At 42.8% G+C, this 144179-nt stretch overlaps 1 protein-coding gene across 2 annotated transcripts; it reads right to left on the bottom strand.

The window, feature by feature from the left end:
- Positions 1-39693: 39693 nt before the first annotated feature.
- Positions 39694-100865, bottom strand: RFC2 (replication factor C 2). 2 transcript variants are annotated; one of them, XM_086491860.1, is made up of 7 exons: positions 100433-100865; positions 100234-100340; positions 100043-100144; positions 99768-99963; positions 40368-40496; positions 40099-40293; positions 39694-39997 (listed from the first exon to the last, which is right to left on the bottom strand). In XM_086491860.1, the coding sequence occupies exons 1-7, from the start codon at positions 100670-100672 to the stop codon at positions 39887-39889; spliced, it is 1080 nt and encodes a 359-aa protein (XP_086347986.1). In that variant the 5' UTR covers positions 100673-100865; the 3' UTR covers positions 39694-39886. The 2 variants fall into 2 exon arrangements, with proteins under 2 accessions (XP_086347986.1, XP_086347987.1); XM_086491861.1 differs by having other exon boundaries at positions 100493-100865.
- Between the last annotated feature and the right edge of the window lie 43314 nt (positions 100866-144179).

Raw genomic sequence — 144179 nt, 5'->3', positions numbered from 1 at the left:
CTTGAACTAACCACTTTAGTCAATATCGAGCTAAGAATTTTATTTGTATGCTCAGCTTGCACATTTGCTTGTGGGTGATAGGGAGCCGATTGGTTATGGATGACCATAAACTCATTAATCAAATACTCAATTACATCATTGAGGAAATGAGTTCCCCTATCACTAACAATTTCTATTGGCAGTCCATATCTTGTGAACACATACTCATATAAGAATGCGGTTGTGGTTCTGGCATCATTCTTTTGAGTTGCTTTAGCCTCGGCCCACTTGGTCAAATAGTCCGTAGCTACAATGATATATTGAGCTTGGGTTCTATAAGCAGGTGGCTGTATTGGCCCAACAAAATCTATACCCCCTTTTGCAAAATCTCTAGCCCCCATCATTGGTCTTAAGGGCATGCTATCTACACGGGTTGGCACTTTTGCATTAAGATATCTCTTGCGGTGGTCTCACTAGAAAACTGACCTCCAGCTAATCCAGCATATGCTTGTTCTATTATGGAAATATATTCGTCTTCATTTGCACAAAGACACACATGTTGATCTTTACCTCTCCAATACAATTGCTTTCCAATAAGAGCATAGTCTCTTGCTTCCGTTTAAATTTCTCTTTGACGGCATTTACTCATATCCTCAGGAAATGTTTGGCTTGATAAGTAAGTAACTAGATAGCTACTCCACTTAGGAAAAAGTGATATTTGAAATAATGTTACATGAGGTATGGGTGCTTGTTTTTAACATTGAGGACAATCTTTCACAAAAGAATGAACATCATGCCTCATAGTTGGACAAAATACTCAAAGCCTCAAGATTTGTCTCATAGTTTGGTCTTCTGCAAAGTGAAGTCCTACTATGGTAATATGTGCTTGACTCAAGTATTGGGTTTTCTCTTTAGGATTGATGCACAATAGCAGTAATCCATCTCGATTTCTTTTGTACAACCTTCTAGCTAGTAATTGATACATAGCTGATTGCTCAATTAATCTAATTGTAATAGGAAGTGGTATTTGCAAATCCACTTGAGCTATGTTCATCAAGGATACCATATTTTCCAACCATCAAAGTATCATTTCCATGGAGAACAGATATGCATCTGGTAGATCATCGTCTTTCCTTGGGTGATTCTCCTGAAACAATCCTTGACAAATGATCCGCTCTTTGATGAGTGGTGCCCTTTTTCACAACTACAGTGAAATCAAATTCCAGAAGAATGATGAACCATCTCACTATTCTTCTTGGCATGGCTTGTTGACCAAGTATAATAAGGCTTGGTGGTCCACAAAGAACACAAATTTGTTTGCTAATAGGTAATGTCTATACTTTTTCACAACATATATCATTCCTAATCCTTCCCTTTCGGTGGTTGTGTAGTTTTTCTCTGCCATATTCAACTGTCTGCTAGCATAAGAAATAGAAAAATCAATTTTTTTGTCTCCTGATTGAGCTAGTATGCACCCGATGGCAAAATTGGAAGCATCTATATGTATGTGGAATACCTTATTCCAATCTGGTGCTTTCAATATTGGAGCTGAAGTGAGAGCTTTCTTAAGCTTCATGAAGGATTCTTCACACTCCTGAGTCCATTCAAAGTGTGTGATCAAACTATACATGGGTTTTGCAATTGTAGCGTACATGTAAACGAATCGTCTATAATATCCACAATGTCCCATGAAGGCTTGAACCCCCTTGATTGTTGTCAGTCTAGGCAAATCAACAATAACATGAATTTTATCCATATCAGTAGCTATGTCATTTTTAGACACTATATGTCCAAGAATTTTTCCTTGTCTACCCATAAATGTGCACTTTGAGGATTTAAGCAAATCCTATAAAGTCTACATTTTTCGAATACCTTTTTGAGGTGTTTAAAATGATCAGCCCGGATTGATAAATGCACACATAGATCATCCATATATACTTCCAAGAAATTTCAAAGATATTCCTTAAAAGCATGGCTCATCAATCTTTGGAAGGTGGCAGGACATTAGTTAACCCAAAAGGCATAACCTCATAGGCAAAAATACCCCATTTAGTTGCAAAGATAGTTTTATGTTGAACTTTGGGGTCAACCAAAAGTTGATTGTATCCCAAAATCCATCTAAAAAGCTTTAAGCCTCTTTTTGTGCAACTCATTTTAAGACATGCTCAGTGATTGGAAGAGGAAAGTTGTCTCTAATGGTAGCTACATTCACTTTCTTGAGATTGACACACACCCGTAATTTTCCATTTTTCTTGGGGACTACCACAATTGGAGACACCCAATCTGTGTGTTCAATTTCATAAATGAATTTGGCTTCCTTTAGCTTTTTAGTATCTTCTTTGATCTTCCTGGCAAATGTCTCATTATATGTGTATGGCCTCTGTCTACTCGGTTTCACATCATCTCTCATGGATATGGTATGTTGATAGATTTTTGGATCATCACCCTTGAGATCCTTATAATACCAAGCAAAGATATCTTGGTTTTCTTTCAGTAATCTTAACAAAAGCTCTTCTTCTTCTTCTGTCAGGTTGTTTGCAATGTAGGCAGGTCTAGGCTCTTCTCCTCCTGGTTCGGCCAAATCCACCTTTTTTGCATTTTCAGGTCCTTCGTAGGACTTGCCCTATTTTCGTAGTTCCCTGACAGGTTGTTCGACTATGATTTTGGATCTTGGAGAGTATATTTTTTGTAATGGGATGGAACACTTAATACATCTTTACCTTCCTCCTCACAGTGGTTTCCATTTCAGTTGTATATATCTCCTTCAGAGCTCTTTTCAACTCTTGATACTTCTTTTTCTGTTCAACTCATGTCATTGTTGAATTCTTGTCCTGGTGTTTTGGTTTTGCTTGAGTTTTCTTTCTCGTTTTTCTCGATGTTTTTGACATTCTTTGTTTTTTGCTTAAAGGATATCTACCAATGATTTTGCCCTTGACACAATCATGTGCGTCTATCTGCAGTAGGAGCTGTGTTCTACTGGAGACGGATGGCATAGGTCTAGCTTTCAAGTTTCTGGTGTCTCTTTTTCTTCTATACCATTTTTTTCTTCTCGGTCTCTAGTTTGAAAAGTCAAAAAAGTTTTCCTCCCCTCCTTTTATGACTAGCTTAGCTCTCACATGCTCTTTTTATGACCCCAAATCATCTGAGGTAGCAGAATGTTCTTCTAACTCATCTGTTGCATCATAGTAGAGGTCTGAAAAGACTTGTTAAGCTTTCATCAAGTCCTTGGATTCTTGAATTTTGTCTTCGATGTGAAGGGTTGAAATCATTTGTATGGGAATTATGTCATAGCCATCCTCATTGCAAAATTGAGTAGGCGTAGACATATTTACACATACATCCATTGTTGCTAAAATTTGAGTCCACTCAAATGGCTCAAACAAATGCTCTGGAAAGGGTTCAAGTACATAAGCTTCATCTGTGCAATCCCTTTCTAAGATACATTCTTTTCGTTTTAAGCTTCCGTTGTCTGAGGCTCCGCACATCCAAATAGGTATGTCTTTGTTTAACCAAGATGGAAGCTTAGTTTTAGCCGAAGAGACTGAATCAAACTCTTGTATGGGTGTTTTCATGACATCTCTATAAGTGTAATCTTTGTTCAACCAAGATGGAAGCTTAGTTTTAGACGAAGAGACTGAATCAAACTCCTGTATGGGTGTTTTCATGACATTTTTATAAGTGTGATCTTTTAGATTAACCCTTGTTATTGATCCCACTTGCTTCAAGTACAGGTAATTGTTTTCCCAATCTTGGATGAGTTGTACTTGTCACATGAAAGGTCTTCCCAATATGATTTCGTAATTGAGTTTCTTTCCAAAGTCTACTATGGCAAAAGTGTGTTGATATTCAATCCCACGGAAGTTAACCATCACTTTTTCAAGCAATCCTAAGGGTCTTTCGATGTGTCCATCAACCAATTGCAATTTCATTTGAGTTTGTCTAATGGCTGGTTGTCCCCATGATTCCCATACTGCTTTCGTGGTTGTGGCTATGCATGCCCCACTATCCAGTATTGCCATGGTTTCTATATTATTATATCTCACTGGAAGAGTTGTGTTTCCTTCTTCCCCTTCGTAGTATTCTCCAACTTTGTTCATTGGAACAGATCGAATCTCTTTGTTATCCAATTCGTGTTTCAATTTTCCCAAGCTTTTTGCATTTAGCCCTGTTATCCCCACCTTCTCTAGAGTTTTTTGTAGATCATTCCATAAATATGGTCTGGTTTTTAACAGTTCTCCTAAAGTGAGAGTGCATTGGATGGGTGTAAACATGATTGGATGGATGTTGTCTACCTTTAGGGTCTGTTCTGCTCTTTTTACCTGAGTGGTTTTACACACTATGGATTCATCTTTGTTATCTCCCAAGTAAGAGGGTGATGTTTTCAAGGTCAATGATTTAGACATTTTCGAAGCTTCAGATGCGCAATCCCCATAAAAGGATTGTACATCCATGTCCATATCAGGAGGTAGGTTGTCTAACCAAACTTCCTCTATAGGAGCTGACTTCAGAGTTAGGCTCCCATCATTAATCTCTCTAACTTTTTTTCATAAGTGTCCTGGCCAATCTTCTTCTACGAATGGAATTCCATCTAAGCCATCTTCGTTGTCCGGCACTATAAGTTCTGGCTCTTTTGTTTTAAGGTGGGGTTCTACCACCACTTCGGATTTTTCTTTACTGGTTTTTACCACAAGCTCCTTAGGTTTTGTCATACTTTCGAGCTTGGGTTTTTGTTTTTCCAGCATCTCTTGCGTGATTCTTACCAAATTTTGATAAGCTTCAAGCTTAGCTACTTCCATGTCTGAAGAAGGATAGTTTTTTCATTTGTTTTCCATGTTTTGGACTACTTTCAGTCCTGCTTGGTAAGCTTCCAAAGCTGCATTAATTGGCTCAAAACATTTGTCTACCAAAATTGATTCTCCAGATTTCACGGTGGTTTTCTTGATTTCGCTTCCAATTTCTTTTACTTTTTTCTGGAATAGATTCTTTGCTTTCTCCTCGGCTTTAGCACTTTGTTTTCGTTTTCTCATCTCATACCTTTTATTTTTGCTTCTCTTGGTCTTTTGAGAGGAAATTTTGTATTCTCTGAATCATTAGAGGATAACATGTTTCTTTTTCTTAGCTTAGGCTCGGGTGATTACCTTGATTGGAACAATTGGTTCACTCTCAGATGAACTACTAGGTATCACTTGGACTACGTTCACTACTGTTTTACCCTTGTTTAAAGGAATTTTTGGACAATCTTCATGGAAGTGTCCTCTCTTTTTGCAACATTGTATGCAATAAGCTTCAATTGTCTTGAGGTTCTTGTCAGGCTCTGGGCATTTGTTTTTCCAATGATCATCTGCACCACAGTTATGACAATTTCCAGTTCTTGGCTTAATCATGGGTCTTACCATAGGAGGTCTAACACCTTGATTAGCTACATAGTACATCAGTGCAAGCTCTGGTGTAGTATAAGTCACAGGTTCTTCCATTGGTGGTGGATGTGAATTATATCAGTCTCCTTCTACCATTACTGTAGATGGACTAGGCTCAGCATAGGGTGTAACAGGCACTAGTGATTGTTCATCTATGACCCCCTCTAGATGCATGTTCTTTATAGGCACTGCATTATGTCCTGGATATGGAGGTTGTTGATCCAACACAGGTTGAGGTATTTCCATACGCATCGGTGGTCTTTGAGCTGGGGCCATATTAGGCTGATATTTGTACATGGGTTGCCCTTGTGGTCTCATATGTGTTAGAATTAGGGTTACAGAGAAACGCACGCACCTTGGAAAAGACAAAGGAAGCTCAAGGCACACAATAGAGAGTGTGTTACTTAGTGTGCAATGGAAAGATAGATAGCCCTAAAGTGATGGGCGTATATACAATGCACGGGGGGAAAAACCTCCTAAAGAGGGAAAAAATGCCCCGGCGGTCCTAGTGTGTTCACACACATCACTACCGCATGTATACGGTAACAAATCCCCCCTGGAGTGATGCGGTGAACGAGAGCTGGCACATGAGTAAAGGGAAGGGTCATGCCCTGAGGACATGATCATTCCACATTGGGGAGTAAGCCCAAAGCTTTGCGAAAATCTTTGTGATTCTCACGAGACAATGTCTTTGTGAAAAGATCTGCAAGGTTGTCCTGTGTTGGCACATAAACCAAGCTGATCTCTCCTGCTAAGAGCCTCTCCCTGACATAGTTGTAATGCACCTCAATGTGCTTTGTGCGAGCATGAAAAACTGGGTTCCTCACAACTACCAATGCGCCCTGACTGTCAGTGTAGATATCGTTGGCGGTGTCCTTTCCAACACCCAAATTAGCCATAAGGCGTCTGAGCCATACACACTCAACCGTAGTTGTGAAGATTTCCTTGTACTCAGTCTCACAACTCGAAGTGGCCACAGTAGGTTGCTTCTTGCTCAACCATGATATACATGAACTGCCAAGCATGAAACAAAAACCACGTGTGGACACTCACGTGTAGAAACAACCAGCCCAATCTAAGTCCAAAAAGGCATGTAAGTCTGGCGGCAATGATCCCCCCTTGGGATAAAACAAGCCAAGATGTAAAGTGCCACTAAGGTGGTGGAAAATCCTCTTGATGGCCTACCAATACTTAGACCCTGAGCTATGCATAAATCTACTGACGTGTGAGACTACAAACTGAATATCTGGCCTCGTGTTGCATACATAAATGAGGCATCCAATAGTAGTTTGGTAAAGAGTGACATCAACAGGATCATCAGCGTCATGAAGACTCAATTTCAAACTTGTTTCCATGGGAGTGGCAATAGGTTTGCAATCCTCAAGTCCAAACTTACATAGCAATGTCTCTATGTAACTTTTCCGACATAAGGCAATACCATCATCACACTGCTTAAACTGTATACCCAAGTAATGATGCAACAACCCCAAATCTTTCATCTTGAAAGTAGCAATCAAATTAGTAGAAATATGTCTCTCATTTGGTCCAGTGATCAGCAAATCATATACATAAAGAGCCACAATGAGAAGTACATCACCCTCACACTTACATACAATGTGCTTTCTGTTGGACTGTTACAAAAGCCTTGTTTGACCAAATGAGTGTCATCTTTCTCATACCAATCATGAGGAGAGTGCTTCAACCCATACAAATCCTTGTTACATTTGCACACTTTGTCCTCTTGTTCTTTCTTGACAAAATCACGAGGTTGCATTACATAAACTTCCTCAAATATGTCACTATTCAAGAAAGCAATAACAATGTCTGATTGATGTACATCCCAACCAAAATGAGCTGCCAATGCACATAGAAAACGCACAAAAGTCATACGACAAGTGGGCGGAAAAGTCTCTTCATAATCTATGCCTTTTTGCTATGCATAACCCTTTGCAACAAGTCGCACCTTATGTGATCGATCTCACCATCCAGCTTGTGTTTCAACTTGTAAACCCACTTCGTATCAATGACCTTTTTGCCAAGAGGCAAATCACATAAAGTCCATGTGTCATTTTCTATAAGTGCATCATATTCTGATTGCATGGAAGCCATCCAATTTTTTGAATTTTGTGCTTCATCAAAAGATAGAGGTTCCTCGGGGGTTCCTCAACATCACGTAAGCTAAAGAGAGCCAAAGCATAACAATCTGATGCATAAGATGCATGGCCAGAGCCTAAATGAGTATGACTAGACAAAGGTGCATCCAATTTACTGTCACTCAATGTATGCACGAGCCATTTTGGCATACCTCTTGCTTGCTCATTTTCAGCCCTTTCCTCATCAAGTTGGGGGCCCGGTGCTAACTCGTATCATGAATGACGAAGCGCGAAAAGACCATTTATACGCACTTCGTGCCTTAAATGAATAACTACGAGCAGTAACGCCACAAAGGTTATGCAAGGGCCATAGTGATCCGGGAGTCCCGTGTGGAAGGGCTCTCGCTCAACGAATCAAAGTAACGCCGGGGATAACAGGCTGATGACTCCCAAGAGCTCTTATCGATGGAGTCATTTGGCACGTACATCATGTACAGTTGCATTAGTAATAGGCTGATCTGTAACAATTTTGAAAACCCCCATAGGCTGTACATTTGCCTCATTGGAATTTACATTCGAACTTCCACCACTGAAAAGAGGCAACAAAATGTCATAAATGTCCTATGAGCTTACATTACTGTCTCTAGTACATGATAGCAAGGGTTGAACAGAATCTTCCACAAACACTACATCTTGTGAAACCAGAATATGCTTTTTTTGCGGATGATACAACTTGTAATCTTTGCTTTCAGCACTATAACCAACAAAAATGCATTTGACAGCCTTATCATCCAATTTTCTGAGCTGTGTTTGTGGCACCAAAGCATATGCCAAACAACCAAAAACACGCATGTGCTCAATAGAAGGCTTTCTATCATGCCATGATTCATATGGTACTAGTAATAGACTGCAAAGCTTTTGTAGGACACCTGTTAAGTACATAAGTGGCACACATGATGGCCTCAAGCCAAAAAGAATGCGTCAAAGCTTGACTTTTGACCATACATCGTGTCATTTTTGTAAGTGACATGTTTTTCCTCTCAGCAACACCATTTTTCTGAGGAGTATAAGGCACAGTACATTGGTGTTTTATCCCACGATTAGCCAGAAATGCATTAAATTCATGAGACATATACTCCCCCCCTCGATTGGAACGGAGGGTGCCCATAGTACATTTCGATACATTTTTAGCCATAGCCAGAAATTGTTTGAAGCACATAAAAACTTTGGGCTTCGCTTTAAGCAAAAATACCCATGCATGTCTGGAGTAATCATCAATGAAAGTCACGAAGTAAAGATAATTGCCCAAGGACGGAGTTTGCATGGGCCCACAAACATCACTATGCACAAGCTACAACCTGCATGTGGCCCTTACTGAACCATCCTTTGGAAACTTCGAACGCTGCATCTTACCCAAAATACAGCCTTCACAAACATGTTTGACAGGTGCTTCAAGAGCCGGCAAAGAAGCAACCATATTAGATTTTTGCAAACGCAGCAAACTGCCAAAATTCAGATGACCAAAACGTGCATGCCAAAGTTTTGCATCTGAAATAGCCCTCGAATTTGCAATTGAATTTGCAAAATTTTGTCCACACTTGTCATACAAAGTGAGCTTATACAGTCCACGGCACAAAAGGCCAGATGCAACAATTTCATCACCAAAACTGAGATCATGAACTGTACATCTTTCATCCACAAATTTGACTACAAGTCCAAGTCTAGCAAGCGCGGATACAAACAAAAGATTCTTCTTGATCCCAAGTACATAAAGTGCATCAACAAGTGTGAAGGAACTGCCATTTGTAGTAGTAAGCACAATCTTTCCAACTCCCTGAACCGGATAAGAGGCATTGTTGGCACAAGTGACTGAATTCCCATGAGGGACAGACTCGAGAGAGGTGAACAATTCACGATGTGAGGTAATGTGCTTTGTAGCACACTGTCAAAATACCACACATGTGAATCTGCAGGAACTGACAAGCATGCATCATGGACAGTAGGATTGTAAGTGCACTCTGCGCTAAAAGCCCATTCTGCATCAACATCAGCATTACAGTCTCCTTTCACAGAAGACTCAACAATGGCTGCATTTGTAGTGGAACCAGCATTTGCAGTGGACCCACCCTCTTTCTTCTTAGCCTCTTTGGCCTTCAACTTAGGACACTGCTTGATCAAGTGATCGTTAGCTTTACAATAATGGCAACGCATCTTCTTTTTTCTCTTATCATAAGAATTGCCAGACGAAGTGTTGTCAGCAGAAGCATTGGGATATAAGTTTTGCCACTCACAACAGAACCATAAGAAGTGGTTGCATTGTTGTTACCACCCTTTCTTTGAGAAGCAATCAAAACATGTTCAACTGCACACTGTCTAGTCCTTTTTTTTTTGGAAAGTGACTCTTGCAACAGCAATGTGCATAATGCATCAAACTTGACAACTTCAGGATTTCCTTGGGTCATAAGTCTCCAAGTACTAGCAGAAGTCTCGTAAGAATCTGGTAAGGCATCAAGAACAGTCTGCACAAGGGGATTGTCTAAAATGACTTCACCTGTAGAAATAAGTTGCTCATTAATATCCTTGACACCATCAAGGAAAGTGTCCATATCATCTTCCACATGCATAATCTTTGATTCCAACTCTTTACGCAGCAAAGCAATTTTAGCCTCATTGCGACTTGCATAAAGACCAGCCAAAATATTCTAAGCCTGTTTTATAGATTTTGCTAAACGAATGTGAGGAACAATGGTGCACTTCATAGAAAATGCAATCAATGCGTGAGCCTACGCATCCTTTATATCCCAACGAGCTTGTTCTACAGTAGGCAAAACAACTCTAATAGCAACAATTCTTGCAGCAAGATCTGCAACATCCTCAACATCGCCTACATCCTCAGAACCAGGACGTACATCAGTGCCAAGGGAAATAAATAAATAGAGCCAACATAATTCTTTAAATAAAGAACACGAAAGGAAGGCGGGATAGTTGTAACACAGATTACGGGCAAGCACGAGTGAGACACATAAATTCACCTATTTCCTCTCTATCTTCAATGCAGTGCAGTCTTTTAATAGTATTAGTCTAGTTTAGATGTGTTGCCGCATTCAGGCTCTGACTATCAATGTGGTAGTAATATATACAAAAAGAAAATCAACAGGCAAGCCACTCGACATCAACCTCGCAACATACCAGATCACGCCACTCCACAACCTACAGAGAGCTTGAGGAGGCCGCCAAGGGCTAGGTATTGTGTAGAGGCCATCATAGGCTCTGGAGGCTTCGGCAAAGTGCCACCTTCACTGATAAAACTTTGCGGTCAAGAAGTTCTGCCATCATATCAATGATAGGGGTGAGCTTAGAGATTTCAGGGCAAAGCTGGAAACATTAGGGAAGATCAAGCATCCCAACCTTGTCTCGTTGTTGGGTTACTGCAAGACAGCAAATGATAGGTTGCTCATCTATGAATATATGGAAAATGGCAGCTTAAATAGGTGGCTTCATGGCAACAATAGGAAGCAAGATCATCCCAATAAGCAGGCTGCTGTCGCAATGGGGCTTAGTCAGGAAAGACAAAAAAGGATCGCTATGGGCACAGCCAAAGGTTTATTATTCAACCATAATTATTTCCATCCAAACATCCTACATTGAGACCTCAAGACAGCGAATGTGCTTCTTGACGAGGCACTAGAGGCTCACGTCGCCGACTTCGAGATGGTGCGGTTAGTGAGTGCATGTGATACATATCTTATTGTGTTGTGCTGTGAGCGCAGGGGACACCTAGATATGTGTCGATACTACCAGAGTCCCAAATGCACAGACAAAGCCAATGTGCACAGCTTCAAGGTGGTTGGTGTTTTCAAAGCTAATGAAAAAAGGCAGCCAACATGCTCGTCGTGAGCGATCAACAAACTATTGAATGATAGCTCTCATAACCCCTCATATACTATATTTTGGGTCACCTAACCCCGTAAGCTCAACTCATATAATCCTGACACAATAAGCTTAACTCAGATAAGCTAGACGGCCAGACAATGGCTTGCCCCTGACCTTGCCCCTGACCAACACCACCTAACAAGAAAAGAAGGCACGGTAAGGTTTAAGGTTGCGTTTTTCTCAAAGGACTTGTGTTTGTCGTGAAATGGATAGCAGGTGGACAGGATTCAGAAGGGCGGAAAGCAAATAAAACGAATCCTTCATCTACTCAAGCTACTTCAAATTTACTTAAAGCACTTGCATCTTCATCTACTAAAGGTACTGTACCTAAAGCACCTACATCTTCACCCATGACTTCATCCATTAAAGGTACTACGCTCAAAGTAACAGCACCTTTCATCCACTAAAGTTAGTTCACTCGAAGTACCTGTTCTAGACTCAAAGAATGTACTGTCAAAATTGCGTGCAGGCTTCTTTTCTTTGGTTATATCGATAGAAACTGTAGAGAAAAGACACTTACTTGAAGAATTAGCCACAGCTCGTGGGAGAGAGCACCTAATAATAGAGGAATTCCGCGGGATTTCTTGTGCGTGCTAAAAGTCTAGTCAACTAAAGGCCAATTCATCCCCTCCCACAAACCATTTAACCTATAGGTTAGATGATCTATCTTGAAAGATGGAGAAACCCAGTAGAGTAGTTCCAGTCCTGCCCTGGGCATTCCACTTTCACGATAACTGGTATGGTAGCTTCACAGAGTGGGTTTGATGATTCATCATCAAATTGTTGACAGAAATTGACGATCAATGTTAAAAAGCACCCCACCCGAGTTCGGTTCATCCAGCCGCTATTTTCTTTTAATGGCAGAGGCAGAACAAGCGCAGTACGACAGGGAGTGGATTTGTAATCTTGGGTAAGGGAAGGGTTTGATTGTGTGCTTGACAAGGCTTTCACACAACAACTTCTCTGGCGCTCTCTCCTCCATTGCGGTGCCCTTTCTTCATGGCTTAACGTTTCAAACAACATCCTTTCAGGCAGCCTCCCGATGGGTATCAGCCAATGCAGGACACTTAAACATCTTAATATTTTCTTTAATCAAGGAGCTGGCAAAATACCTCTTAAAGCCTTCTTATTATCTACCTTGAACCTCACAACTGCCATAGCTGGTAGTTGCTCAGACCTAACTCTATTAGATCTCTCTAAAAATTTTATAACGGGCCCAATTCCCACATCCCTTAGCTCCTGCCAAAGTTTGCGCCATGTCAACATCTCCTTGAACTCCTCATTGGAAATATTCCCACCATCTTCAACCAGCTAGTAAGCCTAGAGGTGCTTTCCGTCTCCAAACACAATCTCACATGCACAATACTACCCAATTTTGGGGATTCTTTACACCAGCTTAAGAAGCTAGATCTTTCAGCAAAAACAAGAAACAAGATAATCCCAATTGCCGGCTTTGCATAAGCTTGTATTGAGCTTCAACAAGTTCACGGGGCCTCTTCCTGCATCCCTCCCCAACTCCAGTAGGTTAAGGGTACTTGACCTCATTGCAAATGCCTTCACAGGAAGTAATCCTGGCAAGATCCACTGTGGTCCGTCGCTCCGTAGATTAGCAGACAATGATTTTTTTGGGGTGGTGCCCTTGGAGAGTTGCAGTAACCTTGCTGCAATAGATGTCAGTTGCAACTTTATGACTTGCGCCTTCTCGACACCACTACCGGCTATGCCTAACATGAGAGAGGTGGTTATGTAGGAAAACTTTATAGAACAGGAAATCCCCGTTGACATCCGCAGTGCAACAAGGCAATTATGGCTACTGGTGCTCAACCTCAACCTTATCAACGGCAACATCCCGCCCACCCTCTCAAACTGCAGCAGCCTAAAGTGGCTAACTATTTCAAATTCAAACAACCATCTTAGAAGTTATATTCCGTCGGAGCTGGGCTTATGCTAAGAATCAAGTTTCTGCATCATCTCAACAACAATTCATTGTCGGGCACAATACTGCCTACACTTGGGAACTCCAGGTGTCTATCGTGGGTTGATCTCATCGGCAACGAGCTAGATGGTGCCGGTGAGGTGGTTATGCAACACCGAAAGCTTTTTGTGGTAAGGAAAATATTTCATTATACTTTCTTTGGATTGAAGGGAGCTTTGAACTAAAATAAACTTTGGATTGAAGGGAACTCTTTCTCCTTGGACAGGAGAGAACTACCCTAGGCTAGGAAGCCACCTCACCTTAAATTGAAGGGAGCTCAGCTATTTAGTATCCTTTGTACTGAAGGAAGCTGGCAAGAAAGCTTTCCTTTGGTTTGGGAGCTACTTTTCTTTGGACTAAAGGAAGCTCCTGATGCCTTATCATGTTACTTCGAACTGAAGGGAGCTCTTTCATTGATGTCTTATTATGTTAATTTGGACTGAAGGGAGCTCTTTCATTAAAGTCGTCTTATCATGTTAATTTGGACTGAAGGGAGCTCTTTCATTGATATCTTATCATGTTAATTTGGACGAAAGGGAGCTGCTCTCTTCTCTCTTGTTAGACTAAAAGAAACTTACTTTTTATCCCATACCACAGAAAGCATCCTACCCTTCTTTTGTGGTCCTTCTCTCAAGAAGTTGCTGCTTGCAGATAATGAATTGTCTGGGGTAGTGCCTTTGGATGGTTTAACCTTGTCACATTAGATATCATAATTTTGTGAACGGCAAAGCCACTACCCGTTTTGCCTTACCTGCAGGAAGGAGTGGGCCAATCTCATTTCATTGAGGGAGAAGATCTGACATCTACTCAGCGACAAGCCAACTGTGGTTGCTAGTTCTCACATTTTCAACGGCACAGCACAATTCTGCACCTTGGAAAACTGCAGCTTAGAGTAGCTCGCTCTCCTCACAAGCAACCTCTTTACATCACAGGTAGCATTCCTTTAGTGGTCTCATGCTGGCGAATCAATTACTTGCATCTGGGCCCTTGTCCAGCACCATCCCGCCCACCCTCTCAAACTGCAGCAGTCTAGAGTGGCTAACTATTTCAGACAACCGTCTCACACGTTACATTCTGCCAGAGCTAGGGCTTATGCCAAGAATCAATTTTCTGCACCTTGGCAACAATTCGTTATCATGCACAATTACACCCACACTTGGAAACTACAGGTATCTAGTGTGGTTGGACCTTAGCATCATTGACCTAGAGGGCATCATGCCCTGCGAATTGACCAAGCAAGCAGGGAAGATGATAAAGGGAACACTCAGCACTGGTTTGCGATTCGGGTATTTTAAGTATCTGTACGGAGATCTATGCACAGAGTATGGCTTGGGCTCAGTGCTTACCATGAGAAGAGTCACCCCTTAATGCTAAGCAAAATTCCAAACTTCAAGAGTAGAGATCCAACCTTAACGTTTCTATGCAGACATTGCACCATACTACATCCCTAACCCTCCAGGATCCAGTGAAGGCAGCCTAACATTCTTTGATGTTGGCCAAAACAAGCTTACAAACACTATTCCTGAGGACTATGGTAGCTTAATCTACACCCAGGTGCTTTCATTATTACATAACATCCTCACTGGCACATCCCTTTCAGCCTAGGCAACCTGGTCCAATGCTCCAAAAACCACCTAGACCATAACCACCTTCAAGGCCATATCCGCTCTAGGCTATCAAGGCTGGAGATCATAAATCAGCTTGATTGTCAAACAAAAACCTATCCAGATTTCCATCTCTGGCAAGCTCTTTACCTTTTGAGCTTCCAGCTTCACCAACAATCCTTACCTGTGTGGCATACCTCTCCCACCATGTTAGGTAGCATCTCCTCCATCAAACAGTTCCCATACCTCCATGGACAGCTTCTTGAGCCACCATGGGCGATTCAGATCCAAGATTACAATAATTAATGTTCATGTGGTTGCACCGTTACTCCTTGTTGCAGGTCTTCAGTGTTCATTCCGTATGATTGAAACATAGAAGCACATGAAAGAGCTAATGCACGATAATTCAATGGACAAGCTACCAATCACTTATACGTCATCAAGCAGCATATCCCACAGATCATATTTAGCAAGAAGAAATCTAGAAAAATCACTTAGCATCAATTTCGCCTTATGCAAAGGTACAGGGCTTTGCAAGATATCCTACAAAGAGCTCGAGGAGGCCACCAAGGGCTTCTGTGAAGAGGCCAGGATAGGCAGTGAAGGCTTTAGCATAGTCTACAAGGCCAGCTTAGACGATCAAACTGTGGTAGCGGTTAAGAAGCTCATCCATAAGATTGATGAGAAGGGTGAGCCAAGAGATTTCTAGTCAAAGATAAAAACAATAGGGAAAATCAAGCACCCTTACCTTGTCTCTTTGTGGGGTTATTCTCAGACAGACAATGAAAGGTTGCTCATCTATGAGTACATGGAAAATGGCACCTTGTATAAGTAGCTTCATGGCACGACCTATGAGTACATGGAAAATCGAAGTTTTTATAATTCATGGCAACAACAAAAAACAAGATGATTCCAATGGCCAACTTGCGGCTACAATAGGGCTTAGCTGGGAAAGCAATTAGCTTATAATAGCTCCAAGAAAGTATTTGTTAGCCCATTGTCACTCAGATTCAATACTTCAAGAGAGAATCACTTTGCAAGAGAGGCCCATAAAAGAATTTTCCAATACCATGATTAAGCATATGATCACACAAGTTGTAAGTAACAGGTGCAATTAGGCCGAATCGGCCAACATTGCATTGACCAACACTCACTACACCTTTCACACTAACATAAGGAACATGAACACGATAGTTACTATACTCTTGTTTTAGTGCCTATAATTAATCAATTATACATTTTGTTTCATGTAACCTACTCTCACTAGATCCATCGTCCTTATCTTTGCCTTTTTTCCAGTGACTGTATACTAAATACCCTGCACACCTTGCTATAAAAAGAGAAAGGATTAAAAGTAATTCATCTGAGAGATATTAAGAATATGGTGCCACGTCCTTGCTAATTTTAATTGAATCTTTGTCTTTTCTTTTTTTGCTCAAATTTACAAGTAGTTCCGCTAATTCAACAGATTTCGAATGAATAGGGTCTTTAGCTAGAGGTAATTTATACATACCCGGCAGGCTTTGAATCCACAGGATCTTGTATGTTAAGCGTTGTTGGTTTTCAATACTTTCTTAACTCAAAACAATAGAGATTAGAGCATATATTGAGAATAATAGAAAACCACAAAGACCATAATCAAGATTGATGCCGGATGCTATACTTGGGTGTTCATCTATGTTTAACACAGGTGGTTTAGTTTTAAGAATATCAAAATCCCATGTTTGAATTTGAAAGTCAAACTCGGCCATACAAGGTGTCAAAAAGTCTAATTCCCTAAATTTTTCTAGTATATAGTCAAATCTATTTAATATATAGAAGTCTACACCAAGAAAACAACTAATGAGCGCAATTAAAAAAAGACACGATATAGGTTTGATAGGGCCTTGAAGATAGTTATTGTCTAAGTGGTTTTTGGATCATTGGACCAGGTTGCCTAGGCTGAAAGGGATGGTGCCAGTGAGGTTGTTATGTAATAATGAAAGCACTTGGGTGTAGATTAGGCTACCATACTCCTCTGGAATAGTGTCTGTAAGCTTGTTTTGGCCAACATCAAAGAATGTTAGGCTGCCTTCACTGGATCCTGGAGGGTTAGGGATGTAGTATGGTGCAATGTTTGAATAGAAACGCTAATGTTGCATCTCTACTCTTGAAGTTTGGAATTTTGCTTAGCCTTAAGGGGTGAACTCTTCTCATGGTAAGCATTGAACCCAAGCCATACTCTGTGGATAAATCTCCGTACAGATACTTAAAATACCCGAATTGTTGTGTTGAACGTTCCTTTTATCACCTTCCCTGCTTGCTCGGTCAGTTCGTAGGGGATGATGCCCTCTAGCTCATTGCTGCTAAGATCCAACCACACCAAATACCTACAGTTTCCAAGTGTGGGTGGAATTGTGCCTAATAAAAAATTGTTACCAAGGTGCAAAAAATTGATTCTTGGCATAAGCCCAGCTCTGGCAGAATGTAACTTGTGAGACGGTTGTTTGAAATAGTTAGCCACTCTAGGCTGCTGCAGCTTGAGAGGGTGGGCGGGATGGTGCCGGACAAGGGCACAGATGCAAGTAATTGATTCGCCAGCATGAGACCACTAAAGGAATGCTACCTGTGATGTAAAGAGTTTGCTTGTGAGGAGAGCAAGCTACTCTAAGCTGCAGTTTGCCAAGGTGGATAGAATTGTGTCGTGCCGTTGAAAAGGTGAGAACCAAAAACCACAGTTGGCTTGTCGCTGAGCAGATGTCAAGTCTTCTCCCTCAATGAAATGAGATTGGCCAACTCCTTCCTGCAGGTAAGGCAAGACGGGCAATGGCTTTGCCCTTCACAAAATTATGATATCTAATGTGACAAGGTTAAACCATCCAAGGGCACTGCCCCAAACAATTCATTATCTGCAAGCAGCAACTTCTTGAGAGAAGGACCACAAAAGAAGGGAGGATGCTTTCTGTGTTATGGGATAAAAATTAAGTTTCTTTTAGTCTAACAAGAGAGAAGAGAGCAGCTCCCTTCCGTCCAAATTAACATGATAAGATATCAATGAAAGAGCTCCCTTCGGTCCAAATTAACATGATAAGATGACATCAATGAAAGAGCTCCCTTCAATCCAAATTAACATAATAAGACATCAATGAAAGAGCTCCCTTCAGTTTGAAGTAACATGATAAGACATCGGGAGCTTCCTTCAGTCCAAAGAAAAGTAGTTCCCAAACCAAAGGAAAGCTTCCTTCAGTCCAAAGTATACTAAATAGCTTAGCTCCCTTCAATTTAAGGTGAGGTAGCTTCCTAGCCTAGGGTAGTTCTCTCCCATCCAAGGAGAAAGAGTTCCCTTCAGTCCAAAGTTTATTTTAGTTCAAAGCTCCCTTCAATCCAAAAAAAGTATAATGAAATATTTTCCTTACCACAAAAAGATTTCGGTGTAGCATAACCACCTCACCGGCACCATCTAGCTCGTTGCCCGTTGAGATCAACCCACGATAGATACCTGGAGTTCCCAAGTGTAGGCAGTATTGTGCCCGACAATGAATTGTTATTGAGATGCAAAAAATTGATTCTTGGCATAAGCCCCAGCTCCGGTGGAGTGTAACTTGTGAGGCGGTTGTTTGAATTTGAAATAGTTAGTCACTTTAGGGTGATGCAGTTTCAGAGAGTGTGCGGGATGGTGCCGTTGATAAGGTTGAGGTTGAGCACCAGTAGCCATAATTGCCTTGTTGCGCCACGGATGTCAACGAGGATTTCTTGTTCTATAAAGTTTCCCTACATAACCATCTCTCTCATGTTAGGCATAGCCGGTAACGGTGTCCGGAAGGTGCAAGTCATAAAGTTGCAACTGACATCTATTGCAGCAAGGCTACTGCAGCTCTCCAAAGGCAACACCCCAGACAAATCATTCTCTGCTAATAGCAATTTGCAGTGCGAAGGACCACAGATCTTGCGAGGAATACTTCCTGTGAAGACTTTGCATTGAGGTCAAGTAACCTTAACCTCCTGGAGTTGGGGAGGGATGCAGAAAGAGGCCCCGTGAACTTGTTGAAGCTCAATACAAGCTTATGTAGAGCCGGCAATTGGGATTATCTTGTCTCTTCTAGTTGCCAAAAGATCCAGCTTCTTAAGTTGGTGTAAAGAATCCCCAAAATCGGGTAGTATTGCGCCTGTGAGATTGTTTTTGGAGACGGAAAGCACCTCTAGCTGGTTGAAGATGGTGAGAATATTTCCAATGAAGGAGTTCAAGGAAACGTTGACATGGTGCAAGCTTTGACAGGAGCTGAGGATGTGGGAATTGGGCTTGTTATAAAAATTTTAGAGAGATCTAACAGAGTTAGGTCTGAGCAACTACCAGCTATGGCGGTTGTGAGGTTCAAGGTAGATAATAAGAAGGCTTTAAGAGGTATTTTGCCAGTTCCTTGATTAAAGGAAATGTTAAGATGTTTAAGTGTCCTGCATTGGCCGATACCCATCGGGGGGCTGCCTGAAAGGCTGTTGTTTGAAACGTTAAGCCATGAAAGAAAGGGCGCCGCAATGGAGGAGAAAGCGTCAGAGAAGTTGTTGTGCGAAAGCCTTGTCAAGCACGCAATCAAACCCTTCCCTTCCCCAAGATTACAAATCCACTCCCTGTCGTACTGCGCATGTTCTGCCTCCACCATTAAAAGAAAATAGCGGCTGGATAAATCAAACCCGAGTGGGGTACTTTTCAAAGTTGATCGTCGATTTCTATCAACAATTTGATGATGAATCATCGAACCCACTCTCCAAAGCTACCATACCAGTTATCGTGAAAGTGGAATGCTCATGGCAAGACTGGAACTACTCTACTGGTTTTCTCCATCTTTTGAGATAGATCATCTAACCTATAGGTTAGGTGGTTCACAGGAGGGGATGATTTGGCCTTTAGTCAACTCGATTTTTAGTGCGTGCAAGAAATCCCATGGAATTCCTCCATTATTAGGTACTCTCTCCCACAAGCTGCGGCTAATTCTTCAAGTAAGTGTCTTTTCTCTACAATTTTTGTCGATATAACCGAAGAAAAGAAGCCTGCATGCGATTTCGACCGTACATTCTTTGAGTCTAGACAGGTACTTTGAGTGAACTAGGTTTAGTGGATGAAAGGTGTTGTTACTTTGAGCGAAGTATTTTTAGTGGATGAAGTCATGGGTGAAGATGCAGGTGCTTCAGGTACAGTACCTTTAGCAGATGAAGATGCGGGTGCTTTAAGTAAATTTGAAGTAGCTTGAGTAGATGAAGGATTCATTTTATCCGCTTTCCACCCTTCTGAATCCCGTCGCCACTATCCCTTTCACAGCAACCACAAGTCCTGCGAGCAAAACCCAACCTTAAACCTTACCGTGCCTTCTTTTCTTGTTAGGTGGTGTTGGTCAGGGGCAAGCCATCGTCTGGCCGTCTGGCTTATCTGAGTTAAGTTATCTGAGTCAGGCTTATCTGAGTTGAGCTTACCAGAGCTAGGTGAGCCGAAGGTCATATAGTATATGAGGGGTTACGAGAGCTATCATTCAATAGTTTGTCGGTCGCTCCCGACGACCATGTTGGCTGCCTTTTTGTCATTAGCTTTGAAAACACCAACCACCCTGAAGCTGTGCACATTGCCTTTGTCTGTGCATTTGGGAGTCTGGTAGTACTGTCACATATCCAGGTGTCCCCTGCGCTCATAGCACAACACAATAAGATATGTGTCACATGCACTCACTAACCGTGCCATCTCGAAGTCGGCGACGTGAGCCTCTAGCTCCTAAGCTCACAGAAATCGAAGAAAGTAAGCATGCGTAAGCTGGAGCTGCTGGTGACGAAGCCCAGGAGGACGTAACCTGCTCTGATACCAATTATTGGAATTAGGGTTGCAGAGAAACGCACATAGCTTGGAGAAGATGAAGGAAGCTCAAGGCACACAATAGAGAGTGTGTTACTTAGTGTGCAATGGAAAGATAGATAGCCCTAGAGTGATGGGCGTATATACAATGCACGGGGGAAAAAACCTCCTAAAGAGGAAAGAAATGCCCCGACGGTCCTAGTGTGTTCACACACATCACTACCATGTATATGGTAACAATAGGCATGTATTGAACATTCCCATCATACTTTGGTCGGTAATAGCACTCATTGGTCTCATGGTTGGTCCATTTTTCCTCAATTGCACACCATTTCTGCGGCCTAATTGGTTGTCCCTGTTGAGGTATCCGTTACCCTGGTCCCCTCATAAGTGTTTTTTTCATGTCATTCATCCTTTTGAGCATGTCTTCTATGGCTGAAAGTGGTGCTGTAGTAGCCGCCCCCACTTGTGATGGTTTGGTGGATGTTGTTTTCTCGCTTTGGTTATCCTTAGGGACATCTTCTTCGTTGAAAATATCACAGTTGTCTCCTAAGTCAATAGCATCTGATACACACTCTTCTAGGGTCACATGCTTCTTGCTATACAGTATAGCATGAAGTTCTTTGTTTGGCAGTCCCTCTAGAAATAATGATACTAGTCTTTCTTCTACAGGTATCTCTAGCTCTGGGAATCTTGTAATGTATTGCTTCATTCTAGTTGCACAATCCCTAACAGACTCACCTTGTTTCTATTTGAAGCTATAGATTTGAGCTACCGTATTGTGTTTGATCCCCGTTTTGGAACATGCAGCTACAAATCCTTGAGCTAATGTAATTAATTAAGTCCATGATTGACCTTGGTGGAATGTTTTGGAACCATGATGTCAATGCTTTTCCTTCTAATCTCATTCCAAACCCCTCGAATTGAGTATGGAAATCAAATATGTGTTCTGCTCTTAGCACTTGTTTAAAGCTTGCTAAGTGGTCATATGGATCCCCAGATCCACTGTATTTTTCGACCCATTTTTAAAAATCAGCTGGTCTGACACGTCTATTTGGTTCAACTCCCAGTCTCCTGGCAGTTGGTCCTGTTCCGAGTTCTTCAAACCAGTCTGTTGGAAATAGTGACTCCTGTAGCCCTGGACTGGCTTTAGTGTCACCCGATTTTCTTCGTGATGAGATGGTTTTTGGTTTCTTAACATTACTCTCAAAAGATCTCTCACGGTGTTCATCTCTTGGAATAGTTTCTGGTCCTTGGTCCAATATCCAATCCCTGATGGAGTACCCTTGGTATTTGGTTTGTTCCACCTCCTCAGGAGTCATCATAACAAAGTTATTATTATAATAATCCCTAAACAGGTAGGTAGGTAGATCTGTTGATCCCTTGTCCTTGATTTTATAGATATAAATGATCTTCATGGGCGTTAGCTGTCCAGATTTGGCATGAGAAGTCCATAGAAGATCTTTTAGGTTTCTATCCTCCCAACGATAGATTCCGATACTAGGATTATCCGTACTAAGACGTTTCAAAGGCTTCAAATCAACTTGATAGTATCCCTTGAATTCTAAAGTAGGTGGTTCTTCTTTTGTTGCCATATATGGAATTATGGTATTTACTTCTAGTCCCCATTTGTCTATCACATCAGGGTTTTTGACTTGTAAATACTAAGTTCCATTTCTGTCCATGTACATTTTTCCTTGTTTGTTTGCTCTGATTTCCTCTTTAAACTTTATACCATGGTCATCAATGCGAATAGCATACTCTTCATTAGGATCCAGGTAAACCTGAGAGCTCCATGATGATTTGTCTTATAGAAAGAGAGTATATGTTTATAACACACTGTCGTTCCGATTTCTGAGTGAGTCGAATAGGAAGACATTTCAGATGTTGAATCTAAAAAAGTGTCCGAGACTTCTTCAAGGATAGTGTGCAAGGGATTGCCTTGATTCACACTTTCTTTGATGGATACTCTACTAGCGGTCTCTCCAAATATGCCTTGATTAGCTTGTATACGACCAGATCTAAGATTCATATAGACTCGTGAAGCCCTGGATAGAGTAATTACTGTCGGATTGACTTGTTGTCAACTTCTTTCACTTGACTTGATTGCAACTTCCGTCAAGCTATCAATTCCTTGTCAGCAACCTAATTGTTGTATCAATTTTAATCAAGTTAGCTATTCTTTCATAAAGACTGTACAATTCTTGCTAACTTTTGTGACTGGTCTATGTGCATCTCTTTAAATTGAGTTAAGTGAGTCAGCGGTTGAGACTTTTAGATTCTACTTTTGCAAAAAGTCAAAGGACTAATGTGCAACCTGAGTGAAAATGTACCAATTTTGATCGAATTGAACCAAAAATTGCCCAGTGGCCTTGTATTACGTTGGTTAACATTGTACAAGTTCAAAAGTCAAAAATGGTATCTCTGTGTAGCAATAGTAAATAATTGCGATTATTTAATTTTCTCAGTTTTTTACACTTTTTGGCTTGATTTGCCAAGCATGTAACTTGCTAAGGTCTTTCGACAATTTTCACCAAGTTTGAACAAAATTTATTCAAGTTATCAATTGTTTCGTGTTCGCAGACTCGATTTTCAAGAATCTGGCTTAAGTCTCACTTTTGTGATCCAAACTTCACCAAAATTGATTTGTGTGATCTACTTGATATGCTTGACTTTGTGGTATACTTAAATGTGCAAGATTATCAATTTTTGTAGCAGATGTAAATAATCACGAATATATACTCCATTTATTTTTTTGCAAGTTTTTGTCCCAATCTTGACACAGATCTGTTAAGCATCTCAACTTAAGCTCCCTAGCCAAGTTTCATCAAGTTTGGACAATTTTTGTTCAAATGGTCATCATTTTGTATCTGCATACTAACTTTGCAAATTTGGCCACAATTTCTAATCCAATGATCCAAATCTTAAATTTGATTTGTGGGCTTATTATAACATGCTAAAGCTAGTGGTATGCTGACTTGGTCAAAAAAGTTGAAAAATGGGACAGATATAAATAATCGCGATTATTTACTTCTTGCAAATTTTTGCATCTTTTTGGTCAACTGAGCATATACACATGTTTATCACATCAATATAAGCCTATGAATCAAATTTCATTGAGTTTGAACAAAATTTTCTCAATTTACACTCAAGTTCTCAAAGTCAGTACAAAATTTAGTTTTTACCCAGGTTTTGGTCAGTTTGATGATTAAAATTCTATGGGCCTTTACAAAAGTTATTTGTACACGTGCATAGAGTCTAGGGTATCAATCTTGGTCAGTTTTGAGTTGAAATTAATTGAAAGTAAATAATCGTGATTATTTACTTTAGGTCCAAAATGAACAGTTTTTTGAACTTTTTCATTGGACAGTCTTTTCATAAGCTATTTTAAGCCTCTGAGTCAAGTCAAAACGTAATTTGGCCTAAAATGTCAAGAAAAAGTAAATAATCTGAGTTTTTGCTAACTCTTGAAATTTTTATTTCAATGTGTCTTTGAGCTTACCCGTTGGTTCATACAACTTTTAAAGCATACTCTCCTGTCGGATTGAGTGGTTGACAGTCTTCTGGTGCTATTTCTAGCTGTAGACGTGAAATTCTGCAACTTCACATAACAACTCACAACTGATTCTTTCGGAGAGAGCAATGTTATGAGATTCCACCTCGGATTCTACTTACCCTACTCCTAGATTCTACTACAATGGGGTTGTGGAAAGTGTCCACAAACACTCGTTTTCTTGTTTTTTATGGTTTTCTGAGTCTTGATCTTAAGACTTGTTTCATCTATCAATCATTCTCAAATTCCTAATCTAATTCTACAATCCTAAAATCCTAATGGTACTTAGCATGTACAATTACTTCCAAGCTACCTCTACAAAAAACGACAATCTTAAGCTATGCGGTTTTTAAAAAGAAAGTTTTTACTCTAGGAATCCCTAGAGGAAGTTAAAGGGTAACTTCACAAGACTCTCGTGTTTTTTCCTAGTTTAGGTCTCTTCGATCCTTGGCAACGACGCCAAAGGTGGGACGGATGTCTAACCTCACTCTTATTTTATTGCAGACATAGCGAGAATCACGAATAAATAGTCAATCCATGGGACGAAACAGACTCGACTAGTGCATAGAGGCTACAAGAGGTTTTCAATCTCTTGGAAAACAACAAACAACTCGCATCTAACTCAAGCTACACTCAAGTGACTGAAATCACCAAAAGCGAGTCGCTCATCGACAAACAAATCACATTCGTTACAGCATCAAATGACATCCAAACGTAACGAAACTTCTAAGACATGTTTATAAGACCTAAGTACACATGTTTATGGTTTCAAATCCCACTTTGATCAAGTACAAAAATCACGATTATTAACAGGTGTATTTTGACCTAGTCGTCGTTTTCGACCCAGAATGCATCTAAATGCTTAGCAATGATGTCCCAATACCCCGCATATACTTAGTTTTATATTTTGAAGTATAAATTTCTACTTAGGATGAGATTAGGCCGCGGGTCGGCAACACCAAAAGCTACGAAATACCGTGAAATGCTTACGTCAATGCGTAGAGCTCTTACCTGCGGTTGCAAAGCAACAGACGCAACTGCAATGTGACAACCAAGGAGGGAGTAGGAAGTGCGAGAAGGAGAGAAGTGAGCGCCGTTAGCTCACACTGTGTATTTCATTATCCAAAACTTTTAAATAAACTTTACAAAATTGGCTTTTATACCTTAGCCAAGGTTTTTGGTGGTCAAAACTAATAATCTGGAAGCTCTAACTAAAGACAAGTTAATACAATCTGGAAGCTTATAGCCCCGGCTCATCAATTGCAATATTTATCTGGAAAATAGGAGTTACAATATTCTAGATTCATCAAAATAATAAATATTTTTACAATGAAAGCTCCGAAAAATGGTATCCGAGTTAGCTTGCGGCTAATAGTACATGTGTGATTAGTGTGTGGCATGATAGGATTAGTGATATTAAGCATCAATGGAATCATTAGTCTGTTTGATTGAGTTGATTTAGGTGAAGAAAAGTGGAATTGAAGCTTGTCAATCTTGTGGCTTAGCTCCTCCATTGGCCAAGGTCACCTCATAGAGTTAGCCATTCACGTTTCCTTGATTAGCTCACTAATCATGTGTGAGTTTTGTACATTGCATAAATTTGTTTGTATCTACCTACAACCCAACGAAATCTTTACAAACAAAAGCAAACATGTCAAACACTTAGGCATGCAAGACTTACATAACTATACAAGAAAGCCTTTTATTGATGGCGTTCAAACAGTTGAGAGACATCTTCAATGTCATAAGGTAGCCACATGAATGAAGTGTCGTCTACTTCATCGCGTTAACAGGAGAGAGCTCTTCGTGACATTATAAGTCTCTCGCGGCAAAACTTTGTTTTTTTGTTGTGGCTAACCTCCTTCTAAATCTGCTCATAACTCAAGATTTTCATAACAAATTTGCATTTTATACATAGGAGCAGTGTTGGGACATCATTGTTAAGCTCTAGGTTTCATTCGGGCCCGAAAATTGTTAAGTTAAATTTGCCATGTAGATAATAATTGCGACTTTGAAAAGTGGTTGAAAGGGTCATTCGGCTTAGCTCCCACTCCCTTCGATGCAAGACAGGACATTGGGGCAATGAAGAAGAGGAAAATCAACTCTGTACATTATGCTCACTGTAAGTTGGAGAGTCTGAGTACCACACACTACTAGAATGCTCGGTTATTGCTCACATTTGTACTTGCTTCCCTCAAATTTTCAGCAGTCATGACTTAAATCTACACACGTTTCTCTCCCAACCACAATGTGGGCTCTCCATTGTGTTATCACCACAATCTTGGAGCATTGAGAATCACTTATCATCCCCATACATAGTACTACATGTATCTTTGGTCCCATATGTCATATTTGACCTTTAAGGAGGATAATTAAATCAATCTGTCTCTCTCTCTCTCTCTCTCTCTCTCTCTCTCTCTCTCTCTCTCTCTCTCTCTCTCTCTCTCTCTAGTTTATTAGATTTGTTTGAACACCGAGTTGAAAAGTTGAATGCAAAATAAAATAAAATAAAAAATTGAAGCCTTTAAGTTTTTGTACATCGCATAGTTTGGACTATTTCTATTCATATCCTTATAAAGTTCTACAAACAAAAACCATATAGTTCAAACATCTATGCATCTAGAATTCGGATTGTCTAGCTAAGAAAGCCTTTTATTGATGGCATTTAAACTATTAAGATTTACCTTTGATTTCATAAGGCCACGACATAGAGTAGTGACCTGGTCTATCAAAAGCAAAAATGCTTTTGCTTGGAAGCGATGAAAGGTAAAGAAAGCTATTGACAAGATTCATTCTGGAAGTTATGTTGTGTTGCACCATCTCCAATCGTGCAGCATTGTCGGAGAATCATTTAAGAGCGTCATTTTTGAAGTCTCTCATGAAGCTAAGAATCTCACACTCGCTAATCGACATCATCCTTCAAAGATTGCAATGTTGAAATGAATTCAAGGTCAGTGCGGTGCGTTCATGTTCACGGAAACACATTTATTCCATATGGGTGCTTGTTTTGCATGAACGCGCTTGCAGCACTCTTTCAGAGAAACACCCTTTCATATTCCCTCTTGCATGGAAAAGTTGTCTTGTGTGTCCCAGTGTACTACATTCGAGAGGTGCTAGCATGATCACCTCATTGGGTTCATGGCAATGTTTGGTGGTATTTGAAGGGGAGGAGCTCAAACGTGCTTGCCCTGACACTAGGCAAAACAACTCTAGTAGTAAAATTGCTAGAGCCTGCAGCACCATCTAGAGAACCTAGTCTTACATAATAACCCTGCACAACATTCCAAACACAAAGAAATGTTACATCATGTATGCTCAAATGTGGGTATATTTTCCCATCCAGTTCATCACCAGACTTACTAGACACAAAAAAATCATTGCTAGACTGCTCCTGATGCAATAATTGCCTATGTCAAAGAAAAACTACACAAAGCCAATCTGTTATAAATAGCACAACCCGCAACAGACTACAAAGTGCCTATTTTGTAAAAAAACTTCTTTGTCATAATACCAGCATAAAAAGACAAAATTGCCTACATAATATTTCCCTTAAGGAAAATGGAGGCCTAAATGAGCCCGAAGCAAAATTTTGACAACCCCGAGATCAAAGATCACACTTGAAGGTGATGTTGCCCTACAAACACTCACCAAAAGTTTCCTCAATTGGAGAACATGAACAGGAACGTTGCTAGCACCACTATCTTGGATGTCAAAGCCTACTTTGATACCAATTGTTGGAAATTTAGTTGCAGAAATGCACACAAAGATGGAGAAGAATAAGGAGAAATCTCAAGAGCACACAACTCATGAAGTAGCATTTCTTAGTGTTCATATACAAAGATAAGGCTTGCCCTAAAGTGATAGCATATATACAAGCCGAGGGAAAAAAAACCTCCTAAAAAGGGGAAAAAGTGCCCCGATGGCACTTACTGTGTGCACACACATCACTACCATAATATGGTAACATGCACATGAAGAAATGTTATTGTAGATTGGTGCCACTATAGCTCTGTTGAATCTTGTATTCTCGGCCACATGCACAAAGCAATGCATGCATTCTCTAATCTACTACCACACACACTCCTCTTCACAAGCATGCTCACAAACGGAATAGAAGATAGCACCATTCATGCACTAGATCTTGCACATACACCTCCAATGTACTTTGTACACACGAATGTGCTTCAAGAAAAGATTGATCTAAAGATGTTTAACTGGCAAACTAGCAAGCTCAAGCATGCATAAGTAGTAGTGCAATGGGAAAGCATCAAAGAGAAGAAAGTTGGCTTTGTTTTGATTATGTTGGTCACAACAACATGAGAAACATCAAGGAAATGATATCCAAACTCTTTCTCCTAACCATGGAGTGAATGATCATTAAAGTCTCTTTGTATCTTTCCACAGTGTCTTTTACACCTAAGGTTTCTAATCAAGAATGTCTAGCCATCCTAAGACAAGCACTTTAATCACTCTTATAATCACCACTTCATAAATTCAATTCTATTACAACTTGGAACACTTTAAGATCTCAATATAACCGCACATTGCAAAAGTTGCACCAAAATAGGGATTAGATGACTCCAAAATAGAGTTACTAGTCCGCTGACCTCATCTATTATCATTTTGTGCATTCTAGCATTCACACCCACTTAAAATGTAGGATCTACTTGACAACACATTTTTTCCCCTTTCTGAAAGGTACACATCCTCACACTCTACAATACAAAAGATTGTACGGGCCTAAGAGCATTGAGAGAGGATGCATTGAATAATAAATGGCAATTGAACTATGGTAGCTTGATTTATTTTTTGCATGGGACAATAATCAAAGGAAACCACTTCAATCACTTTCTTTGAAGCTTATTAGGCCTTGAAGTTGGTACTTGCACCAGAATGGTTTCACGACCTTGGTAGGTATACTTTTTGTGCTAATTTTGTAGCTTGGATATTTTCGTGTTGTAGGGCTTAGTAAAGGAATAAGGGGTTCTATTAAAAATATTACCCAACGGTATTAGATCACCAAAGGAAAAAAAAAAATCCAGTGCTTTCCTTTGGTACACAAATAAGAGATGCTATATATATTTGGCTCAAGAAATAAGAGGTTTTGTTAATAAGTTTCATAAGAAAGAGGCGTTATGCTACTGTATAGAATATGGCTTAGAAAGCAATGACATGGAATCATTTATAGCCTTGCTCCATTATAATAGAGAAGAACTGGATAGTTTTTTTGGATGTGAGTCTAGTGTTTCCTAAGTGTGGATAATGCATTAGTAAATAGTGTAGATTGTTGAGCTGAAAGTTGAGTCGATCACATTGCCTAATTGCTTTGCACGATAAATGTGTAATGCCAATGCCCTGCCCTATTGGCAAACATTTAGGTGCATATGCAAAAGTGAATTATTAATAATACGATGTGGAGAGAACATGATTGATGGATTTTCCAAAAAGTGGTGTAGGTATCAAGGAATTTAAACAAGGATGTAAGAGTTGGCACATTTTTAAGGACTTTGTTCTCAAGATTAGGTTTAACGTGCAAGTATTGGAGGGCTATTCCACTTCATCAAAATATAAAATATCAGGAATTGAGGCTTATGCTCACCTGTGTGAGCACAAAAAGCACCTACTCAAGTAGCTCAATGCCTACATGTTAGATATGACCTTTAGCACAAACTTGACTAGACACTGAATGGATCAACATTTTGCTTATTTAATAACTCGGCTACCCACGTAACTTTGATCATGCGTTAAATGCGAAGGTGGGAGTTTGTGCTTCACCCCTTTGCAAGCAAAGTGAAGGTTATCAGTTCTTTTATGTTACCCTATATAGCCCACAATGGCCCACTGCTTAAGCTAGCTAAATGTAACTGGAAAGAGTTCTTGAAATCAGTAAAGAGATTTTTGTGGAAGAACAGAACTAAAGACGCAGCACCATGGTAGTGGGAAAAATAGGAAACAATTGCAAAACCTTCGGAGCAAGGTGGGCTTGGGATCCTTAACCCAGCACTCACGCGGAAGCTCAATGTGCCATGTAATGCAAATAGCCTATAAACTTTGAGAATAGCGGAATTGGGAGAATTAAAGAGAGCATTTTTGTGAGACTCTTTGAGAACAGAGAGAGTGAACTTAGTTGATGGTAGCAACATAATCATAGTACTTAATTAACTTGGCATGAACAATACTTTTGCAAGAGAGAGAGTTTAGAGAACTTGACAACAATTGAGGACCGAATTTATGTGGAGACGGTCCCCCCTCCAATAGGCTTTTGTATTATAGATTCTCCCATCAAGAAAGACTTGGTACAATACAATCTTTGTGTTCCTTGTGACCTAGGTGATGCAATGAAGATGGAACGCTTCATGCATCACGAGCCTAACATAGATTTTGCAAAAAGCATGAACTATCAGTCCCAAGGCCTCAAACACCTTAAAAGGTGGAGAGAGCTAGTGGGGAATGAGGGTAGGGAAGAGGAAGAAGAAACATTCATAGGAGATAAATAGTTCCTCACTTATCATCACTCTTCTTGCTAGCATTCATAATAGCATAGTAATGAAGATGGAGAAGATGGCAAGCTTAAGCATTGAAGAGTGGCTCTTGGTTGGATTTGCATTCCAAAGCCAAGAGTGTTGGTGTATGGTCTCAACTTCTCTACTAGCTTGGAGAAGGAGATGGGGCTCTTGCACTTTGTACTTCACACAATGAGAGTGTGTGTGAGTGTGTGTGGGAGAGTATACCCCCAAGCAACCCCCCTTCTTGCTTTGGTTGACCCCCTCTTCTAGCTCAACTTGGAAGCTCATTGGACTTTGCAAGCCTAGCCAATCCCATGCAAAATGCATATCAAGCAACAAGGGTAGTCTTGGGACAAGTGTCCCCCTTTTCCCTTTAGAGAGGACTTGATAAATACAAAAATAATTAATCAAATCAACTAAATTATCATTGGACCCTTTGGGAGGCTAACCAATAGGCTTAAGGCACACCATTAGGTCAGCATGGGTAGGGGCTTGACATGTGTCCTTGCTACCTCTTGAGGCTTGGGCTTACCTTGTGTGTGTGTGTGTGTGTGTGTGTGTGTGTGTGTGTGTGTGTGTGTGTGTGTGTGTGTGTGTGGGTGGGTCATTGGACTTTGCAAGCCTAGCCAATCCCATGCAGAATGCATATCAACCAACAAGGGTAGTCTTGGGACAAGTGTCCCCCTTTCCCCTTTAGAGAGGACTTGATAAATACAAAAATAATTAATCAAATCAACTAAATTATCATTGGACCCCTTGGGAGGCTAACCAATAGGCTTAAGGCACACCATTAGGTCAGCATGGGTAGGGGCTTGACATGTGTCCTTGTTGCCTCTTGAGGCTTGGGCTTACCTTGTGTGTGTGTGTGTGTGTGTGTGTGTGTGTGTGTGTGTGTGTGTGTGTGTGTGTGTTCTCTCTCATCCCCTAGCTTTAGGAATCACCTCCTCCTTTTTGCCAGGATTTTGTTGACTTTTGGAACACAAGCACCTTAGTCAACAAGCACAACAAAGCACCTCAATCTTGGGTAGTGTTCCCATAAGCACCTTAAGCTCCCTAGTCGGCAAGCATAACAAGCACCTCAAGCATCTTAATCAGTGTTACCATATACGTGTGGTAATGATGTGTGTGAACACACTAGGACCGCCGGGGCAGTTTTGCCCTCTTTAGGAGGTTTTTTCCCCCGTGCATTGTATATACGCCCATCACTCTAGGGCTATCTATCTTTCCATTGCACACTAAGTATACATTCTCTATTGTGTGTCTTGAGCTTCCTTCGTCTTCTCCAAGCTGTGTGCGTTTCTCTGCAACCCTAATTTCAACAATTGGTATAAGTATCGTCCTCCCTGGCTTAGTCGCCAGCACCTCCAGCACACGCTTGCTCACTTTCTCCGAATTCTGTGAGCTTTCGCGAGCGTTTGCAGGTCGACAAAAATTTTGGGTAAGCTCTAGAGCTTAATCTGCTCAGATTTTTTATTCGTGCTCATTTCGGCCTCCGTTTCCACTACAGGCCGGTCTGCACTGGCAATTTCTTCATTTTGTGCAGAATTTCTATTAGTGCCGTTTTCTGCATAACAGGTGCCTTACAGTCTTCTATGGTTTATGCTATATAGCACGTGTTGTTCCCGCTTTGTTTCTCCTCTTTTCGGGTAGTTTTCACATCAGGTACAGTATTTACCATGGCTGACAACAACACAGATGTGTTCAAGATGTTTGCTGCTGAGGACAGATTGGATGGGAACAATTACCCTATGTGGGCTTACATGATGCATCATGTTCTTGTGTCAAAGGGCGTCTGGAATATTGTGCAGGGCATTGATGTACGTCCTAGTTCTGAGGATGTAGGCGATGTTGAGGATGTTGGAGGTCTTGCTGCAAAGATTGATGCTATTAGAGTTGTTTTGCCTACGGCAGAACAAGCTCGTTGGGATGTAAAGGATGCACAGGACCATGCATTGACTGTGTTGTATGTGAAGCACACCATTACTCCTCACATTCATTCAGCAAAATCTACAAAACAGGCTTGGGATATTCTAGCAGGTCTTTATGCAAGCCACAATGAGGCTATAATTGCTTTGCTGCGTGAAGAGCTGGAATCGAAGATTATGCATGAAGAAGATGATATGGACACTTTCCTTGCCAAGGATATCAATGAGCGACTTATTTCTGCAGGTGAAGTCATTTCAGAGAGTTCCCTTGTGCAGACTGTTCTTGATGCTTTACCAGATTCTTACCAGACTTTTGCTAGTACTTGGAGACTTATGACCCAAGGAAATCCTGAAGTTTTCAAGTTTGATGCATTATCCACATTGTTGTTGCAAGAGTCACTTTCCAGAAAAAACAGGACTAGATAGCGTGCAGTTGAACGGGCTTTTATTCCTTCTCAAAGAAAGGGTGGTAATAGCAATGCAGCCACTTCTTATGGTTCTGTTGCGAGTGGCAAAAATTATGTTCCCAATGCTTCTGTTGGCAGCAATTCGTCTGCAAATTCTGGTGATACGGGCAAAAAGAAGATGCGTTGCCATTATTGTAAAGCTAATGATCACTTGATCAAGCAGTGTCCTAAGTTGAACGCCAAAGAGGCTAAGAAGAAAGAGGGTGGTTCCACTGTAAATGCTGGTTCCACTACAAATGCAGCCATTGTTCTGTGAAAGGAGACCATGATGTTGATGTTGATGCAGAATGGGCTTTTAGCCCAGAGTGCACTTACAATCCTACTGTCCATGATGCATGCTTGTCATTTGCTGCAGATTCACATGTGTGGTATTTCGACGGTGGTGCTACAAAGCACATTACCTCACATCATGAATTGTTCACCTCTCTCAAGTTTGTCCCTCATGGGAATTCAGTCACTTGTGCCAAAAATGCCTCTTATCCTGTTCAAGGAGTTGGAAAGATTGAGCTTACTGTTGCAAATGGCAGTTCTTTCATACTTGTTGATGCACTTTATGTACCTGGGATTAAGAAGAATCTTTTGTCTATATCTGCACTTGCTAGACTTGAACTTGTAGTCAAATTTGTGGGTGATAGATGTACAGTTCATGATCTCAGTTTTGGTGATGAAATTGTTGCATATGGGCTTTTGTGTCGTGGGCTGGACAAGTGTGGACAAAATTTTGCAAATGCAGTTGCAGATTCAAGAGCTATTTCAGATGCAAAACTTTGGCATGCACGTTTTGGTCATCTAAATTTTGCCAGTTTACTGCGTTTGCAAAAATCTGATATGGTTGCTTCTTTGTCGCCTCTTGAAGCACCTGTCAAACATGTTTGTGAAGGCTGTATTTTGGGTAAGATGCAACATTCGAAGTTTCCAAAGGGTGGTTCAGTTAGGGCCACATGCAGGTTGCAGCTTGTGAATATAGTGATGTTTGTGGACCCATGCCGTTCCGATCGAGGGGGGGAGTATATGTCTCATGAATTTAATGCATTTCTGGCTAGTCGTGGGATAAAACACAAATGTACAGTGCCTTATACACCTCAGCAAAATGGTGTTGCTGAGAGGAAAAACAGGTTACTTACGAAAATGGCACGATGTATGGTCAAAAGTCAAGCTTTGCCGCATTCTTTTTGGCTTGAGGCCATCATGTGTGCCACTTATGTACTAAAGAGGTGTCCTACAAAAGCTTTGCAGTCTATTACTCCATATGAAGCATGGCATGATAGAAAGCCTTCTATTGAGCACATGCGTGTTTTTGGATGTTTGGCATATGCTTTGGTGCCACAAACACGGCGCATTGGAGGCCTCTGTGAAGCCCTCCTCTCCAAAGGCCGCATCAAATTGCCAGATGAAAGCCAATACTTTGTCGGTGATACCAAAGGTGCCATCATATGTGTGAAAAGAGATACTCTTTCCTCCCTCTTTGAACTTCTTGAGCTTTTGTAACCTACACCATGCAGGGTAAGATTTGCGATGTCCTCCCCTCTTGTATTCTCTAGGAGAATAGCTATAGCTTTCGTCGGAAGAGGAAGAAGGTGAAGAGGAAGGAAAAGAGGGTGACCTCTTTCTTGCCCTTTTCTTCCTTTGTTTTCTCTCTTCCATTTCGGAGTGACGAGGAGAAGGACTATGGGTTGACCGTTTTGTCTTGGGAGGAGTTGGCGACCATCTAGACCGCCGTCTTCATGGAGCCACATCTTCAAAGGAATTTAGGGATTCATTACTTTCTTGTTCTTTGGATTCCTCCTCTCGTATGGAAGAGAGTCTTCTTTTAGGGGTCTCAACGCCTCCTAAGCTCTCTCTCCTCTTGGAGAGGAAGGGAAATCCCATAAGCACGAAGTTGTTGAGTAACTTCAGCGTGCAAAGCAGGATTGCCCATAGCTTGCTGCAACCTAGCAACAAGAAGGGTCCTTGCCAGGGAGATTGGTCCAAACAGATGCTCTCAATGTAGAACGACTTGTGAAGACCTCTCTCACCTATTCAAGGAGTGTCCGACAGTTTGTGATTTGGCAGGCAAGATTTGCAAATGAGTCCAAAAAACCTGAAAAATAGGATTCTTTAAGAACAACCTCTTCTCGGGAGGGAAGACATTTAAGAGCCAAGCATTGCTCATTGCTACACAATCGTGAGGTATTGCTACTTTAAACACATTTAGAAGACAAGGAACGGATCTTTAAGAACTCCTTGGAAGGAGCTAAGTTCACACAGATAGTACAAGGCAACGATCATCGCCACTGGAAAGCAAAGGAACTCAAAGGAGTGGAACAGGACCCTTGGGCGCCACAATAACGAACGTGCAAAGGTGAAAGTATGGGTTCATCCATGGTTGTGGGGTGGCTCCCCATCACTTGATGTATCTATGATCCGTTGAAGTTGCCACGGCTCATCACGAACATGACAGAAATATATAATTTTCTAGATATATCAATATAATCCACTCACCATTGTGAGTTTTGCAAAAAAAAACTTTGATTGTGCCAAAAAAGCGGGCCTAGCAACTTGACTTTATGACCTTTACCTTACCACAAATTATTATTTAAAGCAAGGCAAGATTGTGCCCTCAAAAAGAGGATTTATTGAAAGCCAAGATACAAATTGGCTTTCTTTGCCATGTTTGTTTCACTGCCTAAGAGTCTACTATAGGATTCATGGCATTATCATTCTTGTAACTTGAAGACTCCACTTTGTGCTTGACTCTCCAAAAGCATTGTTGTACAAGATCCATGGATGTTGGTGTAGGCATTTGTTTGATGGGAAAGTTAAAGAATATTCAAGGTAGCCATCTTCTCATCCCCTTTACTGCATCAACTCTCTCTCTCTCTCTCTCTCTCTCTCTCTCTCTCTCTCTCTCACAGGTTGTTATGTTGTCGAGGATGGTTCGCAACAAACCCTCGTACCTCATGACATAGTACGAGCTGAAGCTAATGCTCATCCCATGGTGATTGAGGCACTTTTTCAAACAGTGGGGTTTATTCATTGAGTTAGATTGGGCTCACAATGCTTTCTTTTTTATTGAAACATCACCTTTTTACATGGTTGATTTTGTCTTATTGTTGTCCTTGGCTTTTATACATAGGGCAAGAAGATGTGGTTTCATTGCTCATAACTCTCTTGGACCTTCATAGCATCCCCATTCTTGTAAGCTTTAACATGAGGTTATATGTCCTATTTTTATAGCACTTTGGGCTAGCTTTGGTCCTTCAAGCCATACCAAGTCATCAAGTTGGAGGCATTAACCTAGACATATCTTGTCTTCTAACCTGGTTGGAATGATACTTTGGTTGGAATATTTATTGCCAAAATTTCAAGTAAGTTGAGATTCTCTTCGAAGCTCGCATCAAATGCAATCAGCCTCTTCCTCAAGGGTGGATACATACAGCTTTCAACTGGCATAAGCTCGCCAAAGCCAGACTTACTAGAGGCAAAAGAACCCTTCACGATCCTGATACTAAGACTTGGAATGCACTAATTCCTTATGAATTTGAAACGAAGATGGTTCGAAAGGATCGAGTCGAGCATGAAGCGTTATATTGGGAAGCGATGTACTGACTTATTCAGTGAGAGAATGTTGGTCCTAGTGTTTAAGAGCCACCCAGAGTTCTCTACTGACCACCAAAGAAGAAGGCTCCATATAAGAAGAAGCAAGTCCATTGAACTAACAATGTTTAATTGATCTACACCTCTTGGAATTTTTGAGTTATACCAAAATTCAAAGCAAAGAAGGAAGGAATGTAAATGGTGGGAACGACTGCTAACTTATCTACGATTAGATTGGTAACTCCCACCAAAAGTTACTACGATAAATGATACAAGGTACAATCTATTAGAAGTCTAGGCGAAAGGCTACTAATAGGACCCATTACTCAGATTTATGGGCTATTCTTGGCTATTGATCACTTGTACCGTTTCAAGAGATACTATTGGAGCTTGGAAGGCTATTGTATCTTGTAATCCTAATTAAGCTCTAAGCATACTTGACTCACCATTGTACTTGTATCTATTAAACTGAATATACATTCCACTTTCAATTTCCAATTCCAATGTTCATTCTTAATTTCTAGTCTCATTTCAACTCCAAACTTGTCTGATAAGAAGTGCTAAGTTCATCTGAACCAACTCTTAACCACCGACTTGGAGTAGTTGTCATAAGCGTTTCGCTCATTCCAAGGAGCAAGCTCTACAAGTTGCAAGGGTTGTTTCAAAAGGACCAATGACCAAAAACATTTTATTCACACATGCAAGTTGATCTCATGGACAAATGTGTCATGTTCCCGCTTAGGTTTCTCTATCCCTACACTTTATTGTAGACCATTATGTAATAGAATGTTAACTCCGAGTCATGATTGCCGTGCAACATCTCCTTGGTCGCAAGCGTGTGGAGCAACTATAGAGACTTCTTCCACATGTGGAAACATCCTCCTCCGCAAACACAGACAGACACACACGCACGCACCCCAAAACAAAAACGATACAAAGATATAGTAACCAAAGATGATCCCCGAGTGAGAAGAGGGAGGAAGGGAGACTTTTGTGCCATTGCCGGCACACTCCCAAGGTCGCGAGTCGCAAAGCAATGCTTTGAAACAGCAAGAGACACACACGGTACTTCCTCACCCTTGACTACACGATGCACACACAAACAAGTAAAAAAGTTTGTCCTGCTTAGGCCTACATGAAAGGGTGTCTGTTTGTCCTCCAAATGTCTTGGCTCTTCATTTAAAAGCAAGTGGAAACGGATTGTAGTGTGAGGCCCTCTCCCGCCTTGCAAGCAACTCAAAACCCTAGCCCCCTACAGGATCTCATTACCAAGGATTCATCTATTGGGAGCACAACCACAGGAAGAGCACCTCTCTCTCTCTCTTTCCCTCTACCGCCTTGCAAGCAGCTCAAAACCCTAGCCCCCTAAAGGATCTCATTACCACAGGATTCATCTACTGGGAGCACAACCACAGGAAGAGCACAGGAGCTGGGCACGAAGATGGCTTTCTACAGAGAGCATCTCCTCCAACTTACCGAGGATGGTTTTGTCACAAGGCCCAGATACATGGACACCCACTTGTCTCATGGGATACGATGTGCTATTGGCCAGATACGCACATCTTCACACCATCTGCGGACCAAGACCGGGAGATACAGCGGAGTACGAGCAGAGGCCAGGACATGCCCCCTGTGTGACATCGAGCCTGAGACAAAGTTGCACTACACACGCCACTGCCCCGTCTACTACAAGATACGAGGCAACATCCATTGCTTGTTCAGAGAGGGCTTTGGACCATTCTCTAGAGTCATGCAATACAAGGATCAGAGATGCCTGGGTTTGTTTTTGCTCGAGCTGCGCAGACACAGAGAGAGCCTGACGAGAGGAGAGGCTAGCCAGTCTCAAATACAGATCACAGCTTCTTTAGAGCTGCCACTGGACACCCGAAGGAGTTACTACCACAGCAAAGCTCGTCGCTTTACACCAGAGACATACTGATCGACCGAACGACTAAGATGGGGAGATCCAGACGCCTACGATTGCGGAGGACTACACAGCATCGACGGAGGCTGCATCAGAGGATTCGAGTCACTTTGGTTCAACATGAACGAAAACCTGGTCAGACTACTACCATGGAGGAGATTGATGAGATCCGTCAACGACCGATGCTGGATCTCCTATGATCTAGCTATCGCAGCTAGCTGTTTAGCTACTTAGTCCACACCTAGCAATTAGGATTCCATAGTATTTTATTTTGTCATTTTATCACTCTGTCATGTCATCTTGTTACTCTGACCTTGTATCAGATCCACCGCATTGTAACTTTCTAATCTCATAGGTCACTTTGGCCTTTTGAAGACGTTAATATAACATTTCATTTCTCTCTCTCTCTCTCTCTCTCTCTCTCTCTCTCTCTCTCTCTCTCTCTCTCTCTCTCTGTGTGTCGGCTCATCTTTGCTTAACAGAGTAGACACATCTGCAGCAAGAGCTCAGCTGCTTTGCATTTAATAGATTTTCCTACGCTTTTCATGGAGAAAAGAGGTAAAGAAAGGAGGAGCTTTCAATGTCTGGAGTCCTCTCCACCACCAAGACAGTGGAGAATTTTCCCTCGCATCTAAAGTGCACCAATAAACAAGAGCGCTCCAAGAGCAGCCTTGACAGACTGATTCGTTAAGTGCAATTTTTGCATAGCTACAAGTGAGAAAAACTGACGATCCCTATCCAATCCAAAACAAAGTTGCCCACTTTTTTTTTGTTACAAGTGGCAACCTCATTTCATCTCTGAGCAACACACCACGATAAGCACATCGCTTGTGACAACTTTTTTTTGTTATAAGTGGCAACCTCATTTCATCTCTGAGCAGCACACCACGATAAGCACATAGCTTGTGACAAAAGACAGTAAAACAAGACCAAAATAACCAGACTACTTTTAGTCTTCGACAAGCATAGAGAAGAGGTTGTATCCATCACACCAGACATTGTACACAGAAACGTGCACAAAGTTAGCTAAACAATGATGGTACTGGTGCGTTTTGTATATAATGACACAGAATCACCAGCTTACCAGCAGATCTTTCACCAGAAATTTTCATTCAACAACTACACGGCTTTTGCCTCGTCGCGGATTATGCACAGCTTTGCTAGAAGCCCTGAGAGTTGAAGGATAGTTCCAACACCATCCGCAATTCTCATGTGTGCAAAGCCCACCTCCTGCACAAAAGCACGAACAGTGACCATCTCTTTAAGAGCCTCCCCATTGGCACAAAAGGCTTGAGAAAACAGATTTTTTCTCTAAAAAACAATTTGCTTACCTTTAAATATTCCAGCTTGAGGTATTCAGGCATATCATAATTCTTCACAACTCGAAACAATGTTGTTATGATGTCTGATGCTGAATAGCCAAGATCATAAAGTTGCTTGAGCCCAGTGTAGGCTTCATCAATATTGCCTCCGGTGGTGTGACGAATAATGTTTATTACATGAAGAGGGTGAGGTTGATCACAAACCTTACACCAAACAAGTGAGTGAGGCAATATTTCTGAGCTGAAAAACAAGCAGAAAAAAAAATTCACACCCTAACCTTGAAAACATTCTCCTGATTGACAAACTGGAAACCACTAAACGTTGCTTGAAGGTTGTTTAGCGCCTGTCGCATGTCCCCATCAGCTGTAAAAACTACTGCTTCCAAACCTTCAGGTATGTATGGCACCTAGGATATACATATTGCAGAAGGTTTCTTATTCATGATCATTACATGTCCCCATCAGCTGTGAAACTGCCGTTTCCCACTCTTCACACAGTTGCTACACTATTCGTCATCCCGTGTTGGCATGCTTGACACCAGCTTCCCATGTGCAAAGCGCTACAAAATTCAGATACGTACGGCATTGACCTTAACATGCAGTAAGAGTTGACTCTCAACCATGCACATAGATGAGCATTTTGCTTCAGCCCTCAGCCCGCGACCCCTATTGGAGGGCAAGTCAGCCAACCATCACAGCAGCAATTTTAGTGTCTCCCTTAGCAGCATTCTCAGCTCTAAATGAGCAAGAGCTCAGGCAGAGCCTGACCAGTGCAATTGCAGAGATTGGCTCTCCCAGCAGTTGTAAGCTCAAAAAGTTCTAATAAAACCATCACAGCAGCAATTTTAGTGTCTCCCTTAGCAGCGTTCTCAGCTCTATATGAGCAAGAGCTGAGGCAGAGCCCAACCAGTGCAATTGCAGAGATTGGCTCTCCCGGCAGTTGTAAGCTCAAAAAGTTCTAATAAAACCATCACAGCAGCAATTTTAGTGTCTCCCTTAGCAGCGTTCTCAGCTCTAAATGAGCAAGAGCTGAGGCAGAGCCCCGACCAATGCAATTGCAGAGATTGGCTCTCCCGGCAGTTGTAAGCTCAAAAAGTTATAATAAAAGAGTACCGCAAGAGACGCCTCCCTTAGGAGCTAGTGCATCCAAGTGGAGAACTCTGCCCCACTGTGTCTCATCTCCAATGTTCGGTTCTTTTTCAAGTTTGAGTATTTTCTGTGTTTAGTTCAGTTCGTGGTATTATCATTTATCTTACATCCTTGTTACATTGGTATCAGAGCACCACACATCCATTCTTCTCCTTTGATGTTGCTAAATTGACTGCTTTCTTATTTTCTATTTAATGAAATAAGGATATTTAAATGTGTGCACTAGAACTATTAAGTTCAGAACTGTAGATTTACAAGGACTGATAAAAGCCATTAGGAACGGACATATCTAATGTGTCATATGATGGGTAGCATTAAGCATCGTGAAGGAGTTGTTTCGTAAGTTCGATGGGAGAGACCGGGTAACAAGTATTCCTGATGTGTCATAGGATGGGTGACAGGGGCCAGTGCTCTCTTGGGATGGAACTCCGCCACTCCTCGTCTCGTGTGTCGTGCATCTCTTTCAGTTAATTGTTATTTGAAGAGCTTAAAGTTGTTTAGTCTGTTCTTTTCCGTTGGCACGTGGTGCATGTTCCCGTTACAACTCTCCTCCTAACCAACCCCCTACAAGGTAAGTCTTGCTCAGCAAGAGAGTTTTGAAGCAAGTCAACAAGCTTCTAGAGAAAGGTCTGGTACGGCCAAGTACTTTGCCATACTGCTCTCCAATTATATTGGTGCAGAAAAAAGATGGAACGTTTCAAATGTGCATAGATTACAGATCCCTAAACAAGATCACAATCAAGAATCGCTTTCCGATTCCTCGATAAGTTACAGGGTGCAAGCATCTTTAGCCGCAAAGACTTAAAAGAGTGGGTATCATCAGATACACATAGCCCCTAAAGATGTCCATAAGACTGCTTTCTGCACCACTTTTGTACTTCATGGATTCTTGGCCATGCCAATGCTCCTGCCACATTCAATCGAATGATGGATCGTATCTTCAATCCATACCGAGCCGTTACGGAAGTATTCTTCGATGACATACTAAGCTTCTCTCGATCAGAAGAAAAACATCAGAAGCACTTGGATATAGTGTTTCAGAAACTACGTAGGTATAAGTTGCAAATTAATGCAAAGAAAAGTGGGTTCTTTTTCACTGAGATTCACTAATTAAGCCATATAGTCTCTCACAATCAAGTGAGTATGGATCCAACAAAGATCTAGGTTGTACAAGACTCGCCAACTCCCACTATTGTACATGACGTACATAGTTTTTTGGGATTGCGTTCATATTATCGGAGATTCATCCGAGGCTTTACTCAGGTAGCAGGATCACTCCATGACCTAACCAAGAAGAATATCCCTTTTAAATGGGGAACGAGACAACAAACTAACTTTGACAAACCGACGTACCTATTGAGCCATAGTCCTATTCTGATAGTGCCAGACTTTAAGGAAGCCATTTGAGGTTCACTACGATGCTTCAGGTGATTGCATCACTGCAATGCTTACCAAGAAGCCCATACAATGGTTTATAAGAGTAGACAGCTCAAGGATGCAGAATTGCATACCACGATCTACGAGAAGGAACTTATGGTTGTGATTCACACCTTGTCTACTTTACTTGGAAGCATTATCTTCTAGGAGCGGATTTTGTGATCAAAAACTGATCATCACAGTCTGCACTATTTCCTTACACAACCAAAACTTTCTGAGAAGCAGATGAGATGGGTAAATGTCATGTGACACATCCAAGCCTATGTGTCCGTGGACAAGCTACAACATGATCAGGGTTCAATCAGTCCAGTCAGTCTAGATTTAGAAGTGATCTGGTACATTTGTGAGTCTATTCGTAGACCGTGCATGCCCAAACACTCAGTATAGATGCATATCCTCTGGTTGCACACAGCATGATCATCAGTATTCCCATCAAAATCCATTAGAATCAATTAGGGGAATTTTCCAGTGCATTTAGCCTATTTTCCCTATTTTTGACATTTTTCACTTATTATTTTTAAGTGACTTTTGTTGGAAAGTAGGTAGGGCAAATTGAGTAAGAAAATATATAAGCAAACCAAAGCTAGCACTATTTGGCAGAAGAGGCAACATGAGCCAAGCTCAGCAGGCATCTTCTCAACAGGACCTTGGTGGACTTCCTCCAAGCAAGAAGAAGGATTCAACCTAACGTTTTTCCATCAGGAGGACCTAGCGTTTTCTCTAGCAAGTGCTATCGCCAGCAAGTCACAGCACCTAGCATTTTCCATCAGGAGGACCCTCGCCTATGCACGGTCAGCCCTAGCGTTTCCAACCCAGATCGCCCTCTACTTGGCTAGCATTGTTCAGCCATGAAGAGTCAGCAAGATTCAGCCCCTAAAGGTAGCAGATTCAGCCCATGAAGAATTAGCAGATTCAGTCCCAGCAAGACCCCAGTTTTCAGCCATTAAACTGCAGAATTTCAGCGACAAAGAACCACAGAAACAGCCCCAAAAATCAAGACCCGCAGCAGATTTCAGCCCAAAGCGTTTTTGGACAACAGATACAAGATTGTAGATTTCAGCCCTTAGGTCGGTCTCGTCATCATCGCCGACATAGCCTAGACTTGCATCAGTCCCATGCATACAGTTTGTACCAGTTTGTGCAATCATAATTAGACCACTCTCGCCGACGAGAGTGGGGCCTTCGGAGGAGGGTCTTACGTCGTCTCTGGTGTCGTATCTCTCTTCTCTCTCTATCTCTCAGTCTCATACACTTGCACACACAGTGTCCATTCACTTTGTTTGTGATCATAGCATTCTCTCGTTAAGAACGGAAGGCTCTCCCTTCCATAAGAACAAGAGGAACCTTGAGCACAGTTCGGAGCACTCATCTTGAGCAAAGCGCAAACAATCATTCCACTGCACCTAACAGTAAACCTTTTGTCCATGTTTCATTTCCAGACCCTTCGTACGGCTAGAAGTAAGAGTGTGGCTGCAGACGCATTGTCTAGACTGCCGAGGGTGAATGCAATCACTTTTGTATATCATCAAGAATTGGAATCACTTCCCGACATGTATTCAGACGACCCTAACTTCTCCTCCATTTGGAAAAAGCATAGTTACCCGGAACACAGAACGGGAACGGCGACGGACCTCCCTGTGGAACGAGGGAACGGCAAGCGGTCCGGAACAGGAATGGTGCGGAACGGGAGGCATAAAAAACACCCAAATAATGAAATTTTTAGCGTTATGTGTTTGAATACAAGTAGTACTAGAGTCCTCTTATTATGACTTGATTGTGATGTGCGACGCCGCGGTCATATAGAGAGAGAGCTTGATCCTTGAGGGTTTGATAGAGAGCTCTTGAGAGAGAGGGCTTGAGAGAGAGGCTTAACTCCTTGAGACCAAGGGGGAGAGAACTTGAGAGCTTGAGGGTAGAGCTTGAGAGCAAGGGGGAGAGAGAGAGAGAGAGAGAGAGAGAGCCTGGAGGCTTGTTGCAATTGTGAAGGAAAGGGGCGAGGAGGGAGCATTTTATAAGCGTTGCTAATAAGAGTCCCCCTTTGTGACCATTGGAGCTTGGGGAAATCTACCCATTTTCTATCGTTCCGGCCCGTTCCGGTACCAGCTTGTCATCCAGAACGCCTTGCCGTTCCAGGACATTCCCTGCAACTTTGACCGGCCGGAACGTCGTTCCGGTGTTCCAAACCCGTGGGAACACGTTCATTGGTAACTATGGGGAAAAAGCTAAGGAAACGAGAGAATGAATATTTCTATTCAATTCGGGATGGTTATCTCTACCACCACCAAGCAAAATGCATGGCAACACCATTGAGGGAATTTCGATGAAGCACATGCTTCGCCATATGCAGGTCACCGAAGTATTCTACCTTTGACCTCAGCATTGGAACGCTATTTATTTTGGCCAAGACTAAATGCAAACATCATCCAGTGTGTCAGGGAATGCTTGGTTTTCCAAAAAGTTAAGTACGTTCAACATAAGACGTCTCGGTTACTCCAACCTTTGCCTGTGCGTGATCAACCTTGGCAAAGTATTGCGATGGATTTTATTATGGATCTTCCTAAGACTCCGACTAGAAATGATGCAATCAATGCAATCTGGACCATTGTAGACAGATTTAGCAAGAAAGCTCACTTTATTCCATCAAGAAAACAATCAACGCAGATCATATAGCTAGGATTTTTCTAGCGCAAATTTTCAAGCATCATGGGATGCCCAAGCCTATTGTGAGTGATTGAGATCCTCGCATGATAGAAAAATTTTGGCATGCCTTGTTAGATAACCTTGGTACGACGTTGAATTTTTCTTGTGCACACCACTTCCAAACGGATGGGCACAGTGAGATTGTCAATTCCACAGTATTGGATATATTAAAATCCTATGTGTCAGACAGACAGTCTAATTGGGAGAAGTATTGGCCTCTTGTCGAGTACGCGTATAACAATACCGTACATTCCTCTACAGGGACAGCTCCTTTTGAGATTCTTTATGGTAAGCCTTTACTACCAATCTTTTCAACTAATAATAAAACATATTTGCAGTAGATGAGTTTGTCTGAGATCTCGACAATGCCTACGGGCGAGTCGAGAGAGCTATATACGCTCTCAGAAAAACATAAGAAAGTTGCGGACAAGCACAGAAGGAATTTGGACTTGACAGTCGGTTGATTGGTCTTACTCAAGTTTGAGAAGGTGAGACTACAAAACAAGCAGCTCATAGGGGAAAGGTGGTAAAACTTTCCAACCGTTAATATGGGCCGTTTGAGATAATTGACCAAGTGAACAATGTTACATTCCGATTAGAACTACCGCCTAATTGGAGGATCCGGAATGCTTTTCATGTTAGTTTCCTTCAGCCATATGTGGGACCGTCACCCTATTGCTGAGGAACCCCTTGAGGTTGAGGAAACAGAAGAGATACTCTAATCAGAGCAAATCATTCATCATCGAGAGCGACCACTAAAGTCCGGAAAGATTGCTTGGAAGTATTTGGTAAAGTTCGAGAACTGTTCTACTTTGGATGCTCAATGGATCACCAAGCAAGAATTAGCACCTTATCCCAAGATATTGAAAGGATATGCACAAGCACTACAATTGAGAAGAACTATTTAGAAGCCAGAGGAATGTTGCTAAAGTAATTGTTTTTTTATTTTTTGAGTAATTTCTATTTAATGAAATTAGGATATTTAAAAGTGTGCACTAGACCTGTCACGTTGGGAAATGTAGATCTACAAGAATTGATAAAGGCCATCAAGAACGCACGTCTCTAATGTGTCATATGATGAGTGACAATGGGCATTAAGCATCGTGAAGAAATTGCTCCATAACGGGTATTCCCGATGCGCCACAAGATGGATGACGTGAGCATCGGATAGAGAATATTCCGTTGGTCCATTGTGGCATGACCGCTACCAAATACAAACTAGAGAGCAAGAGTTGAGGCAGAGCTCAATCAGTACAATTGCAAAGATTGGCTCTCTCGATCAATTGTAAGCTCAGATAGATCTAATAATAAAGAAGTGCCGCAATAGACGCCTCCCTTAGGAGCTAGTGCATCCAAGTGGAGAACTCTGCCCCACTGTGTCTCGTTTCCAATGTTCAGTTCTCTTTCAAGTTTTAGTATTTTATGTGTTCAGTCCAATTCGTGGTATTATCGTCTATCTTATCACCGTGTCACGTGGCTTGCTTGTTACATTGGTATCAGAGCACCACACATCATTCTTCTTCTTTGATGTTGCTAGCTTAACTACTTTCTTATTTTCTAAGTAATTTCTATTTAATGAGATTAAGATATTCAAACGTGTGCACTGTCACCAGGAGGTGTATTTTTCCTGTTGCCTTTCATTTATTTATTTATTTTTATTTTTACTTGTTTTACCCGGAACCCTTGTAAAGGTGCAAGTGGACATTGCATGGCCAATGTGAAATGGCTGCGGTCGAACAGGTTTCTCGCATCGAGAGTTTAGGTCGGTCAGTCTGGGACGGGTTGGGCCAGTTAGCACTGAATTCTGATGAGTATGGAAGCATGTGTGCGCCAAATGAAGTCTGGGCCACTCGGAAAGTCACTTATACTTTATAACTCAGTGGGAACTAGAGAATTAACTCAAAAGGGGCAAATTGGACACATGGCGGCTCCTGGTGACTTCCATCAGCAAGAGGGGGCGCCCAATTTGAGAGAGGAGGCTGATTTGACTCATAAGGGAGCTACAGTGTGTGTGTGTGTGTGTGTGTGTGAGTAGCGGGTGCAGGTCTACAGCTTTAATGGAAAGCTTGCCTTCTCTTCTGTCTCATGTAGCGCGATGATTTGCTCTCGTGCATCTCTCTCTCCCCTTTGGCACATATGGTAATGCCCCACTAGTTGGGCTACTCAGATGAACATGTACAATTCTAGGGGTTATGCGCGTTTGCCAAGGCAAGAGCTTCTGAACAAGAACCGGATTAGCTAATTGCTAATCCCCCACAAGTACGCACAGTTCCATCGCGTAAGATTGGGAGTTTGGAGAGTTTTCTCGCGTGACAACTCGTCCAATTCACAGGGGAATTGTCCCATTGTGTGTGGGAGCCCTTGGGACACGCGTAGGCATGTTCGCTCCGCTTAAAACGATCCGAAACAGGGAATTACAGTCTGCTGTGTTTTTCTGCAAGTTTAGGGTTTTGCACCTAAACTGCAAGGGAACACCTGGGGAGCCTCGTGAGAGCCTTGGGATGTGTGTACAGGCTTTTGGGCACCGGACAGTGAAAAACAGAGAATTACAGCCCGCTGAATTTCTAGAAAGCTTCCAGATAGCGAGGAGATCCGCCCTAAACAGGTACTTTTGACCTACAGGGGTTTTTGCGCCGCTACGCTGCCGAAATCAGGTCGAAAATCTGCGTTTTCAGCCCTCGCTAGGTTTGGACAGCTTTGTAAAAAGCTTGTACTAAGTGGTCGGATCGTCTACCTTAAATTGAATAAAGAAATACTGAAAGGGGCGCCAGTCTTTGGGGCCTATAGGGTGTCGGTCTCGTGTGCACAGTGACATTATAGTCGCTGGATGCATCTGTGTTCTCTTTCCTTCTCAATGCTCTGTATAAAGTTAACAAGCAAATGAAATAGTACCGCCCTATACGTTGTACAGGCCGGTTATATGGTTCCATCGATGGGATAGTCACTTTTTCTTCAAAAAGTGCAACGTGGATTGTTGTGGGTGAAAGCAACACAGAGCTTGTCGTTATGGCAGAGAAGAGAGACCAAGTACCTGAAGAGGGATCTTCCTCACATGGCACAGGGAAAGTTCCTTCAACTCTTCAAAAAGAGGACAGGTTGTTTAGAGCTTAACTGCGTTGCTGCATGGACATGTTTCAGCAGTTGACTAACAATCCAAGGATGCAAGAGTTCTTACAGGCTCCGACACAAGGTTTTCAGCCTCCTACACAGGGCATGATTGAACCGTTGCAGGAAAAGGAGATTTCCAATGCGCAGAGGACTCATGATACTCGAGGGAAAGCCCATGTGCTTGAGCAACTAGCGGTGTCCAATGATCCGAAGCAACTTGCTTTAGCTAGACAGGAACCGTTTGTGAATGGTCAAGGGAGTAATGAACAGGCGATGCGTCAGACCCTTCCATTACCTAATACTTATCCTGGTTATTTTGGAGGTGGTTCAGTGTTCAAACTATGGCTGGACCCTCCACAGATTATATGTCAAGGAATGTGTTCGGGACAATGCAAACAGGCATGGGTAACCCTATGTACGCGAACATGGGTGTCCAACCAGGTTTTCAAGGTGCCTATGGCCACTTTCGAGTGCCTGGAACACAGTTTGATATGGCTGGTTTTTCGCAACCATATGCCCAAAATGCCGATATGACACGTAAAACAATTGATGCGAGTACTAGAATGAACAATCATGGAGCACCATTGTTACAGGCACCTGTTTATGATAATGTGGCTCCTTTGAGTCAGCATAAGGATTACAAGGAAGGTGCGCCGGGAATGAAGTTTGAAACTTTCAGAGGAACTGAGGACCAATCGAAGGCTTTGACCTTCATACAATAGTTCGATGCACCTTATGCTGGAGGAAACTTCACAGGGTCTTCGAAGATACGCAAGGCTGCCACTTTCTTGAAAGGGAATACGCTTCAATGGTGGACCGCATTGTTGAACCAGGGTCAAGCCCCCGGTCAAGCTGGGTCCAATTCAAACAGCTTTTTGCGCTTGCATGGCTGACTAACACTTTTGAAGTGGATGTGATGACAGAATGGCACGAGTTGAATGCTAAACAGTGTGCGAATCTGGAAGAGTACAATAAACAGTTTTGGGTCGCACTGTTGCCAGTCACCTCTTACAAGTTTGTGTCATTGTCAGAACAGATTGAGAAGTACTGTTGCGGATTGCCCAAGAAAATCAAACACTACTGCACAAAGACTACTGTCATAAATATGTTCCAGTTGATTGAGAATGCAAGAGTGGCTAGCAATCTGTCGAAGGAAGATTCTGATGGATTTAATAACCAAAAGAAAGGATCCGAGGGAAAACAGTTTTCAGCAAAGGGCAATGTTACAGCAAAGCCTTCTGAGCCTCCCACAAAGAAGCCCTCCAATGAAGAAACTGATACGTCCAAGAAGCAGTCTAAATCTTCTTCGGTACGAGGACAAGGACAAAAAAAGGCATTTTTCTGGCAAAACTTTTGAAGAAAGGGAAGCTCTTAGGGAGGCCAAGGAATGCTACATTTGTGAACAGGAAGGACATTTTGCAAATGAATGCCCACAGAAGAAGTCACAGGATAAGGATGACAAGTCAGACCATAAAGGGAAGAAGCCAAAGCCAAGTGCAGAACTTGTTCCAGGTTTGGTTGGAGACCAGCCAAACACTGATGCCACGGAGCTGTGCAGAGCTTGGGGCAAAGTTAGAGACCAGACAGTGCTGGTTTTCTTTGATCCAGGAGCCCGTGCAAATTTCATATCATCAGAATTGGCATCAAAGTTGGGCATTCGTGCAAAGGAGATAAGTGTGACAGGGGAAGCAGGTTTGGCATGCCCAAGTCATTCAGAGCCTGTTACTCCCATTTTGGGGAAGCTTCATCTGCACATTGAGAGCTATGTGGATGCGGAAGAATTTCATATTATGCCACTTGAGGGTTGTGATGTCTTACTAGGTATCCCATGGTGTTACAGGTTACATGCTATGGTGGATACTTACAACAAAAAGATTACCCTGGTACATAGAGGAAAGACTCATATCCTTGATGTAATGCTTAAAGGTGAGTCTGTTCCAGTTGTTTCTGCTTCTGCTATTTCATCTGTAAAAAAGAATCATCTTTCTGCGTTACTTGATCTTTGCAAAAGAAGTACCTGAAGTCGGACTTGTTGCCAGGAGTTACCTCCTGAGAGACCGGAGGATCATACCATAGATCTTGTGCCAGGTTCTAGTCCACCGAATACACCACCATACAGGGTTAGTGCAGCCCAGCAAAAAGAGATTATGAGTCAGGTCAACGGGCTTTTAGAGAAGGGGCTGATTCAGCCCAGTTCATCCCCTATTTGTTCGCATGTACTCTTAGTGCAGAAGAAAGATTGTTAATGGCGCATGTGCATTGACTATCGCGCCTTGAATAAGAATACCATCAAGAACAGGTTCCCCATACCGAGGATAGATGACATTCTTGATCGACTTGAGGGAGCGTCATTGTTTACAAGGATAGACCTAAAGAGTGGGTACCATCAGATACGCATAAGGAAGAAGTCCATAAGACTGCGTTCAGGACAACATTTGGTCTCTATGAGTTTCTTGTCATGCCATTTGGTCTCACAAATGCTCCTGCCACGTTTAATAAAATGATGGACAGAATTTTTAGACCACATAGAAACTTCGTGGGTACCTTCTTTGATGACATGATTGTCTACTCAAAGTCTGAAGAGGAGCATAGGGATCACTTGATCGCAGTTTTCGATGAGTTACGTAAGAACAGGCTACTCATTAATGCGAAGAAGAGTGAATTCTTTTTGCAAGAGATTCACTTCCTTGGGCACATTGTTTCTAAGGATGGGGTACGCATGGATCCCGCCAAAGTGGAAGCAATTAGGTCATGGCCAGACTTGAAGTCCGTGCATGACATTCGAAGCTTTCTAGGCTTATGTTCCTACTACAGGAGGTTCATCCGAAATTTTGCTGAGATTGCTTCTCCACTCCATGCACTGCAAGGAAAAGGAGTTACTTTCAAGTGGACAGCCAAGGAAATTTTAGCGTTCAAACACTTGAAAGAGAAGCTGACTTCAGATCCGGTAATCATTTTGCCAGATCTTTCGAAACCTTTTGTGGTTCAGTGTGATGCGTGTGGCCATAATCTTGGTGCAGTTCTAATGCGGAATGGCTGAGTAGTCGCATATGAGAGCAGAATTCTTTTGAAGACTGAAAGAAACTTACAAGTCTATGAGAAAGAATTGTTGGCAGTAATTCATACTAGTTGGAAACACTATCTGCTAGGGACTGATTTTGTTGTCCAAACGGATCATCAAACCTTGCGATATTTTCTCACACAGACGAAGTTGTCTGAGAAGCACATGCGATGGGCAAACATCTTGTCAATGTTCCATTTTCAGATTGTGCAGAGGACGCCCCCAACCTAGCTTAAAACAGCAAGACAACAGCAATCTCTCTCTCTCTCCCTCTCTGGAAGGTGACGTGAGTTCCCTCTCTAATTTTTGCCACCCTTCCCCCACCTTCTATAGTTGGGAAAAAAAGCACCAGCCCCATGCTATTCTTGCCAACCTCGTGGGCCTATAAAAGCAGTATGGGCATCCCACTCTGGGCAAATTGTCATTGCTAAGAAAGAGGAGGCTCTGCCGCAACGGACCTCCAAGTGCTCACGACAAGTGTTGTCACGTCTTTTTGAAGTCACAAATGGTCGGACATTGTATGGCCGGTGTGAAACGGCTTGCTGACGGCCGAGAGTTTCACCCGCAATAGTAAAGGCCAGGTCGCCACGAGTTGGTCGGGCCAATCGGCATTGAAATCCGAGCAATAAAAGTATGTCTAGGCTCAGTTTAAAGTCATTTAGGCCCCACGCAACACTTCTAAGTTGGTGGGTACTAGGAAATTAACTCAAAAGAGGCATAAGGGACACATGGCGGCTCCATAGCAATTTGCCACATTCATCAACAAGAGGGGGCGCCCAAATTTGAGGAGGAGGCTGATTTTTATTCATTGTGACTACAGTGTGCGTATGAGTAGTGGGTACAGGTGATCACAGCTTCAATGGAAAGCTTGCCTACTCCCTTGTCTCATGTAGTGCTCTCGTGCATCTCTCCCCCCTTTACACATATGGTAATGACCCACTAGTTGGACTTCTCAGATGACCATGTACAGTTCTAGGGGTTTTATGAGCGTTTGCCAAGGCAAGGCCTTCTTTGCAAGAACCAGATTAGCTAATTGCTAATCCCCCATAGATTGTTCTATCGCGAAGGATTGCGTAAACGGAGAGTTTTCTCGCCTAAAAACTCGTCCGATTCATAGGGGAGCTGTCCCATTGTGTGCGGGAGCTCTTGAGACATGCATAGACGTATTCACTCCGCTCAAAACAATCCAAAACAGAAAATTACAGCCTGCTGTGTTTTTCTGCAGGTTTAGGGTTTCGCACCTAAATTGCAAGAAATCGCCAAGGGAGCCTCGGGAAAGCCTTGGGATGCTTGTACAAGGTTTTGAGCACCCGACAGTGACAAAACAGAGAATTACAGCACGCTGAAATTGACGTGCAGCTTCCTGGAAAGCTTCCAAAAAGCAAGGGAAAGTGTCCTTGACGTGTATTTCTGACCTACAGGGGTTTTGCGCCGTTATGCTGGTGAAATTGGGTCAAAAACCTGCAATTACAGCCATGGAAAGGTTTGAACAGCTTAGTGAGAGTTAGGTGAAAGCGTTTGGATCGTCTATTTGTAATAAGAATAAAGAAGTACCGAAAGGGGCGCCACTCTTTGGGGCCTACAGGGTGTCCGATTCTACTTGGAAGCACTCTAGCTGCCAAGCCGTGTTTTTGTTTGAGTGTTAAATTCCAATCACACATTTATCCGTGGAGTTGCTTTGTGTCGTAAAGTTCAAGTAAAGATTCGGGTGAAAGCTAAAGTCTACTGCCCTCTAGCGAGTCTTCGGGCCGGATTCATGGTTCTATCGCCGGGATAGAATCACTTTTTTCTCAAGAAGTGAGCCTTGGCTGGTTTTCGGCGAAGACAAAAGCATGGAACTTGGAATTACACTATGGCTAACAGAGCGAATCACACCCGGGCAGAGGGTTCCTCTTCACATGACAGATAGGCTTTTCCTCTAATGTTCGAGGTTGGCAAGAGTTCACGGCAACCCCTATACCTTTTGTTGATGTGAATGCTCCATAAGGACAAGTAATTATGACTAGGCAACTAGACGAGGATGCGTTCAGGAAACAGTTGGTTGCTGCTTTGAATGTGTTTTCTAGGTTGATGCAAAATCCTAGGTTTATGGAATTTCTGCAAGCGCCACCAGTGTCACAGCAAACAAGCAAACAAGGCAACTTTCTCATGGAGGGGAGCCGTTGAGGCTCAAGCCCAGCACCATATGCGTCTCAACAGGGCAAGGAGCACTCACATGTTGCAGACTCAATTGGGGCTCCAAGATAAATTCCTTCAGTCCACGAACATGTGGTTAGGACGTCTTATCCGCAGGCTTTACCAGTTCAATCCACGAACATGTGGTTAGGACGTCTTATCCGCAGGCTTTACCAGTTCAGCCAACCACCTTTCAAAGTCCAAATGTTGCATTAAATAGACGGGGAACCGGTTTCCAAGCTAAGCAATAGGTTCTTCCACCACCCATGGTACATCCTTGGTATTTTGGGGGTGGATCTGTGTTTCAGAGCATGGCTGGTTATACGCCTGGAAACCAACAATATATGCCAAGAACAATCTTTGAGGGTATGCAAGGCATGATGCCAAACCCCATCTATGGTAATATTGCCAGCAGCAAGGGTTTCAGTGCAATAAGGGCCACTTTGGGGTGCTTTAGGGCAATATTGGGCTTTGAGGATAAGAGTCAAGACAAAGGCTCTCAATTTCCTCCAACAGTTTGATAATGTATGCAAGGGGGAATTTTACAGAAGCCTCCAAGGTCAGGGAAGATGCCACTTTCTTGAAAGGTAATGCGCGTACATGGTGGACGACATTGTTGATGCAAATACAGGCACCCACCACATGGGTTTAATTGAAGCAAATGTTTACATTTGCATGGCTGTCAAATGAATTTGAAGCCGATGTCATGACAGATTGGCACCAACTCACTGTGGCTATTTGCAAGAGCCTAGAGGAGTGCAATCGGAGGTTCTGTAAAGCATTGCTCTCAATAACCTCCTACAGGTTTGTGCCACTAACAGAGCAGATTGAGAAGTAATTATTGTGAGTTGCCTAAAGGGCTTAAAAAATTTTGTACAAAGAATAGAGTGGCCACCCTTACTCTACTGAAGGGAGAGGACATTGGATTTCGAGGCAACGTGAAGGGGGGTCAGCAAAAGAAAAATTCGGCAACGAAGCCCTGTGACAGCGGCTCCTAAAGTGTCACAAGGGTCAAGAAAGGCAAATAAAGGCAAGGACTCAGACATGACGTCTATTGGACGGGCAGAGAAACAAAGAACCAAGCCTTTTGTGCCCAAATCGTTCGAGGAAAAGAAGGCTTTAATGGCTGAGAACAAATGCTTTATATGCTAGCAGCCTGGCCATTTTGTTGCAGATTGTCCACAGAGAAAGAGGCCAGCTCGCTCAAAGGACAAAGAGGACAAGAGAGGGAAAAAGCCCAAACCCACGGCCGGGTTAGTGCCACATATGGTGGGTGATAGGCCAAACTCAAACGCCAGTGAGTTATGCAAAGCATGGGGTAAAGTCAAAGATTAGACAGTCTCTCTCTCTCTCTCTCTCTCTCTCTCTCTCTCTCTCTCTCTCTCTCAAGTTGTTTTGAAGAAATAAAATGTTGCAAAGTTTTGCAAATTGTAGTTATCTTTATGTTTTCGTCCGACCCGTCGCATCAAGCTAAGCAACAAAGCAAGACCCAATACATGATTGTAAAATGATTTGGAGGCTTTGCACACCTACTTGGGCTCTTTAAATCCTCACGTCACCCTTGTTGTTCCCCAAGCACCCCCTCAGATCCATTCTTCCCTTCCTCTTAATTTCCTTGTTGCCTCTTCACATCAGAGATTTGGGGAGGTCTCTCACTTCCTGGGTGATATCACAACCATTATTACTACTCAACACCCCCAACCGCGGACTCTCGTCAAAAACCCTTCAACAATGGAGGTGCTACTGTTGCTAAATGGACTATTTTCTTATTTTCTCGAGTAATTTCTTTTTATTGAAATTAGGATATTTAAAGATGTACACTTGAACCGTAAGGTTAGGAACTGTAGATCTACTAGAATTATCAAAAGCCATCAAGAACGGAAAACTCTGATGCGTCATATGATGGGTGACATTAAGCATCGCGAAGGGGTTTTACCGTTAGTTCAGTGGGAGAGACCGGGAAACGAATATTCCTGATGCGTCACGTGATGGGGTGACGGGAGCATCGGAAAGGGAATATCTCGTGGGTCTGGTAGGAAACCCGAACTGGAAAGAGGAATACGCGTAAAGACGCAAGCACAAGAATAAAGATGGGTTCTGAGAAGCTTTTCTTAAAAAGTGGAATATTTTAATGAGTTTTCCGGGAAGAGCAGACGCTTTCCCACGAGGAATCTATGTTTGCATGGCATTCGTGCATGTGGTTGCATCCAGGGACGCCTGGGAAGAGTTGTGAAAGGCATTGTTTTTTAACTTATAAGGTTTTATTGAGTGTTTGGGCAGGTTCATACCAATTTTAAAATATGCCGGCCGCCCACTTAATAAGTGGGCAGCCACTTAGAAAATAAAGCAACAAAACCAGCCAGCGAATTCTCTCTCCCTATTTCGGGTAGAACAGCGTGGAACTACGCGAGCAGCTATTCGTGCCGTGGCCAAGGAGCTATAAAAGCACCACATGCCCTCATTGAAAGGGGAGTTACCAACGCCAGCAAGAGAAGACTCTGCCATCAGATAACGCAAGAGATCGCGAGACTACGAAGCACGGAAGTCACTTTTCCCGCGCAAGAGCGACAGGTATCTATTGTGGATTCGCCATACGAATTGTTGTCACGTGTTTGTGTGTGTGTTTGCAAGTACTTCATCGCGAAGGAGAAGCGAGAAGGCTTCGGCCTACGCTTGGGCATTCCGGGAACGGAATTCGGAAATTGTCTGCGGAGTCTCAACTCCAAGTACAGACGGAAAAAGGATTGAGAGCTCGTCTCTCGGATTTCCCTTTACAACAAGGAACGACCATCGAGTCATAGACTTAGAACGGAGGGGTTTTCTCCGGTTCTTGTGCTTGTAAAAAGATTCTCCCTAATAAAGGATTCTCTTTAAGGGGGGGACCAGCCCATCTTCTGGTCCCAAATACTGTGTCGAACTTCTCCCTCAACTCTGTTTAGTTGAAAGATTATTTATTTTCATCTTGTTGATTATTCATGTGCGCTCCCGTTTGTGACAGCTACAGTTAAATTTTTCACCTTCTCGGACGTACAAGATTCTCATAATGCCCTCAAGTTTCTACAACAATTTGACATCCTATTCGCAATGGGAAATTTACCGAAGAATCCAAGTTGCTCAGGGTCACCTCTATCCTCAAGGATAGTGCTTTGACATTGTGGGCTGCCCTAACCAAGAAACTTGACAATCCCAAAACTTAGGTCGACTTTAAATTGGCCTTCTATCCGAGCTTTCTTGATGATACATTTGAGGTAGACATACTTGCAGCTTGGTTTGGCCTCAGACTTATCCTCTAACACTCTTGCAACCTATAACCAAAGATTTTGGGACGCTTATCTACTAGTAATCACTTCCAGTGAGTGATCCAACGTTAACACAAAGATAATTGCAAACTACACAATTGGCAACACAAGACGGCACTAGCCCCAAAGACTCGCGTCCCTTTCGGTATTTCTTTATTATTGATTTGCAAAGGTACAACTCCCGAGGGTCCAACTCTCTCCGAGACTCTGCGTCCAAATGCCCTTTGAAAGGTGGCCCTCTAGGCACTTATAAAGAGTACAAGGGATGCCGAAAGCACCGTATCCAAAAGCACTTGATCCTGCCCTGAAAAGCTAGCGCTAAAATCTTTCAAAATTAGCCAACGTAATTTGCGGAGTCCATACAACAGTGCCATGTCATCAACCAATGCAATTTGCCAAATTTTCGTAACCACATGTCATCACTCCAAACAATTAGTCCCTTGTGTATCCTTTTTATAATTAAGGCCCCCTCCGCACGTCTTTATAAGTTGGTATTTCTCTACTTCTTCTTCTTCTTCTAGGTTTTAGGCCCCTCGGTCGGGATCTGCAAAACACATGTAAGTTAACCCAACACCCAAAGGTCACTCCAATGTCTGCCATGCAGATGATCATGGATGCGAATACCACATAGAGACAACTGTTCACGGCACAGAGGATTTTGGCTTTGACCAAGAGATTGACAGGGACTACCTGTCTAGGGGGAGTGAGTCTATGACTGGCCACACATGCATGGATCGGATGCATCTATGACCTCGACGCAAAAACCCTAACCCTAAAACCCCTTGCTTACCGCCTTCTAAAATCAAAGCAATCGTCCTCGATTTTGCAGGATACAAAATGTTCACACTTCTAACATTCATGCAACTTAAAATCTCACAACTGATCATTCAGTCATGCATTCTTATGTCACGAAAGCTAGTTGCACACATAAAAGCTAGTTGCAGACACCTCGATTGTGTTTGAAAATAGATCTTATGGCCAGTTTCTTAGCCAATGCCTATGAAAGGTCATTGGATCCTACTTATGGTGTCGATGAAACACCCAAGATCATAGTCTTAGCCAATGCCTATAAACGGTCATTGGATCCTGCTTGTGGTGCGTGCACACATCCAAGATCATCATACGCCAAAACCCTTGTAGGTCAAAAGCACATGCCTAGGACGGATTCCCTCGCAATTTAGGAGCTTTCTGGTGAGCTGTAACAAAATTTCAGCGTGCTGTAATTCCCTGTTTTGCCATTGTCGGGTGCTCAAAACCTTGTATATGCATCCCAAGGCTCCCCTGGTGCTAATTTGCAGTTTAGGTGTGAAACCCTAAACCTGCAGAAAAACACAACACGCTTTCCCAAGGCTCCCTTGGTGCTAATTTGCAGTTTAGGTGCGAAACCCTAAACCTGCAGAAAAACACAGCAGGCTGTAATTCTCTGTTTTGGATCGTTTTTAGCGGAGCGAACACGTCTACGCGTGTTCCAAAGGCTCCCACACGCAATGGAACAATCCCCTAGTGATTTGGACAAGTTTTCAAGCGAGAAAAACTCTCCAAATTCGCAATCATTCGCGATGGAACTATGCGTACCTGTGGGGGATTAGCAACTAGTTAATCCGGCTCCTGTTCAGAAGGCTCTTGCTTTGGCAAATGCGCATAAAACCCACTGAACTGTACATGATCATCTGAGAAGCCCAACTAGTGGGGCATTACCATATGTGCAAAGGGAGGAGAGAGATGCACGAGAGCAAATCTTCGCGCTACATGAGACAAGGGAGAAGGCAAGCTTTTCATTAAAGCTGTGAAACCTGCACCCACTACTCACACACACACTGTAGGTCCCTTATGCTTCAAAAATCAACCTCCACTTCAATTTCGGGATGAGACTTCTGGAGAGAGTGAGTTGACCTGCAGGTTGCTCTCCTGCTGCCATGTGTCCAGTTTGCCCCTTTGGTTTAATTCCCTACTTCCCACCAACTTATAAAGTTGTACGTGACTTGCCGAGTGGCCCCAATTCCATTTGGCGCACACAGGCTTCCATACTCATTAAAATTCAGTGCTACCTGGTCCGACCAGTCCATAACTGACCGACCTAGACTCTCGATGTGAGAAACCTGTTCAGCGCAACCATTTCACCTAACCATGCAATGTCCACTTGCTCCTTTTCAAGGGTTCCAAGGAAAACAAGTAAAAATAAAATAAACAAAAATATGTAGTACATATTTAAAGAAAGCACCATGAAAAATACACCTCCTGGTGACGGTCGCTATGCAATTTTAGTCCTTTGCTTTTTATTAGGAGGGCCGGAATCTGTAAGTTGGGAAGAGTTAGGGTTTTTAATCCTGAACCCCTTGGGCCACGCGGCAAGAACCTGTGAGTTGGTAAAACTTCTTCTTGTTCTATCTCTTTCTTAGACCCTTCGTCCCAGCTCTGTCCTTTTGCATGCCACGTCATCACTTTGTGACACCCACGCTCTGCAAATCCCATCCTTCTCCACTACCGTGGCTCCTTAGGACTTCGTATAGAAGTTTGCATCTAGGGAGACATCATCACTTGGGAACTTGCCCTCTACTTAGATCCAAAGTCATTTTTATATGGATTGATATAGCGTACAATTGTCACATATTGCCCAAAGTTTTGGGAAGAATTTTGTAAGGTGCAGCGGAAGTGAATGTTGAACTTTGCTCAAGATGAGTGCTTCGAACTGTGCTCAAGGGTTCCTTTTATTTACGGAAGGGAGAGCCTTCCGTCCCTTTAGTGAGAGAGTGCAATGGACACAAACAAAGTAAATGGACACTGTGAATGGAAGTGCATGAGACTGAGAGATAGAGAAGAGAATACAACACCAGAGACGGTGTAAAACCCTCCTCCGAAGGCCCCACTCTCTATGGCGAGAGCGGTCTACTTATGATTGCACAAATCTCTACAATGCTTGGACTTGTCGACGATGTCGATGACGATGAGGATGACGACAAGACGGCTAAAATCTGGAAACTCTAAGGGCTGAAATCTGCAAATCTTTATCTGTTGAATTCTGACTCTAAGTCGGTGACGATGTCGATGACCACCATGCGACGACAACGCGCTGAAAACGCAGATGCTGAAATTTGCGTTTTCCAGGCTGAATCTGTAAACCTTGCGGAATCTGACCGTGCCACGAGGATCTGCTGCGGGAAGGTGAGATCTGCGAGGTTCAAGACTTGTTCTACAATGTCTAACTGCTGAAAACTCAAAACGCTGGTTCTAGGGCTGAATCTGTCGCGAAGATCTGCAAAAACGCCGAGGTTGATCTGCAAACCAAAAACGCTAGGGCTGAAAACTGACCTTGTAGGGAAACCTGCTAATGCTAGGAAATCCGTTGTGTTGCTGTGGGAATCTGCTAACGCTAGGGCTGATCTGCTGTCCACTCTCACCGGGAGTCCAAGAGTAAAAACGCTGGTTGATCTGGTGCAAAAACGCTAGGCCTTCTATTGAGAGAAAACGCCAGAGTTGTCGCGGGGGTTGGTCTTGCTGAGAAGTTGCCTGTTGAGCAAGGTGCTCCTACTGCCTCTTCTACCAAATAGTGCTAGCCTAGGTTTGCTTATATACAAACTTAGCAAAATTGCCCTAATAAATAAGTGAAAAATGTCCAAAAATAGGGAAAATAGGTTTAATGCACTGGAAAATTCCCCTAATGGATTCTTATGGGAATGCTTATGATCATGCTGTGTGCGGTTCCGGAGAATATGCATCTAACCTAAGTGACTGGTCATGCACTGTCTGCGAACAGACTCACAAAAGTACTAGCTCACTTTCTATTCTAGACTGACTGAACCCTGGTCGTGCTGTAGCTTGTCCACGAACACATAGGGTTGGATGTGTCACGTGACATCCCCTCCTTTTCAAAGTGAGGTACCGGTACCGAACTGTATGGCGTCGAGAGAGATCGCCAACAGCATCCGGAATCCTGGAAGGGACTCTTCGTCAGCCCACTCTGACGTGTGGGTCGTGCGGTACTTCAACTTCACAAAGGTCTGCAATGCTTGCTTCTTTGGGCCGCATCGAAAGCGACACAAAGTCTTCTGTGGCTCCTTCAATGCGTCAACTTCGTTCGTCTAGTGTCATGTGTCTACCTTCTTCAAGAATCTCCGAGGCTGAAAATTCATGAAACCACTTCCAACACACAAACATGAACATACCTATTCCATGTAAAGTGACTGGAAAAAATCTTGTTTTCCTCAAAGACTGTGCATGCAATGTAGATGGACAAAGAGACGGAGTGCCAAACCGTTCACCACACAAACGCAAACAATGAGATCGAATCTTGGGTTTCTGATCTAAATCAATCAACTGTGGTAATTCACAGCGGAAATGCCCATGCTTGATGCTCATACTTTTATATGCTCTTCCTACAACTGTGTCGTGCCAAGGAAGAGACATGGAAGGTGACTTCCTTGAATGCATACTTTTAAGCTTTTCATGAAAAATCCGCATACATCCGTGCTCATTCATGAGTGAAACGTGCTCAACGTACAATATGTCATGCCTAGGAAAAGGGTTCACATATAGACGCTGACTAAAATACAAGAAACGATCACGAATGAAACGCTCGTACAATGCGTGCTGACTAATCATTTGAACATATAGTACTTCCTGTAAGGGTTCTTTAGACCTAGGCTCGAGAGCCAAGATCGGTTCGCCGTGTTTAATCAAATCTTCCTGTGGGGGTTCTGTGGACCTTGACTCGAGAGCCAAGATCGATTCTTCGTGAGTGATGGAATCTACAACGAGGTTAGCTTCGCTAGAAAAAGCATCAACTAAACCATCATCCTTGAGAACAATCACGTGTTGATCATACAAACCATCAAGCTTGTGAGAAATCACATCGTGATCATCATGCAAATAAATCATCATGCTTGTCATTGTCATTCAAATCATCATGCGTATCATTATCATTCAATTCATCATGCTTATCATCATGGAAATCCTATGTATCATGCTTTGGAGAAGAAGAGACTAAGAGAGTCTCCTTTTCCCGAATCTCTTGCATTTGTGCCTGCACAATAGAAAAGAGTCGCAAGAATTCTTTTATGTGTTGTGGTCGCTCTTTTCTTTTCTTGCTTTGTTCTCGCGATCAAATTCTGCTTGACTTTCTTTGGCTTCCAAGTCGTACTTACGCTCTATTGCTGCCACTCTTTCTTCATAGGCCTTTCTTTTTGCTCCTCATGCTTCGCGTTCTAACTTCATGTCCATCAGCATCTTGTTGAAAAGCTCCATAGGATCTGGTGCAACTCATGGCGTAGATGGGGAAGGGGGAGGGTCGGAAAAACCTCCTGGTGGAGAAAATTCTCCGTCGCCTCTCTCATGCTCATCACCTCCAAGCGAAGTATCCATTCCGCTTCGAGCGATGACCGTACACTGTGATCTTAGGTTCTTAAGTTCACGAGGAACTTGGGTTCTTGTGGGTCTTGGTGCTTGGGGTTCTTGAGTTCTTGAGGTTATTGCGGGTCTTGAGGTTCTTGAGGTTCTTGGGTTCTTCTTTCGCTTGCAATCTGTGTTAGAGAAGGATCTTCTCTTCAGCCGAGCTCTGCTCTTTTCCGCGGGCGCACCCCTTGGCGGCCTTGCGCTCACATCAAGGTTGCTTTTTCCCACCTCACGTCAATTGGCCGGCCTCTAAGTGCACGGTCCGCTCTCAATGAGTGAAAAGAGGCACAAGGGGAGGCTGGACAAGCCCTTCTTTGCTGAGATTCCTGTCACTCTTCAAAAACACGATTAGGAATCGACACACCCAAGCGAGCTTGGGTTCGTGCGACCTCAACAAGCAAAATAAAATTCTTATGATTCTTGTGGTTCTTTCCTTGAGTGATACAGAACACTTCCAAAGCTCTGATACCAATGTTAGGTGCAGCGGAATGAATGTTTGACCTTTGCTCAAGATGAGTGCTCCGAATTGTGCTCAAGGGTTCCTTTTACTTACGGAAGGGAGAGCCTTCCGTTCCTTTAGTGAGAGAGTGCAATGGACACGAACAAAGTGAATGGACACTGTGAATGGAAGTGCATGAGACTGAGAGACAGAGAAGAGAATACGACACCAGAGACGTTGTAAAACCCTCCTCCGAAGGCCCCACTCTCTACGGCGAGAGCGGTCTACTTATGATTGCACAAATCTCTACAATACTTGGACTTGCCGACGATGTCAACGACGATGAGGACGACGACGAGATGGCTGAAATCTGGAAACTCTAAGGGCTGAAATCTGCAAATCTTTATCTACTTAATTCTGACTCTATGTCGGTGACGATGTCGATGACGACGATGCGACGACGACGTGCTGAAAACGCAGATGCTGAAATCTGCGTTTTCCGGGCTGAATCTATAAACATTGCGATATATGACCGTGCGGCGAGGATTTGTTGCGGGAAGGTGAGATCTACGAGGTTCGGGACTTGTTCTACAACGTCTAACTGCTGAAAACTGAAAACGCTGGTTCTAGGGCTGAATCTGTCGCGAAGATCTGCAAAAACGCCGAGGTTGATCTGCAAACCAAAAACGCTAGGGCTGAAAATTGACCTTGTGGGGAAATCTGCTAACGCTAGGAAATCTGCTGTGTTGCTGTGGGAATCTGCTAACGCTAGGGCTGATCTGCTGTCCACTGTCGCCGAGAATCTGCAAGTGCAAAAACGTTGGCTGATCTGTTGCAAAAACGCTAGGCCTTCTATTGAGAGAAAACGCCAGAGTTGTCGCGGGGGTTGGTCTTGCTGAGAAGTTGCCTGTTGCGCAAGGTGCTCCTGCTGCCTCTTCTGCCAAATAGTACTAGCCTAGGTTTGCTTATATACAAACTTAGCAAAATTGCCCTACCTACTTTCCAACAAAAGTCACTTAATAAAGTGAAAAATGTCCAAAAATAGAAAAAATAGGTTTAATGCACTAGAAAATTCCCCTGATGGATTCTGATGGAAATGCTTATGATCATGTTGTGTGCAACCGGAGGATATGCATCTAACCTAAGTGACTGGTCATGGACGGTCTGCGAACAGACTCACAAAAGTGCAAGATCTCCTCTCTTGCAATAACACGATGTGTAAGGGGGAGGGGGTGCCACAAAGTGATGACGTGGCGGATAGCAGAAACCCTAATTTCCGGAAATCGTAGTGGGATGCACAAGAGGAGAGTCACTCCACTCCGTTGTCAACAAATGCCTTGATTTAGATACTAGAGTCACTGATGTCTCTTTGAGCTTCACGGATACTGAGAGCTGACAGTATTCTGCTGTATGACTTTATCAAATGGAATTCCTGATAATGATACTGATTTGTTCTTAACTTCTTGTGAGTGCAGGAACTAATAGTCGAAATGACTGCAGCATTTTGGTCTGATTGATCTCGAATAGACATGGTTACAATAGGGGTTAGTCAATCGGACATCATTGAGGTCCCGATTGGACCTAGATGTGATTGCTAGCTACATTGCCGATAAATCATGGTCTAAGATCCGAATGAATGTTGAATGTCCTGTGATGTGACTGTCGATTTTGCACATGTGCTAGATGTGTGTTCCTAGTACATAGGTACTAACAGTCAGTGTCTGCTAAGACGGTTTATGGCTTTTGTCGGTTTTGCGAGCGTAATCGCGGTCGTTTACAATGCTTTCAAGAGGGGGGTATGTCACAAAGTGATGACGTGGCGGATGGCAGAAACCCTACTTTCTACCAAAAACCCTAAAATTCTTGCAAACCCTAGATTCTGACAAAAACCCTAATTTCCGAATTTCGCTTTTGAAGAGAATGCTTTTTTTTAACAAAAAAAATGAGAGCTTGAGAGAGAAGAGCTTTTGAGCTCTTATGCTTTTTATTTTAAAAGCTTTTGGGGCTCTGCTTTTGGGCATCCCTTGTACCTTTTTATATGTGGAGAGGGCTTCACTTCTCAAAGCATCTGGACGCAGAGTCTGACTCCTGAGAGTGAAACCCTAGCCACACTCTTGTACTTTGATCTGATTAATATAAAAAGAAATACTGAAAGGGGCGCCAGTCTTTGGGGCCAATATCTCTAGGCACGGAACTCCGTCGGGCCAGTGCAAATCTATTGTGATCTGTGAATTGTTTTGAAGTGGTTATTTGGTGCTGTCGCGGTTGATTCTTGACTTGGAGTGTCCAAGTCTATTGGGGGGGGGGAGGGGGGCTTGCGTTGTTTGTTTACGCAAAAACGTAGGACAACCTACAAGGATTTTTTTCCTTTAACATGGGCTTAAAGTTTCCATTGGGCATGTTATCAAAACGCCCCATAGGCTCACTTGTTAAGAGTGGGAAGATCATGGATTTCAAGGTTACTTGCAATAAACACGCATAAAAGCTGGAGCTTCCGTCCCAACAATTGTGCAAGGTTATTATCAATAAACATATACATGATCCAGGGTGATAAACGTGGCATTTCAAGGCCACCCACTCTCGTATAAGAATATACTGCTCCATCATCTTCTTCTTCTCCCTTTGCTCTTTTGTCAATTCAATTATTTCAAGTGATTCAAGTGCGTAGGTGTCACAAAATTGGTGACGTGTCAACCATTGAAGACGAAGGGGGGTTGGAACTCCAGAATCCTAACCCTAGCCGACTTACTCAACACGGCCGAGGGGCCTAAAACTTGGCAACAGAAAAAGACAGTCCAACTTGCAAACGATGGTTGCGGGGCCTAGAAGACAAAGGGGTTAGGATTTGAAAGCCTGTCCCGACCAACTTGCACAACCCGACTGTAACGTGACACATCCAACCCTATGTGTCCGTGGACAAGCTACAACATGACCAAGGTTTAGTTCAATCTAGTCATTCTAGAATAGGAAGTGATCTAGCACTTTTGTGACTCTGTTCGCAGACCGTGCATGTCCAGACACTTAGATTAGATGCATATCCTCCGGTTGCACATAGCATGATCATCGGCATTCCCATCAGGATCCATCAGGGGAATTTTTCAGTGCATGAAACCTATTTTCCCTATGACATTTTTCACTTATTTATTAAGTGACTTTTGTTGGGAACTAGGTAGGCCAATTTTGCTAAGATAATATATAAGCAGACCAGCACTTTCTGGCAAAGGAGGCAACAGGAGCATTGCTCAACAGGCCCCTTCTCAAGCAAGACCAATCGCAAGAACCTCTAGTGTTTTCCATCACCATACCAAAGCCGGCGTTTTTTCTCCCACAGCATCGGTGTTTTCAGCCCCCTTCATTGGCGGTTTCAGCCCCTTGCATTGGCGTTTCCAGCTAGCAATTTCAGCAAGAACAAGAACCTCAGCATGGCGTTTCCTGCAGCGTTTTGGACAGCCATGAACCTGCGTTTTTGCACAGCCATACCAGCGTTTTTCATCATGAAATTTCAGCCAGCATCCTAGCGTTTTGCATCTGCAAGTTCAGCAGATAGAAGCCCAGCAGATCCAGCGATTCCAAGCAAGAAAGGACAGCACGACAAGAAGCATCCCAAGCATGCAGTTTTCAGCCATAGTCTCGTCCTCGTCGACCTCGACATAGCCCCTTTAGATTTACATCAGCCATTGTACCAGATTGTGCAATCAATAGTAGACCACTCTCGCCATCGAGAGTGGGGCCCTTGGAGGAGGGTTTTACAACGTCTCTAGTTTCGTAATCTCTTCTCTCTCTATCTCTCAGTCTCAACACCTTCACGCACAGTGTCCGTTCACTTTGTTTGTGTCCACTACACTCTCTCATTAAAGAACGGAAGGCTCTCCCTTCCGTAAGTAAAAGGAACCCTTGAGCACAGTTTGGAGCACTCATCTTGAGCAAAGTTCAACATTCATTCCACTACACCTTACATTGGTATCAGAGCTTTGGCAGTGTTTTGTATCACTCAAGGAAAGAAAAAAAAAAAATTGCTTGTTGCGATCGCACGTAACCCAAGATTTCTTGGGCGTGTCGATTCCTAATCGTTTTTTTGAAGAGTGACAGGAATCCCAAGAAAGAAGGGCTTGTCCAACCTCCCCTTGTGCCTCTTTTTACTCATTGAGAGCGGACCGTGCACTTAGCGGCCGGCCAATCGACGTGAGGTAGGAAAAAGCAACCTTGGTGTGAGCGCAAGGCCGCCAGGGGTGCACCCGCGGAAAAGAGCAAAACTTGGGTAAAGAGAAGATCCTTCTCTAACACAGATTGCAAGCTAAAGAAGAACCTCAAGAACCTGAAGACCTTCAAGAACCGCAAGAACCTCGAGAACCCCAAGAACCCAAGTTCCTCGTGAACTTAAGAACCAAAGATCACAGTGTATGGTCATCACCCAAAGTGGAATGGATACTTCGCATGGAGGTGATGGGCATGAAAGTAGTGAAGAAGAATTTCCTCACCATGCAGGTTTTCCTGACCCTCCCCCTTCGCCATCTACGCTCGGGATTGTAGCAAATCCTATGGAGCCTTTGGTTAAGTCGATGATAGACATGATGGCACAACAACAAGAAGCAAATCGCGTTGCGCTGGCACAACAAGAAGCGAATCGCGTTACTTTGGAACGCGAGCGCAATACACGAAAAGAAAGAAAAGCACAAAGAAAGGAGGCAGCCGAAGAAAGACGAGCAGCCTTGGAGGCCGATCGTGAGACAGAGAGAAAACTACGCACGCAAGAATTGGTTCGACAGGTTCTCGCCTCAAAGTCCGAACCAGCCAAAGATATTGGTAGTTCATCAAGTGGCGCAAGCCGAGATTCGGACTCCAACAACCCAATCACAAAGAAGATCCAATTCAGTAAGTATGATGGTAAGATGGATGCTACAGTTATTCATTCCTCCAAATCACCTGTACCTGCGGGGGATTAGCCGCTAGCTAATCCAGTACCTGTGCAAGAGGCTCTTGCCTCGGCAATCGCGCATGAACCCACATAATTGTACATTGGTCGATTGAAAAGCCCACTAGAGGGGCATAACATACTGCCATAGGGGGGAGAGAGAGCAGTGCGTAGCGTGCAAGGCATCACTCCTGGCACCACACTGTACATAAGAGGGAAAGGAAGCACTCCATAGCTCTCAACCTCTGACAGACTGAAAATGAGCCCTCTCCTCTCTAAAATCAGTGCCCCCTCTTCATGCATGAGGAAAGTGCACAGAAATGTGCCACTTGGCACATTTATAGGCCATTTCCCGTTTCGTGGTTGCCGCCTAAAAATCTCCCGACCGGTTGCCCAGTTGACTTCACAGCAGAGTAATAAAATGTTCCCCTTGTCATTCCGGAGGTAATGACGCGAACACATTTTCAGGTCCCAAAATAGCAGTTCCCTAAATTTTAGGAGATGCTGCCATTGTATCTTTCTAGGTCATCTGACCCTCTTTGTACACTGCAGCCACACCAAGAACTGAAATGTAGCCTCTGTAGCAAAGGATTCCACTTTGGCTAGTCAATGACCCCACTTTGGCTAACCATAGTCCTTGTCCAACCTTAGTGCTCTCTTGCCCTTAGACCTGGACTCCCTCTGAACAGTTCCACACTAGCTATGCAATGCAGGGCAGTTAGATTTCCCGAGGGGTGTTTCCAAAAAGTGAAAATGAATAAATAATAAGAAAGAAATCAACAAAAAGGATAGATAGTAGTCACACGCTGGTGAGCAACACGAGTGTGCCCCAAGTTTCTCATGACCCTCCCATTGATGGGTCTCTCATTAAATGTTATGGTCATATGACGGGGCAGCCTTTTGTCATATTGTTTGACCCAGGCAGTATGCATGATGTGATTAGTCCCTCTCTTGTTGAGAAAGCCCGCCTAGAGGTTAGTCAAAAATCTCCTCTTGAGGTCTCTGGCTTCGCTCCCGGTATGGACTCTCTCATCACGAAAGAGTGCCTTGATGTGTTGTTTACAGTTCAACAAGCTGCTTTCCGAAGAAAATTTTTAGTCTCTACTCTCTCAGGATGTGATATGATTTTGGGCATTCGATGGTTTCGTGAGCATAACCCTCTCATTGATTGGGTGGAAAATACGTTCATTTTCAATGCCAAAAGTGACTCTCCCATTGTCGTTCGTAGAGAGCAAGTTGTTCATTCTCCATCTCTCATTTCTAATGTGCAGGCGAAGATTGAACGGATTCAGGAGAAGGAGACTCTCTCGGTCTCGTCTTCTCCAAAGCAACACAAGAATTGCATGATTATGATAAGCATGATGAATTGCATGACAATGATGAGCATGATGATTTGGATGATAAGGACAAGTATGATGATTTGCATGATGATCACGATGTGATTTCTCACAAGCATGATGATTTGTATGATCAAGACGTGATTGTTCACAAGGATGATGGTTTAGTTGATGCTTTTTCTAGCGAAGCTAACCTCGTTGCAGCTTCGATCAATCACGAAGAATCGATCTTGGCTTTCTCGAGTCGAGGTCCACAACACCCCCGAATGCACATTCGATCAAACACGACAAACCGATCTTGGCTCTCGAGCCTAGGTCCAAACAACCCCCACAGGAAGTACTATGTGTTCGAATGATTCATCAGCACGCATTGTTCGAGTGTTTCATTCGTGATCGTTTCCTGTATTTTAGTCAGCGTCTTTATGTGATCCCTTTATGTGATCCCTTTATATTGTACGTTGAGCACGTTTCACTCATGAATGAACACAGATGTCTGCGGATTATTTATGAAAAGCTGAAAAGTATGCATTCAAGGAAGTCATATTCCATGTCTCTTCCTTGGCATGACACAATTGTAGAAAGAGCGCACGAGAGTATGAGCACCAAGCATGGGCATTTCCGTTGTGAATTGCCACAATTGATTGATTTAGATCAGCAAGACAAGAGTCGATCTCATTGTTCGCGTGTGTGTGGTGAACGGTTTGGCACTCCGTCTATTTGTTCATCTACATTGCATGCACAGTCTTTTAGGAAGACTATATTTTTTCCAGTCACTTTACATGGAATAGGTATGTTCATGTTTTTGTGTTGGAAGTGGTTTCAAGAATTTTCAGCCATGACGATTCTTGAAGAAGGAAGAAGCATGACTCTAGACGAAGTTGAAGCATTGAAGGAGCCACAGCAAACTTTGTGTCGCTTTTGGCGCGGCCCAAAGAAGCAAGTGTTGCAGACCTTTATGAAGTTCAAGTAACGCACGACCCACACATCAGAGTGGGCCGGTGAAGAGTCCTTTCCAGGATTCCGGATGCTATTGGCGATCTCCCTCGACGCCACACAGTTGGGTACCAGTACCTCACTTTGAAAAGGAGGGGATGTCACGTGACACATCCAACCTTATGTGTCCGTGGACAAGCTACAGCATGAACAGGGTTCAGTTCAGTCTAGTCAGTCTAGAATAGGAAGTGATCTAGCACTTTTGTGAGTCTATTCACAGACCGTGCATGTCCAGACACTTAGATTAGATGCATATCCTCCGGTTGCACACAGCATGATCATCAGCATTCCCATCAGAATCCATTAGGAGAATTTTTCAATGCATGAAACCAATTTTTTCCTATTTTTGATATTTTTCACTTATTTATTAAGTGACTTTTTGAAACGAACGAGGAGAGAGGATCTCCCGGCTACACAGACCACCTCCACATACGCGTCGGACGAACCACCCGACCATAGCCACCATCCGGCAACTCCCCCGTACTGGGGCCAACGTCCGAGGACGTAAGCGTGCACCTGTAAGACCGAGCGTCCCATACCACCCGGCCTCACCTCCTCGAGGTGACCTCGCACACTCCTAGCCTCACGGGCTAACCACTGGCACTCTGCCAGTGGGTCGGTAACTGTAAATGAGGCCTTGGCCTCCCTTTTATAATAATGGCCGGCCACACTGGCCGTGTTCACACTACGTCCGCCCGGACACTGGACGCCCATCCCGACGGCATCTGGGCTAGATCCCCTCTCCTGTGAGCGGGACATAACATACTTCCCCCCTTAAGAACCATTGATGTCCTCATCAATGAAGTGGGGATAGTGAGCCTTCAAGGCTCTAACAGGTTCCCAAGTAGCAAACCTTTCTGATTGACCCTTCCATTTAATTAAGTACTCGTCATAAGCCTTTTGACGTGAATGACGGGTACAATGATCTAAAATTGCTTCTGGTTCTCGAGGAATATACTCAGTTTGCATATCTTGCCATACATTTTCCTCGATAGGCACAACAACGTCGGTTGCGCCCAATTTCACTCTAAGGCGGCTGACATGAAACACTGGATGTACACTAACATCCGAAGGAAGAGCCAATTTGTAGGCAACTTGGCCAATTTTCTTTGTGATCAAGAACGGACCACAATATCTAGCTGAAAGCTTATAATGCTTTCCTATTCGCAGTCTTGGAATCCTTGGGTATCTTTAGATAGACCCATTGTCCTACATCTAGAGTCCTTGGGGACCTCTTTTGATTAGCATAAGTAGTGACTCGATCACGAGCCGTTCTTATACTATCCTTAGCCAATTCGAGCATTTCCTGCATGCCTATAGGAAATCACGAGCTTGGCGTTTCTTGACTTTCTCTAAGCCAATAGCAATTGGGGATTTAGGCTCAAATACATACATCAGCATGACCGGGCTAAATCCAGTAGCAGAATGCTTGCTGCTATTATAGGCAAACTCTAACTGTGGAAGATACCTTTCCCAATCATATTGCCTGTGAGAGACATATGCTCTCAACATGTCTTCTAATGTCCGGTTCATTCTCTCAGTTTGTCCGTCAGACTCAGGATGGTCAGAAGACGACATACTCAACTTCGTCTGAAGGTGAGCAAAGACATCTCGCCAAAATCGGCCAATGAACTTAGTATCTCGATCACTGACGATACCTTCTGGGAGACCATACAGCTTATAAAGCTGATCGACAAATAAAACCGCGAACTCATGGCTTTTTACTGTCGACTTCGTTGGTACAAACTTCGCCATTTTTGTGAGTCTATCGACCACAACCCAAATAGCGTCATTGCCCTGACTAGTATTTGCCCAAACCAACGATGAAGTCGATGGAAATACTCTGCCACTTGGCATCTGGGATTTCCAATGGATGTAGCAGGCCAGCTTTCCTAAGGCGCTCTGCCTTATTGACCTGACACTGAGCGCATCTCTTCACATAGCTCTCTATGTAAGAGCGCATTCTTGGCCAATAGAAATATCGTTTGACCAAAGCCAAAGTTCTTTGGATGCCTGGGTGCCCAACGCTAGGAACATCGTGGCATTCGCACAAAATCCTTTGTCGAATCTCATTGATTTCCGGCACACAGACTTTACCATTTCTGAACAATAGTCCACCTCTAATGGAATATTGTCGCTGTCTAGTCTCTCCAGCACGACTCACTTGGGTCTCCGGACCACCCAAGCCTGTATGCGAGTCATGTCCGCTTCGACCTCGTTCCATATCTTGCCAAAATGGCCATCGGAACGACATAGCCCTCGGAGAGAGAGATAGAAATCCATCGAGATTTCAGCCATAGACAAGGCATTGACCTCAGGAATCTTGCTGAGCGCATCGGCAACTCGATTGGTGAATCCTTTTCTATAACGGATCTCAAAGTCAAACTCTTGCATAAGCTCAACCCATCTAGCCTTCCGGCCTCCAAGATCACCCTGATCACAGATATAGCGCAAGGAACGATGATCTGTCCATGCAACAAACTTAGAGCTATACAAGTAGTGTCGCCATTTTCTCAGGGCGTGGACTACGGCGTAAAGCTCCTTTTCATACATTGGATAACGTATCTCAGCGTCAGAAAGCTTCTTAATTTCAAACGCAACAGGACGTCCATCCTGGTATAATGCCACACCAATAGCATAATCACTAGCATCCGTTTCAACCACAAACGGTTTGCTAGGATCCACAATGTGTAATATTGGCGCAGTAGTCACCAAGTGCTTTAGTGTCCGAAAGCTCTCGTCGAGACGCTCATTCCAGACAACAGGGGGATTACCTTTACAATGAGGACCCGAATTCTTCGGCCCTTTCACCCCTCCTTTTAAGAAGTTGCGTAAGCGGAGCAGCAACTTTTGAGTAATCCTGGATAAACTTACAAAAGAATCCAATAAAGCCTAAAAAGGACTTTACTTGGCGTATATTCTTCAGAATGGGCCAATTTCGCACTTTATCCAATTTTTCAAGGTCAATGCGAATTCCATCGCGAGTAATGATATGACCCAAGTACAAAAGCTCTTTCTTAAAGAATTCACACTTAGAAGCCTTAGCATAAACCTTCTCAGTTCTCAGTACTTCGAGAACAGTGCGTATATGCACTAGGTGCTCAGGCAAACTTCGGCTGTAGATCAAGATATCATCGAGAAATACAATAACGAAGTTGCCTAAAAATGGTCTCAGCAGATCATTCATCATCTGCTGAAACGTAGTTGAAGCATTGGTCATACCGAAAGGCAAAACCAAAAACTCATAGTGACCATAACGCGTATGGAAGCCTGTCTTAGGAATATCTTCCAGTTTGATCCGTATCTGATGATAGCCTGATCGCAGGTCTATCTTCGTAAAATACAACGCTCCATGGAGCAGATCTATCAGATTGTCCATGCGCGGGAGCGGATACTTGTTCTTGACAGTGAGCTTAATCAGCCCCTTGTAATCCACGCAGAAGCGCATAGTGTTATCCTTCTTTCGAGAAAGTAACACTGGCGCTCCCCACGGGGACTTGCTAGGCCGAACAAAACCCCTGTCGAGATAATCCTTCAGCTGTCGCTGAATCTCGTCCTCCTCAGTTTTACTAAACCAATAGGGTTGCTTTGAGAAGGGCTGACTACCAGCCACCAACTCAATGCCATGATCTACTCCTCTCGAAGGCGGCAAGCCAAGAGGTAGATCATCGGGAAAAACATCCTTGAAATCAGTCATGATTTCGCGGATAAGGTTGGATTCGTCGGAATCCCCAAGTTCAACAGAAGAACATGAAACATTTTTACAAAAATCAGTGACAGAAGTACCAAGCACTAATGAATCAAACCAAGTAGATGGTACACATTGATAAAAGTCAACATCAGAAGACTTTATTTCTTTATACATTTCCAAAGCAGTAACAACTCGTATTGCAAAACCATTATTTACAGACTTCTGATTACAAAGCGACACAGATACATGAGGCATGTTCTGCTTAACAAAAACAAGAGAGTGATGTACATAGTCTATATACAATGATTCTTGTTTATTATAAAACCATGGAATTCCTAAAATAACATAGGCGCATGATGTGGAAATCCAGGTTCTCTTTATAATCAGCCAGCTCGAGCGACAAGTCTGGGACCATCCGATTCCATACATCCGTATCCACGCCACGAGCCATCTTCACGTGATACTCATGGTCACTGTCCCGCGTCCGCAGGCTCAGTTTCTGCACCAATTTTGCATCCACAAAATTGTGTGAGCTTCCATTATCAAGGAGTACGGTCACGTCGTGACCATTGATCTTCCCGGGAAAACAGAGAATATCGTGCTTATCAAACACTTTGGTGCTAAAAGTACAATTAGTGCATGAACTGTGCGCTAAATGATGGATTTCAACTTGAACAACATCAGAGTTACCTGAGATCTCGTGGATTTGAACCGAAGGACGGCCTTGCGGTTTCTGCGTCTTTTTCTTCTTAGGGCAATCCTTGATTTGGTGACCCGTCTGGCCACATCCGAAGCAAGCCCCTTTCTTCACTGCATTAGCAACTAAAGCATTTATGGCTTTCTTCTTCTCCTAAGAAGTTCTCGGTGGTGATTTGGACTTATGCTGGAAATCGAGGTCGCTTCCTCGAAGCACCCTCACCGGATTGATGGTCTGCAGTTCTTTTCTTCTCATAATTCGCTCCATTTATCAAATGGAACGTCCTGGCCTTTACCACTGCATCCTCGACATCAGTCAGGGCTTTGTCCTTGATCAAGGCCCAATGGTAATCTTCATGTAACCCCAGCAGGTACATGTGCACAGCGTGCGTAGAATCCACCTTGCAGAAGGTGAGCGCCTCTTTGAAAGCTGTCGTATATTTGTCAAAAGACAGAGTTTTCATCGAAAGACTATGCAATTTGGCATAAGCTTTCAAAGGGTCCATTTTAGCGAAATCCCTCTTGAATTTCACACAAAAATCAGCCCACGTCGTAGGCTTTTCTGTCATGTCACGCCACCAGGTAAGCGCCTTGCTGCGCAGATAGAGAGGAATTGTCTGAATCCTCCGTTCATCATGCTCCCCATGGAGATCAAAGTATGTGGTCCACTGATGCAGCCAGTCATTTACGGCTAGTTCCGTACACTCTTTCTCTTCGCCTGAGAAATTCGTAGTTTTGTACGGGATTGTGGCAATCGGACCACCCTACAAGCGCCCAAAAGCAGCAATCTGTATCCGCAATTGCTGGAGATTGGTTCCCCCCTCGAAAATACGCGCATTCGTCGACTGAGCCATTTTTTGAAAGTAGAAAGTCGGGTACTGAGCCCCTGTACGACCCCTTCGAGAGAGGCCAAGCGAAGGTTCGTCTGAACATTCGCGTTTTCCAGAGCGGTAACACGCTGGTCGAAACTCTGGAAAGTGCTTGTAATCCATGTGTGGAGAGCATGCGTGAATGGAATTTCGATGTTACCTGGCGCGTCGTCACGCTGCACATCTGAGCTGGAGGAATCCATGGCAGAGCGCGTGAAAAACTGGGAATTTCACGCAAAACCGGGCCTTTTCTGCACTTTTCGATCGAGAAAAGTTGAAGTGCGAAGAGCTCCACGCGTCGGCGTGAGCGTCTGAAGGCGAGCAGGTAATGGCGAGAGCGCGAGAGCACGAGCAGGTGAGAGGGAGGAGCAGTAGAGAGAAGTAGAGAGCTCAAAAATGAGTTTCTCTGCAGGAAAACTCAGTCTCTGTAAGTGAGTTTTAATACAACACAGGTTTGACATTGACCTTTAAAAAAAATAAAGGTGTCCCCACTTAAAAATGGCCTGGCCTTTTAATAAGTTAATAAATCACTTGGTAGCGTTTCAAAAAAAGAAACGCCCAGCGCTAGAATAGCGAGAACAGGCAGAGCGCATGCGTGGAGGAAAAAAGAGTTTGACGCGTGGCAAATCTGCCGCTTACCCACAAGCTTGTGCAAGCGTGTGCAAGCGTGTGCCAAGCCTGCGCTTTTGTGCCTTGCTAGAGCCAACTCGGATCCTTACGCTTGGGCAAAAAGAATCGCCACCACTGTCTTCCCATGCTCACAGAGGAAGTCACTACTACAGAGAGAGGTACTTCTCTCTCTCTCTCTCTCTCTCTCTCTCTCTCTCTCTCTCTCTCTATATATATATATATATATATATATATATATATATGCTTCGCACAGAGGAGAAAGAGGTTACAGAGAAAGTTTAAAGAGGATACTACATGCTGAATTTTAATCTAAAATCAGTCACTTAATGAGTAATTTACCGATTTCATCAAAAACCAGTAAAATCAATAAGTAATCCCCCAATTTTCAATAGTTTCACCTGCCAATTTGCTGATTTTTATCAAAAATCAGCAGCATAGTATTGATTTACACATGCAAACATACTCAAGAGAAGAAAAATGATTAATTAAATAACTATTTCATCAAAAATTGCATGAAACAAAGACTATCCGACTCGAACCTATCCGTAGGTGTGCACACGGTCCTTCGTGCAGCCAAGCCGGCTCTGATACCATGAAATGAACGAGGAGAGAGGATCTCCCGGCTACACAGACCGCCTACAGATACGCGTCGGACGAACCACCCGACCATAGCCACCATCCGGCAGCTCCCACGGGCTGGGACCAGCGTCCGAGGACGTAGGCGTGCACCTGTAAGACCGAGCGTCCCATACCACCCGGCCTCACCTCCTCGAGGTGACCTCCCGCACTCCTAGCCTCACGGGCTAACCACTGGCACTCTGCCAGTAGGGTTGATAATTGTAAATGAGGCCTTGGCCTCCCTTTTATAATAATGGCCGGCCACACTGGCCGTGTTCACACTACGTCCGCCCGGACAATGGACACCCATCCCGACGGCATCTGGGCTAGATCCCCTCTCCTGTGAGCGGGACATAACACTTTTGTTGGGAACTAGGTAGGGCAATTTTACTAAGATAATATATAAGCAAACCAGAGTTAGCACTTTCTGGTAGAGGAGGCAACAGGAGCATTGCTCAGCAGGCCCCTTCTCAAGCAAGACCAACCGCAAGAACCTCTAGCGTTTTCCATCACCATACCAAAGCTGGTGTTTTTTCTCCCACAACATCAGTGTTTTCAGCCCCCTTCATTGGCGGTTTCAGCCCCTTGCATTGGCGTTTCCAGCTAGCAATTTCAGCAACAACAGGAACCTTAGCATGGCGTTTCCTGCAGCGTTTTTGGACAGCCATGAACCTGCGTTTTTGCACAGCCATACCAGCGTTTTTCGTCATGAAATTTCAGCCAGCATCCTAGCATTTTGCATCAGCAAGTTCAGCAGATAGAAACCCAGCAGATCCAGCAAGAAAGGACAGCCCAACAAGAAGCATCCCAAGCATGCAATTTTCAGCCATAGTCTCGTCCTCGTCGTCCACACCGTCGACCTCGACATAGCCCCTTTAGATTTACATCAGCCATTGTACCAGATTGTGCAATCAATAGTAGACCACTCTCGCCATCGAGAGTGGGGCCATTGGAGGAGGGTTTTACAACGTCTCTCGTGTCGTATTCTCCTCTCTCTATCTCTCAGCCTTAGCACCTTCTCGCACAGTGTCCGTTCACTTTGTTTGTGTCCATTGCACTCTCTCATTAAAGAACGGAAGGCTCTCCCTTCCGTAAGTAAAAGGAACCCTTGAGCACAGTTCGGAGCACTCATCTTGAGCAAAGTTCAACATTCATTCTGCTGCACCTTACACCGGCCAAGGGGCCTAAACTATAACAAACTTGGACACCACAAGTCAAGATTCTACCGCGACACAACAAAGATTCACTTCAAAACACTTCACAAAATAAGAGAGTCGACACAGCCCGGCATAGTTCCGTGCCAAGAGATATTGGCCCCAAAGATTGGCACCCATTTCGGTATTTCTTTTTATATTAATCTTTGAGCAAAGTACAACCGGCCCACGGGTGCTCGCTCTAAGACTCTACGTCCAGATTCCCTGCAGAGTGAGCCCCTTGGGTCACTTATAAAGGTTTTACAAGGGTTGCTAAAAGCAGAGCCCCAAAAGCATTAAACTTAAAAGCAATGGCTCCAAAAGCATCTTCTCTCAAATCTGTCAGCAAAAGCAGCCAGTGGTTATTGCGGAAATCCGTACGCACTGCCACGTCAGCAAGTCAACGTAAAACGCGGAGGTTCCGTACATCTGCCACGTCAACAGCCAACGTGATTTACGTCGTCTGTACAGCTGGGCAGCGCACTGTTTTTATTTGCTATATATCCTCAGGCCCCGCCTCGACCAATGTCCATAAGTTGGAACAACTTAAAAGGTGAAAACTTTAATGTCCTGGGTCATGCCACGTCAACAAGTTGTGACATACCCACCTCTTGAAAGAATTGTAATCGCCCTCGATTACGCTTGCAAAACAGACAAAGGCCATAAACTGGCTAAGTAGACAATGATTGTTAGTACCGACGGACTAGACACGACACATCTAGCACTTGTACAAAACGACAATCACATCACAGGACATCGCATGACAAAGCACAAAAAAATTCATTCCAAACCTCAGACCATGACTCCCAGCAACATATTTAGTAATCGCACCTAGATCCAGTCCGGACCTCAACGATGTCCGATTAACTAATCCTTATTGCAATCATGTCGATAGTGTTAGAAACCGGTGACGTGGTTGGCCTTACAACAGAGCATACACACAAACACTCCCTGGCTGGCTGGCTGGCTGCAAAAAACCGGAATACGCGCTGCATTGCTGACGTGGTAGCAGTGTACGGAAACCCGCAATCTGCGGCGTAGAAGGCGGAAAATCAGGCTGACGTGGCAGTTTGCGTACGACACGCGGTACTGCAGTGCTTTTTCTATGCAAGGCTGAAGGACAAAAACTCTACGCAAGTTTTTAGTAAAAGCTTTGGGGAAAAATTGCTTTATTTTGGAAAAGGCTTGAGAGCTTTTGATTTTCAGCTTTTGGGGCTCTGCTCTTGGCATCCCGATTCCCTTGTAAACCTTTATAAGTGTGGGCAGGGCTCCCACTCTGCAGAGCATCTGGACGCAGAGTCTGAGAGTGAGACCCTCCCACTCCCTTGTACTTTGAGCACAGATTTAATACAAAAAGAAATACCGAAAGGGGCGCCAGTCTTTTGGGCCAATATCTCTAGGCACGGAACTCCATCGGGCCGTGTCGAATCAATTGTCAACTGTGAATTGTTTTGAAATGAATCTCTGTTGTGTTGCGGTAGACACTTGACTTGGAGTGTCCAAGTTTGTTACAGTGGTATCAGAGCACGGCCGATTTCTCTTCTACCGGGAAATCCGATCCTTTTTCTCGCGACACTTATGGATTCAAACAGAGATCAGTCGACTTCCTCTGCATCTGAGGATGCGGGAAGAGATCACGAAGAAGATTCTCACGAGAAGTATGGCCCGCCTCGGCCTACTCAAGCGGAGATTGAAGAGATGAAGCGTCGACAATTGGTTGACGATGCGTCAAAGATGATGATCAACATTGCGAAGGATCCCAATTTTGCAAAAATTTTGACGCAGACATCCTTCGACGAAGTGCACTCTCAGTGGCGAAAGGGCACAGAACCACCCCTCAAACCGGCACTCAAGAAACGTCCTACTCCGAGGATGTTGATAGAGCAAGAATTAGAAGAGGTGGTTGATACACGGATTACCCAGCTTTTTGACGCAACCAACAAAGCCAAAAAGCACGACAAAAAGCAGAAGAAAGGAACTGACTTCCCGGGTTATTTGGGTCGTCAATCTGCTTTTGCCTCGGCAAAAAAACAAAAGACGCGTGTCAAATTTGAAGGAGTATCAAGTTCTTCTTCTTCTTCTTCTTCTTTTGGCAGTTCTTCTAGTTCTTCTAACTCGAGCGAAGAAGACATAAAAGGGCAAAAGCGAAGCAAAAAGCAAAGCTTCGGAAAGGGCAAGAAAAGGCAAAGAAGCCTAAGTTTCGCCCAGTTTCTGACAGTTCTACAGAGGACTCATCTTCAGATAGTTCAGACTCCAATGATCACAGATTTTATGCAAAGAAGGAGATTTTCTATAAAGCCAATCACTATGACTTTCTGGAGGATAAAAGCAAGAAAGTTCGAGAATTTAAAGAAGGTGGACAGTCAATTAAATTTGACACTTTTTCTGGATTTTGAGATGCTCCGAGGGCTTTGGCCTTCATACAACAGTTTGATATAGCTTTCTCTGGAGGGCATTACTCAGAGCACGATTCGGAGGGCTACCTCTTACTTCAAGAGAAATGCTCGAACATGGTGGTCCACTCTTCTATTGAACAAGAAAGCGCCAATTAAATGGCTGAAATTTAAAAGGCTTTTTATTTCTTCTTGGTTGATTCGAGAGTACGAACGCTACATACAAACTGCTTGGAACCATCTTCGGATAACCAAGAAAGATACCTTGGATGCATATTGCAAGAGATTTTGGAGCTCTTTTCTACCCGCTTCTTCATTTAAGAAGATCTCGTTTAAAGAACAGATTGAGCGGTTTACCTTGGGACTTCCTACGGAGATCCGAGATCACTACTTAGAGCAAAAGTCACATTCTATTCAAGAACTGATGAGTCATGTGTGTGAATCGGGGCTTGCCATACACTCAGGCAATTTGACTTACCCCACAGATGAGATCATGACACAGAAAACAGAACAGACTTCTAAAAATGAAAGTAGAAGAAAGAACAAAGAGTCCCCAAGATCAAAAAGATAAGGATGCACGACCCTGGCTCACTCCTCGGGAAAGAGCCAGCTACATCAAAAAGGGAAAGTGTTTTGGATGCGAGGAAACTGGGCACATCTCCGCGAAGTGCCCTAAAATGGCACCAAAAGATCAGGATGAAGAAAGGCCAGAGAGTTCGAAAGCAGCTGAGGAACGTGGCTGAAAAAGGCAGATGAAAGCAAAAACTGGTACCACATTGCGTGGGGCCCGAACTGAATCAGATGAATGAAAGTACAAAACTTTGCCGCATTTAGGGTAAAGTGAAAGATCAGTAAGCCCTCGTTTTATTTGATGGAGGAGCCAAGACCAACTTCTTTTCACTTGAATTGGCGGCAATTTGGCATTACACTCGACAGGCTGAGGCCACAGGCGGAAGTAGTTCTACCAGCACCCGGACAGGATGTTGCCATTACACCGATCATTGGCAAACTTCGTTTGCAATGCTAGGGGTGTTAAGGGCACGAGGACTTCTACGTAATTCCCTTGGGAGGTTGTGATGTCCTGCTCGAAATCCCTTGGTACCACAAGTACAATGTCGTGGTTGACTATCGGGCCGAGAAAGCGACTTTTACAAATGAAGGGCACAGAGATTGTACTTGATAAAATTCAGTTTCTTTACTCGATTTTCTGAAGAGAACTGAATGATGACTGAAGGTTGAATATGTTTTGCCTGGATAAAGAACTCCAAGATTTTCTCCACACTCATGCCGATTGCTTTTCAGAAGGCCTGCCAAGTGAGTTGCTATCAGCTCGTCCTGAGGATCATACCATTGATTTGATACCTGGAAGCACACCACCGAACCGGCCACCTTACCGTGTGATTCGAGCCCAATGATACACTTGTTGGGACACATCGTCTCAGCAACAAGAGTGCAGATGGACCCGGCCAAGATTGAGACTATACGTGATTGGCCCGATTTGAAGAATGTCCATGAAGTTAGAAGCTTCCTGGGCTTATGTTCTTACTACCGGCGGTTCATCAGAAAGTTTGCAGAGGTTGCTTCCCCTTTGCATATTTTGACACAGAAAGAGTCCCTTTCTCGTGGGGATCCACAGAGGTGACTGCCTTTCAGACATTGAAAGAGAAATTGACTACAGGACTTGTTTTGACTTTGTCGGACTTACAGAAGTCATTTGAAGTATATTGTGATGCTTGTGGTCATAGTTTGGGTGCGGTCAAATTCAAGAAGGCCATGTCATTGCCTATGAGAGCCGATTGTCCTCAAGGCCGGAATTGACAGCACAGATATATGAGAGAGCTTTTGGCGGTTATCCATGCTCTTACTCAGTGGCGACATTACCTATTCGGAGCTGATTTTACGATCTTCACAGATCACCAGAATTTATGCTACTTTTTGTCACAGAAGCAGCTATCGGAAAAGCAAATGCGGTTGGCGAACATCTTGTCACAATTTCACTTCCACATTGTCCATGTGCAAGGACAAAAGAACTTGGTAGCGGATGCTTTGTCCCGGAAGCCATTGGTTCTGGCTATTTCCGCGATACATCATGGGAGCTTCGAGGATATGGTTGATCAAAATGCCACAGATACAGATTTTGCAGATATTTTCACTCGGATACGGAATGGGGAGATAGTAGCGGGATTTTCCATTCGGGATGGCTACTTGATGAAGAAAACAATGTTGTGCGTTACACAGCCGTTAAGGGAAAAGGTTCTAACCGAATGCCACTGTCCACCTTTTACGGGTCACCGTGGCATTGCTACCACCTTGAAAGCTATGGAGAGATACTTCTTTTGGCTGAGACTCAAGAAGGACGTGGACGATTTTGTACGCAGTTGCTTGGTATGCAAGAAGGTCAAGTTTGACAAGCATAAAGCACAGGGATTGTTACAACCTTTACCCATAACCACCCGCCCCTGGGAAAGTATTGCAATGGATTTCATTTTTATCTCCCGAGAACACATAGTGGGCACGATGGCATCTGGACTATTATTGACAGATTTAGCAAGCAAGCTCATTTCATTCCAGTGAAGAAAACAGTCAAGCTGGATCACGTAGCGAGACTGTTTGTGGCCCAGATCTTCACATTACATGGCATGCCTGAGACAATTGTCTCCGACAGAGACCCCAAATTTACGAGTTTGTTTTGGATGGCTATTCGGAAAAACATTGGCACGAGATTGCAGTTCTTGTCATCGTTCCACCCGCAAACTAATATGCAATCAAAGATTGCTAATTCAGTGTTACTAGATTTATTGAAGTCTTACATCTCGGATCAGAAGACCCAATGGGAAAAGTATTTACCTTTGGTGGAATTTGCCTACAATAACACGATACACTCTTCGACGGGGAAGACGCCATTTGAGATTATTGAAGGTGCTACGAAGGTTCCACCCTTCCTAAGCACGAAAGATAAGATTTTTGAAGCTGACGAGTACACGCGGGACTTGGACACGGCTTTTGCCAAGGTTCAAGAGGCTTTGCAGAAATCTCAAGAAAGACAAAAAAGGCAGCAGATCGACATTGTCGCGACTTGAAATTAAAGGAGAATGATTGGGTGCTCTTACGTTTTGAGAAGGCACGCCTGAGAAAGAAAAAAGGAAAGGAGCAGCTTTTTCCAAAGCTTAGCATGAGATACTACGGACCTTTCCAGATTTCCGAACAGATAAATGATGTCTCCTTTCGACTGAAGCTGCCCGATACTTAGAGGATTCACAATGCTTTTCATGTGAGTCTCCTGAAGCCTTTTAAGGCGATGTGCCCAATGATGGGGAGCCTGATGAGCAACCCATAGTGGAGGAAAAAGAGGAGATACTCGTTCCAAAACAGATTTTGGCACATAAAAAGAAAGAAAGGTAAAAGGTAAAATGATAAGGCGGTTCTTGGTTAAATTCAAGAACTATCCTGCATTGGATGCGAAGTGGATGGAGCAAGAGGACCTGGCAAATACTCCTCAGATTGTGAACCTTTACCTTGAAACTTTTGGTTTAGCATAGTCTATTCCAAATAGAACCCCGAACTCAGTTGGGCGGAATTTGGTGCAGTGGGTATGCACAAGAGGGGAGTCGCTCCACTCCTTTGTCAACAAATTGCCTCAATTTTGATACTAAAGTCATTGATGTCTCTTTGAGTTTCAGGGATACTGTGAGCTGACAGTATTGTGTTGTATGACTTTATGAACTCGAATTCCCAATAATATGATACAGATTTGTTCTTGACTTGTCTAAGTGCAAGAATTGATAGACGAAATGATTGCAGCATTTCAGTTTGAAAGATCTCGATAGACGTGATTGCAGTAAGGATTAGTTAATCGGGCACCTATGAGGTCCCGAGTGGATCTAGATGTGGTTGCCGATTAATCATGGTCTAAGATCCGAATGAATTTTGAATGTGATTTGTCTTGTGATGTCAAGTGATGTCCTATGATGTCTTGTGAAGTGACTGCCGATTGGTACATGTGCTAGATGTGTGTTCCTAGTGCGTCGATACTAACAGTCAGTGTCTGCTAAGACTGGTTTATGGCTTCTGTCTGTTTTGCAGGCGTAATCGAGGGCGATTACAATGCTTTCAAGAGGGGGGTATGTCACAAACCGGTAACGTGGCTTGCCTTACAGCAGAGCATACACACAAACACTCCCTGGTTGGCTGGCTGCAGAAAACCGGAATGCACGTTGCAGTGCTGACCTGGCAGCAGTGTACGGGAACCCGCAATTTGCGGCGTAGAAGGCGGAAAATCAGGCTGACGTGGCAGTTGGTGTACGACAAGCTATACGGCAGTGCTTTTTCTACGCAAGGTTGAAGGACAAAAACTCCACGCAAGTTTTTAGTAAAAGCTTTGGGGAAAAATTGCTTTATTTTGGAAAAGGCTTGAGAGCTTTTGATTTTCAGCTTTTGGGGCTTTGCTTTTGGCATCCCGATTCCCTTGTAAACCTTTATAAGTGTGGGCAAGGCTCCCACTCTGCAGAGCACCTGGACACAGAGTCTGAGAGTGAGACCCTCCCACTCCCTTGTACTTTGAGCACAAATTTAATACAAAAAGAAATACGCCAGTCTTTGGGGCCAATATCTCTAGGCGCGGAACTCCGTCGGGCCGTGTCAAATCAATTGTGAGTTGTGAACTGTTTTGAAGTGAATCTCTGTTGTGTTGCGGTAGAATCTTGACTTGGAGTGTCCAAGTTCGTTACAGATAGAGATTTATTAGACCAAAATGCTGCAGTCATTTCGTCTTTCACTTCTTGCACTCAAACAAATCAAGTGAGAGAGTACAAATCAATCATTTTCATTTTCGGGGATTCCGTGTCATAAAGTCATATAGCAGAATATTGGTCAGCCCATTAGTATCCCTAAAAGATAAAGGGGACATCAATGACCTTATTCAAAAATCGGAGTAATCTCTTGACAATGGAGCGGAGTGACTCCCCTCTTGTGCAAACCCGCTGCACTAGATTCACACGTCACAAACTGGTGACGCGGCAAAGCCACCTAGACACAAACACACACACCCAACAGACTGACTCACTGTACGGAATCCTGTCATTTCGTTGACAGGCTGACGTGGCTATACGGAATTCCGCGATATGCGCCAACTGCTGACAAGACACTGTGTACGGACAGGCTAACGTGGCACTTTACAGACGCCTCCTCCTTACGCTGACAGAGCATACGGATTTTCCGCAATTTACACTAACAGCTTTTGTGGCAGTTTTTCGACCAATAGCTTTTGGAACTTATTGCTTTTGAGTTTGGAGCTTTTGAGGCTCTGCTTTTAGCGCCCCTTGTAATGTTTATAAGTGGCCTTAGGGGCTCACTTCTCATAGCATTTGGACGCAGAGTCTGACAACGACCACCCACGGGCTCAGTTGTACTTTGCTCAAAGATTAATATAAAAATAAATACCGAAAGGGGCGCCAATCTTTGGGGCCAATATCTCTCGGCACGGAACTACGCCAGGCCGTGTCCACTTTCTTGTGATCTGCGAATAAGTTTGAAGTGAATCTCTGCTATGTCGCGGTAGAATCTTGACTTGGGGTGTGCAAGTTTGTTTCAGTGGTATCAGAGCACGGCCAATTTCTATGCTATCGGGAAATCCGTCCCTTATTTCGCGACACTTATGGATTCCGAAAAGAATTAGTCGACTTCTTCTGCATCCACTAAGGCGAGAGGAGACCACGCAGAAGATTTAAACGAATTAACAGAGGAAGAGTACAGGCCACCTTGGCCTACTCAATATGAACTTCAAGAGATGCAGCATCGAAAGCAGGTTGATGAGTGCACAAAGCAGACGATTAAATTTGCGAAAGACCCTCAATTTGCAAAATTTTTGTCTCAGGATTCCATCGCTGAAGTGCACACTCAGTGGCAAAAAGCCACCGAAGCACCATTCAAACCCACAATCAAGAAACATCCTTCTTCAAGGATGTTTACAGAACAAGAACTTCAAGAGGTGGGTTAATCAGTCACCTTTTGGACACGAAGAATCAATCCAAAAAGCAATTGAAAAAGCGCAAGAAGGGGACTGACTACCCTGGTTATTTGGGTCGTCAATCTTCTTTTGCATGTGCAAGAAAGCAGAAGAAGCGTGTACGCTTTGAAGGACTGGGTATCATCATATCAGAATCGCTCCAAGAGATGTCTACAAGACAGCCTTGCGGACAAGTTTCAATCTGTATGAATTTTTGGTGATGCCTTTTGGACTTACCAATGCTCCAGTGACTTTCAACCGAATGATGGATAGGATTTTCCGAGAGTATCGATCTTTTGTCGGCACTTTCTTTGATGACATTATAGTCTTTTCCAAGGATGAAGCAGAACAGACACCATCTGCTACAAGTCTTTTGGGCATTGTGGGATCACAAATTAGTTATCAATGCCAAAAAGAGTGAATTTTTCTTGCCGGAGATGCACTTTTTGGGACACATCGTCACAGCAACAGGAGTACAAATGGACCGCCACGATTGACATTATACATGATTGGCAAGATTTGAAGAATGTTCATGAAGTTAGCAGCTTCTTGGGCTAGTGTTCTTACTACCGGCGGTTCTTTCGAAAGTTTGCAGAGGTAGCTTCCCCTTTGCACATATTGACACAAAAAGAAGTTCCTTTCTTGTGGGGATCGACACAGGTGACTGCCTTTCAAACACTTGACAAAAAACTGACTACTAGACCAGTGTTGACTTTGTCGGACTTGCAAAAGTCATTCGAAGTATATTGTGATGCTTGTGGTCCTAGTCTGGGAGCGGTCTTAATGCAAGAAGGCCGTGTGATTGCATATGAAAGCCGATTGTTTTCAAGGCCAGAATTGACAGCACAGATTTATGAGAAAGATCTTTTGGCAATGATTCATGCTCTTACTCGGTGGCGACATTACCTACTCCGAGCCGATTTCACGGTCTTCACTGATCGTTAGAGTTTACGCTACTTCTTGTCACAAAAGCAGCTTTCGGAAAAGCAAATGCGGTGGACTAACATCTTGTCACGGTTTCGCTTCCAGATTTGTCCATGTTCAAGGACTGAAAAACTTGGTGGCAGATGCATTGTCTCGGAAGCCCCTAGTCTTGGCTATTTCTGCGATTTATCAAAGAAGTTTCGAGGACGTGGTTGATCAGTACACCACAAATCCTGATGTTTTCAATGTATTCACTCAAATACAGAATGGGGAGGTAGTAGCAAGATATTCCACATGGGATGGCTACTTGATGAAGAAAACGATGTTGTGCGTCACACAACCGTTGAGAGAAAAGGTTTTGACCGAGTGCCATCATTGTCCACCTCTTACGGGTCACAACGGCATCGACACCACCTTGAAAGGTATGGAGCCTTACTTCTTTTGGCCAAGACTCAAGAAAGATGTGGACGACTTTGTTCGCAGTTGTTTAGTATGCCAGAAGGTCAAGTTTGACAGGCATAAGGCACAAGGATTACTACAACCTTTACCCATTCCCACCCAAGTCAACTAAGTCAACTACCCTCTCGCAAGCGCACTAGAATTGTAACCCCTGGTATACAGTGTTTGCATTTCCTATGCTCAAGGCGCACGGTCCTACACGCAATGGCAGGTCCTGCAATTCCCTGAGAGAGAGTAGCATCCTTGGGTGAAATGCTACAACACACTCAAACACGAGAGAAAAAAAAAATTCAAAGATTAGCGGATTAGTGCAAAATCTTCAAAGCTCTAATACCAATGTCAGGTGCAGCGGAATTGAAATGGTGAAGATCTAGTTTTACACTTCCACAAAATCCTTTCCTTGTGTTAGTGAATGTTTTGTGCTTCAATGAATGTTCCTTTTATGTTCTCCTGAAGAGAGGGGCTGAGAGAATGCAATAGATGTGTGTAGAGGGAGAGAGAAGAGAAGAGCGACACCCGATGGGGTCCCAACCAACCCTTCAAGGGCCCCCCACATCGTTACCGATGTGGTATTTGCTTTAGATTGCATAAATGGAATGTATACACAATGCAATACCTCAGTGCAGACTCTACTAACTTGACGACAATAAATCACCGCGGTAACTCCTCGGGAAGAGGCACCTCCGGGGCTGATTTGATGTACCTTTCGATCCTTCTCGATGTGGGGTTGCGGATGGCCACCAAGGGTAGATCTGAGGCTGATTTGCGCTCCCGATGTGAGAGGAATGAAGGGCTGAATGCTGGCTGCAAAAACGTAGATCTGCAACGAAAAACGCAGCAGATCTCTCGCGTAGAGCAGGGCTGAAACGCAGATCTCGATGCGGCGATGATGGACAGCAATGTGAGCACTCGATGTCGGTGAGAGAATGGTCGAGGTGAGGCTCGATGGGCTGCCGAAGTACCGGACCGCAACCGTAACGGTTAGCGTCCGCAGATCTCACCCGCATCGCGACGGCGACGGGCTGAAAACTGTGAACGTTGGCTGATCTCCTGCAATTGGTTGGCGCTAGGCTGATTCTGAAAACGCTGGCTGAAGGGCTGCAAAAATGCTAAGGCTGATCTGTTCCCAAAAACGCTAGCAATGTTCTGGTGCTCCTGCAATCTGCACCTTGTCTTCAAATGGGAGCTCTCTTTCCCCTTTATAGGTGAGGAATGGGCCTTAAGTAAATTTTAAGGCCTAGGTAAGGCAACTATCCACCAAATTTTCCAATAAATAAATCGTAAAATTTATTAAAAATAGGTCCAGAAGGGTCCAGATCTGGGTGTAACTATCGCACATTCACCCACCAAGGAATCTCGCATGTCGGATTCCTCTAACCTAGAACTACATGCTCGTCATGCCAGATGCCCACTGTAGTGTAATAACACTTGTTAAAACGTGTGTACAAACCATTTATGCAAGAGGGTTCCAAAATTGTAAAACCTGATCCAATGAACTTGTCCGGACATGCAGGTCCTACGAACACACTCACAAAATTGTCGGTACTAATCCTCCTAGGATTCTAGACATCCATATCTAGGAAAAAGGGGAAAATTGGCTCTGGAGGTCGATGAAGTATGTCCACGTGGCAAACAAAGCCATGTGAACCTGACATAGCATGAGGTATTATGACCCTTTCCAAATAAATAATGTCTCCTTTAGACTCAAGCTGCCCAATACTTGGAAGATTCACAATGCATTTCATGTGAGTCTATTGAAGCCTTTTAAAGGCGATGTGGGGGAGCCTGATGAGCAACCCGAAGTGGAGGAAAGCGAATAGATACTCGTTCCAAAACAAATTTTGGCACACAAGGACAGAAAGATAAAAGGTACAGTGATTAGGCGATTCTTGGTTAAATTCAAGAACTATCGTGCATTGGATGCAAAGTGAATGGAGGAAAGGACCTAGCAGATACTCCTCAGATTTTGGAACTTTACCTTGAAGCATTCGGTTTAGCATAGTCTACTCCGATAGAACCCCCAATTCAGCGAGGGTGAATCTAGTGCAGCGGGTTTGCACAAGAGGGAAGTTACCCCGCTCCTTTGTCAACAGATTACCCTGATTTTTGAATAAGGTCACTGATGTCCCCTTTGGGTTTTAGGGATACTAATGGACTGACTAGTATTCTGTTGGATGACTTTATGACACGGAATTCCCAAAAATGAATATGATTGATTTGTACTCTCTCATTTGACTTGTTTGAGTACAGGAACTCAAAAACGAAATGAGTGCAACATTTCAGTCTCATAAATCTCTATAGACATGTTTGCAATAAGGATTAGTTAATCCGGCATCAATGAGGCCTGGAATGGATCTAGATGCGATTACTAAATACGTTGCCGATGGTCATGGTTTGAGATTTGAAATGAATTTTTTTGTGATTTGTCATGTGATGTCCTTTGATGTCAAGTGATGTCCTGTGATGTGACTGTCGTTTTGTACAAGTGCTAGACATGGCGTGTCTAGTGCGTCGATACTAACAATCAATGTCTACTAAGACAGTTTATGGCCTCTGTCTGTTTTGCAGGCGTAATCGAGGACAATTACAATTCTTTCAAGAGGGGGGTATGTCACAAATTGGTGACAACACACACACCCAACAGGCTAGCTCACTATACAAAAGCCCGCCATTTACGCTGACAGGCTAACGTGGCTGTACGGATTTCCGCGATACGCACTGACTGCTGACGTGACAGTGTGTACGGACAGGCTGATGTGGCACTGTACGGACGTCTGCTTTTAGCGTTGACAAAGCGTATGGATTTTTCCTCGCAAATTACGCTGACAACTTTTGTGGCAATTTTTAGACCAATAGCTTTTGAAACTTATTGCTTTTGGGTTTGAAGCTTTTGGGGCTCTGCTTTTAACATCCCTTGTAATGTTTATAAGTGGCCTTAGGGGCTCACTTCTCAAAGCGTCTGGACACAGATTCTGAGAGCGAGCACCTGCGGGCTCAATTGTACTTTGCTCAACGATTAATATAAAAATAAATATCGAAAGGGACACCAATCTTTGGGTCAATATCTCTTGACACGGAACTACGCCGCGCCGTGTTGGTTTTCTTGTGATCTGTGAATAAGTTTAGAGTGAATCTCTGTTGTGTCGCGGTAGAATCTTGACTTGGGCTGTCCAAGTTTGTTACATCACTCTTCCTGAAATCGGTGTTCTATCGCAGTGGACGATGCTAAACCGAATGCTTCAAGGTAAAGTTCCAAAATCTAGGAGTATCTGCTAGTACTCCTCCTCCATACACTTCTCATCGAATGCAAGATAGTTCTTGAATTTAACCAAGAACCGCCGAATCACTTTACCTTTCGTCTTTCTTTCCTTGTGTGCCAAAATCTGTTCTTCTGGAACGAGTATCTCCTCACTTTCCTCCACTTCGGGTTGCTCATCAAGCTCCCCATCAACTAGCACATCACCTTTAAAAGGCTTCGATAGACTCACATGGAATGCATTGTGAATCTTCCAAGTATCGAGCAGCTTGAGTCGAAAGGAGACATTATTTATCTTTTCTTTTATCTGGAAAGGGCCATAATACCTCATGCTAAGCTTTGGAAAAAGCCACTCCTTTCTCTTTCGTTTTCTTAGGCGTGCCTTTTCAAAATGTAAGAGCACCCAATCGTCTTCCTTTAATTTCAAATCTCGTCGATGTCGATCTACTGCCTTCTTATGTCGTTCTTGAGATTTCGCTAAAGCCTCCCGGACCTTGGAAAAGCAATATCCAAGTCCCTCGTGTGCTGCTCGGCTTCAAAAATCTTGTCCTTAGAGCTAGGAGAGGGTGGAACCTTCGGAGCACCTTCAATTATCTCAAATGGCGCCTTCCCCGTCGTAGAGTGAACCATGTAATTGTAGGCAAATTCCAGCAAAGGCAAAAAAAATTCCCATTGAGTCTTCTAATCATAGATGTAAGACTTTAATAAATCCAGAACAACTGGATTTGCAATCTCAAATTGCCCATCTGTCTGCGGTTGGAATGATGACGAGAACTGCAATTGTGTCAATGTTCTCCCAAATAGCCCTCCAAAACAAACTCGTGTATCGGGGATCTTTGTCGGAGACTATTGTCTCAGGCATGCCATGTAATCGAAATATCTACGCAATGAACACTCCCGCTAAATGATCCGGCTTGACTGTTTTCTTCGCTGGAATGAAGTGAGTTTGCTTGCTAAATTTGTCGATGACAGTGTAAATGCCATTGTGCCCACTCTGCCTTCGGGAGATCAAATATGAAATCCATTGCAATACTTTCCCACGGGTGGGTGGGAATGGATAAAGGCTGTAGTAATCCCTATGCCTTATGCCTGTCAAACTTGACCTTCTGGCATACTAAACAGCTGCGAACAAAATCGTCCACATCCTTCTTGAGTCTCAGCCAAAAGAAATAACGCTTCACACGTTTCACCAAAAATTCATATAAACCAAAGCTTGTCCAAAGGCTGTCGTGTAGACATCTCCTAGAGCGATTCTGATCTAATGATATCCACTTTCAAAATCAATCCTGCTGAGACAAGAGGATCCCTGAAGTCAGTCAAGAATATCATCGATCCTTGGAATCGGAAATCGGTTCTTGATAGTGATTTATTGAGAGCTCTATAATCAATGCACATTCTCCAAGATCCGTCTTTCTTTAATACCAACAAAACCAGAGAGCAGTAGGGTGAAGTACTTGGTTGGATAAGAGCCTTTTCAAGAAGGTCTTTCACTTAGTTCATGATCTCTTCATTCTGGACTCGGCTAACACGGTAAGGTGGCCGCTTCAGTGGTGTGCTTCCAGGAATCAGATCAATAGTATGACCCTCACGACAAGATTGTGGTAACTCGCCTGGCAAACCTTCAGAGAAACAATCAGCATGTGTGGAGAAAATCTTGGCGTTCTTTGTCAAGTTCAGACATGTTCGTTCTGTGTTCATCGTTCAACTCTTTCAAATAGATCGAGTAAACAAAAAGACTGGATTTCATTAATTTGGAAATGGCCGAAGTCGATACAATAGGGACGGACTCACCCTTCAGTTTTACATCTAGTACAATTTTTCGGCCCTTTTCATTTGTCAAAGTCGCTTTCTTGGCCCGATAGACGACCACGGCGCTGTCCTTATAGTACCAAGGGACTCCTAGGAGGATGTCACACCCTTCCAAAGGCATGATGTAAAAGTACTCGTGCCCTAAATTCTCAGAGAGAGAGAGAGAGAGAGAGAGAGAGAGAGAGACAAAAACATACACACAGAGTTTGCGTAATGGCTATATCACGTCCGGGTGCCGCTAGAACTGCCTCTGCTGGTGGTCCCATCCTCTCGGACGTAATCTAGAGCCGCGCCGCCGATTCAGGTGAAATGAAGTTGACCTTGGCTCCTCAATCAAAAAAGATAAGGGCTTCCTAATCTTTCACTTTGCCCCAAGCTCGGCAAAGTTCTGTACTTTCATCTATCTCGCTTGGGTCAGTACCCATGTAATCTGGTACCAGTCCTGCTTTCATCTTGCCTTTTCTGCCACGTTCCTCTGCTTCTCTAGAACTCTCTGGCATGTCTTCAGTTTGTCCTTGATGTGCCTTTTTAGGGCACTTTGCGGAGATGTGCCCTTGTTCCCCGCAACCAAAACACTTCCCCTCTTTGAGATAGTTAGCCCTTTCTCGAAGAGTCAGTCGGGGTCGTGTATCCTTCTTTTCCTAGGAAGTCTTTCTACTTTCATAGTTGGAAGTCTGTCTGGTCCTTTGAGTCAAGATTTCATCAGTGGGGTCAGTCAAATTCCCCGAATGTATCGAGAACCCCTGTTTCGCATGACCCATTACTTCTTGAATAGAATCCGACTTTTGTTCAAGACAGTAATCTCATATCTCTGTAGGGAGTCCGCAGCAAAACCGCTCAATTTGTTCCTTAAAGGTGACCTTCTTAAATGAAGAGGTTGGTAGAAAAGAGTCCCAAAACCTCTCGCAATAAGCATCTAAAGAATCTCCCTTGGTCATCCGAAGATGGTTCGGAGCGGTTCTTACATCCCGTTTGTACTCCCAGGTAAGCCAAGAAGAAATAAAGAGCCGTTTGAATTTCAACCACTTGTTCTTTCCTCAGAAGAAGGGTGGACCACCATGTTCGAGCATTTCCTTTCAGAAAAGATGCAACCCTCCAGAGAAGGCCATGTCAATCTACTGGATGAAGGCCAAAGCTCTTAGAGCATCTCAAAATCCAAAAAAGGATTCAAATTTTATCAATTGTCCACCTTCTTTAAATTCCTTTTTCTTGCTCGTCTTCGAGGCAGTCATATTGGTTGGCTCTATAGAAGTGCTTCTTCTTCGCATAAAACATGTGGTCGTCGAAGTCCGAACTGTCTAAAGATGACTCCTCCGTAGAGCTATCAGAAATTGGTCGGAATTTGAGTTTCTTTGCCTTTTCCTTGCTCTTTCCAAAGCTTTGCTTTTTGCTTCGCTTTTAAACTTTCTGTCCTCCTCACTTGAGTCGGAAGAGCTAGAAGAACTGTCAGAAGAAGAGGAAGAAGAAGAATTGGGTAGTCCTTCAAAACGCAGACGCTTGTTCTGCTTTCTTGCAGATGCAAAAAAAGATTGACGGCCCAAGTAACGAGGGTAGTCAGTCCCTTTCTTGCGCTTCTTCAAGTGCTTCTTCGATTGATTCTTCCTGTCCAAAAGCTGACTGATCTGGGTCTGAAACACCCTTGAAGTTCTTGTTTTGTAAACATCCTCGAAGAAGGACGTTTCTTGATTGCCGGTTTAATTGGTGGTTCAGTGGCTTTCTGCCACTGAGTATGCACTTCAACCATGGAGTACTGAAACAAAAAAATCTGCAACTGGGGATCTTTAGCAAATTGAAGCATTTGCTTTGTGCACTCGTCAACCTGTTGTCAACGTTGCATCTCCAAAAGTTCATATTGTGTACGCCGATGCGGCCCATACTCATCTTTTGTTAAGTCGTTTAAATCTTTTGCATTGTCTCCTCCCTCCTCAACGGTTGCGAGGTCAAATGATTCTTTTCGGATAAGTGTCGCGAGAAAAGGGATCGGATCTCCCGGTAGAAGAGAAATTGGCCGTGCTTTGATACCACTGTAGCAAACTTGTACACCCCAAGTCAAGATTCTACCGCGACACAACAAAGATTCACTTCAAAATACTTCACAAAATAAGAGAGTCGCCACGGCCCGGCGTAGTTCCGTGCCAAGAGACATTGGCCCCAAAGACTGGTGCCCCTTACGATATTTCTATTTATATTAATCTTCGAGCAAGGTACAACCGGCCTGCGAGTACTCGCTCTCAGACTCTGCGTCCAGATGCCCTCCAAAGTGAGCCCGTTGGGTCACTCATAAAAGTTTTACAAGGGTTGCTAAAAGCAAAGCCCCAAAAGCATTAAACTTAAAAGCAATGGCTCCAAAAGCATCTTCTCTCAAATCTGCCAGCAAAAGCAGCTAGCGGTAATTGCGGAAATCTGTACGCACTGCCACATCAGCAAGTCAGTGTAAACTGCGGAGATCCGTACAGTCAACGTAAAACACGGAGGTTCCCTACATCTGCCACGTCAGCAGCCAGGGTGATTTACGAAGTCCGTACAACTCGGCAGCGCGCTGTTTCTATTTGCTCTATATCCCCAGGCCCCGCCTCTACCAATGTCCATAAGTTGGAACAACTCATAAGGTGAAAACTTTAATGTCCTGGGTCATGCCACGTCATCAAGTTGTGACATAGACCCTAAGAAGAGCTAGCAAAAGACTAAGCGTCGGGAGATGATGGCAGCATCGTACCACCCAACCCGCGATTTGCAGAACCTGCCGTTGACATGGCAGCGTTGTACGAGCAGCCCAATGGAGGCAAGCTTTTGCACCAGATGCTTTTGAAGGTGATGCTTTTAAATAGCAGATGCTTTTGGGAGGCCAAGAGCCTTTAAATATGTACACAATTTCCTAATTATCTATCTCTCGGTGTCTCTCTCAAGCTGATAACCTTGGAGGACCAATGTGAACACTATACCATTGGACTACCATCACTGCTACAAAAGTTGTGAGGTCCCCACCCCGTCGTATCAAACAACGGATCTGATGGTAAACTTGGTGGCCACTAGATCTATAGCGGAAGCAAACAAAATGGTTCAGGGTTCAACTAGCGGACGATCTCTCATCACAAAGTGAGTCGAGTTCAAGCCTACTAACAACGAGATCTAGCTCCACCTCGCAGGGGAAGCGTACTTAACTATCTAGCGATCCTAAGACCCACCTTCCAAGAGGAGAGAAACCCCGAGTGCCTTTTTCCCCATGTTTCAGAGGCACGTACTCTCGAGGATTCGCCGCTCTAGGGGCAATGAGTAATACCAATATCGAGTAAGCACTATGGGGACAGAGAGTTCCCGACCAATCGGGACCACCCATCTCGTAGGCATTGGCAACCCGAGCCAAGCCCCCACTTTCCACCCCCACACTCACACTTCCTCGTGTGACCTAATTACTACCACAAAGGTTGTTCAACATAGATATTCCTTGTTTAATTCCGAATCACATGGTTCGTTAAAACAACCCTTCAACCAGTATTACAAACAACACCAAGACAGAATTCTAGTAAAAATTCTACTCAAACTTATTCATAAAAGTTCCAATGTTCTGGAGGTACAACATCCCCCCTCCAGCGAGAGTTTACTCCTCCCGTTGTCGCCTAGCTGCCCATACAACTAAGTATGTCCACCTCATAGAAAGCACGTCATGGACACTCCCACCGCATAGAAAGCAAAACGTGGGTTCCCACCGCATAGAAAGCAAGTCGTGGGTATCCACCGCATAAAAAGCAAGTCGTGGATTCAAGAGCCCTAACGAGGAACTCTGCCCCCTGTGATCAGTAGGGGGGTCAGGACTGATTCAACATTGGAAATAAAATGAACATGTCGAGCTAAATTTTCCCTGGCAAACATTCTTTCCTCTTGCAAACAGCATACCCATCAATCATTTCTTTCCTACTTTATACTTAAATGTACTATGCATTCAATGCCGAGGTTTCTGTCGGATTTCTCCAACATGTTCGGGGATATGTTCATTCCTAACTAATCGTATGCAATGTTAATTAAACAACTTAAATAGAAATTGGGACCTACCTCTTCCATTTCTTCGTCAATAGCCCGTGGGATGGCCAATATTTGCTCGTCCATGGGAGCCTTTCCTTTTCCGTTGACATTGCTTGTTCCCGCCTCGCGGTCGTGGGCTCCACCGAAGCGAGTTCTCTTAACCGGGGCCATTTTTCTCACTACTTAAATGATAGACTTGAAAAAAAAGAGTTAAGGTCCGAGAGTAACATGACAAACCAATCGGCAGATTAGATTTATTAAAGACTCCTCCTTATGCACGAGGTTAGATTTCTCCCTTTTTGCCCTAGCAATTTTAAGGGTAATTCTGTATCCACCCTATGGGAAACGACTCTAAGGTTAATTACTTGGCTTAGATGATTAAGAAATTCAGAGTTTTTCTAATTGATTCACGAAAGATATGAAGTAAGCAAGCTCATTCATTTTCCTAGGGCAATATGAAGGTGCAGAGTGACCGTAGGCATGTGTGATGGAAAAACCTCCTTCTTATTGGACTAATGGCGGATTAATTTTTCAGCCTTAATCGCATCTAAAGGTGAGAGAAGATTAAGTATAATTTAATTACAACTCTATTGAGTAGTGAAAGATTGAATTCTGACAAATCTACACTATTACTAGCTGACAATTTATTGACTGTACCGCCTAGAGAGAGAATCTTTCGTAATCATGCATTAATCCTTGATTAAGGATGATGAATGGCTGAATAAATTAACTAAATGAATGATAATTATGTAATGAAGTATAGCTATGAAAACTTAGAGAGCAGTTATAGAGAATTATAGCTAAAAGTAGGCATAGAAGACAAGAATTATGAGTGGGTAATGATGAGATTAAGAAGAGCAGTAATTAAACCATAATTATCGTGATTAGGGACTAAGAATCCTCTTAAATTTCTGATGCAATGAATCCTCGAGATGCAGCACCTCCCTCCTTGCTTCTCCTTCAAAAGCTGTGTGTGCCGACAGCACCTTCCTAGCGTGTAGGTGTGTGAGTATGCAATGTGTGTGTGAGCATATATGTCTGTGTGTGTGTAGGCCTTTAAATAGGCTCCTACAGGATGAAAATCGATTTGTGTTGCTAATTGCATCTGGATGAGCACTCATTCCTTGCATGGCAAGTCCAGTTGCCTACCCACCAAGTGTCCAGTTGGCTCAGTAAACTGACTCTCACACTGAGTTGCAGGCTTGGCAGCTTCCCCAAGACTCCCACAAAGCAAGAGGGCGCCCCCTAGCTGCTAAAGCAGGTCTAGAGTGGGCTGGGACCTGTTCCCACACAGCCTCGGGCCCCCGATGCCTCCCGGATAATTTTGTGAAAATTTGGTTTTAGGCTAAAACGGGCCATACGAGTCGGATTTTGATGCCGTAAATTGCTATACTAAGCTCTAACTAAGACGTACGGGTCTGAGTACTTGCCATATTTAGCACCCCCCGGGGTCCGAAAATGCATTTTTTTCAAATTCGGGGTACGGGTGCAGATTTCCGAGACGGTCGAGACTGGACGATTCGGATAACCAAAAACTTACTATTTTTTAAAAAAATTCACAAAAATTATTTTAATTCACATTTTGAAGCTTTATAACATTCTAAACATCATGGCACTGACAGAATCTGAAAAACTGCTAAAAATAGTAACTTATTCCATTGTATTCATTTCGTGGTACAAGGGTGCTCTTGTGATCAGGTCAGAGACCTTACAAAAGCACTCTTTATTCAAGTCAGTTTTGACTATTAAAGAGCTACAACCTTATGATAGGAACTGAACCATAACTGTGGTGCAAGATGGGAAGCCAGTCTCCTTTTGAGTTCGACTCACTGAGCCACATGATTTCTGTCTTTAGATACTGTTGAACATTGTTTGAGCATACTGTTTAGAATTTGCTCGAAATGGATTATTTGTTCTAAAACTGTCTTGGTGCTGATTGGGTTTGCTTCTAGTTTTGATGCTGGATTTAACCATGTTTGGAAAATCCTATAAATAACTCATGGCTAGAACATTGGTTTGGGAGGAGTATTCAAGAGAAAACTGTGATTGAAAGATTTGAATATCTCATGGCTCGGGACTAATCTTGGGAGAAGTATTATATTAGTGTTGTCTTTGGAAACCTCTAAGTGACGCAGACTGTGGTCTGGGGAGCGTTTAGTTGTAAATGGAACCTATGAATGACGCAGGCTGCGGTCTGGGGAGCTATCAGACCTGTGAATCTCATGGCTCTGACTTTGGTTCCAAGGGGAAGTATTCATGGAAAAGTGTGGCCTTTGAATTTCTCATGTATTGGGACCTCAATTCTCAGAGGGAATAATTCATTAGAGAGTTTGTCTTTATGTCTTGTGACTGCATCTGTAATCATCTTAGTTGCATCGTGATATGCCAACTATATATATTCCATATTGGGTGAGATTGCATAAGTATGTAATCTTAGTGCATCGAGACACCCCTTTCAAAATCAGTGCAGTCTGGGTGTGATGGCTAACTTTGCTACACCAAAATATCAAGAGCTCCAATACACAATGAGAAAACTAAATGACCCTTGGATTTTTGAACTAACTGGATTGAGTTTTGCAAGTCTAATCGCGACAATTACTTTTCTTTCAAGAGGGGGATATGTCACAAAATAGGTGACGTGTCAACCACTAAAGACGAAGGGGGGTAGGGACTCCATAATCCTAACCCTAGCCGACTTATTGAAGACAGCCTTGACGACCAAAGGGGTTAGGATTTTTAAAAGGGGTTAGGATTAAAAATCCTAACCCATGGAGACACAAACATGTTCTATCTCGAAGGTCGGCATGCTCTAGCAAAGGACCCATTCAACACAGGGAGGTGGGGGGGTAGGGTACTAAAATATCCCTGTTTTCTTTCACAAATCAAAAGATCCAAAGAATGCCACAGGCTGTGAGCAGGAAATAAGCACCAAGGGAAGGCAACTGGTTCAAACTCGGTGAAAAGATCCATGCATGATTGTCTCTTGCCATTATGAACACTATGTAAAGCTGAAAGCTGAAGCTTGGCCCATCATACTTCTTGCCCATAGTGGCCAAACACCTACTTTAAAGACAAAATAGCCAGGAACAACTTCAGACATTACAGTTTGATCGCGTACATTTTCAGCTTGTACAACCCGCAGCAGTCGATCCAATATATCACGGTCTGAAAGCCTTGAAAATCGTACAATTGCGCATCTGCTCTGGATTGGTTCAATGATCTTTGCAGATGTATTGCATGCCAGAGCAAATCTGGTTGTGTTAGAATAGATCTCCATCGTCCGGCGAAGTGCTTGTTGTGCACCACTGGTCATGCTGAAGCAGCACCAAAAACCACAGTCATGGCCCAAAAAAGGTAGAAAATAAGTAGAAGATTTTGAGAAAGCTACGCAACCTGTCAGCTTCATCCAAGAGAATGATTTTATGCCTTCCTGGAGGTAAAGTGACTTTCTTCTGAGCGAACATCTTTATCTTATTTCTGACTACATCAATCCCCCTGCCAATACACGAAGGGCTAATATTATACAGGAAAACACAAATATGTCAGTCCCACCTAAAAAATGCTGAGCGTTTTAGGACGAGTACCTGTCATCTGAGGCATTAAGCTCCAGAACTGCTTCCTTAAAATTTGCTCCTAAAAGCTCATGTGCGAGTGCAAGAATACTTGTGGTCTTCCCTGTTCCTGGAGGACCCTATTGCACGTGTCAAGGAGCTGCGAATCAAAAAATATGCTTGCATTTCCACATGATGTAGTGTAAAGCATGGGCTATTGCACGTAGCTTACGCATACGTATGTGGGTGACCGCAGTCCTGTTTGCATGCAAACAAAATTCCTATAGGATACAGCAAAGATCAGATTGGGCATGTTGCCATCCCTTGCAATAACCTGCAGCCTACAAACAGCGTCTTCATTTCCTACAATATCGGCTATTTTATGCGGCCTGTATTTCTCCACCCATGGCAAGTCGTAATCTTTCGCCGCAGACGTTGCAGGGTTGCTAGCTGAAGCAGGAGCAATAGCCATCTCAAGGACGTTCCTGCGTAGAAATCTCTTGGTAACCCAGCTGCAGGTCGACTGCTCCGAAGGCGCCAAACAATTTTCTAAGGGTGGGTTCAGACTAGGCGGCGGAAGAAGGGGCGTCGATCTTCCATGACGAAATTTGATTGGTTGGAGTTGAGGCACTCTTCCGCCGGGCCCTCCATTTTTCTTCCGACCCCCGCCACCCCCGCCCCCCCCCCCCCCCCCCGGGAAGAGTTGATGGCCTCTCTCAGCCCCCTTCACTTTTTCACTTTTCCTCCTCCACACTGCTCACACTAGACGGCGGCAGATTTGCGAAGGCCCGCTGGTTCAGTCTGAACCCAGCCTAAATTCTCAAAAAAATGTTATGTCCAAGCGGACATGGTGTGGGTGAGGGCTCATCTCGACGTGCCAGTGGCGAACGTCATTTTTTAGTTACTTTTGAGATGATTGTGCCTCATCCAAGGTCACACGTAGACCACGTACTTGTCTTAGGCCCGTGTCTCTCCCATCTCGCTCGTGGCCACCAAAGGGCAGCCACATTGGGCTAATTAAAAAAAAAGGCAACCTTTATCTACAACCAGTGGAGAAAGCCAAATGGTAAAGCTTCCGGTTTCGGCGCTAACTGCCAGCGCGTGAAAAAATCTTTCACCTCACCTTTTTGCAGTTGGACACCCATGGGGAAAACTTGGCCCGGGGGGGGGTGCCCGCCTCTCTGACATGAGTGGGAGGCCAACTTTCACTTTGATTGCCCGCCACCTTGGCATGGTCGCCGATTGCCCGCCCCAATGTGACACCCCCCTTAGCGGGGGCCCACACGCGGTGGGGTAACTGTTATGGGCTACCCCCCCCCCCCAAACTGGTCTATCCTTTGTTTTACATTCCCCAAAAATTGCCCAAGCAGTCACATGTTCAGTGGTAGTTTTCGTTGCGTTGATCAATGCGCCAAGGAAGTGATGAAATGGACAGGAGAGAGAGCGGAGGAGGAGAGAGAGTAGATAGCGATTTCCAAACTTGGGCTTTCGAGATGAAAACGCCTTACATCAACCATGGAAAATTGCGTTATGTCCAAACCAAAGTGGTGGTGAGATCCCCAAAGCACATCATCGGGCCACGCGATGCAATTGCACCACTTTGGGATGCAGTTGGCCTACCCCCCCTTAAAATTATTGATTACAGGATTCTTTTGCGTGTGTGAGCAAAGCTACGTTCGTAATCTTTCTGGCTTACGGATTACCCCCCACCATGTGGTACCTAATATACTATGCCGATTTTGGCATAGTTGCATCAGTAACATCTTGATTCATAAGTATGCTCTGTGTGACCACATTCTCACTATTCAACTAGTTTTTTAAGCTTTGGTGATAAGTTACTGAGGAATGTAAGTGGTGGGTGTCACTCGGTGATTGTCTCTTGGCCGACACATTTGTATTTCACACACTAATGCATCAAGCCAGGAGTGGAGACAAGTTATCCACACTAGTAGATACACACTCAAAGAGAGCTCATGCAATGTAGAGTTAGGAGAGCGACACTTAGTGGAGTTTGGTTACCGGCCATCAAACACTTTTCGACCGAGGCGTAGATTTTTGCATCAAAACTATAGGTGGAGTTTGACTAGACACTTTGTGATCAAAGCGTAGATTTTTGTATCAACACTACATGTGGAGTTATAGGTTTACAACCATTTTCTCCATGTTCACAAGCAAGCAATGTTATTGCTTTGTTAATGCATATTTGACAGTACAGGCTATTGTTAGATTCTCTATGTTTTCAGAGATCGAATTGCATGGGTGTTTGGCCTATGTATGATTACTTGTGGATAGATTGTGCATAGCCATACCGGCTTCGGATTACTATTCATAGGATGTCTTGAATCTTCTCTTTTCATATGGAAAAGTTTGTGTCATCAAACTTTCGGATGTTATAGATGTACTTCTTAGAAGAAGGGGACATAATTGTAAAGTGGTAAACACCATGACAAGAATAACAAAACTATGGCAAGAATTCTAGGGAAATTTTGGCAGTCTCCCCTGTAACTAGAGAAAAATCCTAATTGAGAATGATAGAAAACAATCTCAAAATCAAAGACTGATGCATAAAGAGTAAAACTGAATAGCCGTGCGTATGAATTCATCGTTGTACTTAGGCGTTTGAGCACTAAGAGGGCGATGACCACATGGATTCCCATTGGAAAGTTCTTGATGCCAAAGCTAGATCCAATATTGATCTACACCTCATAGAGTCTCACTATTGTTTGTGAAGCTACTTCTAAAGACTTATGGGATAAATTGTGCAATGTGCATGAGATCAGGAGCGCAAGTAACAAGGTGCACTTGATGAAGAAGTTATTCGAGCTTCATATGAAAGTAGGCGGTACAGTTTCTAAACAATTAAATGAGTTCAACATAATCTTCAGTTAGTTTATGTCACAAGGACTCAATTTTGATGAAGAGGCGGAGTCTATCTTCCTGGTGTACACTATAGCTTCCTGGCATACTCTCTAGCTTCCTCATGAGACACTTTTTGCATAGCCATAAGTAACTCTTGTTGGGGTAAAGGCATTGCACCTTTGGTCGGGGCCAGACGTCCGGTGTCCGACCGCCCGCCCACCGTGTGTACACTTCCTTATTCTTTGTATACATAAAATTAAGGAGCTCCTCACTCAAACTTCGTGAGGTTGCTCCACACACAACATCTCGTGCTCCTCCCCTTCCCCGCACGCACCGCATCGTGCATGCACGCATCCGTGCACACGCACTCACAAGTGATATCAGAGCTACGACAACGAACCACACGTGCGATCGCTTCTCAACGACCAATTAGGAAGCGACAGAGCCCGTCGGCTATGCCGGAGCTTGGAGCTCAAGCTTGAGCTTGGCGGTGGCAACACATCCAACACGGATCAAGGCTTGATCGGATGAGATCTCGAATCTCGACGGTTCCCGACTACCCGACGCTTGCATCCCTCCTTTGGTGAAAAAGGGAATCTGCGGACATTTGCAGCCAATGGGATCGAGGGCAAAGCAAGCCTCAACCCATTGGGGAATTTTGCAAAAGCTTGTAGGAGTTGGGTAGTGCTGGAGGAAGAGATTATCAAGGCCTACCCACTGTGTACAAAATAAAGGGCAAATTGGAAGCCCTGGGAATTTCAGGCAACCATAGTAGCAACTCGAGCAAGTGCAATCTGGCAAGGCAGCGTGAGTAGTAGCAAGAGCATTCGGGCAGTGCAGCAAATTTGGAGCAGCCGCGGCAACAATGCTGGTAGCGTGCAACAGCAAGCAGGACAGAGCATTGCAAAGCTTGCATGTGTGTGTACATCCACACACATACCCAAATTCCCATCTCTACGACTCATCAGGCTCGTCATTTTTTGTTTGTAGCTCATCAAATTTTTGACAGAGAATCTTTTAATTTTTAATTAACCTTTGTGTGCAAGAGCCCGCTCCCACGGGTCCTCGACAAACCTGACCCCCCGCTCCTACTAAACCCTCGACACCCCGACCCATCAGCTCTCTCACACACGGCTCACACACATGCCCGAGAACGAGAGAGAACAAGTGAGTGAGAGAGAGAGCTTTGAGACATAGAGAGTTGTGTGTGTGTGTGTGTGTGTGTGTGTGTGAGAGAGAGAGAGAGAGAGAGAAAGAGAGAGAGTGGAGAGAGCGTGAGAGTAGGGATTTGCGATTTCAACGACCGCAACTTCTGCGATTTCTCTTTGGCCCGGACTATGACATTCCGGTTGAGAGCGCTTCTCTCTCGACAATTCTCTCGGCATTCCTCCTCTACGGCTTCAAGCATCGGCGATTAGCATCACCTCAACGCATCGGTTTCGACACCGATTTCTATGGCTTGGCATTGGCCTCGAGCATTTACATTAGCTTGGTGCATTGGTTTTGACACCGATTAGGCGGCTATTCGGCTAGCGTGCTTTCGTTCGGTGGCGGAAGATGGCATCGACGATGATTTCTTGACCTCGACACATTAGGAGACCACAAAGCGAGAGCGGCATTGGCTCTCCTCTAGCCCCATCCGGAGCAGTCCCCGGTTCCGACATAGTCTCCGCGGTGTTTCGCTTCGACATTTTCCCAGTTTTTTGGCTTCGACGGCACATACAGACACATACGGCTCTAACGGCCCATTCCAGAGCAGGTTTTTCCCTCGAGCATGCTCAGCTCTTGGACGGTGTTTTTGATCGACGTGTTTACCGACGGATGAGGTAGTGTGTGCCAATTTCCCATCGGTTTTGCTTACATGTTGCACAGTCTTTGCAGTACAGCTTATGTGGCACATGTAGTGCTCATGTATGATTGTGTGGAGCTTTCCAGAGAGCTTATGGTGTAGTTTCATGCTATCTATGCATTTGCGAATATAGTTTGAGCTAGTTACAGCTTGCAGGTAGCAGGTTCGCAGGTTTACAAGCGTTTTTGGATAATATACGTCCATAGAGCCACTCGGTCAGGAGTGAGCTATATTTTCCAGGGTGTTGACAGTGCTATGTATGTCATTTATTGATTTTGCTACTGAGACACTAAGTGTCTATTTTCATGCGTATTTGGTGAGATTTTTGAGTTTTTGCTCAGTTTTCATGGGAATCTCTGTCAGATTTTTCCAAAATTCTCGTCATGGTTTATGCATATTCGTAGTTTGCTCTCTGATGGTTTAGTGGTTGAGTTTACTCCCACTCTGGCAGTTATTTGCAATTTTTTAGCTTGCGGTTTGCGTTGAGTTTTGACTCATTTTGCAAAGGAAATTATGTTCGTTTTTCCCCGTCTTCTCGCCATAAAAGTTTGCAGTGTTATGCCATCTTGTATAGTGGCCGATATACTCCCACTTTGACAGTGATCGAGTGTTTACTCTCACTTTGACAGGTTTTGTCAGCTTGGACATGGTTTGATGTTCTTGTACCCACTCTCGCAGGAGTGAAGATCAGCATATGCTTGTGTGGCTACAGACAGACAGTCACACGTTTCACAAGTTTTTGTTGTTTTTTGCATGCAATTGCTTTTGTGGGATGCGTTTTGAGCTAGTTTGCTCTCTACTTGCGTATATGGTTATGGGCTTTGCGCTCGGTTGAGCAGTTTGTCCCAATTTATGTTTGCAGATAGCATATTGTGGAGTTGTTTATGCATATGCGAGCATCGGTTTTGATGCTATTGGTCATGGTTTTCATGATTGTGAGTGGTCAAGTGATCTCCCACTTTGTTACCATTTCGGCATTCACTTAGGGCAATAGATATGTGTGACAGTGAGAGACGGTGATCTCGTTCTTACCGATACATACAATGTTGTCACACATGACACATTAGGCATCGTTGTTTTAGATGTATGAGACAACAGCAAGGATGTATACATGATGCAGATACGGCTTTGACACATGTTAGAGAGTTTGTTCCAGTGGCAGTCTATGCCAATGACGATGATGTCATGCTTGCATCAAGTGTACCTCTTGCAGATATGTCTATGGATAACACACTTTCTCCACAGTGGTTACTAGATAGCGATGTTGCTTTCCACCTCACACCATGTCACGAGTGGTTCAACACATTTTCTAGTGGGAGTTTCGGTTGTGTGCACTTGGCTGATGGTTTGGCGTTTGACATAGATGGTGCATGAGACGTTTGTTTGTCTTTTCCTAGTGGTGCGTCATACACGCTATGACATGTGTGCTACGTTCCTCAACTGAGAAAGAGCTTGATCTCAGTGAGACAATTAGCAGATTTTGGTTGTTAGACACTTCTTAGAGACGAGTCTTTCCAGATGCATTGCGGTTCATTAGTGATTGCCAGAGGAGCCCGTAGTAGCAGCCTGGTATATCCTATGCATGTGTCTAAGGTTCGAGACGGTGGAGTCTCGATTTTGTTACTGGCATGCTTTGAGTGAGAGACGAGATGTGTCTCTTTCACAGGTGAGCTCCACCATGCTCACGAGAGAGAGCTTTCAGCTGTGCATGACGTGCCAACAGACTAGCCCTTAGGTGTAGAGTGCATGACGCGGCAATGCTCTAGTGAGACACAACAGGTGTTGTCAGCGTTTGCGTAGGCACAAGTAGAGAAGGTCTACTCCCTAAAGACACAAACAGATATGACAGACATGGAGTTCTTTGATATACTCATGTTAGAGGCTAATGAGTTGACACCAGGACGCACAGTTCCGCCTATGGGTGAGAGGGACGTAGCTATCCCAGTGTCGATGTTGACACATCCATAGGTGATGGGTAGTCTTGATGATGCAGTGATTGCAGATAGCTCAAGGGAGGCGAGTACAACTAGGTTTGCACATATTTTGTCAGCGTTCGGGCGTCTCATGTTCGACTTGTTAGTGTTGAGACCTGACCTAGCAGCTGCAGTGGGAGCATTTGCAACAGAGATTGTCAGTTGTACAATGACTGACACTAGCATGACACTTTGTGGAGCTTCACAGACCATACAGAGTTGTCTGCGAGATTTACATGCAGGCTCTAGCATGGGTACGCACGCTCGCCTACCACCAGAGCCGATAGACTACATGTAGATCGACTGAGTGAGCTAGTGGGCATAGGTTGAGAGAGTCTCTCACCTAGTTTCTTGTACATACGAGTAGTTTAGCTAGTAGGTCTCACTTATTGGTGCATCGCCTTTAAGTGGGAGTTTGTTGGGGTAAAGGCACCGCGCCTTTGCCTTGGGCTGGACGTTTGATGTATGCTCGATCGCCCACCGTGTGTACACTTCCTTATTCTTTGTATACATAAGAATACGGAGCTCCTCATTGAGACTTCCTAAGGGTTGCTCCACCCACATCATCTCGTGCTCCTCCTCTTTCCCGCATGCACCACACCGCATTTTGTACGCACGCATTTAGTGCACATGCACACTCACGACTCTACACCTAAGGGCTAGTCTACAACAATGTAATCGGTAATCTGTTCACTAAAGAGATTCATAGAAAATCCATTGAGCCTACCAAAGGAGGTGATGCATACGTTGTTAGCTCAAAGAAGCATCAAGGTTGCACCTACTTGTAGCAAAGAGTGGTGTTGCTATAAGCAAAATGTATAATATGCAGGTAATCATCCCATTTTTTGATGGCAACAAAGTATCATCCATTGAGATCCTTACAAATGCAATTGATAATAATGATAAACATTCTATTTGAAGGCGTGATTGCTTGGCACATTGCCTCAAGTGGGGCACATTTATCTTTATATGTTTACTCGCACAAGGAATGTGACAAGCATGTTGGAAATTGCATAAACATTGTGTTAGCGTTGAGTACAACAAAAATTGCTTTGATTTTTTGAATGTGACAATGATCCTACTTGAGATCTAAAGAATGTCAAGTATGTAAGGCATGTTGTAAGAGGGACCATGACAAATGTGTCCATGCAACAAAAAGAAAAAGAAAAAAAGAAAGCAGAGGAGCCATCTACCTCACATATTGTATCACTCCAAACACCCTTCACAATACCTCTCAACACATTGTTCCTATCGCTCTAGTCTCCCCCCCCCCCCCCCCCCCCCCCCCCCCCCCCCCCCCTCTTGGTATCCCTTCCAAAAATTGTAATTTGAAGTTATCAATGATGATTTTTTTACTTTTCTTGAAGTGCACATTTATTTGTTTGTGGCATGATTACCTTGATTGGCAATGTTGTTGAAGTAGCATTTTGGTACAAAAACTATGGGCTTGCGAAAACCATGGACTAAGTTACATATGTACATTGCACCCCTCACACAAAGAATTTGAAGGTGCACATTTCCTACTAAAGATAACACACAAGGTCTTTTTCATAGTCTTGTTGAGTACTATATGCTCATGGCATAAAATTCTAAAGACCCCAAAGTCATGGATACTGTCAACTCACAATGAGATTTGGGTCACAAGACCTCTCCCATTGGTTGTCACTTCACAAAAATACTATTGAATGAGCTCAAGTAGTGGGTCATATACATGATACAATAAGAACAAAACATGTGCAATGCAATGTCTTTTAGGTCTCAAAAACTTGGAGAGTAATATGGCCTTCATTGATCACAGCCAGCAGGGGAACCCTTGCAAATATCAACAAGATTTCCATGCTAGGATATTCAGTGTTGGATTTGTGGAAAGTCATTACACAACGAGTCTAGTTAGGGTATTCATGATCAAGCTTGGGAATGGAAGAATCACATCACAAAATTAGTGGGAACAAAAGAGGGAAATTTTGAAAAAAATGGAGCACACACTTCAAAAGGGATTGGTCAAAGCTGATTTGCATTTGCTTCTATGTGATGAGGATATATGGAAGAATTGGGTCAAGATTTTGAAACAATATTCTCAAGGCTTGCTACCAAATATGAAGGGCGAAACAATTGATGAAGGTTCCAATGAAAATCCTAAATTTTTAACTATGAAGGGTGGGCATATTCAACTAGCACGAGACACAGAAACACTAGCACCTACATTATTTAGGTGAATTTTAGGCCTTGAGAGAAGTGAAGTTCTTGAACTGAAAAATGCAATCTTGGACAAAACCATCTTGCTAGAGAAAGGGAAGCATACCCCTCACAGAATGGACATGGATCAGATAGCTTGGAAGTTCAAAATAGATCGAGTCTTGAAAGAAGCAATAATCTCATTCGTCTTTGATTTGACAAGGGAAAAATTATCTTGGGAACAAGTTTGCAAGAAGTACAACCTAGGAGAGCATGAGTACATTCAAGTGAGGAGCTATAGCCAATACTATGTCAAAGGCTCCCTCAATAGAGCAAAGAAGACTCCATCCCTTCCAAAAAGTGTAGTAACTCTCCTCATGTAATGGAAATGGCCTATGAACTTTGACAATAGCGGAATTAAGAGAATTAGAGTGAGCATTTTTCATTGTGTATGAGCCAATGGTTGGGCAACTTGAGTTGATAAGCCATGTCATTGATTGGCTTCAAGATTTGAAAAGGACCATAGTATCTTTTTGCTAATTTAGCATAATACTTTTGATGGCCCATAGGATTTTTGCCCGTCGTTTGCATCAATCGAGCCTTGGGGGAAACTTAAGTAAGACCCAATCATTTTCTTTGAATGTTAAGGGCCCTCTGTGCTTGTCTCAATAGCAGCTTTTTGCCTTTGTTGAAAGATGGATATAGCCTCCTTAAAGGATTCTTGTAGGTCACGGCTATACTCATCAGCAACCACAGTGAAGATCTTCCCGTGCACTTTAAGTAGCAAGGGACTTTTAGGTCTTCCCTCTAGGATCTCAAAAGGTGCTTTTCTCGTAGTAGTATGGACATTATTATTATATGCATACTCTACAAGAGGTAAGTACTTCTCCCATTGTGAGCGTTGATCTACTTCTGTAACATAAGTCTTTAGTAGATCGAGTATCGTAAGATTGGCTATTTCACTTTGGCCATCCATTTATGGGTGATAAGCCGAAGAGAAATTCAATCTTGTACCTAGATTTTCAAAGAGACCTTTCCAAAAATTATTGGTCATTCTAGGATCTCTATTTGACACTATGGATGTTGGTAATCCATGGTGTTTGAAAATCTGATGAAGAGGGTTGCCATTTGGTGTGCCTTAATAGTCTTTTTGACAAGAATAAAGTGTGCTTGCTTGCCAAACCTGTCGACTATTGTCCATATTCTCGTATTCCCATGGATAGACTTGGGTAATCTAAAGATAAAATCTATGGATATACTCTTCCATGGTGAATTAGGGATTGGCAATGGCTAGAGTAATCCAGGTTTTTTCCCTCTATCATACTTAGTCTTTTGGCATACCACACATTTTGAAACATACTCTTGTATGTCCACTTTCATGGTAGGCCAATAAAAGTACGTCTCTACTCCTTGAAGAGTAGGTTGATTGCCCCTATGCCCCGCATAGGGAGGAGCATGGGATTCATACATGACTTTCTCACGAAGGGATGGGTAACGCATAGCCTATTTCCATGGAGAAGATAACCATCCTGCGAGGTGAATGGTTCCTCTTTCTTCCTCAAAGCCCTGGCTAACATTACATCTTTAAAGTCAGGGTCAGTAGCATACTCATATATCATAGAAGATAGATCATTGTGAGATGCTATAGACACCGCATTAACTTTTGATTGACGTGAAAGTGCATCAGCTACTTGATTGTGCTTACAAGCAATGTGAGAAATATGAAAATAAAATTGTGAAAGAAAATTTTCCCACCTCATTTGTTTGCTGAAAAGCTTGGTTTGTGTCATGAAGTACTTGAGACTTTGGCGGTATGTTCGTAAAATGAATGGAGTCCCCAATAAATAGTGCTTCCATGTGTCTAGGGCATGTAGAACAGCTAAAAGTCTTTCTCATAAATGCCCAAGACCTATTCATCCGTATTGAGCCTTCGACTCTCATATGCTATGGCATGCCCTTCTTGAAGCAATATTGCTCCAAGGCAATCACCACAAGCATCACATTAGATCTCAAATGGCTTTGAGAGATCCAGAAGCATGAGGACTGGTTGAGAGCCGTAAGCTTCTCTATGAGCTTGTCAAAATCATTTTTCCCCTTAGCAGTCCATGAATACTTAATGTTCATGTAGATTCCTTGGATTAGGCCATGCTTTTATTACCTCTAACTTCGATGGACCCATATGGATACCATCTTTAGAGATAATATGACCTCAGTATTGAATCTCTTGAAGGAAAAATTCGCTTTTCTTTTGGTTGAGAAAAAGCTTGTTCTCCCTCAATGCTCGAAAAATCACTTGGAGATGTTGCTTGTGTTCCTCCAAGGACTTGGAGTAGATGATGATATCATCAAAGAACACTCCAGTGAACTTGCGGTAGGATCTAAATATTTTCTCCATCAAACGAATCAATGTGGCTGGTACATTGGTAAAGCCAAAAGGCACGACTAGATATTCATAAAGACCAAACGTTGTACAAAACGCGGTCTTTAGGATATCTTCATCCACTATCTTTATTTGATGATAGCCACTTTTAAGGTCAATCCTATTGAAGTAGGTAGAGCCTTGTAGCTTATCAAACAGATCTTCTATCCGAGGCACGGGAAATCTATTTTTGATAGTGATATGGTTTAGTGCTTGATAGTCCACACATATATGGTAGGTACCATCTTTGTTTTGCACTAAAAGGATTGGGAAAAAAAAGGGAGAGGTGTTGGGATCGGAGAGCACACACACAGAGAGCCAACACGAAGAAGGAGATAGACACAGTGTGTGGCGGGGCGGTACTCACACTACAATGTGTAGTTATGAGTATAGTTATTATAAATGAGTAAATGAATGGCTGTACATGGGCAGTTGAACAACGGGCAGCTGGGCACACAGGCCTTTAACCCAACAATCTCCCACTTAAAGGCAGTGTGCCTTTAAAGTGGCCAAAGTATAGCAAAAGAAGTCAAGCCATACCCATCAGCGATCTGCAGTGTGCAAACCGCTGTGAGGCTAACGACTTCGTGAGTAGATCAGCAGGGTTATCGTCAGTGTGTACCTTGACAAGCTCTATGCGCTTGTCCTCTAGCACCTCTCGTATGAAGTGATACCTCACCTCAATGTGCTTTGTCTTCGCATGGAAGACAGGATTCCGTGCCAATGCTATGGCACTCTGGCTATCACAATGTAGAATCGGAGCATCACAAGCCATACCAAGATCTCCCACTAGTCGTGAGAGCCATACGGCCTCCTTGGCAGCCTCAGTGGCAGCCATATATTCAGCCTCTGTAGTGCTCAAAGCAACGCATGGCTGTAAACGTGATGCCCACGAAACCGGTCCACCTGCAACTGTGAACACATAGCCGCTAGTAGACTTCCTCGAGTCCACTGACCCTGCATAGTCTGAATCTGTATATCCGCAAACAGACATATCCTTCTCACCATAACATAGGGACAACTCTGAAGTCCCTCTCAAGTATCTGAGAATACCTCTCACTGCATCCCAATGACGCTTGCCCGAGTTAGACATGTACCTGCTAACCACACCAACTGCATGAGCAAGATCTGGACGCGTAGCCACCATGGCATACATCAAGGAACCAACAGCTGACGCATAGGGAATCTGAGACATCTCTGTAGTCTCCAAATCTGTCTGAGGGCAGTCATCATGGCTGAGTTTTACATATGGAGGCAACGGGGTACTAATGGCCTTCCCCCCTTCCATATGAAAACGCTCAAGCACCCTGTCAATGTACTCTTTCTGACTAAGAAAGAGCATCTTGCGAGAACGATCACGAGTGATCCGCATACCCAAAATATGACTGGCATCCCCAAGATCCTTCATGGAAAAGGTCTCATGTAGCCTATGTTTCAAGGCATCCACATCAGAAATACACTTCCCTACGATCAGCATGTCATCCACATACAAAACCAAAACAATAAGACTACCATCTGCAGCCTTGCGAGTATAGAGGCATGGGTCCTCATAACTGCGTACATAACCCAATGAACTCATGAATGCATCAAACTTACGATACCATTCACGAGATGATTGCTTCAGCCCATACAAGGTCTTAAGAAGCCGGCATACCATCTTCTTTGAACCATGAATAACAAACCCACTTGGTTGCTCCATGTACAAATCCTCGTGCAAGTCCGGATGTAAGAAAGCTGTCTTTACATCCATTTGCTTCAACTCCATGTCTTCTGTAGCTACCAAGGCAAACAACATACGCAAAGTAGACATCTTCACCACTGGGGAGAAGATCTCGTCAAAATCAATGCCCTTCTGTTGCTTGAATCCTTTAGCCACAAGCCTTGCTTTGTACCTAGGCTTTGCATCCATTGAACACAATTTTATCTTGTAAACCCACTTGCATGGTAGTGCCTTCTTACCCTTTGGCAAAGGAGTAAGCTCCCACGTTTTATTTTGGATCAACGAATCCATCTCTGACTGCATAGCCTGCTCCCACTTGAGCTTGTCAACACTAGACATGGCCTCATCATAACATGATGGCTCCCCGCAATCAGTCAACAATACATAATCCATAGAAGGCACAAAATGCTGAGGCTGTCTTGCACGCCGCTCTGAACGCCTCAAAGACTGTGCAGGAGGTGCATCTGGCTGTCCCACATCTACATGATCTCCCAACAAGGGCTGATCTGGTTGTCCCACATCTACATGATCTCCCAACAAGGGCTGATCTCCCACTTGAGGGTCAATGGGCTGCCCACGAGCAGCCATGGGACCATCATACCGATGACCATCCTCCTCAAATATCACACGCCGAACCTTAACCGTTCGCGGTGATGCTCTATACATAGAGTCCTCATGAAAAACAACATCATGGCTGCGCACAATCTTCCTGTCAATAGGATCCCACAATCGATAACCCATCTCACCAGAGCTACCATAACCCAAGAAGATACATCTCTTGCTCTTTGGATCCAATTTGCTGCGTTTTGCCTTAGGTACATGTACATAAGCTTCACAGCCAAAAACACGAAGGTGACCATACGAAGGTGGCAAACCTGTCCATACCTCTTCAGGCACTTTGAAGCCCAAAGGAACACTAGGTGAACGATTTATCAAATGCACAGAAGTGGCAACAGCTTCAGCCCAAAATCCATTTGACAAACCAGCCATAGAAAGCATACTACGGACTTTTTCCTGTATAGTCCTGTTCATGCGCTCTGCCACACCATTTTGAGGAGGTTTATAGGGAGCACTAAGCTCGCGCCGTATACCCTTCTCAACACATAATGTTGTGAAAGCATGAGACATAAATTCACCCCCATTGTCCATATGTAAGCACTTCAACTTACAACCTGATTGGTTCTCAACAAGAGCCAACCATTGCTTAAATATATCAAACAACATATCCTTCTTACGAATGGGGTATGCCCATACCTTCCTGCTAGCATCATCAATGAACGTAACAAAGTACATAGCACCTCCAAGAGAAGCATTGGGCATCGGCCCACATACATCACTATGCACCAAAGCTAGCTTTTCCAAAGATCTGTGTGGAACACTTTTCTTATGAGAAGACCGAGCATGTCGACCATAAAGGCAATGCTCACAAAACTCAAAACCACCAAAATCTGAAACGGGAATGTAATCCGCACGTGCCAACAACTTCAAACCTTTTAGTGACATATGCCCCAAACGCTGATGCCATAAAGAAGCAGGAGGTTGCTCAGTGATCCCCACAATGTGATCAGCCACACTAGCTACACAAAGGGAATACAACGTATTCCTCTTAGCACCTTTAACCAAAACAAGGCTGCCCTTAGTGATCTTCCAACCTCCATCACCAAAAGATACATTGAAACCAAGTGAATCCAACTGACCCACACTAATCAAGCTTTTTGCAAGAGCCGGCACATGACGCACACGCTGCAAGACAAACGTAGTAGAGTTTGGCATAGCCAAATGAATATCCCCAATGCCATGAATCTGCATAGAACGCCCATCGGCAATCCTGACAGTACCTGTGCTCGAAGCATCGTAGTCATGAAACCACGACCTATGAGGCGTAACGTGAAAAGAAGCACCACTGTCAATGACCCAATCCATAGGCATACTACGCTCATGAGTGAGAAGAAAAGCGTCATCAAAATAGGATGCAAGCAACACATCACCAAGCTCTTCACTAGTAGCACTAGTCGGAGCACATACATGGTCATCTTGAGAGCCACACTCTCCCTGTGTTGCATTTAACTCCTCAATCTTGACATTGGATTTAGGCTTGTCCTTAGCATCATGGTCTTTCTTCTTACCATCTCCATTTTTCCTTTTCCACTTGTAACAATCCTTTTTGAAATGGCCTTTTCTACCACAATGAAAACATTCCACATCCTTTTTACTTGTGCCTGCACGGGACTTGCTTCTAGATTTACCCCTGTTGGACTTATACTTGTCCATAGTCCTGCCTCTGACAACCATTGCACTAGAAGACTTACTACCTGCATTATTCTTTCGATTAATCTCTTCCGTGAGAAGACTAGACTCCACATTAGTACTTGTCAACTCATTCGCAGGAACCGAGTTACTTATGGCTGTCCTAAATGTGTCCCATGACTCAGGCAACGTGACAAGTAAAAACATAGCTTTTACATTTTCCTCAAACGTAATTTCCTGCGTAGCAAGTTGGCTGAAAATTGTATTGAACTCATTCAAATGCGCATTCATGGAAGCACCTTCCTCCATTCGCAAATCAATAAGCTTTTTAATCCAATACACCATAGAAGCAGCCGAATGCTTATCATACATATCGCAAATCCACTGCCATAGCTCATAAGCTCCACCCTGTGCATCTTTCACATTGTAATAAACAGACTTTGAAAGGGAAAGCCTAATGGTAGACCTGCACATCTCATCCAACTCCTCCCAATCATCCCTCTCCATGTTCTCTGGCTTAACTCCCTGCAACTTTAGAGGTCGAATCTGTTTCTTCTGCACCAAGACATCCCAAATCTGATCTTTCCAATATGAGAAGTTAGCACCATCCAACTTCTCAATATTGAAAACTGTGTCCTCTTTAGTGCCCATTACAACAAGAATGCAACAATGAGAAACCTGTAACCAACCAACAAACTGCCACAACAAAGTAGTGTTGCAAATCTGACAACACCTGCTGCTCAATCAAAGAGCAAACGCATAGAGTGTAAATCAGCCCATAATATGGTCAAAAAACGTACGTAGAAATCCACAAAGAAATGCATAAACCCGTGACACCTGTAACTCAACCGGCCTAGGCAAACTGTGCCACAAAATGCATCAACAATGAGCTGTCATAGAGGCATAAACATAATCCATGTCTGAATAACCACAATAGAGACATAAGCTGACCAAGCTTACACAAATCCGTGAGCATAAATGGATCCAAGTGAGCATATAACCAATGCACAAGCTCAACGAAGTCCAATCTCTACTGTCAACCAAGTACCTATCCGTACTCAAACCGCAACACTGCAAGCAAGAGCAAACCCGCTCTATGTATAAGTGAACCAAATCTCCACAATATCATGCATAAAGAGTGTCTGTCAAACTGCCATATCCACATCCATCAACATACATAGATGATGTAAACCTGTAGCTCAAGAACACGCATAAACAGACTGCCTAGAAGAGTAGAAGCTCCCACTCAAACCACAACCATATACATGGCTGTCCCACAGTCAAAATACATGTTTTGTAACCACAGAAGAGACCTGTATCCAAAGCTCCCTTTAACTTGTAACCTGTACCCGTACCTGTACCTGTACCTGTACCTGTAGTCGAAGAAGACAATGTCGCCAAAACTCCCACTCTTTCTGTGTGTATGAGGCCACTCCAAGAAGAGGCTACACACTCTCAAATGAGTTGTGGGCTCACGTAAGTGGAAGACACTACAACAATGGCACCTGTAATGGCTATGGAAGCTCTGGCAGCAGAAAACTACCAAAGAGAGCTGAAAAACGCAGCTCCTAGTCTGTAGCTCGGATGGGATTTCTGATGGCACGAATGGCTCCGAAAGGGGGGTTAAACCCCAGGACGCCTGATGAAAATACTCGCGGAGTGCTGAACCTTCCAATGCCAAGCTCAGAAAAACCTTCTGCTCTTTAGAAATGCGCGCGTGTGCGAAACCGAAAAACGGCAATGAAACAGCAGCAAGTTTCAACACACTCAACAATGATGATGAAGCTCTCAATGCTCTCACTACCAAGCTCTGATACCACTTGTTGGGATCGGAGAGCACACACACAGAGAGCCAACACGAAGAAGGAGATAGACACAGTGTGTGGCGGGGCGGTACTCACACTACAATGTGTAGTTATGAGTATAGTTATTATGAATGAGTAAATGAATGGCTGTACATGGGCGGCTGAACAACGGGCAGCCGGGCACACGGGCCTTTAACCCAACAAGAGGAGCTAGGCCTCACCATCCCTTTGTCTACCAATTCTTGTACTTGCCTCATGATATCCTCTTGTTGAGCGTGAGAAACTCGCTAAGGAGGCTTGTTAGGCGCTTCCTGGTAGGAGCTCAATTCGATGGTCGTCAACCCCTCGTTTTTGGAGGTAAGTCCATAGGGATATCATCGATGAGCACATCTTGGAATCCTTTTAGAAAATTAGACAAGCCTAGCTCTTCTTGATTCCTACCATTTACATTTGATGAAACATTAGGATCTTTTAGGGACTCTTTGACAAAAATCATGTATGTAGAAAATGAGCTCTTCATTGATTTATCAAAAGCAAGAGGATTTACAAGTGGTATAGTACAACCTGACTCCTTAGCATCTATATACATGCTCTTTCCCCTATAGGTGAAGCAGATTCTCCTTTCAAGAAACTTCATGTTGGCAGCCATGCGGTTGAACCATGGTGACCCTAGGATAGCATCCTTATGTTGGAGAGGAGAGATCAAAAAGTCTTCTTTGTTGACATAGATTTGGACATAAAGCCTCAAATTCCCAATCAAGGGAGTAACTGAGGCTTGCTGTCCCTTGAAAGTTGTGTTAGAATTTACAATATCTCCCATCTCAAAAGCTTGAATGCCCAACTTGGTGGCCAACTTAATTGATATGAAGTTGTGAGTAGAGCCAGGGTCAAACAAGATGAAGGCATCATGTTCCCTTACCTTTCCCCAAGCATAGGAGAGAGGTGATCCTTTGCAATGAGCATCCTCTTTTGAAGCTTTGATGGTGGATGCTCTAGGAGTCTCACTGCAGGCATTTCTCTTGGGGCAAGAACAATAGCCATGTCCTTGCTCCCCACACTTAAAACACTTATGGTTCTTGCACAAAAGCTTCAAGATCTTCAAGAGAGAGTTTGTTTTACCTTTGTAAACTCCCTTCTCCTTGAACCGATTGTTGTTGTTGTTGTTATTGGAATTGCCTTGGAAAAAATTTTGGGCATTGGTTTTCCCCTTTGTATCACTTTTGTCTTTGTTTTGCATGGGCTTGACATTCCGTCTAGACCCTTGTTGGAAATTGATGCGGGAAGCAACCATGGTGTGGTGGATTACTTCGGTGATAGAACCATGCCGTCGGGAGTTGACATACTTGGCCATTTCTTCAGGTAATTCGGCACAAAATTGTTGCTTTTGCTCGACGAAGTCTATCTTTTCGAAGACAATAGCCTTGAGATGTAAATCCCAAAACTTGTCCACGTATTTGTGAATAGAATCATGTGAGAGAAGCTTCAAACTGCACCATTTAGTAAGTACTTTGTCCTTTGCATCGCTTGCAAGGAATTGCTTCATGATGGAAACTCGTAGAGTTTTCGATGTCTTTGGGGCTTTGCCGTTACCACGAAGGCTAGCCCACCATTGACGATATGATTTTTGGAACTACATAGCTACATGGCGTAGCTTGGAGGACTCCGTGAAGCCCTCGTGCCAAAGGCCGCATCAAATTGTTGGATGAAGGCCAACACTTTGTCGGTGGCACCAAAGGTGCCATCATAGGTGAGAAAAGAGATACTCTTTCTTCCCTCTTTGAACTTCTTGAGCTTTTGTGATCTTTGCCATGAAGGGTATGATTTGCGATGTCCTCCCCTCTTGTATTCTCTAGGGGAATAGCCATAGCTATCGTCGGAAGAGGAGGAAGGTGAAGAAGAAGGAGAAGAGAGTGACCTCTTTCATGACCTTTGCTTCCTTTGTTTCCTCTCTTCCCTTTTGGAGTGACAAGGAGAAGGACTGTGTGATGACCATTTCCTCATTGTAGGAGTTGGCGATCGTCTATACTGCCGTCTTCGTGGAGACACATCTTCAAAGGAACTTAGGGATTCATTACTTTCTTATTCTGTGGATTCCTCCTCTTGCATGGGAGAGAGTTTTCTTTTGGGGGTCTCATCAAGAGGCCTCCTAAGATCTCTCTCCTCTTGGAGAGGAAGGGAAATCCCATAAGCACGAAGTTGTTGAGTAACTTCAGCTTGCAAAGTAGGGTTGCCCATAGCTTGATGCAACCTAGTAACAGGATAATTGATAAACATGGGGGCATCATCATTAGCACTTTAATGTTCAAAACCAAAGTTATTTTAGTCATATCATTTGGACATTTGTCCTTTTTTTCCTCTTTGAGAGAAAGAATTTCACTATTTATTTTTATGCATCTAAATTCTCATTGGACCCTTTGAAGCCTATCCAATAGGATTCAAGCAGATCATGAGGGCCACATGTGGAGGATCTTGACATGTGTCTTTTATGCTTCTTAAGATATCATGTTTGAATTGAACACTTCAAGCACCTAGTCATTTAAGCATGAAAACCGTTTATGCCTCTTGAGAGATTATGTTTGAATTGAACACTTCAAAAACCTTAGTCATTTAAGCATGACAAGCACCTCAAGCTTGGGCAAGGTTCCCACAAACACCTTAAGCACCTTAGTTAGCAAGCCGACAAGCACCTTAGGATTCCCACATCAAGGTCCTAGCTTGCCTAAGGTCAAAGGATTTTTTAACACTCACTTTTGGAGGTCTTTCATGAAGCTAACCCTAAGGTCTTCAAGCTCCATTAGGTAGCATTGCTCTTTAATAGACCATCTCTCATTTGGACCCCTTTAATCTTAGCTTTGTGTTTAGACATATCCATAAGCACATGTCTATATTCTAACTCTTGTTCCTGTTTATTCTCCCACATTAAATGATTAGTTTAATATGAGAAAATCATTTGAGTTGGTTACGTATTAGATTTTATGACACCTCGATATCTTTATAGAGCTAAATGAATCTATTCCTTGGAAAATCAAGGGGGTGAGCTTTGATATAAGGAAGATCAAAGACTTTAGCAATGCAGAGCATGTACTGTTTCAATTAGTAGTCTTGAATTTGCATGGTACCAAAGAGCAGCTCTCTTCAGATTTTTTTGCAAACTTGGCACTCAATCTATGATTTTTTGAAGATTTTTTCTTAGAATCAATTGTTGATTGAGTGGCATCTATGCACATCTACCATTAACAAATTATGGGAGGATCAAACTTGAGTGTGAGCCTCACTAATTAGAGCAAGGTCATCACAAAGCATGTGTTTTCTAATTAGAGTGCCATCCACAAATTATAGCTAGCTTAAGGATGTAGCTATCATGGAAATATATTCAGGGCTAGCAATTTTGATTTTGGTGAGACAAGAATAACATTACCAAACACCATTGAAAATCAAATTTAACTCCAAGACTAATCAAGAAAGTTAGTGAAGCACTAGTGTATGATCCTCAATCACAAAAGTCTTTGTCATAGACCCCTAGCTGAGCAGTTCCAAGCCAGGCTCAAAATTCCATATCCTACTATAGGACTTGCATATGTTAGGTGAGACTTGTATTCTCTTTGTAGCTAAAAGGAATTGACAATTAGTTTGCAGGCTTGAACTTAAGTTCAAGCCTTTGCCTCCATATGTTAGTATAGCACTACCTTGTGAGTCTAGCCTTATGAGCATTGTAGAAAAATAATATTACAGATAACAAAAAAACTTATAGATTATGAAGCAAAAGGGATTATACCTTGAAAAATATATAGATAAGAGGTTTTATAAATAAGCCTTGAATACGCACGATATAAGAGTTTTTACACATGGTGAACGCTTTGACTAGAAAGGGCTTGAGGCTTAAGCCTTAGGCTTGGCACATAAGCCTAAGGTTGAGACTTAAGCCTTAGAATTTTGAAATTAAGTTTGAGACCACCTCCAAATGTGCATTAGGTAGCACGTTAGGTGACCGTCACATTATCATGTGTATGAGCCTCAACCACAAAAGTCCTTATCATAGACTCTCAGCTAAGTAGTTCCAAGTGACGCTCAAAATTCCATATCCTAATGTAGCACTTGGATATGTTAGGTGAGACTCATAATCTCTTTGTAGCTAAGGGATTGGCATTTAGTTTGTAGGCTTGAACTTAAGTTTGAGCTTTGCCTCCATATGTTAGTGTAGCATTACTATGTGAATTTAGCCTCATGAGCATTGTAGCAAAGAAAACAAGTAGATTATGAAGGAAAAGGGATCATATCTTGAAAAATTCATAGATAAGGGGTTTTATAAATAGGCCTTGAACGCACATGGTATAGGATTTTTATACAGAATGAACGCTTCAAGACTAGAAAGGGCTTGAGACTTAAGTTTTAGGCTTGAAACATAAGCCTTAAGCTTTTTGTTGAGTACTAAGGTTCAAAACTTAGGATCGAGCCAAACTTTCAAGTTCTTTAAAGCATGACAAAAACACAAAAGGTATCTCACATGAAGGCTCAATGGATCCTTTCTACCATAAAAATCCTCAATTAGATGGAAATGAAATGGATTCTATAACGATTGGAAATCCACTAGACTAATGCAAAACTAGATAACAATGGTTTCTTCCATCTTTCAAACAAAGACAACAAAATAGAAGACGACGGTAAAATGACTCAAGGAGAACAACAAGTGCTACCCACCATAGACCTTTTCATAAATGCGATGCTATGTCTACTCAAGAGGTTATAGAGCATGAAAGTGGTCTTATTGCACAAACCTCTCAACAAAAACCTTCAAATGACATGACTAAAGGGAGTGAGAACATGCTACCCACCGCTGAGAGACCAAGGTTCATGAAAGCAACACTAGGGATAATGAAGAGGAGATGGTGGTGGTAGAGCATCAAAGTGATCTTGTTGTGAAAAAATCTCCAAAACCTTTAAATGACCTGATTAAAGACATTAACAACATGCCTGTAAGAGATGCGGATGCAAAGGGCAGTAAGAAGAAGGAGGAAGCCAACAAAGAGCTCCAAGGTACTCTTGCAACCAAGGAGGTACAAGAAAAAGTTGACAAAGAGACAGGAAAAGCTACACAGAATACAAACAAAGTCAAAGGCATTCAAGTAAGGGAGCAAGGGTCTGAAGGTGGTGAGAAAAACTAAGGTACATGTTTTTCCAATGTGATCAGTGTAGGATATGGCCCTTTTTGGAAGCTATTCCAAAAATTCTTTGACATTGTGTTTGTAGGTGTCATTGATATTCAAACTCACGGATCAAGTGTGACACAAGTAGACATCCATGTAGCGTTTTGATGCACAAAAATGTAGGCCACTGGGAAGCTTATATTCTTTTGAGAGTGATGGAGATAAACAAGTATTTTCATCTTCCAACATCAATAAAGAAATGCAATCAATTTTGGGAGACCTCATTATAGATGAATATGGGAGCATGAAACATAAATAAATGTGTGCAATTTTTGCATGTGTTCGTTGTAAATATAAGATTCCTTGTTCTAAGATTTATGAGTACAAAACTTTAAATTGTTATCATTCTTTTGTATTGTACGCAAAAAATATTGCTTATGGAATCATTCTAAAGAAACATACGCTCATTCTTGATCTTAATGGAGTTTTACTCAACAAAGAAGACAAGAGGCATCCATGTACAGATTGTGTCAAAATTGACCTTGGTCGCACCGCAATTGTTATTCGCTTTGAATTTTTGAATGAGAAATGTAAGTACTTTTGTCATCATAAAATCTAATATCTAACTTACGTAAATGATTTTCTCATATCAAACTGATCATTTAATGTGGGAGAATAAACAGGAACAAGAGTTAGAATATAGACACGTGCTTATGGATCTATTTCAACACAAGACCAAAGTCTATGGGTCCAAATGGGAGATGGTTTGTCAAAGAGCAATGCTAGCTAATGGAGCTTGAAAGACCCTAGGGTTAGCTTCATTAAAGACCTCCAAAGGTTAATGTTAAAAGTCCTCAGACCTAGGATGTAACATTTAATGGCCTAAAAAACTTGTGTGTAGCGGAAATTAGCATGAACATAGTGGGCATTTCATTAGAATATATTCCTAATGAGAATTACAAGAGTGCTTGGGTGGAGAGAGCAACAAAAAGCATAACACCTAGTTAGATAGCATGAACAATACTTTCAAAAGAGAGAGAAATTAAGCTATTGACAACAATTGAGGACCGGATTTGCATGGAGCCGGTCCCCCCTCCAAAAGGCTTTGTATTATGGTTTCTCCCATCAAGAGAGACATTGTACAATACAATTCTTTGTGTTCCTTCAAGATTAGTTAGTGCAATGAAGATGAAAGCTTCATGCACTAAGCATAACACTTAGCAAACACAAAATTAATTATCCCCGTTCTCAGACCCAAGACCTCACACACCTTCGAAGATGGTGAGAGCTAGCAGGGTATGAGAGTAGATTGAGAGGAAGAAGGAGTATCTTAAGAGAAAGATGTACATCTCCTCACATAATCACTCATATTAGCATAGCTTAGCTTAGTAATTAGCTTGGTAGAGGATATAAGCATGCATTGAAGCTTGGCTCTTGGTTGGATTTGCATCCACATGCCAAGAGTATGTCGATGTAGGCTTCCATCTGACAAGCTTGGAGTAGGTGATGAGCTCTCCATTAAAGCTTGGGAAGAGATAGTCTTCTCTTTCTTCACACATGAGATTGTGTGAGTGTGTGTGTGATAATGCCTTGCAAAAATCAGCCCCATCTCTCTCTCTTGGGCGAGCCCTCTTGCTATTTGCTCTTGCTATCTCCCCATTGGACATCCCCAAGTCAAGCCAATGATTATTAAGCAGCATAAGTGATAGCCTTCTGACATGTGTCCGCCTTTCCCATTTTGTGAGAGCTTAAGGTAATTTAATAATTCAACTAAACTCTCATTGGACCCCTTTGCCTCCTGGCCAATAGGAATCAGGCAAGCCATTGGGCTGCTGAATGCTCATTGGACCACTTGGGAGATTGTCCAATAGTCTTCTAGAGGACTTAATTCTCATTGGTTCTTTTATTAAGTGTTTTTAAATTAATTAAACTAGATTTACTCTAGCCTAATTCTCATTGGTCCACCTCCAAGGCCATCCAATAGGAATTGGGTACACCTTGTGGGCATCTGGGCTAGGGAGCTGACATGTGTCCCTCATTCCCTTTGTGTAAAGGGAGCTTGTGTGTGTGTGTGTGTGTGACTTTCTCTCTCATCCCTTACTCCCAAGGCTCGCCCCCTCCTATGTAGGGATGTACAAAGATTTTTTTGGTCACACACAAAGCATCCAATTCCCTTAAGGTTGACCTTTGGACACAACCTTTGAATTTTGGAACCTTAGCATTTTGGAAGTCTTAATGGGCTGAACCTTAGGGTCTTTTTAGCCCATTGCTGCACATGGCTCTTTTGCAGATGGCCCCCCCTTTGGATCCCTATTTTCCCTCCTTTGGATCCCTACTGTGGCCGGTCTGCTAGTTTAACCAATATTCTAGCTTTTTCTCCCATGGCACTTCCCCATATTAAATGATTAGTTTAACATGAGAAAATCATTTAGGAGAATTAGATATTGATTATTATGACATAGGACCTTAGGCAAGTTAGGGCTGAGCTTGAGGTGGGAACTCAGCCCAAGCTTGAGGTGCTTGTTATGCTTGATGACTAAGGTTCTTGAGGTGCTTGTCATGCTTGATGATTAAGGTGCTTGTCAGGTTTTATGACTAAGGTGCTTAAGGGGTGAGGTTTTCCAAAGTCAACATGGATCCCTACACAACGGGGGGCAATCCCTACAAGTAGGGACAAGAGAGAGAACATGGATCCCTACACAAGGGGGGGCAATCTCTTGCCCCTACAAGGAGGGGCAAGAGAGTTCACACACACACACACACACACACACACACACACTCAAGGCAAGCCAAGTCCAAAGAGGCAACAAGGACACATATCAAGTTCCTCCCCATGTTGCCCTCATAAGGTGCCTAAAGCCTATTGGCTGACCTCCAAAGGGGTCCAATGATAATTTAGTTTATTTAAATAATTATCTAGGCATTATCAAGCCCTCTCTCTCAAAAGGGCAGGGAGGACACTTGTCCAAATGCTACCCTTGTTGCTTGATATGCACTAAGCATGTGATTGGCAAGGCTTGCAGGGGTCCAATCAAATTTAATCATGAGCTACAAGGAGGGGTCAACCAAGGCAAGCTGGGGGTGTGCTTGGGGGTATACTCTCTCTCACACCCACTCACATGATCTCATTCTCACTTTGTAAAAGTGCAAGAACTTCATCTCCTTCTCCAAGCTTGAGAAGTTGAGAGCCTACACCAACAAATCTTGGCTATGGAATGAAAATCCAACCAAGAGCCATGCTATGCTAATCATCTTCTTCATCTCCATTACTATGCTACTATGCTATGCTAAGCTCTATGAGTGATGTTATGAAAGGACACTCCTTATTTCTCGTATGTTACTTCTTCTTCCTCTTCCCTACCCTCATTGCTTACTAGCTCTCTCTCCACCTTTGAAGGTGTTTGAGGTCTTGGGACTGAGGTCGTGGATAAGTTAATGCTTTGGTAAGATAGTTGAGGGCATAATCTTGGTGCATGAAGGTTTCCAACTTCATTGCACCAACGAGGTCTCAAGGAACATTAATATTGTATTATACAAAGTCTCTCTATATGGAATAATCTATAATACAAAAGCCTTTTGGAGGGAGGACCGGCTCCAAGTAAATCCGGTCCTCAACTGTTGCCAAATTTCTCTCTCTCTCTCTCTCTCTCTCTCTCTCTCTCTCTCTCACACACACACACACACACAAGTATTGTTCATGCCAAGCTAATTAGGTTTGATGTTCATTTTGCTACCTTCAACCAATTACTCTTCTTATGCTCTTTAAGAATCCTCTTAAAGGTAATGCTCACTATTGTTATTTCATTTCCGCTGCAATCAATGTTAAAGCCATATTCCATTACATTGGTATTAGAGCTCTTGGTTTCTCTTTTCTTGCTTAAGAAGAGAGTTTCTTAAGTTTCCCATGAAAGGTTGGACCTGTTCATTGCAAGAGGGTAAGTGGGACAAGGATTTATTATCTTGGTTGAAAAGGACTTAGTTTGAAGTACACCGTTGGGAACTATAGACTTAATAATGGAGTCTCTTGGGGCTTACCTTTTGCTTAACCATTATTGAGCTACTAGCAAGCTCAATAGGAACCATAATCAACCGAGCAATGTTATACCCTCTCCACTACTCTTTGCAATCAACAGTCTCTAAACCACGTGTGTGGTTGTTGAGAGCTAATTTTCAAAAGCAATGAAGAGTAGCAACTAAGGTTTTTGAGGGTACCAAAGCAAAAAGTAGCATATACATAAGTTTAGTTAGCATGGCTGACAATAATAAAGAAAGTAGAATGAATATTGACAACTTTGATTTTGCACATGAAGGTGCTACTTGTCATAATAATCAATATCTAATTCTCCTAAATGATTTTCTCATATTAAACTGATCATTTAATGTGGGGAAGTGCCAAGGGAGAAAAAGCTAGAATATTGGTTAAGTTAGCAGACCGGCCACAGTAGGGATCCAAAGGAGGGAAAATAGGGATCCAAAGGGGGGGCCATCTGCAAAAGAGCCATGTGAAACAATGGGCCAAAAAGACCCTAAGGTTCAGCCCATTAAGACTTCCAAAATGCTAAGGTTCCAAAATTCAAAGGTTATGTCCAAAGGTCAACCCTAGGGAAAATTGGATGCTTAGTGTGTGCCCAAAAAGTCTTTCTACATCCCTACATGGGAGGGGGCGAGCCCCAAAGCTAGGGGATGAGAGAGAAAGCCACACACACACACACACAGGCTCCCTTTACACAAAGGGAATGAGGGACACATGTCAGCTCCCTAGGCCAGATGCCCACAAGGTGTGCCCAATTCCTATTGGAAGACCCTTGAAGTGGACCAATGAGAATTAAGCTAGAGTAAATCTAGTTTAATTAATTTAAAAACATTTAATAAAAGAAACCAATGAGAATTAAGTCTCCTAGAAGACTATTGGGCAGTCTCCCAAGGGGTCCAATGAGCATTCAGGAGCCCCATGGCTTGCCTGATTCCTATTGGCCAGGAGGCAAAGGGGTCCAATGAGAGTTTAGTTTAATTATTTAATTACCTAAAGCTCTCACAAAAGGGGAAAGGGGGACACATGTCTAAAGGCTATCACTTATGCTGCTTAATTCCTATTGGCTTGACCTGGGGAGGTCCAATGAGGCAAAGGCCAGACTTATTTAGCAGCTAGGGCTCGCCCAAGAGAGAGAGGGGGCTGATTTTTGCTTGGCATTGACACACACACTCTCACACTTGACCATGTGTGAAGGGAAAATACTCTATCTCCTCCCAAGCTTTAATGGAGAGCTCATCACCTACTCCAAGCTTGTGAGATAGAAGCCTACATCAACACTCTCTTGGCATGTGGATGCAAATCCAACCAAGAGCCAAGCTTCAATGCATGCTCATCTTCTCTACCAAGCTAATTACTAAGCTAAGCTATGCTAATATGAGTGATTATGTGAGGAGATGTACTTCTTTCTCGTAAGATACTTCTTTTTCTTCTCAATCTACTCTCATACCCTGCTAGCTCTCACCATCTTCGAAGGTGTGTGAGGTCTTGGGTCTGAGAACGGGGATAATTCAAGTTGTGATTGATTAAGTGTTTTGCTTGGTGTATGAAGCTTCCATCTTCATTGCACTAGCTAGTCTTGAAGGAACACAAAGAATTGTATTGTACAATGTCTCTCTTGATGGGAGAAACCATAATACAAAGCCTTTTGGAGGGGGGACCGGCTCCATGCAAATCCGGTCCTCAACTGTTGTCAATAGCTTAATTTCTCTCTCTTTTGAAAGTATTGTCGATGCTATCTAACTAGGTGTTATGCTTTTTGTTGCTCTCTCCACCCAAGCACTCTTGTAATTCTCATTAGGAATCTATTCTAATGAAATGCCCACTATGTTCATGCTAATTTCCGCTACACATAAGATTTTAGGCCATTAAAATGTTACACTACTGATGATGCCCCAATGTTTGTGAACTATCTTGTTACTAGGTTGCAACAAGCTATGGGCAACCCTGCCTTGCAAGCAGAAGTTACTCAACAACTTTGTGCTTATGGGATTTCCCTACCTCTCCAAGAGGATAGAGTGCTTAGGAAGCCTCTTGTTGAGACTTCCAAAAGAAGACTCTCTCCGATGAACGAGAAAGAAGTGGATCTCTGAATTCCTCTAAAGATGTGGCTCCACGTAGACGGTGGTCTCAATGATCCCCAACTCCTCCCAAGAGGAAAAGATCATCCTATAGTCCTTCTCTTCGTTACTCTAAAAGGGAAGAGAGGAAACAAAGGAAGAAAAAGGCAAGAAAGAGGTCACCATCTTCTCCTTCTTCATCACCTTTCCCCTCTTCCGACAAAAGCAGTGGCTATTCTCCTAGAGAATATAAGAGGAGAGGACATCGCAAATCCTATCCTGCTTGGAAAAGGTCTCACAAGCTTAAGAAGTTCAAAGAGGTAGGAAATAGTATCTCTTTTCTTACCTATGATGACACCTTTGATGCCATTGACAAAGTATTGGCCTTCATCAACAATTCGATGCGGCCTTTGGAGATGAGAGCTTCGTTGAATCCTCCAAGCTACGTCATGTAGCTATGCACTTTCAAAAATTTGCTCGTCAATGGTGGGCTAGCCTTCATGGCAGCGACAAAGCTCCAAAGACATGGAAAACTCTATGAGTTTCCATCATGAAGCAATTCCTTGCAAGCAATGCCAAAGATAAAGTGCTCACTAAATGGTGGAGTTTGAAGTTACTTTCCAACGAGTATATCCACAAATATGTAGACAAGTTTGGGATTTACATCTCAAAGCTACAGTCTTTCAGAAGATAGACTTTGTCGAGCAAAAGCAACAATTTTGTGCAAGATTACTTGAAGAAATGACCAAGTATGCCAACTCCCAATGGCCTGGTTCTATCACCAAAGTTATCGACCACACTGGTTGCATCTCATATCAATTTCCAACAAGGGGCTAAAAGGAATGCCAAGCCCATTGAAAACAAAGATCAAAATGATGCAAAGGGGAAGTACAATGCTCAAAGTTCTTTCCAAGGCAAGTCCAACAACAGCAACAACAAGACCAAGGATAATGGAGTTTACAAAGGTAAAAACAAACTCTCTCTTGAAAGAGCTAGAGGCTTTTTGCAAAGATCACAAATGCTTTAAGTGTGGGGAGCAAGGACATGGCTATTGTTCTTGCCCCAAAAGAAATGCCCGCAATGAGACTCCTAGAGCTTCCACGGTCGAAGGTCCAAAAGAGGGTGCTCATTGCAAAGGATCATCCCTTTTGTATGCTTGGGGAAAGGTGAGGGAGCGTGATGCCTTTATCCTATTTGATCCTAGCTCTACTCACAAATTCATATCAATGGAGTTGGACACAAAGCTGGGCATACAAGCTTTCGAGATGGGAGATACTGTAACTGCCGATGGGGCTTTCAAGGGACGACAAGCCTCCATTACTCCCTTGATTGGGCAGTTGAGGCTTCATGTCCAAAGCTAGGTCAACAAAGAAGACTTTTTTATATCTCCTCTCCAACATGAGGATGTCATCCTAGGGGCACCATGGTTCAACTGCATGGCTGCCAACATGAAGTTCCCTGAAAGGAGAATCTACTTCACCTACAAGGAAAAGAGCATGTATATAGATGCTAATGAGTCCAGTTGTACTATACCACTTGTAAATTCACCTGCTTTTGATAAGTCAATGAAAAGCTCGGTTTCCTCGTACATGACTTTTGTCAAAGAGTCTCTAAATGATGATAATGTTTTAACAAAATAAAGTGGTAGAAATCAAGAAGAATTGGACTTGTCTAATTTTCTAAATAGATTCCAAGATGTATTTATCGATGACATTCCTATGGAGTTACCTCCAAAACAAGGGGATGATGACCATAGGATAGAGCTTCTACCTGAGAGCTCACCGCCTAATAAACCTCCTTATAGAGTTTCTCAAGCTCAACAAGAGGAGATTATGAGGCAAGTGCATGAGTTGGTAGACAAGGGGATGGTGAGGCCTAGCTCCTCTCCCTTTTGTTCACCAGTCCTTTTAGTGCAAAAGAAAGATGACACCTATTGCATGTATGTGGACCATCGAGCACTAAATCGTATCACTATCAAAAGCAGATTTCCCATACCGCGGGTAGAAGATCTGTTTGATAAGCTACAAGGTTTGACCTACTTCAGTAAGATTCACCTTAAAAGTGGCTATCATCAAATAAGGATAGTGAATAAAGATATCGTAAAGACCGCACTCCGTACAATGTTTGGTTTTTATGAATATCTTGTCATGCCTTTTCAAATGCTCTAGCAATGTTCAATCGCCTAATGGAGAAAATATTTAGACCCTACCCCAAGTTTACTGGAGTCTTCTTCGACAACATTATCATCTACTTCAAATCTTTGGAGGAGCATAAGTAACATCTCCAGGTAGTTTTTCAAGCTATGAGGGAGAATAAACTTTTCATTAACCAAAAGAAGAGTGAATTTTTCCTCCAAGATATTCAATACTTAGGTCATATATTATTTCTCAAGGTGGTATTTGTATGGATCCAACCAAGCTTGAGGTAATAAAATGATGGCCTAACACAAGGAATCTACATGAGCTACGAAGCTTTATTGGTATGTGTGCATACTATAGATGCTTCATAGCTAAATTCTCCCAAATAGCAGGACCACTACATGACTTGACCAAGAAAAATGTTAAGTACATATGGACAGCTAAAGAGCAAAGTTATTTTGAAAATATTAAAGAAAAGCTTACCTCTCAACCCGTGCTTACACTATCGGATCTCTCAAAACCAGTTGAGGTCCAATGTGATGCTTGTGGAGATTTCCTTGGAGCAGTCTTGCTTCAAGAAGGGCATACCATGGCATATGAGAGTCGAAGACTCGATTTTGACGAGCGAGTATTGGGCATCTATGAGAAGGAGCTACTAGTTGTCCTACATGCCCTGGACACATGGAATCACTTTTTTTTTGGGACTCCATTCATCCTACGCATGGATCACCAAAGTCTTAAGTACTTCATGATGCAAACCAAGCTCTTCGACAAACAACTGAGGTGGGAAATTTTTCTTTTCCAATTCAATTTTCTTATTGCTTTTTTTGGCAAGCACAATCAAGTAGCTGATGCACTATCACGATGGCCAAGAGCCAATGCGGTGTCTATAGCAACTCACAATGATCTCTCTTCTATGATAGATGAGTATGATACTGACCCTGATTTTAAAGATGTAATTTCAGCCCTTGCCTTATGGAAGAAAGAAGAGCCATTCACCTTGCAGGATGGTTATCTTCTCCATGGCAATAGGCGAATCCCATGCTCCTCCCTATGCGAGGCATAGAGGGATTCAACCTACTCTTTGAGGAGTAGAGACATATTTCTATTGGCCTACCATCAAAATGGACATACAAGACTATCTGTCAAAATGTGTGGTATGCCAAAAGACAAATTATGATAGGGGGAAGCAACTTGGATTGCTCCAGCCTTTGCCAATTCCTAATTCACCATGTGAGAGCATATCCATGGATTTTATCTTCATGGGAATACAGGAATTGTACAATGGTAGACATGTTTAGTAAACAAGCACAATTTATACCTGTCAACAAGACTATTAAGGCACACCAAATGGCAACCCTCTTCATATCCCGAATTTTTAAACACCGTGGCTTGCCAAAATCAATAGTGTCGGATAGAGATCCTTGAATGACCAGTAATTTTTGGAAGGGTCTCTTTCAGAATCTAGGTACTAGGCTCAATTTTTCTTCGGCCTATCACACACAAACAGATGGCCAAAGTGAAATAGCAAACCTTACGATTCTAGGTCTACTTAAGACCTATGTTACCGAAGTAGATCAACATTCCCAACGGGAAAAGTACCTACCTCTTGTAGAGTATGCGTAAACACTGTCCATACTACTATGGGGAAGGCACCTTTTGAAATCATTGAAGGAATACCTAAAAGTCCCTTGCTACTCGAGGTACATGGGAAGATCTTCGCTGCCAATGAGTATAGGCTAGACCTACAAGAATCTTTCCAAAAGATCAAGGAGGTTATATCCATCTTGCAGCAAAGGCAAAAGGCTGCTGCTAACAAGCACAGAAGGGCCTTAGCTTTCAAGGAAAATGATTGGGTCCTACTCAAATTTCCCAAGGCTCGATTGAGACATACTATAGGTAAAAATCCTACGGGCCACCAAAAGTATTACGCTAAACTAGCAAAAAGACACTACGGTCTTTTTCATATCCTAAAGACAATCAATGAGATTGCCTATCAACTCAAGTTGCCCAACCATTGGCTCATTCACAATGATTTTCATGTGAGCCTACTTAAGCCTTATAAAGGAGAGTCACCACAAAAACCAATCATTGAGGACCTGCCCGAGATCGAAGATCAAGAAGAGGTGCTTCATCTCAAATTGATTCTTTGACATGAAGACAAGGTACTAAGACATGGTAAGATTATTCGATGGTATCTTATTAAGTTCAAAAATTATCCTTTTGAAGATGCTAGATGGATGCAAGGAACACAACTTAAGGATAGTATGAACCTTGTCAATGCTTATAATGCTACATTAGAGTAAGTAAATGTAAATACTTTTTAAATGAAAAATGTTTTTGTCTTATAAGACTAATTCTCTTTTTATTGTGCACAAATTTAAGTAGTATGCATGCTTAGAATCATGTTTGTGATGACGACGTCTCTCAAACACCAAAGACAATTTGTCACTCTACTTTGGGAGTACGATACAAACTCAAGAGCAGACATGCTTGCGGTAGCTAAGTCTCCCAAGCCCCAAATGGACTAGTCATCCATTTTGGAATGATGTCATAGGGTAAAAAGGGATCCTCTACCCGCTAGGAAACATAGACTAATGGCTAAGGCTTTATCTCCTCTACCTCATAGTCAGCGACTATGAGTTCAAGAGAGAGGTAATGTCATAAAAATCTAATATCTAATCAACCCAATTATTTTCTCTTATTAAAATGATCATTTAATGTGGGAGAATAAGCGGGAACAAGAGTTAGAATATAGACATGTGCTTATGGATCTATCTCAAGGGTCCAAATGGGAGATGGTCTATCAAAGAGCAATGCTAGCTAATGGAGCTTGAAGATCTTAGGGTTAGCTTCATTAAAGACATCCAAAGGTTAATGTTAAAAGTCCTTAGACCTAGGACCTTATGCAAGCTAGTGTTCAGCTCAGGTGGGAACCCGACCCAAGCTTGAGGTGCTTGTCGTGCTTGCTGACTAAGGTGCTTGAGGTTCTTGTCATGTTTCATGATTAAGGTGCTTGTCATGTTTTATGACTAAGGTGCTTGAGGTGACTAAGGTGCTTAAGGGGTGAGGTGTTCCAAAGTCAACATGGATCCGTACACAAGGGGGGGCGAGCCCTACAAGTAGGGGCAAGAGAGAGAACACACACACACACACACACACTCACTCACTCACTCAAGGCAAGCCAAGTCCAAAAAGGTAGCGAGGACACATGTCAAGTTTCTCCCCGTGTTGCTCTCATAAGGTGCCTAAAGCCTATTGTTTGACCTCTAAAGGGGTCCAATGAGAATTTAGTTTATTTAAATCATTATCTAGGCATTATCAAGCCCTCTCTCTCCAAGGGGTAAGGAGGACACTTGTCCAAATGCTACCCTTGTTGCTTGAAATGGACTAAGCATGTGATTGGCTAGGCTTGCAAGGGCCCAATCAAATTCAATCATGAGCTAGAAGGAGGGGTCGACCAAGGCAAGTTGGGGGTGTGCTTGGGTGTATACTCTCTCTCTCTCTCTCTCTCTCACTCACATGCTCTCATTCTCACTTTGTGAAAACATCTCCTTCTACAAGCTTGAGAAGTTGAGAGCCTACATCAACAATTCTTGGCTATGGAATGCAAATCCAACCAAGAGCCATGCTTCAATGCTATGCTAACCATGTTCTTTATCTCCATTACTATGCTACTATGCTACTATGCTATGCTAAGCTAAATGAGTGATGGTATGAAAGGACACTACTTCTTTTTCGTATGTTACTTCATCTTCCTCTTCCCTACCCTCATTGCCTGCTAGCTCTCTCCACCTTCAAAGGTGTTTGAGGTCTTGGGACTGAGGCCGGCAATAAGTTAATGCTTTGGTAAGATAGTTAAGGGAATAATCTTGGTGCATGAATCTTTCCATCTTCATTGCACCAGAGAGGTCTAAAGGAACAACAATCTTGTATTGTACCAAGTCTCTCTACATGGGAGAATCTATAATACAAAAGCCTTTTGGCGGGGGGATCAAGCTCCAAGTAAATCCGGTCCTCAACTGTTGTCAAATTTCTCTCTCTCTCTCTCTCTCTCTCTCTCTCTCTCTCTCTTACAAGTATTTTTCATGCCAAGCTAATTAGGTTTAATGTTCATTTTGCTACCTTCAATCAATTACTCTTCTTATGCTCTTTAAGAATCCTCTTTAAGGAAATGCTCACTATTATTATTTCATTTCCGCACAATCAATGTTAAAGCCATATTCCATTACAATTTTCACGTTGGTATTTGGTACATCATGTTGCACTTAAGTGAACACTCTTAAAAAGCGTGCACAAAAAAATCATTTCTTTATGATATGGGGACAAGAAGATTGCTACATCCATAATTGTTGAAAAGTGTATAGATGAGATAAGCCTAATGTTGAGGCTACGTTTAAGCCTTTGTTGAGGGTTTGGTCCCAGTGCATAAATTTATGCAATACAAGGAATACATTGCTCATTGATGACAGCCCTTTCAAGGGATGTATTAACCCAAAAGATAATTGCTTATATCCTAAAAGTTTTCAAGGGAGGCCTGACCACCCTCTTTGCAATGACCTTCTACATATCTTTCAAATATAAATAATACGAATGACACCATCTGTTATTTCACTCAATTGATTAGGAAAATCTCTAATCACAAAGGTTCATGGCCTATTTACAAAGTTTCAAGACATAATGGAAGAATGGTGTCTATTCAATGCCCAAGTTATGAGGGAAGAGCTTAAAAGAATTTCAATTGAAGTGGAAAGCCCATCTTGTGCATCTTCACAGCTACCATTGTATGATAACAAGTTAGATTATATTCAAGCAAGTAGGGGTAAGAAAGTAGTAAACTCCTTAAGCAAGGATCCAACTATGTTGGCATCCAAGTTTGGTCCTGAGTTTGGTGTGCCACTACTATCTTCAAAGCAATATAACTTGTTAAATTTGTCTCACAAAACCAAAAATTTGAGTGATCAGCTTGTTATTGCTTATGCTACTAGCTTGGGATATGATCTGGTTATTTCATTAGCGGAGTTGCAACAAAAGCATACATATAAAGCTAAAGAAAGCTTACTTAAGCGTATAGGAAGGATTCCGTTTGGTTTTATTGAACATTATGTAAACTATAATCACATTTTAATCTAATCTAGCATAATTGTTGTTGAAGGTAGAACAAACGATCAATGAGGGCTTGGTGTGCACTTTTAATTAATGACATGGGATGTTCACATACATCAAGAGTGGTGGAAATGTGTTAAGAAGAAGGAGATATAAATGATTTGAACATGCACCAAATTTGTACACCAATATATCTAATGAATTGGATGTTATTTTGCAAAAAAAAGTCTCTCTTTTATTTTTGTGATTGGAGCTCTTTGTACAAGATTTCCTTCAGAAAAATATTTATTTTGTATTGAAGAAATTTTCTTCTCAAGGTTTAAGCCTATATATATCATGGATGAAATAGGTTTTGTTGCTACATAATGTGCTACTTGAAAATATTGACTCTTCCATTGACCATGCATTTTGTCTTAAACAGTAAATTCTAAAGCATATAATTTTGATTTCAAATGTACAAATCATTTACTGTTGAGGTGGCACGTGTCATTGAGGACTCATAGGCCTAGTGTTGGGCTAGGGTGGATCGACAAGACTAGCATTCATCTTTGTAGCATAAATAATTACACTAGCAATGAGAGAGAGAGAGAGAGAGAGAGAGAGAGAGAGAGAGAGTAGAGACTTAAAACATGATAACTTGATTAATCATAAACTAATGACATTCATGCATACAATGATTAGGTTGAGGTTGAGAGATTGGAAAGTGTGTACAAGAGCTTGCTACTTAAGTTGTCGCTCATATGGCTAGATGCACCTCTCAAAGGTCACAAGTTTTTTTTTCCAAGGAGAAACTCTCCAAAGGTCAAGAGTGACTCCATAAAATGTGGAAAAGCCATGCTGATTGGGATGGTCATTTGGACTCTTGTGCAACTCATCTACCACATGTGCTAAGCCATGTGCCCTCACATGCTTACATGCTTATTGAACTGCTTACTGTACAAGAGATGGTTCTCACACTAGCTGTCGGTGTTAGGCCAAAGGCCACAAACCCAACAAACGTCCCCTTGGACTTTGGACTAGACTAGTGACCAACTACAAAGAGCTCAACTATCACAATGACCAAACCACACATGCTATAATGACTCTTTGGACTATGGTGCCACAAAGGCTAAAGACGCCTCCCCTTGAACATGAGTCTCCTAGGACCAACTCCTAGGACCAAGCTATCCAACAAGATGACTCCAGGCTCTGGCTCACCCATATTTTGCCTACAAGTCACCAGTGCCACTGCCAAATCACGTGCCAATGGCTTCATATCCATCTCTTCTACGGTGTTGCTGTCCAACAATCCTTTAAGTGTCTGTCTAGGCTCATAGCAGTTCTTGACACTTTTATTTAAGGCAGAACTAGATGTATGCTAAAAAATGCCGATGAAAATGAGCGGATGTCAATGCTCCTCCCCTTGAAGTGAATCTTCCCTTTTTCTCCCACACTGTGCCTGGGAGTGGTCTTAGGAGTGGTCTTAGCATTTGGATATTTAACCCAAAGCTAGTGTCTAAAATTCGGACAATCGTACATGCTAATATCCTCAATGATGATTATGGTATACATTTCTTTTTTGTGCTCGGATGCAAAATTTATTCTTTAAATTACAAGAACTTTAATGAGACAATAATGCTTTTGAAGTTTGAGAAAAACTTGGAAGTTCGATAGAAATTTCCTCCTTTGATTGCTTGTTGAAGCTCTTGGGATTTTTTGATTGCCTTGGAGTGCGAAGCTTTGTAAAGACCTTCTTTGCTTTTGATGAGCCCAATTGGTGCTCGAGAGAATCCTTGAAGTCTAGAAGCCTTGATTTTCTTCTTTGAACCTTTGAAACCTTGAAGCCTTTTGAATGCTTGAAGCTTTTGTTGCTCAATGTGAAGTCTTCCTTAAGCTTGCCTTGGAAGGCTTTTGAAATTTTGCCTTAATGCTCAAGGTTGTGGGAGTCATCCCTAAGCAAAGAGTTTTTTTAATAAAAAAACTCTCGGGATGAAGGGTCATGGGTTGTGGGAGCAGGTCCTTTAAAGGCTTGGAGCCTTGGGAACCAAGGACAGTGGGATCGGTTGCTTAGGGGAGTTGGGGTGGTCTTTGTTGCAGCAATGCCACCAGACTTCCTCATATCAAACCCCAAGAACCATAAAATATGGCTTACTTGCGATCTTCGCATTTGAACTTGCCTCTAAAGGTTAAGGTGCCAAGGCGTGTGCACCTTCCCTTGCGGACCCAAAATGGGATAAAGCTAAATTTGATGTGGAAATCCAAGTCGGGACACTTTCCCTCAAGGTCAGGTAGCCTTTGAACTCACGCCACCCCACACACAGTTTTAATAGTGTGTTGAGCTAAGCCAAGTCCTCAATTTGGCTCCTTGTGAAAGCATTCTCCAAAAATAAATAGTTGAGCTTGGCATAGGAGAGGGTGCAGACACAAGAACCACACACACACACACACACACACACACACACACACACACACTATGTTACTTAATAAATTCCTAACTTATTTGTTCCTTCTTTTAAAAAAAAAAGCTTCAAAGTGTTTGAGTCTCCACTATGGGACTTGGCCCTTCATAACTACTAAAGGCTTGGTAAGGCGTTGGTATTTTTTGGTTAAATGGCACACACACACTCCTACTATACCACCTAACTTGGGGGTATTCCCGAGCTTACTTGGCTCCTGGGACTTAGTAAAACCCACCGCCTATGGGCACTACCATGGGTTATAGCCCTTCTTAATACTTGAGTGAATAAACCTCGGGTGAAACCCGGCCATGAATACTCCTACTGGCCTCTTCATTGCACCTCGCAAGCGGCCTCACCTTCTCTGCTGGAAATCTCCTAGCGCTTGGGTAACTGCGCGATATGTAGTTATGGCGACCTCTCTCCCTTCTCTATTTAAAAGGTGAGGGTGCATCTTTGCCCCTCACTTAGATTTGGTTGTACTCTGTTTGTTTGCATAAAGTTAGTGACTGCGTATCTGAATCTCCATTGCATCGAAGCATGGAGCTCTCAACTCAAGTAACACAGGTCGGCCATTGTTATTTTATGGTTTGTTTTACCTGTTGTATGGCTATATGTTTAGACTACGAGGATTTGTTACTCTGAGAGGATGATGATTTTTTTCACAAATTTAGTAGGAAGCTATGGGTTGTTTCTTCCTGCAATGTTTTAATCCCAAACATGGGGGTGCTCTGCGTTGCATGATTATTGATGGTTCACAAACTACTGTCAATGCTAATAACTGGTTTTTTTTTTTTTAATCCACCTAATGGGTCGGTGGTCTGATCACTGGGTTGGCTAGGGTTGTTGATTTTCTGCCCTAGAAACTGGTACTAACAGGGATATATATTGTTTTTCTTACTAATCTCGGTTGCAGGATGGCAGGCTATTTGGTGCCTTGTTGCATGGCTATTACTCTATGACGGGGTAAAAATCATGATATTTTATTGATAAAGAGCTTGAAAAGGGGGGTGTTGCTTCACCCTTCGCACACAAGTAATGAGTATTTTTTTGGTCGGGAAGCATATTGTCACTGTTTTGGAACATGGCTTTATATTAAGGGCTATACTTTACATTCTGTCTACTGGCTCACTAGCGGTTACTTGGTTTTTTTTCTGTTAACTGCTGACTACTGCTTAGGAAGGATTGTTTTGGAAAAAAGAGATGGTTTACCATTTACATCACTATGGTATTGGTTTTCACCACGATTACTTCTGTGATGGTCCCTAAGGTCTGGTTGTTACACTACCTTTTTGACTGCTGCGTGCATAGGCACTATGATCTTGTAAATTATGGTGTAAATTGGGCCTAAACCTTCCACTTATGGGTGTTTGAGTAACACCACTTCTCTTGGTTATTAGTTAAATGGTTGAAACCAACATGTGGAAATTTCTACAACTAATCTCCTGTTTACATTGTCATATGAGATTGCATATTGTGTAACATAAAAAAAAAAAAAAAGATTCTGCAAGGGCTTCCTGCTACCTGAGTTGGCCAAAAGGATGATTAAGGTTGGTTAACTTACAAAATATGGTAAGTTTTGGTGACATGATGGGCCTAAAACCTTGCCCAACCTTAAAACAAATATTAGACTAGCCTATGGCTGGATTGTGACTACTAAAAGAGATTTTTTATTTAAAACCTACTGCACTAACTAGTGCTTTCACTAAAAGATGAACTGTGACTAAATATGGGGGGATTCTGACACTTGGATTAGAAGGGGTAATGGCCTTCTAATCAAAATGATGTAAAATTCTTCTATAAATGGAAAACTTTGGGTTCCTTTTTTAATTAAAACATTTACTATGGACTAAGCTTGTACAAAGTTAAATAAAAGTTTTTTAGGATCAACATGGATAACAACTGGTATAGTCCATTGATACCTATAAAACACATCCAAGGCTAACATATCTGTTGTCTTGTTTGGATGGATGCAGGTAAGGACTCTATCTTGTCTTGGAAGGTTTTCTTTGACTTTGGTTAGCTATCCTACACTGTTATTACACATTCACTTACTACTTGGGAAGTTCTTCTGTCACTTTGTATACTGGAATGAGGCTTCATTCTTACAAACATTGTACAAAACTAATTCTAAGACTAAGTTACTTTTGTACTTATCTTTTCATTTCTTCTAAAGCCAACTGTTTTTTGAATGTAAAAAGTTCAATTATGTCAAATTTTTATGGTAAAACAGCTACACACACATCCTATACATAAGGTTCTTTTCTTTTTGGAAAAATTGAGATGTTGGCTTTGGAAACTTAGCTTGAAATTTAGCTCTAGGATTTACCCACAGTCTATAATCCTTTCATTGGTTGACTGGTGTTAGGTGGTCCTTCTTAGACTATTTTTCTGGTCTCCTGCTCACAACTATTATAATCTTTGACTTTGTCGGATTTAGGTTTGCAAGCCCAACTTACTATAACCGATCTTATTTATATTGTTATATTTCCTTTCATGGCCACAAACCTTTTAGAATGATAGCTCGCATGAGTGTAAAACACAGCCCTGAGAATCATACAAAGATTCTCGAACAGATTAAGTTGTACCTTAAAGACCAAAAACCAAAAAATGCGTTGGCAATTAGAACTAGACCCTTCCTTGCTAGAAAGGCCAAGGATTGTATTACCCACTACTCTAAATAAATATTTCCTCACTTACCTTTTTTGGTATAATGCAGACTCTTGCTCTCTCACAAGGATTGGAATTGACCTATGAGCCCCTCTCCATAGCCACATCTCTTTTTCTCAGATGTATTAACAGCTTGGATGCTTCTCAACTAATTTATGACTCAGCTCTTGCTTCAGACAAGAAAATGTCTATCTTACACATGTTGTCTTTTTATGATTGGGTTAAAATTTTGGGTTCCTTAGACAAGGACTCCCAGGAAGGAGTACATTGCATAACTTTCCTTACTCTCTCTACAATACCAATAGGAGCTTACCCTTTTCTCCTCTTCTGAAGCTGACGTGTCTAACTTTTTAAGGAAGCTGTGTGGCCTCAATCCATCCTTTGTCTGTACACCTGCTACCCCGACTATCCCTCAAACCGGTGGTATTTTTTGTAGGGATAGCTCTTGAAGCAGTCAAAGAATTCCAGAGTAGTCTTTGTTCCCTCAATGACTCCAACCTCTTGGAAATGGTGCCAAAAATCTCTAAAGTTTTCCTTTCTTACCTATTTGACAAACTGAAATCGAGTCCTTTGGTGTAGACCATCAGCTTTTGGTTCTTCCCAACAAAGCCTTTTAACACCCATTTTGAGTGAAACCTGGGTGTACCTTGACAACCTCCCTGCCTCAATTGTCGAAGACTGTAGAGTCAAGATCTTAAAAGGTGGACAATTTCTTGACAAAGGAGAGGTCATCAAAGCACCCTTCAATCTCAATCTGATTGACCATTCTAAACGCCCTTCCAATACTGGCCTATACATCCATACTAAAGGGAACATGGAGTTTGCTAAAAGTAACCCAGACTTCTACACTGAATCCATCTGGAATGTTTTTTGGCACTATGTTAAATGTGCCTGCAAGTTTCTCGACCTTAAAGCCTCCTGCGAATCCAGCATCATGTGGTTTGATCATGCCATTTGGTTTATTCTCAACCATCTTGACCTACTCTTCCCAAAAAAACCAGTTGATTTTCACCTCTCACTTATTTGCTCTTGGTCGGGTAGCCAAGCTAAACAAATTGTAATTGCTCAGATTGCCTTTAACATTTTTCGGGGATAAATGCCGGACATCTCGAAAGAGCTGAAATCTGATGAACCAAGAATTTACCTAACTACCTATGCTAACTACAAAGGTGTAAAGATCCTTTCTAACTTACTCAAACCTTGTATTGATGAGGATGATTCCCTGCTCTGAAAAGACTCAATTCTCTTACTACCCCCAACTCTTTTACATCTTTTTTAACTCCTAGCTCTTCCTCCTGCCGAGGGAACGCTTGTAGCTACACTAGGGGAAGAGGCAGAAACTCCCCCATTAGGAATTTTCTTGAATTATAAACCTTGATGATTTGCAGGTTACTACAAGCCCTTGCGGACAAAGGTCTCTCAACAAAGTTGCTCCTAACCATGACTGTATCTACATACACTGTCTCTTCCACAATGTACTTCTCGATTGGATACAACCTAAAAAAGCTCTTTTTTATGAGTGCTTTGACTTACTTTTTGGCAATCACAAATTACTCGATAATGTTCTCATTGGTTGGATATGCCAACAACCCGTCAAAAACTTGGTTTATAATAATGATTTTCTTCGACATGAATCTATTCCCAATTGTACTTGCTATCAATTTACCACATTCTGCAAGAACTTTGATTCATATGGTATGCACGTTTGTACTTGTGATCTTAGCACTATTGAGAATTAAAAAAAAACGAAGAATCTTGGCCAATGGGCTCAATCACATACCTAGCTCTCCCAAAAACCCTTATCTCGCTCTATCAGCCATACTAAGCTGCTTAACTGACCTCTCAATTCTCTCCTGCTGGAGAAGACAGTCCTACTGGACTTAAACAAAATTGGTGGAAGATGTTTCTTTCAAAAAATATCACAAATTCCTAGAAAATGGCTATCCATTGATAACTCCTGGCTAACATCACAACTTGCTCTTGATTTTCAAAAAATCTCTAATGTAGTCGGGCTTGATAAAAGCTCTAAATGTCCCACTCTTATCTGCAAAAACCTAGCATGGATGGCTGCCCGTGATCGTGTCTCTGGGAAAGAGTTCATTAGAATTAACTCCTCACTACAAACTGTTACCAGTTGTATCTCTAGACACTTAGGGAATCTAGGGTATGCATACATAACACTAAATGACCTGTGTTATTTTCCACCTATAAGTTACATAAACATAGGTTCAGATGGATATCTGATGCTACCAACGATATCTTTACTGATATCACTAAGGATATCACACTTTGCCTTGAACTAGTTCTAGCTGAGTTAGAACTTATTTGTGCCACAAAACAAAAAATTTGCCATGACTTCTTACAAATTCAGTACAACCCCTTCTGGTTAACAAAAAACTCCACTGAGGTCTCTCTTAACCTCCCAAAACAAATCTTCCACATTTTTCTGCAGATATCACACAATGCTACGAAAACATCCCCCTTGACGGGGTTCTTGGCCTTAAGAATGTTCTAGACAATGTGATAAAAATGGCCTTCTCCAATACTAGAAAAAAGGGTCTTTTTTACATTTCACTCTCCAAGAAACCCAGGTGGATTAAAAAAACCCCTTACACTTCAACGAAGAGAAGCTTTGTTTTTACATCTCATGGTTGCTTAACAACTGTACTATCATTTCTGGGGGTCTATGTTTTAACCAATGCCTAGGCATCCCCATGGGGTTCTCATGTTCTCCACTTATGTGTAATATCTACCTTGCTTTCTTTGAATACAAATGGTTTTTCAAAGCCATGGAATCTTGCAAGGACAATCTTTCACAGTTCGGACATATCTACAGGTATATGGATGACTTATTAAGCATCAACAATAAAGCCTTCCTTAGAGAAATTTGTCTGATTTATCCTCACTACCTAAGGATTGAACCTACGTCTTTACATGGTTTCATAACACCCAATGGGGCTTTTTTCACGTCGGTGCAATTCCGTAACCTTTCTATCTCTCTTCATATTCCTTCTATCGGAGGTTATGACCTAAGGTTTGTATGGAAAAGGGATCTCTTGAAACTGCCACCTGTGGAATTCATTAAAAGGAATAGTAATAGGCCTTACAAGGTGGCTATTAGCTCTTGTATCAGCCTGTTGTATTTGATCATCTACTCCTCTTCCGATTATCTCCTTGCTTGGGAAGATATTAAACTTCTAATAAGGAAATATTGTCATAATGGTTTTAACAAAAACAAGATTCTAAACTCAATCTTACAATCCCTTACTCGGAATGACTGGCTTGGGTTACACTTTAACCGAGAAAATCTCATTTCACAATGGGCCTACTATTGACTCATTGTGTTAGG

Source organism: Adiantum capillus-veneris, chromosome 20, assembly GCF_014529385.1.
Source record: "Adiantum capillus-veneris isolate H3 chromosome 20, ASM1452938v2, whole genome shotgun sequence".
Taxonomy (NCBI): Eukaryota; Viridiplantae; Streptophyta; class Polypodiopsida; order Polypodiales; family Pteridaceae; genus Adiantum; species Adiantum capillus-veneris.
The sequence above is the reverse complement of the archived record's forward strand: the minus strand, read 5'-3'. Positions and strand labels throughout refer to the sequence as shown.

Excerpts from the sequence above, each read along its gene's own strand:
- RFC2 (XM_086491860.1), bottom strand. The coding sequence starts at position 100,672 with ATGGCTATTGCTCCTGCTTCAGCTAGCAACCCTGCAACGTCTGCGGCG. Across the intron at positions 100,145-100,233 it reads CTTAATGCCTCAGATGACAG|GGGGATTGATGTAGTCAGAA; the intron begins GTACTCGTCCTA and ends GTGTATTGGCAG. Across the intron at positions 40,497-99,767 it reads GGGTTGTACAAGCTGAAAAT|GTGCCATACATACCTGAAGG; the intron begins GTACGCGATCAA and ends TGTATATCCTAG.